At 44.5% G+C, this 144,179-nt stretch overlaps 1 long non-coding RNA gene across 1 annotated transcript; it reads right to left on the bottom strand.

Moving 5' to 3' along the window:
• Positions 1-51,855: 51,855 nt before the first annotated feature.
• On the bottom strand, positions 51,856-116,830 carry LOC311188648. Its single transcript, XR_014617126.1, has 3 exons — positions 116,640-116,830; positions 110,115-110,235; positions 51,856-51,996 (listed from the first exon to the last, which is right to left on the bottom strand). It is a non-coding gene; the product is annotated as an uncharacterized lncRNA (long non-coding RNA).
• Positions 116,831-144,179: the final 27,349 nt, after the last annotated feature.

The following is a 144,179-nucleotide window of genomic DNA, read 5'->3' as shown; positions in this document are numbered from 1 at the left end:
GTTCAGAGTATTTAATGAGTAAGTATCACCCGAGAGTTTTGTGTGCTTCCGCCCATGAGTGCTTAAATTTGTGATTCATGTAGAAGGCCATCTCAAACAGAAAAAAAAAGGGGGGAAAAAAAGACTCTGCAACACAAATGTAAAAATTAAAGCTGGATCTTTGGGTTGAGAAGTACAGCAATTTTGCACAGGAATTGCACACACCCCATCTACTGGCTTTTCAGAAGACTGAGAATTGTAACAGCAGCAAGGCAAGTTTACCTTTCACTGAGGTTAGTAACTCAGCAATGCCTGTTCACAGCCCAGAATGGTAAAAACACAGGTCACAGGCTAGAAAAAAAAAAGTCACCCAAATCATCACAGCATCTTACAAATCACAACAGAAATGTAAAAGGAGTTGGAGGAAAAAATACTCCAGCTGACAGAGGCCCTGTGGTGGGGCCTGCCTTGCTGCCCTCAAAGCAGACACAGGGGTAACATCCAGCAGGACAGATAAAAGCAGTGGACGTGCACCCACAGCAGAGACCTCGGTCAGTGTTGCTGTTGTGCCTCCTCTGCAGCACTCAGGGAGCAGAGCCCCTGTATTTTTTTAATTCAAGGAGGTTGCACACCACTTCATTAGAAGAATTCACAAGAGACTTCAGAAAGTCCAAAAAGGGAGCTTGAGTGATGCTGCAGCAATCAGGATGTTTGATCACAGCAAATCAAAGAATCTGCTGAGCTCTTCTGAAAGCTACCCCAAGCGAGTGCAACCTCCACCTCCCCTCGGAGCCTGCAAGGCTTTAATGGCAGGTGGCAAAAGTACTGAGAGTAAATCCAGCAGCTGTGCACACTGACAGATTTGCCATGGGAGTGCCAAATGGCAACACCTTTTTTCCCCGACAAATTAGTAAAGTTAATATACCCATATTGCTATGCCAAGGGTGTCAGACAGAGTTTGCCTGTCCCTTTCTAGCTCCACAGTTGCAGGCAGGGGCTCACAGAACTGGCCAGCAACAGCTGTGACATGGTTCTGTAGTCTGAGGAGACCAAACACATTTAAATCCGTCAATACATTCTTTATCTTAATGTGAAACCTTCACAGGTAACACAGGCTATTGCTGACAGTTGCACTGCAGTACGTGGTGGTCCATGACATGGATTAGGGGGAGTCTGAACCCCCTTTTCACTTGTGACCTACCCTGATTTCCAAAGCGTTTCTTTAGGAAGCACTTAAGCCAGTGCTTTGTCACACAGATGCATAACCAACACAATTTCTAGCAAAAGCTGCAATCACAGAAAAATTATTTGCATATAGGGTCAGAGCTGCTTGGAAAACAGAATTTTCAGTTTTCTGTGTTTTTTAGAAGAACTCACTGTTGCAGAAGGAAAGTATTTTTCCTTCATTTGCTACTATCCTTCATCATGGACCAAAGTCTGCCCGCTTTCATGTTCAGTCCATCTTCAGCAGAGTGGTCTGGTGTGAAGCTAGGAGTGATGTAATGCATTAAATGTCCAATTTTCAAATAACAGATCGAATCTCTTTTTAAAATACTGTCTACTAAAAGCATTTAAAACCAACTGTTTGATCAGAGGCCACTACTGCTGCTGACCCCCCCCCCCCCCCAGTTTCCATTTTCTGTGCCAAAGTTGCAAAGGCATAGTATGGTTTTAAGCTGTACACCAGCCAAGGAGAGGCACAGTGATGTGAAACTGGTATTTGTGTTTTGTCAGTACCAGCAAAGGTGTGTCTGCACAAAGCTGTGATAACTGTCAGCACCTCAAAGCAATTTAGATCTTCGCTTGTCTGTGCGCCAGGCAATCTTAAGAGCTGCAGATCTCTCACTTCTGAGCTCTCATGTCTCAGAAACTTCAGATATATAGGCTCCCCAAATTAAAATTGCATTTTCATCAATTCCTGGGAATACACCACAGTCTGGATGACACATTATTCTAGTGCTCAGTTTCTTCTGGACACAAAGGCATCCTAGAGGTCTTAAAACTCAGATCTTCTTCAGCTCCAACTGGAGCTGGACCAAGTGTCCAGTGCTGGCACCAGACCCATTGCAGTGCCAGAGCATTTCAGACACTAATCCAATAGCCAGGGAGGTGTTTTTAGGAACTCTCTGCAGAAAGGCCCCTCTGCCAACAAGGTTCAACGAGATTTCTGCTGGTGACTTGAGACGGTGTATCGAATGTCAACTAGTATATCTTCTTTAAACACTGAACTTCCTTTCAAACAACATCTAATAAGGCAGATTACCGGTTTATTACTAATGGAAACTGATCAAAAGACCCTAGATTATTTGGCTGGCTTACCTTAAAACTTTCTCCTGCTTTAGTTTCCATGCAAAATATCTCAAGAGAGCATTCCTATCGATGGAAAGCCTATGAACTAGGAGATGGGGAAACTAGGTTTAAAACCGGGTTATGCATAAAAATGCCAGAAATTGTCCAGACCAACTTAGGAACCAGCTCCACTTTCACAAGGGCTACTTTGGAAAATAAAACCTAGGGACCTGTGCTATAGAAGGAAATGCTTTCCTTACCTCCAAAAGGCAGTTTCTTCTCAGTTGCCGTCAGGTTCATTTGGCTAGGGGCAAAAGGGTCTGGCAAACTAGTGTTAAAAAGGAACAACTAAATACTGGCATTTTAAGCACTGTCTCTAAGAGAAGGTACACAGCACTGGTCAAAGGACAACCAGTGAGCTCTCTCTCCCTGCCTATTTGAAGGGACAGTGGCTGGGAACCACCTGGATCAAGGCTGTCAAGCCATTTACATGCAGAAACGCTTCCATGATTTCAAGGCAGAACAAATATTTCTTTTTGTCTGTGCACTTTTTAGAAAACATGAACAGTAACCCCAGAGCAGAACATAGATGCCTATTAAGAAAGCCAACAACAATTACTGCTATGTCTAAGAATCAAGAAGAAAACCACATACCAGTGTATTCCAAAGGCATTCGCTCACAAAGCAAACTCACTCCACGCAAGCCCAAGCACAGAAACCTGATAGTATCTCATGATTTATGTTCTCTCAGCAGGTTGTACTGGGTCCTCCAGATTCCAGGCTTGCCTTTGAAAGCAATTAAGTTTCTAGCACTTCTGGGAGCGACAAAAGCTCTCACTATGAAGACCTGCATGCTGTACTCTCGCTGAGTCTGCAGCCTGGCACACTGAAACAACAGCACCCAGGGAGGTGTGAACTTCCCCCACTTAACTCATCTAGGAGCGTTAGTACGTGAAGAGCCATCTCTGAACCCTGAACAGCTATTTCCAAATTATGTCTTTGTCCAGTGCCCATAGGGCCAGCTGCCGCTGTGATTCAGAGAACATTTGCAAAGCTCTCCTCTCAGCCTGGGAAGAAAAAATCCCTTTCCTCACCAGACTGCACGCAGGAAACTCTGCAAGTTCAGCTAGTGAGAACTACTCTAATTACTCAATAAGACAGAGTACCCTTACTTACATCACAGCACATCAAGAAACCACGATGAAACCTGGGTCCAGCTGTGCTACACACCAGACAAACACACATCAGGAGACGGCACCTGCCCTGTGGAGCTCACAACTTGCACAGAGAGAGTAAGCTGTACTTAAGGATGGCAAGGGCAAGAAGCACATACACAAAGTGAGCAACAGGTGTAGTAGTGTGTAAATGCTGCTTCTTAAGTATTACAGTATAGGAATGATGTCTGATCAAAAAACAGATCTGTGGTATGTCCTGAATAAAACACACTGAACAGCAGCAAAGTCAAAGTACTAAACAACCCAGCCCCAGCAACAAAAGCCCCAACACTGTTCACGTATCAAGCTGCCAGGACAAGGCACACCTTTACCTCAAGAACAAAAAAGCAAAACCCATTTCCCATCACTTGCTTATTCTCACTATACTACGGACAGAAATCATGTCATGAAGCCAGAGTAAGAGCGGTGAGATGGGCTGACAAACAAGGCAGCCAGGTGCACGGAAGGGCGTACGCCAGTGGTACGCCAACGGGCTCTGCAGGAGCTGCCCAAATACCAGATCTTTGCCCCAAGTAAACGCAGAAGGGCAGCTCCTTCCAGGATGGGTGGTGAGCCACCTCGTTTACCACAACGCACCTTGGCCTAAGAGCTCACACAAGGACAGTTACTAAGGGGTCGCTTTTAAAGATCAACATTTTTTCACATGTTGACTTACTTCTCTGCATGTCTGGCTTTTAGAGTTGCTGAATCTTCATAATGCCAAACGAAATAGCTGGAGTGAGGCATACTCAGCACCCCAGGAAGCTGCCAACAGGTGCTCTGATAATTTTATTTTTTTACTTATCAGTGTACCTGCTTCCTCTGGTATACTCCTTGAACACTGTGCAAGTAAGAGACACAGATAATTTCAAACAGTGTCATTTTCAAAACAATTTAAGCTTGGCTATGAGAGTTAATTCATCTCTGTTTCCTTGCTGACAACATCTGTGGCTTTGTAGCCGTATTTTTTCTTTCTCTTGCTCACCTGTTGCTATACAAGGACTTAAAAATACCGGGAAATTTTATTAGGGAGACCTTGCAAAAAAACGACCAGACATGAATTACTATCAGATTTAGAATACAGTAAGTTAGAAAAAAAAACACTCCCCCTCTTACCTCCTTCAGTTAAAGTTGCAGTCATTTTTAAAAAGTGGAGGTAAGCACTTTTGGAGACAGAAATGCGCTTACAGAAGTGTACTGGCAGAAGTGCAAGATGCTTTAATGTCTGTTAAGCCGTCTTTAAAGTGCTTAACATCTTTGAACACTGAGCGCCAAGCAACTGCAGATCTGTAGCAAACAGTTCATTACACACACAAACATATACAGACATGTCAAAAATGTTAACTCATGATCTGTAAGACAAGGAAACACCAGAAATATGGCCAATTGTGCAACATTTCATCTTCTTTCTTAATTTTATGATCACACGGGGGTTTTTTCCACAGGAAATGGTGCCATTCATGGTATAGTAGAGCCAGCGTTACTGAATAAAGCAACACTCAGTAGTTTGCTTCATTCTCACTATTAAAACTGGCACTATTAACCATGCTTTAACGACAGAACAAGCTATTTCCTTACAGGTTATTTGCTGGCTGTCACCATATTACCTAACTGCCTGATACACTAAAATTAGTGTGTGTTCACAGCACCCCGTGAGGTTTTCTCCCCATCGCGCAGACAGAACCGAGACTCGGAGAGACTGAGGTTGTGGACAAAGGTCCCTTCCAAACCCAGCTACGCCGCTTGATGAGGTTTTCCTCCCACACACGTGCTCAGCACCAGCTGCCCCTCTTCCTGTGATGACTGTCTCCCTTCAGAAGTGCTAGCAGTCTGGCGTACAAGCGTTTTGTAATCCGTTATGGTGAAAATAAACCGGAGCAGCTACAAAGTACTCTTTACACTCTCTTCTGCTAACCCAGCTTTGCCTCCCACCAGCTGGGGAGTACCCTCTCCACCCCAGAGGAGGCCGAAGAGGGTCATTTCCAAGGGGAGGTGCAGCGAGCACGTGGAAGCTTGTGGTGACACAGGCAGACCCAAAAGAGGACATCTGCATGTACCTACAAGTCAGAATCATTACCAGGACTGAAACTTTCAAATGCAAACGGACCTCTTCCACTGGAGGCATGGAGATAGCTGCAAGCAGGGACAGAGGATCAGAGGTCATATGAACCAAAACTGCAGGGTTAAGACACACAATTTGCATTCACAGATAGCACAGGGGCAGCAAAACTAAAGGGTATGAACAGGTGGAAACAGATGCATTCACACAAGGTACTACTGCCAGCACGGTACTTGTTGCACCCTCCTGCTGGAGACTGCTTCTTCACCAAAGAACAGCTAAAGCAAGCTGCATGAACACTCCTCATCCACTTCAGTGCAAAGTTAGACACTTGTAACAGTCTTAGCAGCAGTTTACGCTATACTGTGTGGTTTCACAGGAGGGTTTTTGCACCGTTGCAGAGGGACTGCACTTGCGTAATTCAGTCTGCTCTCTCAGTAGGGCTATGGGGCTGTATCAAGCCCTTGGACTACAACCACGAACCAGAGGTAGAATGGTCTTGTATCTTCTCATCAGACAGGACAAGCAGCATCCAACTGCTGGCTCAGGAATCACAAACTCCATCCCAAAGTACAGAACACAGACTCCCCTCTCACCTTCTCTTCTGTGGTTTCAGTCCTCCCGCTTCCCTCCTCAGACTTTTTACCCCTGTTTACTCCGAGGTTCTCATCTTAATCCCAATCCCATCATACAATCCACCCGATGGTCACACCAGCTCCAAAATGCAGTCCCCACTCTTGGTGCTTGCAGCCAAAACCCACCTTCACCTCCTTCTTCAGACAGTCCCATGTTCCCCTTCTCCTGAACACATCTCCCCTAGGTCGTGTTCTCCCTTCATTCCTTCCTTTCGCTCCAGCCTGTCTGGGCAACCAACAGCTTTACTGAAAACAGGGGGGCAAACCCCTTCCTCTTCCTTCCTATGCCTAGGACCACAGCAGTCCTTCAGAAGACAAATGCAATAAAGCAAGTACTTCAGCTTTTAAATACAGTACACTCGGCGTGGCGCTATCTAATAAGCTCCCGCTGCGTAGGCAGAAAGTGAGACATTTCAGAGTTTATAAACTGACTGATTACAGACAAATATTCCTGCAAATAACGAGGCAGATTCCTAACACCAGGGCAACTACACAGCCTAATTTCAAATATCCACCCCCAAATGTGAAGGTGCTACACAGCTACTCAATGAAACAGCTGGCCTGTTTTTTTAAAAAGGTACAAAAAACCACAGGGTTTTGTATCTTGTTCTCAAGACAACCTGAATCATTCATGCTGAAATGTATAAAGAAAAAAAAATCCACACCAAACTGCCACTGAGTTTGGAAAAAAATGTCGCTTTAAAAGGTTATCCTGGAAAAATACTAACCGTTGTGCAACGCTGATTGTAGGCAGTTCAACCAGCTTTTCTTACATTACTTGCTATTTCCTACAGTTATTACTGAGAAAGTCCCTTAAACAAATCCATGATGTAGAATAAAAATGAAAGAAGATTATAGGCTCCAGTGATATCTGGATGCTTCTCAAAAGGAGAAATACAGGCTGTAATGAAGATGATGCCCATTAACGAGGCAATAGATGGTGAATGTGGAAGACAAGACACCATTCTGTGCAGAGATTTTTTGATTCAGATATGCAAGAGACAGGAAATCCAAGTGTCACAGTCACAGCCTATTTACAAAAATTAGGAGGAAGTGTTGACTGGTTTCTATAGACACAAACATCGATATTCACACTCAAATCAAACAATTGTTCTTCTGACTGGAAGCAAGGTCAAGCTCTGATCATTTTAGTTCAGCAGACACAGAAAGACAGTAAGAAAATCCTGTTGATATATAACCTTCACCATCTAAGAGTCAGATGATTCAGCTGCAAGAAAGCAAATAAAATTACTTTAAAGCAAACATTTAGTTCTTTCTTCATAAAAATATGTAGCTTTTCAGCAGATGACTCAAATGTGAAAGTCTGTGGCCTTTGCTCCAGCAGCCGGGTGGGCTGGATTCTGATCCACTATGCAAATGACTTAAGTATTTTTCATTTTCTAGGGTGCCAGTTGCACTCCTGAACCCTCTGCAGAGGGGACTACCACTGGTGCTCAGCCTCAGAGGAAGAGAGCAGTGGGGTATGAAATATTTTTCCCCTCAAAGGTGACTACCGCCCAGAATGACAGAGAGAGGAGTTGTGAAGTTGCTTTTTCCTCACATAACAGTTCCAAAATAGAGGCAAAAAGATTAACTTCCTAATTGTATTAAGGGAGGTGGGGAGGAAGATTTTCCCATGGATCATTCCAATTTGTGCTTTGCAGAGCATCCTTTCAAGGCTGATACTAGACTCTTGGAGTATGGCAAGGAAGATGTACAAGCAGAGGAAGGAAGGAAAAGTCTGAAACATGTCCCACTTCTACAGGATCTTTCCCTCTGCTGAATGGGACCATCCTGACAGGACAAACTTCACTCATGGGCCTTGGTGCTCAGTACATATCCTCTTCCCTACGATGGGATGCAAAGCTTGCATTGGAAGGAGTGTTTTAAAAAATAGAAAAGCCCAGTCAGCGGGCAGGCAGCCTCTGAACACAGTGGTGCAGCAGAGCTACAGATGGGCTGGGCTCTAAGGCCATCCACTGGAGACTAAGGAGCTGGGGACAGGTCTTCAAGGGGACTTAGAGCACTGCTGAGACTTTCCAAAAGCCTCTTAAAGAGAAAACTCAGGGATCTAAGCCCCACTGTACTACATGACACACGCTGCTACCTTTTTCAGGTGTTATCAGATGTCACAAAAATCACCTATTTCTAGCAGTAAGTATAGAAATACCTGACTTTTACTGCCCATAATAGATTACACCTACACTGGGTAAGTACAAAGCATTACTGCTGCATCTCCGTAACTGTGATGAGAGCTGCAATATAAGGAAAGGCTATGCATCTTTTATCCCATCTAGACACCGCTCAAAGGTGCTGACTGCTGTATTAAGTTGGACTTGCTGGCTCCCACCTATCTGAATCAAACTAACTCTGCAAATAATAATATCTTGGCATCTGCATTCGCTCACTACGGGGGTTTATAACACGGACCAACCTGAACTTTTTGCCTCCAGTGATATATGTGTATATATATATATGTGGAAAGAACTAAAATGCATGCAGTGCATGGTACCAGGTTGTCCTCGTAACCCTAACAAGTACAACAAGAGCAAAGAAGCAGCAAGGAAAAAGAAAACCTTCCTCCGACTGGAGATCAAATGGAACTAAGCCCAACCAAGACTGACCGAACAGTCTCATGGTGGGGGCTCTGGCTGAGCAGTTCCATTCCACCACCTGATGAAGGATCTTGATTGAAAAGAGAAATGAAGAGCCCAAATCCTTTTGTTTCCAAGCTGAACTGCTCCAAGGAAGAGCAAACCAAGTACAGAAATAAGCTTATTTTCTGAAAAAACTGTAACTGTTTAGATCACAAGGCAAGATATAGATGTGTATGGCCTGACTTTCATATCATGGCACATACTGGAGTTAAGTCTGATTCACATGAGTTTTGGATACCCTACCAAATAAGTTCTATACCCCTCGGTGTCAGGCACTTAAATCAATAGTTGAGGCAGGTAAGTAATCACCCTGCATGCCCTTAATATCATCCTGATTTTCCTTTGAGTCTTCCAGGAAAAATCAGATATACAGATCTCTCATTCTGACAGTTCATCATTCTCTAGACTATGCAGCAAGTCCCCGTAATGTTCCACTGTGGCTAGCAGAGCAGCGAACAGATGTGGAAAAAAAATCACTGACTGCTGATGAAATTCAGGGCAAGAAAATAACTCATAATTACCTGGACTGTGTCTGAGCCTCTTCACAGCCTTATGAAGAAGAATGTTAGAAAGCAGAGACACATGTTTTGATTTTAGAGACCCAGGTTCTTAAGCGCAGCATGAAAGAAACATAAAGTGAACTACCTCAGGATGTGAGGTAGATTTCTGTCACCATAATTCACCAGATACTGCTTTGGTACAAACCCACATGAGTTGTTCTAGGTTAAGGCACTACAGTAACTTAGGTCAGATGAGAAGGTGCCTCACTGTATCTTATGAAAGAGTTATTAAAAGTTCAGATGGTTATGGGCTTTTGACAACAGATACCCTAAAACAACAGTACACTGGAAATCTTAGGTGACAGCCTACACAGCAGGTCTGAGACAGGCACAGGTCTGGAGAGCAAAGGATTCAAAAAAGAAAAAAGGGGATGAGAGTGAGTATCTGGGAAAATCATCCTTGAGTTTGAGATCATGCTGGTTGTGGTATAGGACAGGTCTGGGCTCTTCCCCCCCTTTCTCAGCTAACTCAGAGGAAGTTTGAAGAAGAATGATGAGGGCAGCTTTCATACGTGGAGCTCAGATGAAAACAGCCATACACAACTCCCTGGTCAGAGAAAACAGCCCAGGGTTTACCCTCTACCCAGTAAAACTGCTTTGATGAGTTGTAGAGAGAAGAGAGAAATTTGGGACAAATAGTTTAACTTGTTACACCTACAGTTTGATTTTCTGTATGACAGCCTAGCAAGCAAAGATAAAGAAAGAGTTAATGTGAAAGGTCATCTGAAGGTTTGAGTCTCCTGACAAGTCCTATCTAAACTTGGAAAGCAAGGCATTAACTAAAAGAGGAAGAAGGAGAAAATAAAAAGGAATTTGTGCTAAGTGGAAGCTTCATGGACAAGCACTGTTGATCCATTTTGTTTTGAAATAACAAAACAGTTGACCCAAATGCAGAAGCGAAATGCAGGGGGTGCACTTGAAGTTAAGAGGACTGGACTTTAGGAGTTGATACGATACACAGACCGAAGTCTGCTCCACAGCTCTGGGGCAAATTTCACTCTCTGAAGCAGTACTTCTGAGGCAGAAACTGTTCAATGACGTGCCACTGCCTCTGATTTCATAAATACTCCCAGCCAAGGATGTGGGTTAGCTGAGGTAACTGAGCTGTGACCATGCTGGAAAAATGGGAGCAGAGAGAGCAAATGAACAACACCAGCACCATACAAAACACAGGGGAAGGATTCAAGCAGAAGACTGACCCACAGGACAGAATAGTTGCCCTGGATTTGGGAAACTAAACTCAGACCTAAACATCTCACGTTTTGCTGAGCTTGTTCTTCAGACTTTCTGCACCTCATGTGTGGAACAGGGGTAACAGAGGTTGCCCAACTCATATAAAACTGTGGGAATGAAACTACGAAGGAGAGTGGAGCACTCAGATGCTGGGCTTCCAGCTTAGAGAGGAACAGTTCCCCACGCAACAAGAGGCTGCCTCTCAAAGAAGATTTTTGAAGTGGTCAAACCATACTACAGAAGCTTGTCCAAAAATGAAGACACATGCTTAATCTCTGGCCCAGAAAGTGTGTGTGAGGGATTTTCTGTTTCCTTTGGCACAACATGATTAGAGTAATTTCCTTGCTTTCCTTATTTTCTTACAATTTCAATTATCCACAGCTAGATTTATTGGACACTTACAAGTATTGTTGAAGGAATCCCATCCATCAAAGTTCTTATTTCATTCCCCTGAAACCTGAAGTTCTCACCAAGGCACAACATGAAAGATTTCCAAGCACAAGGACCTTTACAGATAAAGAACTGGTGACACCTTAGAATCTTAACTGTTTTTAACAGATTTTAAGATGTCTCCTAGACATAAGGTAACATTATCCATAGGCAAGCACTGCAGGAAAAGAGAAGACCTGAATAGTCCACAGAACAGGGAAATATATTTCAACAATACAAAGCACATACCCAGAGAACTCAGGAAAAGAAATTCTTGCCCATACTGTTCATTAGTTTCAAACACAAGATACCACAGAAAGAAAAACCTCAAAGAAAAGTGAAAAATACAGAGTCCTACAGAGCTACATCTCTATGATTTTCTAAGATCAATTAAATGCAGTAATTAATGAGTTAGGTAAATTTATTGTAGTCTTCTTTATTAGGTCACAAATTCATGCGAATAATTAACTTCTTTCACTACTTTGAATAAGGATCTGCTTGAAGGGAAGTCTTTGGCAAGTTCCTCAGTTGTATACTTATCTTGCAAACATGCCAGTTTACTAAGTAGAGAGGAACAAAATAAATCCAAAAAAAATCTGACACAAAAGATCAAATACTAGGCCAGAAATGCATTAGTAGTTAAGAAGAAAATACCAACTGTAGAACCAAAACCAGCTCTTTAACCATTTGTCTTTTCAAACCTATCTGGTTTGTTTTCAAGATCCACACTTTGTATGACTGAATGTTTCTTATGCTTGCACTGGGGTGTCTCTCTGAGCCTCCTTCCACTGAGATAAAAATACGTTTTTTTCTCGATGCTGTTACTAGCAATCATCGCAAGTGGTTTTCTTTTTTTTTTCTCTGTGACCTTTCTAGAGTTCTGCCCACTGTTTATCTGAAAGCAAAAGCTGGTTGATGCTTATCACTTTTTTCTTTTATTAAGTATTCAAATGAAAAATGACGATAGCAAATCATCAATTACTCAAATGTGTATTCAACCCATCTTTAGTTGGGGGAGGGGGAGAACTAGGCAAAACTGCCATGTATTTTCCTCCCATCTACCAGAATTTCTCACATCACGTCCACCTCTACTTTACTTTTTTTTTAATTTTAATGTGTGACTTGTTATCAGAAGCAAGTGTTCTCCTTGGGCTCACAAAAGTCAGCTTTTATGCTCCCTCAACATAAATTGAAATGACGGGCAAAGCAACAAAGCAGCAAAACCATCAAAAGTCACCTGTCAAAACAAGAGTATGTAACTGCTGGTAAAAGTCAATAAATGCTGTGTCTTTTACAACATGCTGGCATTTTGTTATAGTTATTCCTCCCCAATAACTAACAGATGACAGTTTAATTTTTAAAAAAGGCATTTTATAATCAGTGACCCATCTATGCTGCTCAACCATCTGATCTGTCTCAAGGTCAGTGTCTTCAGTAACGGGGTAAGTATTACATCATCTGTCCTACTATAGGATGACAATTACATCATTGATCAATACCTGAGATCTAAGTGTTATAAAAAAATTCACGTTAGGGATGAGTTACAACTCGGCAGATACCACAAAATGAAACTCCTTTTTGGTTCAACCCACATCCCCATTAAGACTACATTATAAAACTATCAACTGTTACTATTACAGTGCAAACTGAGAGCTGAGCAAAGATGGGGTGGAGAAGGTGCCACAGCGGCACACCCTCTGCAAAGCCAGAGAAGATGGTCTTTGCTTTGAAAAGCTCACAGCAGCCTGAAGCAACAAGAGCAACGGAGGGTGGAAGAAAGAGGTGTAAGCAGATGGCAGCAGACCACATGCTATTTCTGTCAGCTTTTGGTGGCAGTGCAGTTTGAGGCACAGTCACATGTCCGACTTCAACAGCAGTAAGTGGTTTAAGTTTTTTTAGTTTCCTCTGCCTTGAAACAGACCTGGAGCAAGCAGGCAGTAAGCTATGGTGTTGCAGTGGAATATGTGCAAATGGACAGCCCTTGGGTCTTCTGCTCCCCTGCAGCTGGGATAGGAGTAAAACATAAGGTTCTGCATTCAGTGAGGAAGAGATCAGCTGAATGGAAGGAGAATGCGTCTGAGCAAAAGAGGACAAAGATGAGCTGGTTAAGAGTGAAGGTGAGCAAAAGAGGCTAAGGGAAGAGAAGAAAGTTGGACCAAACAACAAATCAGCTTAGGGTAGAGGAGACTTAGGTGAAGTCTGGCCCAGGGACTGTCCTGTGGCTGCTTTTGCAGCTGTGCCTGTTCTAGCTCAAGTCTTCAGGGAAGCCGCAACTCCCTCACTACCCCTTATGGAAACCTGTTCAAGAGATGGAAGTCTCCTCTGCCCACCTTTCCTCATCCAGGGCTCAAACAGCCCTCAGGAATAGAGTGACCCTAGCAGAGCCCCACTAAAATGTTCCGGCAAGAACACCTACAGTAATATTCAACAGAGGGTGATAACTCACCCATGGGGTGACATATCACATGATATGTCACATACAGGAGTACCTAGATGCACTGATCTACTTGGGCTCTTCTTGTACAGGCATGGACTGAACAACAGCTCCTGTCTCAAATCTGAAGAGCAATACATGGAATAGGAGTTCCAGGGAGAGGTAACACTGAGCTGACATTTTCACTCCTGGATACACTAAATTAGGTACCAATCCATACTTCGGGACCTACATACCTGGCCTCCTTCACAGTACTGCTGTGTGCACCCAGAGGCCCATTAAAGTGAAGTGGATGGTTGCAGGCGACTTGCCTGCTCTAGAAATCTGTCCAGGACTAACCAGATTTGATAGCTCTGACCTTAACAGATATGATTGTGAAACACAGAGAAGACTCAAGCACCAGCATGGGAATTACGTGAGGTTTCTGAAGCATAAATTAAATGTTGAATCTAACAAATATGTAAACTGCAGCTGCATGTCCTGAAATGCCTCTAACAGCAAGAATTGATTTAAAATGCTGGACTTTAAAACGTTTGGTTTTGCAGGGTCTAACCTTCTCATTTTAAGCAGAACTCTACTGTCAGGCGCACACAGTGTGTATTTATGGTGTATCACTGTCTTCTCCTTACATACGCACAGGCATAGAGTGGGTGTCTTTAACTCACAAAGTCAGTAAGAGCAAGGCATCAGAGAAGAGACAGCAACGAACTTATCTCTGAGCAGCAGTTTTTTATTTCAGGTTAGGGCAAGGTAGTTAATAGTAACAAGGGTGTTCCTCTGGTAGGCCCCAAGCCTGTATAGGTCTCGCCAAGAGGCAGGCAAACTCACTGCCTTCGGAGTAGGCCACATGGCAAGGTTTGCCTCTGCAGGCCTCATTACAGGGTAAAGGCATTGGTCCCTGTTTCTTCTAATAAATCCTCAGTGTACTTGTAGTAATAAAAAATTACTTTCAAAGTTTTGTTTAAAGTACTTAAAGTTCAAAGTGTTCAATGCCTCAGATCACATTTGCAGCAGATTTAATAGGCCAGTGCGGCTGGCCTCCAAAAGGTACTTTTTACCCTTGCAGACTAGAGAATAATTACACACAGAGAGGCTAACTCTGCCATCCCCTGAGCCAGGTTCATGGTGAAGTAACTCCGCTGATTGATGAAATTAAGATGGAATGAGACTGCAGTAATCTAATACTGAATCAGGCCATAAAAAATAAAATCTGCTTTGTCAAATATGTAGTTGACTCAAGAGATTTCCTTCCTCATTCCCTACGCAGAAAAGTGCTTCTATTTTTTTCACACGAGGAATTTTAAAAAAGCAAGGCCTGGAGGATGCTGGCTGCTTTTTTTTTTATTATAATGTTATGCTCCTTGGGGAAGCTCATGACAAAGTTAAGTGCAAATTCCTCACAGGTAACAGGAAATTAAAATACACCAGGAAAATAACTGGTCCATACAGCTTACCATGTAGCTTATCAAGCAGATAAATACAAAGTTAAATAAAAAGTTAAATGCTGCTTCAGTTTCATGACTGCTAGCTCTTTACCCATGTCTCAGAACCCACCTGTGTTCTGTGGAGGAGGAAACATGTCAGTGCCGCAAATTTCACCTGCAATGAAAAGTAATTTATTGTGCCTAACTGTGAAAAGCAAATTGATACCATCATCTAGGAGTTTGTATCTCACAAGGGTTGTTTCTGTAATTTGCCTTTCATTTGGAAAGAACTAAGAAGAACAATGCAAAAACTTGCAACTAAAATTAAATTAAGCTTGATTTCATGAAAATTTGCTACGCGAGGAAGGTTGGAAGGAGATCTATGTATGGCATAAAAAGATGTACAATATAGTTAAGAAAAGTAAATCTATTTCTTAATTACTAGTGAGATACCTTAGTTTCAGGTATTACAAACACTCCAAGAAAAGTAACTGTGTTTCTAGTAAGACAGTATGTTAATCCAAGGGAAAAAAAAGGAAGGAATGAGCAGAAGAACTGGACATTATTTCTTCTGTGTTATCTGAAAGGTAATCTGTACAAGCACAACTGTGGAGGAAGAGGTATAAACTGTAAATCTAAACAACCAAATGAAGAAGTAAACCCTCACCCTGAAGCACCTCACCACTGGATTGATTCCTTTAAAGCACACTTAAAAATACCATCACTTTTTCCAGCAGCAAAGATGACAGTATTTGGGTTTTGCTGCTGGAGTATTAGCTAGCTACAGTTAAGAAAATTCAACAGGATGGTGAGGGACAAGGGTTAAGACAGGAATTGCGTACACCTCCTCTGACTGCGTAAGAGGGACAAAAGATGAGACCTTGCCAACAACTGGTTTATGTCTTCTGTGGCAGATCTCTTCACTCTGCAGCCACTGTGCTCCCAGAGAAGTAAGATATAAAAGCCTGAGTTCTTATTAGCTCATCAACAAGAATAAACTTCAGCCTTTTACACTGCTAAAGTATTATATACAAATAAGGAACCTCCTACTCCTCAATCCACTGCCAGCACCTTCTCATACTCTTGCTTTCCACTCTCTCCTCTCACTCCTTCCTATCATTTTCAGCTATGCCATACCCGCTTTACTGATACTCTGGCTCCCATCTCCTCTATCTTCCCAACCCTCAACCTTGCATGTTACCTGGCTTTTCCCTATCTCTTCCAGACACTGATTATCATCCTGCTGCTCCTTCTCCCTGCTGATAATCTGTTTTTTAATAAGAAGCCTTGGGTTTCTTTACTAACAGCAAGCACACACATGCAAAGAAAGTAACAGGAATCCATGGTGCTGATAACAGATTAAAGCATTGCTTTTGCCTTTACTTCCTTCAGAGAGCAGGACATGAAATGTAACATCAAATGCACAGATCAAATTTATGAAAGCTAACTGGGATCAGTTTCCAGGACAGATGGCTTGACACCCCCTCTTGTCCAGGTAAGCGTTGGGCTCACAGCACCTCGCTATTACATGATTTCAGAAATACACCACCTTCATCAGCATAAAGCTCGGAGACCTTCAGGCTGCAAGGCTCAGAACGGAGCATAGAAAATGCCACCCAGCTGACACCCGCAAGAAGCCTTCAAATACATAAAAGGGAGGGGATTCAACCCCCACAGCACAAGAAAGAGAGACACGGAATGATTAAGCATAATGCCCCAAACAAAGCTGCAAGCTGGCAGCGACACTACAACTACAGAGAACTTGGGGCTTCTTGGATCTAGGCAACATCAAGCTGCTAAGATGAAAGCTTTTCTCTTTCCTTGGTTGTGAAGCATGGCAAAGCTGCACAAGGTGGCTGTCCCATCTGACTTCACTGCAGACTTTGGTTGAAGAAAGACCGTACATATCGCACCAAAGCCCAAGGAACTGTCCTCTGGGGACTCACTGTCTAGTGAGGGTGGGGAGCTGGGCTCCTCTGGCTGCCACTTTTTAAGGAGGATTTCACCCTAGTGCATCTTTACCAATAGCAATCTCCTCTCCCCAGTTAACCTTCATCATCAAATGCTGAACACACTGATGAAGATGGTGAACAGTAAAGTGCTATAACAGCTTAACTGATGGCTGATACCAGTGTCTTGCATTGCTTCAGTGACAGCTTAGAGCATGGAAATGACTCCTTTCACCCTTTACTCCCCTCCCCAAATAAGCACTTTCCACTCGCCAATATAACAGGAGTGACTTTTGGAGGGAAGGACCCTGGAGAAAGCAGACCTGCACACTGGCAGCCTGCAAAATGCCCAAAGTCCCACCTGTGATAGGGCACAGACAGAAATACTACAAATGTGTTTAACAGCACAGAAAGGCATATCATGCAGGCTGCTCTAATGGCAACGAAAAACTCAAATATAGCCAAGTAACACTATGAAAGCCTTTGGTGTAACTGGCAGGGGACAGGAAAAGGTCTGGAGGGAGCAGGGAAAAGGGTACCCATCAGGGAAATGAAGATGAACAAAGCAGAATCCTCATTCAAAAAAAACTTCAATGTTCACTGTTGCTGGGGAAGAAGGGCTGTACCTGCATTGTACATACAAGATGTCCAGTTTCAGGATCCAGCCTGCTCTGATTGACAGTTCTTTCTCGCTGCCAACAGCAGACCACAGCAGAACTACTACTTGTGCTTTCTAGCAGTGAAAGCAGGACCAGGCGTGTATTCAAATAGGTATTGATGCTACGTACTCTCAGTTTTACTCATGAACAGCAGAAACTGGTGGCAGTTAGTAAAGGCTTGTTAAGCATATTCAAATGAAGTCAGAGCATTTCTACATGCAATTAAACATGATTTATTTGAAGGCACTCTCTAAGCACTCCCTTTTTCTGCTTCCTGAAATTCCAATTAATGAGGGCCAAGCCTCAATCTGAAACAGTTTTATTCCCTGTGTTGAACAGAAATGATTGAGAAAAAGGTTATTATCTAAACCAACAAAGTGTTCTGGCAAAAAAAATTTCTTTGCATCTTTGGGTGGAACTAATGTCTTAAAAAGAGAGGCTGGGCAAACTAGATTAAATAACTATAACAACTTAAAAATTTGGAAGCAAACCAGTTTTTATTTAATAAGAAGCTAAGTGGTGTTTTTGCCACCACTGCTGTCAGTCCTCTAGTTTTTACTGTTCCCTGTTTAATGTCTGCATGCGTTACGGTCATAGAAAACAAACTAGTTAACAGTGTCTCTGAAGCAAAGGTGTGAGGAACTAAGCATACCTCCTTTGTGATAAATCAGCCATACCTATTTTTGAATCCGTATTTCGCCTGTTTGAAAACATTTCCAGTGGCTCTTTGGCATTTAGGAGGGAGAAAAGTAACTTTTGAAGTGCTTAGTAGGAGACAACCCAGGTTATTTCTTAAAACATTTTTGTTCTATTTAGCAGGAAGTGTGGTCGGTGGCACTGCATGGGTTTCACCCACCAGAGCTCATCTGCTGAAATACTTAATTTGCCTTTCCTAAAGAACTTCATCCTGTTACTGAGGGCGGATGGACCCTCTGCACCAAACGCTTGTGAAAAGACCATATTCATAGACTGCTATTTGTACTCCAACATCAACAGAGAGTGAAAGAAACTGACTATACTGGCCTTCAGGTCAGTGGTACCCCCTAAAACCAAGGAGGGGGGGGGGAACTGCTTTTATCAATTTGTGGTGAGATTTCTAAATACTGCATTTTGACACAGAATAAAAATCTGCGGGTTTTGTAAATCCTTGCCATGCTTATGCCTGCTCATGTCGGACAAGAAAAATAGCTAGCTGTACATACCTTGTGCTGTATAAGCACGTTCCTTTCATAACATACTGACTGCTTTGATAACGATGCTGGTTGCTCCTTCAGACCCTAAGCCAGGTTTGTTAAAATCTGTCCAAGTATCACATACAAAAGATGAAGGAACTGTGCTACAAATAGAGCAACTGCAGAGGCTACGGCCCTGCCCACATGCACTCTCGTGTATTTTTACACAAAGCCTAGCACGGTATGATGTGGGTGCCAGCTATAGCTTGTACCATACTGCCAACAGAACAGGATCCAAAAACAGATAACAAGGAAAATTCTAGGGCAGTTTCTGTGTACTATAAGGAACAGAATTTGTTGGGGGTTTTAAGAATCACCGTTGTAACACGTTTCACAGACACTGAAAGTACGGATGCAAAAGGCAATTACAAACATCAGTCAGAAATCATTTCAAACTCATTATCTCCCAGGTGGGAAGTATTTTCGGTAAGGTTCTGCTTCAGCTCCTGCCCCTAAGTCCAGAGAGTATCATATCATAATACAGTGATGTCATGACAGGTTTTATAAAGGAAGTTGGACCTTACTGTATGAACAAGGTCATTTTACAGTCACAGACAAAGCACTCCGTTCCAGCTGTGCTCAAGTGCAGAGTCACAACACACACAATCTCAGCACAGTAAATTCAGTAGCACAGAAAAGCTTTTTGGGTTCATGGGCACTTGGGAAAGGCTTTATGAAGTAATTTTCCAGCAACATTTTGCAGCAGCAAGTTTGACTGGCTTCCTTCCTCTCTCCTGGCTTTCTGAACCTGGAGAAATGCTGCGTAGCTGTTCCCCTCGTTCCAGAACAAGCCATGTTTTCTGTCACTTGGACTTATTACAGTGAACTCTTAGATACTGACACGAGAAGACAGAAAACAAAACAAAAAATGCCATACAATCTTGTGGAAGAAAAACATCTGAATTGTTTGCAATTTAAAGCCTTGACTTTCTATTTCATTAAACAATAACCAGATTTTATCTCTGAATAGAAATTCACAGCTTGAGCTGCACATCCATTCTGAACCAGCTGTAGACTTGTTCAATCATTTACTTTTGTAGGGGTTTGAAAGAGTCAACGGTTTTGCAATCCTGCAAACATTTTCCCCTTTTATTTCCCTTTATTCCCGCTGAACGACAGCGCGCTGTAGTACTGCTCTGCTTGGCAGAAATGCAGAAGACCTAGAAGTCTATTCGTCTTGCTCCACGCGTAGGCAGAGGAAGCATCTCAAGAGCAACCTGACATACCCCTCCCCTGCAGTTGAAGCTGCCAGCCCTGCAGCTGAACTCACTGTGGCCCCGGGTTCCTCCACACGTGACCCACACGGCTGCAGCGCTGGCTGGCACCTGACAGAACACGGGAATGTGAGAAATCCAGGTGAGGGTTTGAGAGGAATATGCGACGCTCACGAGGCTGCCAGTCTGAGGCTGGCTGTGAGCAAACTTAGGATGAGAGCATGGGGTCATGCCAGAGACGGCCAGCTCAGCAGTAAGACGGGCTTCAGATGCAAAACTTTGGGTTATAAAGAATGTAGCAGGCCCCTGAAAAGAAGGATGCTCAGGCAAACTGCAGACTTTTACCATGCTACTTATGTGCACGTTCATGAATATAAAGCAAATTACAATGTGTCCAGGAGGTTATCAACCCCCTCAAGAACATGGTGTAATGCCATAACCCTGTGAACCGTAAGTATACCGCTGTAGTCCTACTTTGCAGGCTTCCATACAGCGGTACTAAATGGAAGGTGGTGAGGGGAAAGGAACATGCAGTACTTTCACAGCAGATATGGATATTCTGGGTTACAGGCCAAAGAAACAGTTGGCAACTCGTCTCCTCTCCCCAACCTGCATCCAGAGTGGTCACCAAGGAAACTTGCCCTCACTATGCTGCTTCGATCTGACTGACACCTTCCTTCCTCACTACAGTCCAGCAAACAGCATCGCCTTTCAGGCCGACCAAAAATAATGACCCCTCAAGTGAGTCATACAACATAATGCCATTTATTATCTAAGAGGGCTGTGTTAATAGTATTACACCGGGAATTCTGTTAACCCAGCCCCATAGACCGGATTTCAACAATATTTAAGCCACTGGCTTTTCCATCAAAGGTTTGAAAGGCTTTTTCTGCCTTTTTTTTTCCTTTACTTTTTAACAACTACAGAAGAAATGTCACTTTACAAAATTTATGGCTGGCCCAATGGCAAGTCTGGGGTTAGTGTTTAAGATTCCTGACCAGCCTGACTTCCTTAAGAAAATAAATATAAAGAAAACTTAAGACAACACAGGAGTAAAAATGTTACCAGCAGAAGTATCTTTCCTCTGTCCACAAATCAGGTTTTAACATGTACTGAATTTTTATTTTTTAATTTTAATTGGAAAGATCTCAGACAAACCTCGTTGGTCCCCTTTTTCTCCCCTGCTTTCCTTTTTTTTTCCTGCTTTTCACTGAATTTTAGACAGTGGCTGATAAATACTATCAATTTCAGTTAGTAGCTCAGTCTTAATCAGGTCATATCACAGTTCACTGCCTGGGGTCCTGCCCAGCAAGCAACACTGGCCCAGCAGAGCCATCCTCCATCCCTCGGTTGCCATAGATACTCCTCAGTAACCTCCTGACACACTTACTTGGCTGGCAAACAGAAACTGTCAACGCGTCAAGCGCTGGTCCCTCTTCTTGTTGTTAGTAATACCGCTCTTTTTCCTAGTGGCACTGAGGAGATCGTTGCGTTTGCATTCACTTGGTGAAAGCACCGTTCAGATTCACGGCCAAGTCTGAACCGCTTCAAGCACGCCTCCTGCAACTCTGACTCGGCAGCTGAAACCACTCATACTAACCCTGAAACACACCCCAAGCCCTCCTAACAAGACATCGTGCCAGTGGAAGGCTCCAAACTACAAATTCAATTTCAAGATCAAACGCCAATCACAAAGAGGTTTATTATGTTTGGGATTTAGTACAGCAGCGCCTCAAATTCCTGTTTGAAATTATTCCTCCCAGCAGGCTAGCTTTCTTCTTACACTGCCTTCCTTCTAAGGCAATTTAAGATCTCTATTTTTACTGTAATCTGGAGAACAAGACAAGTCACTAACACCTTTTCTTGGTTTGCAGAGCTGGCCAACATCTGGATCCCAAAATGACAACAGGAGAGAGTAAATAAAAAACACAAACTTGTACTAAGAAGTCAAGGGTTTACTTTTCCTAGGAATATCCATACAACAAAGGAAAACTAGAGAATATCAGTGTCTTCCACAAAATAAGTGATTCAGCTTTTAATCATGGAAAAAACTATATTTAGAAAGGCATAATACATTACTTTTTCTTCTGGTAAATTCAGCGGAATTAAGAGAACCAGATGGCCAAATATCTATGGAGTATTCAGATCTATTACACTGATGGAGAAACATTAGAGAGGAAGAAATCCTACACGTCTTGAGAGTAGCCTGTGCAGACCACATAATAACAAATGAGATCATTATGCGCAGCCTCGCAGCAAATGGTCTTTTGACTTTCAGCAATTTATGTGTGCCGTGGAATGTCAAGTTATTATAGTTTTTTTTCGATTTAAAAAAATCCTGAAGCACTGTTCTTTCTGATTTAGCAGAGAGATTATACAATGGAAAACCTCTACTCCCAATAAATAATCGTTTGGCAACTTCAGCGATCACAGGGTTTGAAACGCTGGTGTTACAAAACATTGGTTTACTATTTAAGTGCAAGGGAAAAATGAAAAGCACAGCTCTGAATCCCAGTCTGAAAAAAGCAACACACCCACCACAGCATCACTGATGTACACACCAAAATAACACTCCAGCAAAGGGGAGACATTATCACCGCTTTAACACTCTCTGGCAAAGAAAGCTCCCGGGAGAAGTTGTGTCAGCACCTTCACACAGCATCCTCTCACAACAGAACTCACTTCCCTTGTGCAAGTCCAAGGCATTGAAGAGCACATCTGCCGTCACTCAGTATTAAACCCACCCCAGCTCTTTATAGAATGGAGGACGATGCTGCGCCGAGACCCTAAGTGGGACATGGGAGATGCAGACTCCCTGCCATGCCACCCTTCCCGCCAGGACACCAGCCCACCTCCAGGCTTGATTTAGCCACATGAGCAGCGGAGGCATCCCCATGTGAGGGGAGCGCTGCGGGGACAGACACAGGGATGGCCGAGATGCTCGGGTGTTCACTGACGTGCTGGATTCAGGCTCCCGAGATGGTCCCTGGAAAGCGAATCCCACACTGCTGTGTGCTGCGCTTTACCCAACACACCACTAAAACTGCAGGGGATGGAAGAAGGAAGTGAGTAACTTTGAATTTAACATACACAGTGAAATTCTGCCAACATTTCCACTTGAAAAATCACTGGTTTAGACACACTCCAAAAATAATAGCAGCTCCATTCTAACTTTATGGCTACAGTTACAGAAACATTTTCAGTACCACCATGTATCTGAAATACAACCAATGATTATTAAAAAGTTTTGTTAAAATAGTTTTGAGGTGAAATCTGCTGTTCTGTTTTCTTAGGCTGCAAACAAATGTGATCAGTGCTGACACAAAAAGCAACTGAAGTGCACAAACACTATTTTCTTCTATAAACACTGGTAGGAAAGCACCTACCGATGCAGCCCTGATTGGCTAGCTGATTACAAACTATTTCATGCTGTGCCTCTATACATTGTGTTAAAAATAATTGAATGCTCTGTTTTATAACAGCGAACTGAAAAACACAATGACAACTGAGAACTATATGAAACACAGGCCCTGGTTGTAAAACATGTTTGTGGTGTGGAGTATCATGAGGAGATTTTCTAACAGTACCTTGCATTTTCCCCCACCACGAATTTTAGTATGAGCATGTCCTACAGTGAAACCTCCCCCAAAGGATTTCCCTCCTGCTTACCCACAAACTGTCCAGCCCCCACAAAACTGAACGGATTGCATATGTCAGCCCAACTAATTAATTCAAGCTTGCAAATAGCTACCCAATCATTGAAGGATATGTACCTACACAGTGTTTTCCCACGCACATTCTACTTGTGTATTTTATGTTTAGACAGCCTGATATATTAATCAGTGTGAAAAGGGCAAGGCTAAATTAATGAGACAATTTATACCCCGTTCAGTATCTTTTCACTTGCCTCAAGAGTGTAAAGTGGCCTCTGAGTGTATGAAGATCAAGACCTGGGACTTGATATGGCTGGTGGGAAAACCCTGTGCTATACTGATGAGCTTGACTTCAGAGGTTAGAGTCCCCAAGAAGGAATGCACCTACATCTCTATTTGTAGATACAGGCCCAAAAGCCACTAGGAGGTTCTTCAGCTGCTAGGTACCTCATTCCAGAAGACATCGCACTGAACCTACGAAGCCCTGAAGATCCCCAAGAGCACTGCTTGACTGGGGCTTATACAAGGAAACAGTCTGAGGATGACTTCAAACATGGTCATTCTGCCCCCCTCCCCCTTTTTTTCCTTTGCAGTTGATCTATTTTTTGCTCGATTCAGAAAACAGAGTCATGAAATTCAATTGTAATTAACTGGTAGTAACGTCGCAATTATAGCTAGGAAAAAACCCTCTGCTTAAAACTCAGTATATTTTTATCTACAAATATGTGATTACAAGCGACTTTTCTGACACCAGATATGCCATGCATTCTGTGCACACTGCTGCAGCTCCAACCTTGAATTTACCTCCATTTAACCCAAGCAAACTGCTATACTAACAAATAAAACAAAACCAAAACCCAGAGATCAACCTCCTTGTGGTTTCCTTAACTGAACTACAGCATCTTGCCCCATGCAGGGGAAACCTCAGCGTTTGCCTACCTGTGACTTGCTTTTTACGCTTCTGCAGTTAATTCAAACATTTTCCCCCATCCGCACCACTCAAGCTGCTGCAGATCCGGCGTGCCAATGGCTCGCCCAGGGACAGCGCAGCGAGCATCTTGTCTACAAGCCTACGCACCCCTACACAAACCACGCGCAGTTGGGTTAATTAGGAGGGGCATTCAGTACACATTTGGAGAAACCTCTGAGTTCCTCTCTGCGTGAAGTGCTTTATCACACGCACTCTGTACACTTGACACCAAAGCTGGCTGGAAAATAGCTGCCAGCGCTACCCTTATAAGCTCCATGTTCCCATGCTCAGCAACCTGTCGTAGCTGAAGCCACGTGCTCTTTCTCAGCAACACGTGACACATCACACAGAATATCAGCCTGTAAGGGGAAGGACCAGCATCAGCAAGATGGGAGTTTGGGGGTTTTTCGTGGTTGGTTGTTTTTTGGATCCAGTTCTGACATATTATATTGCTAAAGCAATACCACTGATGTTAGTTCAGTCCAGTGCAAGCCACCGTGTCTGCTTTGGTGTTTTCCTTTTAGGAGAAGGATTCCCCTTTAACTTAATATCCAATATATTAAATCTACTTTAAGTAATATACTAGAATATTATACTTAACCAGAAGGCCTAAAAACCAGCTCTGTATCTCAATCTATCTCAGACACAGCACAAGCAGACACAGCTTACCATGCCCACAGCACATACTATCAGCACCTTGCAGGCTTGGAGAGGAGAGCTGAGGTGTTGCTCCAACCCTCTCCCACAGCAAATGTTCAGTTTGTCAGCAGAGGGATATTGTGTGAGGAAATGAAGAGACTGACAACTCGTTTCTATCAAACCGCTGAGCAGCAGTAAAAACGGGGTCCAATATGGGAGGTCATGATTCAGACCTCACTTAAATAAGCACAAATTAGGGTAACACACATAATTTCAGAGGCGCTACAGAAAGAGATTTGTCCTTTAGCTATAATCAACAAAGACCAAACGCAAACTTGCAGATTGGCTTGGAAAGGCCTCAACCACTGGGGAAGAGGTCTTCAGTCAGTGTCACTCAGTTCAGTGATCAGTGAATTAGGTTGAGGAGGTGTCTGTGACTTGAACCTTCTTGTATAAAGGATAAAGAGTCACGTAGAGCAGATAGACAGCTATTAAAAGCTCAATAGATGCTCTGGCAGTATCGCCCACATAAAACACAGATACCAAAGAAACTTCATAGACAAGAGTCCTGGAGCTCAGATACCATAATGTAGTTAAGATCCAAATAATAATGGTTTTTAAAGCGTCACAGATGATTGTCCATTTATTTCACAAGAGAAGGCCAGCCACATCTAACAACACACTTCACAAATGCAACTTCATTTATTGCTTCTTATTCTCAGTATACACACCGAGAAGGAATTACTGAACATCTAGCTTCTTAAAAGGTTATAATTTAATTTCAAAATGCTGCCTCCTGCTAGAATTTACCAAAAACACTGTCCCTCCTGCTCACTTCTCAAAACGCTCCCTGTAACAGCACAAAAGCAGGCGGAGACAGCTGAACTGACACAAGTTGCAATCTGTGGCATCGGATGGTTTGTAGCAGAGCCTTTCGAACTCAGAACCCGAATGAAACAATTCTGAAACACATTTCACTGAGCAGCTCACAAGAAAGAGGTTGCAATCCCAGACTTGTACAGACGTTTAAGCCTGTAGTACTTCGTTCCCGCTATTGTTCTAAATGCTGAGCAGACATCCTCCCCTCCCTCTGCAACACGCTCACCCGTGCACACTCAGGCGTGCTCAGTGTCACAGCGTGTACTTCACTTCTAATAGTAAACCCGGCAGAAAGGAGTTTTATTTTTACACTTTCACACCACCCACTCCTAATTAATGTCAATCAGTGTCTTCTGCATAGTACACACTGCAAATATACATGGCCTTATCTGTGCTGGGGGGCTCGGCAAAAGTTTCCGCTGTTGCTAAAAACTGACTGGGCTTCGCATGCTGGATTCACACATGAAAAACCTGGAGACTTGCAACCTTCCTGAGGAGTCATTAAAAAGCTCTGACTTTCAGAGGGACTTTTCTGTCAGTTTATGCCTTCCTCCCTCCCCCCAGATATGAATAGGAAGTAACTCTGGTTTGGGAGAGCCGTTGCAGACTTCCCGAGGTGCAAGAGGGAGCCGGGACTTGCCAATACTTCTCGACAGCTGCCAGCAACAGTGGCAACAGTGGGAGGGACAGCAAGGGAATTTTGCTGGTAACTTCAGCAGAGCCTGCATTTCAGTCCACGCTGTTTAGACAGCCACAGACCAGAGCCAGACGATTTAAAACACTGTCAGCTACCAAGTATGCTCCTCTACTTGCACTTCCCAGCTGTCCTGATAACTGCCACAGCAGCAGAAGTGAGGGTGGGAACATCTTGCCCCACCCCGCCCCCCAAATCCAAAGCAGACAAACTTGGTTTCCCAGTACACACACGCTACTCACTTCTTTTTATAGATTACTTTTCTCTCGGATACGAAAGTAAATCCAGCTCAGATGATTTCCCTGCCTTAACTTTTGTACCAGAGGAAGACTGAAAGCTAAAAAAAGAAAATTAGACACTTCATGAAATCCGTGATTAAGACACAGAAACTAACAAGACAGATGGGCTGAAACATTCAGGGAGCTTCAGTTCATCAGCCCATGTTTTTCGAAGATCTACAGTAAGCTATTGTCTTCCCCATTTAGAGTTTTTAAATCCTGTTTTTCACTGCAGTAATTTCACACCATTTCTAAACTTGGAGTCCCTTTGTGGGGTGGTCCAAAATAAACCCCAATATTTACTCAACCGGCTCACAGTCCTAGAATGTAGCCATGGGGGCTTTTTTTCTCCCCCTTCCTTTGCCTTTTTCCCGGTGCCGGTGATGGTCACACCAGGTGAGCTTGCTGGGGAGGCAGAACAGGATGGCAGCGTATGGGGGCAAAGCAAGAGGCTGCTCAGGCAGCACCCATCTGCACCTCACTGGGCTCTGCTGCAGACTTTGCTCCCTTGTGTGCACCCACGGGAGGAGCTGCCGACACTGGCAAGAGCCAGGTTATTACCAGGCAGACAGAAATATGAGGCCAGCTACGCCACTCACTCCCTCTTACAAACACTAATCTCCTGTGAGTAAGAAGCAGCAGCCAGCACTGCCTGATCTGAAATGAAAGGCTGAATGCTCCTTGCAAGGGTGGCCAGTCCCTCCATAAGCTCCTTGCTCACAACAAGGGCTTGGGCTGGTCCGTCCCCCCCCCTCGATCTCTTCTTCCATGAGAAATTAAGTCCTCTTTTCTGTGGAGTGCATAAAGCAGCCACTCACCCAGAGAAAAAAGGAGGAGGCAGGGAGACTAAGAAGGAAAGGGGGGGTGGGGGGAGTGCGGGGGGAAGGAAGAAGGAAATCTGTGACTCCGCGCTTGGCAAAAGCCAGCGATCAGCTACAACTGCTGAGCGCTGAGTCACTTCTTTCCCTTCCACCTGGCGAGTGGCTGCCCGGATCCATTCAGCAGAAAGCCTCTTTTCATCGAAACTGGCATAAATCTGGAGTAATTCCCTCCGTTTCAATGGAGCCGCTCAGGATTTACGCTAGCGTGACACGACAAGCAGCATCCTGGCCGTTAGGAGCTGCAAGCCCAGGTTTTCCTGCCGGGGATGGTGCCGCTCTGCTCCCGCAGGCTGCGATGCCAGCCTTGCGACAGCACGGCTGCTGCGGCTAGTTCTATTTTTCCCAATGTTGTCATCTCCAGCAGATGCTCTGCAAGCAGGACCTTTGGAGAAATCACCCTCTTTCCCGCACTTCAGAAGAATTTTGACAGTCTATGAGCAGAAGAACGTTAAATAGCTTGAATTAATTATTTTTTCAGATTTATTTTTTTCCCCCCAGATTTCATTTAATGCTCTAATTTGGTTTTGCAAAGATTTATGAAATACTTATTTTTTAACATCTCACTGGACTGTGTGAAACAAGAGTTCAGAAGACAGCAGAAATATCTTCTGTGCAGATGATGTGTGAATAAGCAAGGGATGAGATCAAGATTGAAGGAATACCAATCAGCTTTAACAGACAATTATCTACTTTATTTATGTTCTGAGCTTAAGAAGAAGCGTTGCTAGAGGATTTATGCATGCACTGGAAGGTTCCTATAAGCAGGGAAGACCCTGAAAAAACTACAAATATTCCCCCCCCACTGCACAACGCAGTGTCAACCAGAATAGCAAACGGCCAACGAACACAACCCCCAACCTTTGGAGCAGGACTCTCTCAACAAAAGAGAGTTTCCACTTCACTACAAACACACCACCTGCATAAAACTCCACATTCACACATATACTGAGGGACTGACAGGACTTTTCCAAACAAATGCAATGAGTCTTGTCTGTCCTAGGTAAGCACATTTACAACATTCAAGAGTAGGATGTAACTGCCTAGAAACTGCGGCATTCGAGGAGTCCTTTCAGTGTGGGGAACGCACTGTGCTCGACAAATATTAATTTAGCCTGAACAACCAGTGAGATATGCAAGTATTGCTCCCTGCTTCACCAGAGAAGACTGAGCACAGAGGAACAATGAGAGGGATTTTCAGCAGTGCTTCAGGAGCCAGCTCACACCCAGGGATAGCTGGGATCTTGCATGTCTACAAGTGGTTTTGATGGTACTGCCCTAACTGACTTCAACTGGGATGTACACCCAGGGTTGAGCTCCCTCCCTACAGAAGCCCAGTGGTGAGAGCCAAGCACACCGGTTTTGCCCAGAAGTAGGGTGTGGCCTGGAGATAACCAAAAGACTCACAACCTGGAAAGCAGGAGGCTTGCTGGTTTTGATGTGGTCCAAGAAAAGCCACCACAGCAATTCAGCTGGGCAAGAGGAACAGCAAACAAGCCCCCACTGGGTATCACTACTTCCACAACTGTTGAAATAAAGCATTAATGGTGTAAAAGCAGAGCAAAGCAGCAAGAACTTCAGCTGCTGCCAGTGGCTTCTTGTTTTCTGAGGAAGGACAATGTTGAAGAAGCCCTGCCTGTGGCTCAACCGATGAGGACTGGACCAGAGCATGATGAAGTCCAATGGACCTTGTATTTTGCCTTTTAAATTCCACCTCTAATCCAAAGAGAGGAAAGAAGGATTTTTGAAGTCAAAGAAGCAGACAAGGGAAGTAAAGCTGAAACAGTGTAGATCTAAGTGACCTAAAAAGAATTATCTCCTGGACCGAAGGTTTCTACCACTCCTCCTCCAGCAGCAAAATGAAAGGCAGAGAAATGTGTATCTTGAGGTACTGCTGCAGCTGCTTCCACATGAAGACAACATCTTTAGACCAGCTGCCAAACAAAAGGTAATTCTCATAGCAAATGTGACACTTAAGACTATTCAACCATCTCTTTCAAAAGCCTTGGTTTTAGCTTCTTAAAACTCTAGCACATATTTTAATTAAAATCTTCAATAGTAACATTTGCCTCAGACTGAACTTTGTGGGAAAGTTTCACCAAAAAAAATCCCAGCCATTCTGGAGAGAGAGTAGGCAAATAGATGCACAGTTTTGACTGTGTTAAATTTACTTACGCTGCTGCTGTTGACATCTCTAATTTATTGAGATATAAAAATGGCTTCAGGCTCTGGAGCAAGCCTGAAAATTTGGCCAAATGGGTTATGCTGATCAGAGATGTGTTTTCAGCTATTCCTGCAAAAAAATCACTTATATTTGGTTAATTTTAAATCCCTGGGGGAAAAAAATAAGCAGCTGAAATCTTCAGACCTTTCATAGGTGTAAACTTCACACCTCAGGCTTCAACACGGCTCCTTACAGGCCACAGCATCTATGAAAGTGTCTTTCCTCACAGGGTTCACTGCAGAACAAAAGGCTGAGCTCCAAGCAGCTTTGGGACTTTTGAAATCAAGAAATCACAGTCAAGAAAGATACAATTATTTCAATGTGTTGTTCTTCACCTGAATATGCACAGAAACAAGAAAGACATACAGAAATGTTAAGAAACACCTGGAGTTTCTTGGGTTTTTTGGGGTTTTTAAAAGAAAATAAACCCATATGAGCAGCAATGTACAAGCACTTAAAATATCCCCACCACAGAACTTATCATGGTAAACATTTTATGGTAACCCAGCATGTCTGTATCAAAGCTTCATTGGCTGCTGTTGTCTAAAGTATTCTGCTCTGAGCAACACTCAGAGAGAGTGACACTGCAGTGCCAAGCTGCCCTTCCTGTACTTCAAGGCACCTCCACTCAAACACCCAAATGACATCCCTTCCTTGTCAGAAACCTTTGTTAACAAGTTCCCCCTTGCTTGTTTTTTTTTATTTTTGGGGGGGTGGGGTGAACTGTGCTTTTCTTTTTTTGTTTGTAAACAAAGAAACAAACAAAAAGCCAGAATGTAACAAGGCTCTGCCAGAACTCAATTAATAAGTAATGAGCATCGAGTGGTTTTGATCATTTCCTTCTGTCTGAGCCTCACAAACTGACAGTAAAACAGCATATGACCCTTTACAGAACAATTTTACTATCACATTACATTCTCATTGGAAATTAAGCAACACAAATTTGACATTTTGAATGGGAATGGCTCATCCAATTTGGTGCAATGTTACCCACTGGGAAGTCCAGAGAGAAATACGCTGCAAACCTGCACAGCAGGATTTTCAAAGCCCCTCTCCAGTCACACAGCTGTGTACTCCTACACAATCTGCACCAACTTCTTCCCTCGCTCTCTGCTACAGAAATGGAACTTGGCACTTTTCAACTCACAGACCCTGCACTATTTTGCTGGGCTTTCTGTGTCGCGTGGATGGAGACAGAACTTGAGCTCGAGTTCAAGCCATTCCTCGGGTTGTGTGAATCCTGGGGGATGAGTAAGGAAAGGCAGGAAAGGAGTAAAGGCCTCCTGTCCTGCTGCTGTAACTGGAAACGTAGGGATGGGAGAAGTTACTTTCCTATTCAAAATTGGAAAATAGGAAAAATGGAAATAACAGGAGTTTAGGGAAGGGGAAGAGGGTGAGACTTGCTGGAAAAGAGTGTATAGTCATCTGGAAAAAACCCAAAGGATGACTAGAGAACCTCTTTTGCCACAGAGACAATGTAAGAGAACAGAAGAAACACACATACAGCAACAACTACACACAGAGTTTCCAGCATTTTCTTTAAAAATAGCAGCCAGGAAGACAGATTCCCATTTTGCCTTCGTTGGCGTAACTTTACTTGATGGGAATATGCCAACTGACACCAGCCATACACCTGCCCCCTTCATTTATAAGATACAGGAGACAAAACCAGTATCAACATGTTTTTATGTCCCGGTATTCCCGAGCCCACCATCTGTTTACACTTGGAAACAGAATGAGTGAGGTGCCCACTGTACATGCTAAATTGCCAGAATTCATGAAGTGAGTGCAAAGTCAAGATTTCCATGACTTCAGCCCTAATTTGACTAACACCAGCACCAAGTGATCTCTATCCAAAGCATAAACACATTCTTTATAAACAGCTTAAATGCCAGTACTTTAAAGGCACAACTGTTCGTGTGTTGTAATCTCTCTAATGAATAAAATTCAATCACATCTACAAAGAAAAGTAATCTGTTTGTTGACACATCACTGAAAGGAAGCAAACAATGGCTCAAAATGCAAAGAAACATGATGACAAATATAAGTGAAATTACCCTTTGAATAATTTGTGCATGACCAAGAGGTTTTAGTGGGCTACAAGGAATACAAACTCAGCAGTTCCAATTTGCTCTCACACCAACACTTTCAATTTTTTTGTATCTGTATACTTTTTAATGCATATTTACTCTCTTTTTTAAACTCTTGAAACCGCTTTGGGTGCAAGGGAAAGACTGGATTTGACATCTTGGATGAATACCCCATTTTGTATTTAGCAAGAATTGGCTTTTAGCGTTTTCCTCTGCTGTGTACAGTATTAGCATGCAGTTACTGCCTATTATACAAAATAGCGATCAAAATAAACGGCCTGTGTTGTCATATTTACTCATACACAGAGCACGTATCTTAGGCAAGGGCACATTTTGCCTCTCATGTATTTTCATTATGATAAGGCACAGGCACAAAGAGTCCATCCCTCTGCATGGAAACAGCATGCTGAGCAGAGCGGTGGCAGTAAGAAACCCAACTTTTCCAATACTGACAAGAAAAAACTCCTGCAGAGTCAAAATGCTTGACAAATGGTATCATTTAAAGCAATCAGTTACTCTGTCTAGGTTTCAGCCAGTTGCCCTGGAAAGCAACTTTTTAATCGCATTATTAAGGTGGCACACTCTGATTTAGTCTTACTCTTTTTTCAGCTACAAGTATTTTTGCCTCTTGCACTTCTTCTTTTTGGTTATAGGAATGATGGCCCAATTAAAATTTAATGAGATAAAACAGCACGAAACACTGCAGCTCTGATTTATAGGGTCAGATGAAGGGATCAGAAGCATCCATTAAATCCAAACTCTACTTCCAGTCTTCCTTCTTGATCGTTTACTGTTTTGCATATTTTCCTTTATACCCTTGCGATAACATATGGATAGGCCAACGGTATCACACTCACTTGCTCTTTACGTAACAGATTCCTGCTGTATTACCATCCCATGCCTCAAGAGTTGCATGTGTTCTTGTTAGCCCATCACAATAAACTGTCAGAACAAGGAAACAGAGTTTGGTGTGCGGTTCTGTAGCATTCTGGCGAAGTTAACAAAGTCAGGAAAAGGGAAAGTGGGGGGAAAAAAGGACGGGGAGAGAAAAGCAGCACTTACTCTTTCACATGGGAAGTTATGCCAAGAAGACAAGCTCAAGAGATCCAAAAGGTCTGCAACAAGCAGGGTGCTGCGCACTGATCTGGGGCGCTGAGCACCCCGCTGTTCCCTTAGCAGCTACAGAAAGTGGATCGCTGTCTCACTCAGGATCGAGCTTTTGGGGTCACAGACCATCGCATTCCCTTCAGCATCCAGCACGGTAAGAGATGCACTGGTTGTCATCCACAGGTGCTTCCAAGCCCCTTCCTCACCACCATCGCATGCAGACATTCACCAACACCACACAACAGAGAGGTGACCACACAGACACTGTGGCAAGTATCAGTCAGCTCTTCTAGTCTGACACAAACACAGCAGCAATACGAAGCCACTGTTGTAATGACACAATGCTAAGACAGTCACAGAAAATATATAAACGTACCACCTAATGCAACTAACCCAAATCACAGAATCACAGACTGTTTTGAGTTGAAGGCACCTCAGAAACCACCCAGTTCCAACCCCCTGCCATTGGCAGGGACACCCTCCACTAGACCACGTTGCCCAAAGCCCCATCCAGCCTGGCCTTGGAGACTGCCAGGGAGGGGGCAGCCACAGCTTCTCTGGCCAATGAAGTAATCTTCCCCCCCCACCCCAACACTCTGAAGGAGCACCAAGTATCCTCAGTAACTTAGGTAAAATAAGACCTCCACCAAGTTACTTCTCAATACTTGTAAAATATTCCTGGAAGTTTTTCAAGCATCACGGGCACACCCGAGTGTGTGTTAACCCCCACATCTAACAACCCTGTTTCTTCTTTCATTGAAAGCAGCTGCCCTGAATTTGAACACTGGCAGACCTGGGACTTTTCCACGGCTGGGCTCCTTATCAGAGCTCTATAAATGTCACACCTTTATTTTATTAGTGAAAGACGTATTTTCTAAATTAACAATAAAAGCATTCTTTTGTGTGAGGTTTTTTGGCCCCCGTTGCGACTCTGGATTCTTGAAGGTCAGATAAAGTGGTCCGTAGAAAGGGAGAGAAGAAAATGCTCTGCAATATCCTTTTAAAGAGGCTCCACAGTAAAAAGACAATAAATAGCTGATTTGTTACGTGGCTCTGAGGGCAGCCACAAATGCTAAGACCACAGTTAAATGAACTTGGTCATGAAAGGAGCAGCAGCTAGTCTAGTACCGTATCTACATCAGCTAACTATTTTTGTGATTCAAGTCCAAGACTTCATATTGTTCTATTTCCGCCTATTCCTCTGCTCTAGATTCCCTTTGTGACACTTTTATCAATGGAAAATCGAGGGAGGGGTTTCCAGCTGGGAGCCCAACAAAAAAACAGGAGGTTCAGTCTGGTTTTCTCACTCGCGCTGCAAGAGCCATTTTAGAGCCAGTAATAAAAGAAAAACTACACAAAGGAAAAAAGACATGACCTGAAATTATTTTATCATCATAAATGCTGCACCGCTCTTTATTCTCCAGTACGGTTAGTCTCACACATCGCCACAATAATTTGCCAGCTTAAACAGCGCTCCTCACAAATAGTGTGTTTGTATTAAGGGAAGATGTCAGCAAAAAATCCGGGGAAAAGCTAAGGAAAAGTTAGTAGCACCATCAGTCAGGTATCCTCTTTGGTTATGCCCTCACGATTTTTACAGGTTTATAGCTGCAGTATCACAATTTTTAAAATTTCAAATAAAATAGCCTGATTCGTGTCCTCTGTGAGAGGTGGGGGAAAAGCACATAGCAACAGCAAGGGACGGTAACTGGCTGGCTGGGAGCTGTGCAAAAGGGATTCTGCTCAGGCACATCCACCTGGCTACACCGGGGCTGGCACTACAGCAGCCCTGGGGCAGGCACAGGCGCAGCCCATCGGATGCTTACATCAGAGCTGTAACCTCAGAAGGTGGTTTTGAAAATGAGATCATTCACACTAAGAGGATTTTCAAGGTAAGTCAAGGGATGGATCCGGTCTCATTTAAGACCAGAAAAGACTATCAATCATACATCGGAACATTAGGGCAGCGCAGGCCATTCATCCTGGGAGCCACTCTGCCTACTCACAACAGAGCTCACATAAACGTCCGGGAGCACCGCTTCACATGGACCGGCTCCTTCAACTCTGAAGCTAATCTACTGTAGCCGTTTTCATACGCCACCAAGAAGCCTTGGCCACCATCATGTTCTCAAACAAAAGGACAGATGCCTCAAAACCTTCAGTAGGCGGCTATCCAGCCATTGCAGGCTCTGCAAGTGTCCCAAAACCAAGGAGTGTGTCTTTCTCACACACACCCCGCCTGGATAAGACAGCTGATTGGGCACCGTGTCTGTAATGGCCCTGCTGAGAAAAGCACCTTCAGATACAACAGAAATCAAGGCTGCTATGCCAGAAGGCAGCAGTTCTTACCCCAATTCCCTAAGCCTGGCAAAACTGCAATAGGACAAGAGCAGCAAAGCTGAAATAAAAACACAAGGGTGGAGAATCAGGTGCAAAGGCTGTCTGCTCAGGTACAGAGAGCATGTAAAGACGGGTCTTGTGACAAAAGAAAGCTGGCGGTCATCATCATCAAACAGCCTGAGAGCTCAGAAGGCACCTTCTGAGAGAGCACAGTAAGGTACCCAAACTCCCAGACAGTACCTATTAGCCTGTTGGACAACTTCTAATAGTATTTTCAAAAGGCAATATGGATCTCAGGTATCTAAACCATAAAAAGCAGTCAACTAGTACTGACTGAGAACTGACTGCTAAGCATTCTTTGAATCTGTACCACAGACCTGTTACATGAAACAAGTATTTGGAGGAACTCAAGTACCAGACAGCTGCCCTGTAGATATCCCTATCACAGGAACATGCCAGGCAAGAGGGGATAAAACACTTGTAATGTTTGTGACGGGGTTGGTGAGGGAGTGCTTTCATTCCTAATGCCACAAACCCCAGTTTTTTAAAGAGGCTGCTGTAAAGCTGGCACCTGCTCCATTTTATTTTGAGCTTCCTTATTGTTGATTATGTCCTCTGTAAATAAATACATGAACTTCATCAGTGACTATGTCAAACCCCATGGATCTGGGTTCTGTCTCCAGCTCTTTAAGGAAAGAGCCCTATTTCCTTTAAGGAAAAAAAAAAGAAGAGGGGGGAAAAAAAAAAAGACACCTACCACACCCACCATTCAAACCTAGTAATTACAAACCAAAAGATGAAGTGGGGGGGAAATTATTTCCTGTCCCTGCAGGTAAAGTTGAAGTCCTGAAGCACTAGATCTGAGAATAATTAATTAGAGATCAACAAGTTAAACAGCCTAACAGGGTCTTTTTAATTTATTAAATATATTTTGCTTTAATCACATTAATTTTTCAGAAATGTACAATAATCTTTGTGGTTTAAAATGACTCTGTGTTCATTTTTTAATGGAGAGTATTTTTATTCATCTAATACATTATCCTTTCAAGAAAATTATCATACTTGACTACAAGTACTTAATGAGGTGCTAATTACTACTCCTATTTCTCCCCATTTAAAACTCCTTTGAGGAATGAGGTCAGAAACCTGGTTTAAAGCAGAAGACACTTCCCTTTAAGGGAAAGGTACTCAAAACGTGCCTGCCACCCCTTGGAGTGATGGTTATCATGGAGGTTATCCCCCCTGAAATCTCAAGCCCAGCACAACAGCGATCCCTCCGGCTGAGGCAGCAGCTGATGGCAGTACCCCCCCTGCCCGGTAGCCACAGGGGCATGCTGGCCCAACAGTGCACCCCTCTTCTCATCTCATGAATGATGTGACGTAAGTCCCCCACTTTTTGTTTAATGGGATGAGTTTTACTTCTCCCACTGCTGTCAGTTTTCAGCAGGCAACCTGCCCACCTCTCCCTGGGAACACAGTTGAAGGGCTTGTTCTACTACAGCACACTCCTGAAGCCATTTATTCCCTGCCCGGCTTCTGCCAAGTGCGGTAACACAATGATGGGCAGCTCCACCTTCCTCTACGCAGAGGCCCTGGCATCCTGCCAGGAGCTTCAGCCATCCCTGTGCCTGGCTAGGGGTGTGGTACTTGAATTCGGGTTCCAAACACCTTCCAGAGCAGGAGAAGCTGTTTCGGACTCCAGGAACTGCAGCAGGTTTAAAGAGCAAAAGCGAAGAGCAAAAGCAAGCGTTTCTGAAGCCCTCAGGAAATCTGCAGACACTCACCCATGAACTTCACTTCTGGGTTTGCTCTGCATTGTATACTAATTGCAATTATCTAAGAGCAGCTCCAAGATGAGAGGAGGGGATAGGAAGGCTTCCTTTTGGCACAGCTTCTTCAGAGTTCAAAGGACACATATGGCCTGCAAACACAGCGCAGGGGATAATATAAAATTAAAGGAAGGATGGGAGGAAAATGAGAATGCAGCAGGGACAAGCAATGTTGTTCTGGATCCGCTTGACAGGAATTTTAAATAAAGGGCGGGGAGGGGGAGAATCAACAAACACACACACAGAGCCCCTTCCTCCCCCTCGCTACTTTAATTCCACATACGACCAGAGAAAGGGATTACAGAAGGGACCCCATCTCAACAGAAAACCACATGGAGTGGGGGGTGGGTAGACACCTCAATCCCATGGCCAAGGCCAGGCAGCAGGACCAGGAGAATTCTGCCTAGAGAGCAGGCCTGGAAGCAGCCAGAGATACAATGGCTTCAGGAAGTACAGAGCCAGCACCTCCAGAGACGGGAGGGGTTTGTTTCAGAATAAACACATGTACAGTACCCAACCTGCAGGGAGGGGCAGCACGTCTGCCCACAGTGTCAAGCAAGAATAAAAACGTGTCTGAATAGCGCAGGTCCCGATGTGCCTTGCAGTGCCATGCAGCGGGAGCCACATCAAAGTCAGCAGCCAGAGACACGGTGCCTGTGCCCACCCCAAATCCTGACACCTGCCTGCGGCCCTGTCTTAGTACAGATACCACAGCCTGCTCTTCCCTCCCACTGCAGGCCATGTCAAGCGCAAAAAACAATTAAAAAAAATTACTAAGCAAAAAATAAACAAAACAAACCCATCCACAACAATCCTCAGTCATAATTTCTACATAATTATTGCACAACGACTGCCCATAATGAGAGAATGAATTTATAACCACACACAAGCTATATTTACCAGTGGATTGGTTACAAAGCAAAACAGCAGGAAACCACAATGTGTATCTTCATATTAGCTCCTCGGCAGTGGTACAGAGCAGGGCTGCCTGTGCAGCGGGGCAGGCTGGGCAGGTGAAACCCAGGCACACCTGCAGAAGAGAAGCACAGCCCCATGGGGATGGAAGCTGGACGTAGCAGGGCACAAAGATGCCACCAGGCATTCAAGGGAAGCTATGTAGAGGTGGGGCTAGAAAGACCTTCGGGTCTTGGCTGCCCACCTCCGAACTTTCCCAGCTTCCAGCAATTTTGATTCCTAGAGTGAATTTAAAAAAAAAAACACCCAACAACACAGAAAACAAACCAAAAACACCCATCTCACAACTGGAAGTCAGGGCCCAAGAGGTGAACTGTTCCTGCCCCTTGAAATGAACAGTCACTCCCAGAGAGTGCTTTGTGCTCTTCTCCCATCAGCTGCTCAACAGTCGAACCCCCTGCAAAACGGGTACGATTCAACCACGAGGACAGAAGGCCTGATGAGGTCAGCAGCTGTACCCCTGGTGACAACTTTTTATCACTGGGGAGGAGTTGATTTGGGTCTGTCTACCAGCCACCATGCATTGCTGTGCTCAGGGGGTCTTCACACCTTTGAAAGCTACTTTGCAGACACATTTGGCCAGAACTGCCTGACAGCTTTGGAATTTACTGGAATAGCAGCTGGGCCAACAGACTTTCAGAAAGACAAGTTCATGAGAGCCCCGTTTCCTCGGGCTGACACCATGCAAACAGGCAGTGTTCCTGCCACCAAGAGCACCCATGACCACCTTGGCCCAGCTGCTCATTCCCACCTCCCCCTGTGCTAGTACAAACCCTCACACTTTCCAGGCCGGTGTGAGAACGATGGTGAGCTAGATCCGGGAACAGATCCTGCTGAAAACACAGCTTCTTCTTCTTTTTCTTTTTCTTTTTTTTTTCTTTTTTTTTTTAGGGATTATTTTTGACTTGGATCCTTTCCCAGACCTGGCTCAGAGCATGACTACACAACGCTTATGTCAGCACAAGGAAGTCATCTAATGAGCACCCAAGGAGGGGGCAGGACTGCTGCTGTTGCCATCCCGGCCACCTTAATGAGCTTGTAAAACAACGGCCTATGGACAGCAGGTTAAAAAGTCACAGAGCTTCAGTTAACCGAGGCAGGCAGATGAAAAAAACCCTAACACCACACAGGTTACCAACTCACTGCCATGTCAGGCTGCCAGAACACAGCGAAAGCACGGGGCCTGTCCTCCACAAAATAGAAACCCTGTGCTCAGCTCCCCCGCAGCCCCAGTGCAGGAGGGCTCCTGACACACACCCAGGGAAAATCTTCCTCCATACTAGTTCCCAAGCATCATACGCAGTAAAAAATTGCACCTTGTAAAACACTGGTATCTCAGAATGACCTATTCCCTTATCTTTCTGGCTAGGCGTGCTCTCCCTGCCCTGCTCTGTCACTGGAAAGACACCAAACAGCCCAGCCCTAACTCAAGGTGGAAGCGTAAAAGCAAGAGAGAGGGGAAGGTGACCAGGGAAAACACCTCTCCTTCCCCACGGACTGTGGGTGTAAAGGCACCACAACAAAGAGCGTAACCCTAAACACACACTGTGATGGAGACAAAAAAGATCCATGATTTCTGCTGCTGGTGTTTATGCTGGCCAGTCTGCTATTATTGCTCTGGTGGCAATCAGCAAACCTGTCATGAAAAGAAAGGATGTGTTGGGCTTGCTATCGATCCTTGTAATTCCTGTCTGAGTACAATCATACTGTCTTGAAATGCAGCCCAAAAGGGCACTGTTATTCCGGAATTGAGTTGCTTTTCAAAGATGAGTCAAAAGCAGTTCCACATACTTAGATCTCTTCTTGAGGTTGCCGACAATTTTTCCTGGCTTTATAGCCACATTTTCTGATCCTTAATGTATTTTCTTTCCCCTGTTGCCAAAAGAGCCACACAAATAAAGAGAAATCTGACTATCCCAGGAAATTATGTAACTGACTATACACAGAGGGCTGTCAAATATGCACAAAGTAAACTAACTGAAATAATAAGATATTTTTTCCCCCTCTAATATCCTTCATTTATAGTCACTGTAGGTGTTACATGCAACAACAGTAAGTGGAACAATTTCATACAGCACTTTCCATATAGAGACAGCTACACCACATCCCCCTGCGCATCAGTTAGTTTCTGGGGCTCACTTTGTATTAGGCAACAGAGCAAGAGCAAGGCACCTCAAATTTAAGCTGGAATGGTAACCATTCCCTAGAACCACAGCTAAAACCTAGACTGACCATACCCATAGCCAGACCAACTCTTTCTCCCTGGTAAAGCCTGTATGTCACCAGTAGCTGGTAGGCAGAAGCACGTGCCTCTGAGAGCACAACTCTTGCCTCTAAACAGAGGCAGCTGACACAAGAACAATGCATGGGGCCAACCCTGGCCCCAAACAATACACTGCTTTGGGATGGCACACGCTTGACACTATAAGGGATGACCTCCTGTTTGAAAAGCCTTGAAAAAACACTCACAGGGATGAGCAGAGAGGCCTAGAGTGACAGCACTGGTCCCCTTCCCATTCATTGCTTATCAATGGGAAAGAAAAAACAGCTAAAAAAACCCCCACAGAACACACCCAACTCATGCCATATCCAAATCAAACAATGAAAGAAATACACGCATCCTAAGCACCCACTGTATTTTATGTTTTTTCTGTCACTGGCTCTATGATTACATGATTACAATTCCCATTATGTTAGTAGTGTGTACAATGACAAATTATAGAATCATAGAACGGTTTAGACTGGAAGGGACATGGGCTGCACTCAATCCCACTGTTCATGCTGTTGACAAAGATATTAAAAGGGGCCTGTCCCAATACTGACCCCTGAAGAACACCAGTCACCCAAACAGACTCAAGAGTACACAGCAAGACACACACGAAGGAGAAAGTTAGTTCACACCATCAGACGCGACATGTCACAAACACTCTAAAAATAACACAACCCAGGGCATTAAGTATCAGTTCAGTACTGGTCATATTCCTGCATCCAAAACTGGTCCCCAAAACACATATGAACACATATCCCAAGCGTGGCTAAAACAATAGTACCAAATAAAACACATGATGCTAATTTAAGTGTTGCGACAAATTGTCCATTGTAGCTAGAAAACAGAAACATGGTCCTGAAAGAGTATCACAGCAGCACGGACCTAACAATTGTGAAGTGTTCATATTTAACATACGTTAACATAAATTCATAAAGCAGTTATTTCTGAAGGTGGGAAAAAATGGTGGTTAATTAAATGAATGCAAACTATAAGGAAAAATCAAAGACATTAATGAGAAGAAATTTGAGCAAAGAAATATGAAAAGATTTGGAGTGCAGATGTGTGTGAAATTTAACACAATTCCGACTTTGGGACTCGGGGATCACACCTGTCTGTGTTTTTCAGACCTCAGTTTCACAAGTTTGTTCATTTTCTCGTGCATGGTTTCAGGAGGACGGCTGTTTGTAACAGTGAAGTTCTGCTCTCCAACTCACACGACACATTCCCACTGACTCCAACCAGCTTAAGGTTAACTACAAATACAACGGAAAATCTGAGCTAGCTCGTTGCCTTTATTTTCCATTTTTTCCAATGTGCTATTAGGCTATTCATAATGAATATCAAATGAATATTTTCTGAATTAACAATTAGGACAAACAAAGGCTCTAATATTTTACAAAACTAGTTGATGCCAAATACTAGATATGTGTTCTAGGCCTCAATTTTTCAGACCTTTATTAGTAAATTCTGACTTCTTTTCATTCCATTAGCACTCTCAACAGCTTATTAACGTAAAAAAAGTTTAGGATATCTACTCTAAATTAATGGAAGAAATCAATAAATTCATCAATCAACAAAAAGGAGCAGAAAAGAAAAATGACAAAATGCATTCTGTTCTATTACTGTCACAATCCTAAATGGTGTTTTAATTATTCATACAAATATCTCTAATGCATTAGTAAATGTGACCTATAGCATATCTTTTTTTTTTTTTTTAAAGTATGGGTCCCAGTTCAGAGATGTCATTCCTTTTAGGAATACAGAGGAGGCACCTAATATTTTTTTTTCCCATTTGATTCTACACCCTCAAATACCATCCTGCTTTGGATCCAGAATGTCACAAGACTGTTTACTTCCCAGCACTCCCTGCTGAGAGCAGAGCAGTACAGAAAGTCACGCGATGTCACACAGCCTGTAATAGACCATGCGACGGAACCACGGGGCAGGAGCACCTCTCCACCTCTCCATCACTCCTGCCATAGCCAGCAAGCAAATTCCCAGAGCTGCAGCTCAGACGGGAAGGCAGACAGCATCCCACATCTCCACATCCCACTGAGAAAATGAGAATAAGACAATGAGCTAATTAATATCTTTGTGAAGAGAAGCTAGGGTCTAAATTCTGGGCCTGCCTTGCCAAGCCACTCCTCCTTTTTCATCAACAGGTAAAAAGTCTGCATCTTACATACACAGCTCCCCAGGCTATGCCATTCTCACTCATTCACTGCTCCATTCGGACTGCCCACCCAGTAGCCCTCCAAGTAACTACGTGCAAGTAGTAACTATCATTCTTGTCCTAGGAGAGACACCAGTAGGTAGCACAAAAGAAGCTGCAAACTGCATGAGTGGAATTCTGGGTAGAGGTGAGATTTTCATATGATGACGGTAATCTTCAGAAGGGAGCCTTAAGTGTCTGGAGTTCCACAAACACAGCGCCTTTTCACGTCAGCACGGCACAAAGGGTTATCAAACAACCGCTGTTTATATCATCTATTATTCTCACCCCTCCCTTATGCAGCAACTTCCTCCTTAAGCCCTGGCATCTCTTCTCCATTTCCCTCACAATTTTGGGTCCTTTTCCTCCCAAGATTATAATCTACTGGAAGTTCCCCCCCCTCCCAGTTCACTGCACACATCCCAGTCTTTGTCGTGCCTCACTACAACACTCTGTGTCTGGACAAGCTCTGCACTCACTCCAAATTTACTGCTCTCCTGCTCTTCCAAGTTTGCAAAGCGGGTTTTCACTCAGCAGCCCTCGCCTGTCAGGACAACGAGCAGCACATGGAAGCTGGAAAGAAGAGCTCAGGAGCACCAGCCACCAGGAGAGCAGGGCTTTGTCACTGGAAACCCAAGGCGGAAATGCACGCCGTGTGTCTTAGTTCAAAGCCGAAATGTTTCTGTCTAGAATGTCTGTTTGTATCTCAAGTCACAAAGAAGCCATTAGTACCAATAATGTGTCATTACGGGGGCGTCAGCAGAGACTCTGCAGCTAAGGTTAATTTGAGATGCATAATTTAAAGCAGAACTAAAATCCCTCCATTTCACACTTTAATGACTGAATTCAAATCATTCTTCAAATTTGACACAGCCGCTCTTAAGGGGACACTGCATTTTTCCTTTTTTTTTTTTTGCCACTTTTAATGTAAAATAGAAGCTATCTACTGCAGAAGAATGTACAGATTCTCCCCTTACGATCACTTTAACCTGTTTTCTGCTCGCATTTCTTTTCAGCTGCTTAATTTTTCATACTTCACACATTTTCTTCTGACATGTCAGAATATGCCTGAATCAGGCCACTTATGCAATTTAAAAAAAACCCAATACTCAGAGTTAAAAATTTCACTCATGGCACCCCCAGTGATTTTGCCAAGAACAGCTGACAACACTGCTTATCTTAAACATACCACATCACTTAGGTAACAGCAGTATCCACACAATTCTCTCTCCTTAGTATTTCTACTCTGAACATCCTGCTAAAATACAGAACAGACATAATCCTTGTTTTTTCATGCAAAAAACTGAGGCAAAGACAGAAGGATGCTGTAGTTCAACAAGTGCTTCAAGCTGGTCCAAGTCTCCCAAATACACTGGTAGTTTGTTTTGTCAGGCAACATCCCTAAGCACAGCTGATAAAACACAGAAAATAATTAAGCAAAAACTCACTGCAAGATAAGGAAGCAACATTATAGGGAGATCTCCGTGCTGCTGAAGCAGAGACGCAGCACCTCACTACCAAACACCTCCTGCCTTTTACTGTGTATTCTCAGCTCACATAATGTTACCAAAATGCACAGAAACACACAGTTTTTGTCATCTGACACTCAACTTGATTTTGTTCTGAATTTTCAAGAAATCACAGTTTGAGCACACAGACATTCTTTGGAGAACTGCCCTCCCCTCCGTGCTAAAAATGGTAATGGAATTGCACAAGGGGGGGGGGAGGGGGGAAGAAAATTCCAAGAAATCTTTTGACTCATCCATTGTTATTCATCAGTTTTTTGCAGCAGAGAATGGAATGCCGTCAAGCTAAAATTGACAGCGCTATTTTCTGATCTGTAAGTGATGTCAATCCTTCAGAACGCCACAAGTGCTGAGAAAATTTTTTTCTGCAAAATTCTAAGAATGACTCTTAAATTTTGTTAGTTTGGGGGGAAAAAAAAAGCCACAGAGCTAAAAGAGGCACTTGGAATTAAACTCCTATGTAGGTGTGCTGAGAGTATTAGGCTCACAGCTTTGTGCTACCTATGACTCAGACTTACTGCCACAGGTGTCAAGAGACCTGGGACCTAACTAGAGCTCTGTAGAAATGTGCTGCTTTGTCAATTTCTTTTTTTTTTTTCCTTTTTTTACTATATAGTAAAAAACTTGCCCTCAAAGACAGACAAAAAGCAGCCTTTCACACTCAGTACAGATCTAAATCTTTTTTTGTCGATGGGTTTTACTGTCCAGTTAGCTTTCACTTAGCAAAGCAGATTTTTCTGCTCTTTAATTCTTAAGGTTTCCAGAACAACACAATGTCAACTAAATCTAACTGCCAAAACGGCTTCGAATGAAGTTCAGGGTGTAACACATCTACGCTGGCACGCCAACACACTACTTCTAATCGTAGCTCATTAAAGATGTAGTAGAGGAAGAATTACATTCACTTCCAGCACCATTCCGCCAATACAGTGAGATAATCATGCTGCTGTATCATACATAAAGCAGTATTTATGCGTCCTGGTTTGGGTAATGTAATGGAAAGGCAGAAAGTGGTGATTCACTCCTTGTTCTGCCTGTTGCTACAACATGGCTTTTGCCTATCGCAGGGCCCAAGCCAGCAAACAGAGTGATTGGTTTCAAATGTTAGTAAAATAGAGACCTGGAAAATGAAAGAGTCAAGTCAGTTGAAATGCTGAACAAGAGAAGAAAAAAAAAAAAAAAAAAAAGAAGTCTGGATTGCAGATGAGAAGTACTTTACAGAGCAGCATACAAATGCAGGCCTCTGAGGTAATTCAAACCAAATGCAGGCTGAAACTGAAGTAGTTTGGTGAGTCAGCACAGCAAAAGGGCACTAAAATTACATGCAAGAAAAGTGCAATCCTTTTTGTATAACATACTGTATTTTATCCAGAGTTTACCAGAAAAAAAAAAAAATATTAATTGCCTCCTTTGTGCCTCCTTCAATGCCTTCTGGGCTCAACCTCTACCCTCCAGAAACAGACTGCACGCAGGCTGGCTAGCTGCAAACTGTTGTCTAGGGCTTTAATTTCACTTTCAAAAAAGTTTAATCTCCAAAAGATGACAACGTTAATACACAACTGCTGGCATGAATGCTACTGACCATCTTCTAAGTTACGATTACTTTCTTCTGGAAATAAAATATAAAATAAATTCATAGTTAAAACCAAAACTGCAGAGAATCATCACAGGCTCTAACAATGGTGAGTGCCTCCCAGATTCTGCCATCCCAGAGGTTTCAGCCACCTATGGCTTGGTGCAGACCAGGATTTTAGCACTAAATATGCTTACCATCAGTCAAAGAAAGGCTTCGCCTCGTATCTGCCTCAAACATTTTAAATACCATACCATTTTTAAACTTACAAAGCAATTTTCATCTTCGTTTTCATCTCATTCTTGCCTCATACTTTCACAAAAATGTAATTCTGTGAAAGCTGCAACAATTGCTTGTTTAACAGAGACTGCCACTCTCTGAAGTGCTTTCCGAGATAGATTTATACGGACAGACGTGGGTAGAAATGAATAACCCAAAAATATCCACAATAGATAATGAGCAAAGTCTAGGGAAGAAAAAAACCCCACATACTTCAAATGCAGCCCGAATTGGAATGAATGCCTACAGTAGCAACAGCACAGGAAGAGCAAAATGTTATTGTACATTGCTGGCGTGCAGCCCGTAATTACAAAAAATACTGCAGTATTCCACAGTAACAGCGTAAAATATTATCATTTCAAACAAAGCAGCTGCAGCACCCGGCCCACAGGAACCACGTCTCAGAGAGCCAGGGGAGGAGAGGATGGCCGGCTGCTGAAGGACTCGCAGCTGCAGAGAGCGGCTGGGCTGTGGGGTCCGTGAGCCCTCAGCTCCCCTGGCCAGGGTACGAAGCTCTGCTGCTGGGCAGCAAAGGGGTCCCGCATGGGCTCCAGCTGCCAAGCCCTCTAGCAGAGCTAGCACACAGCTCGCACTGCATCCGGGCTCTTGCTGTAGCGTGCCTTCTGCCAGATTTGCATGTTCACAGTGGCTCGTATTCAATGCAGTCTGCCCCATTCTAGCTCCTCGTCGCTAACCCCTGCGTTACCCAGCCCCCTCTTACACTCTGCCAGCAGGTTTTAACAGTGGGCTAGCAAGAGGCTCCCACGCATCGGTTGACATACGCTGCCATTATGATGGCTATCGTTCACGTCCCTGGTGAACTGGCAAGCAGTTGTTCTGCAACGTATCAGCGTGCACACATCTTTACTGACAATGCTCTTCTTGACTGCTCTACCCAAGGACTGGCAGCATGGTCCCACCAGGGCAAACAGAAAGTTGCAGTTAAGTCTGTTGGCTCACTGGCACCTGCAGCACAAAAACTGGTAGTCCTAGTTCATCCCTTGTAGAAATAGCATCTATCGCATTTGGTTTCTACATGGATCGTGGAAAAAGACCAGCTAAAGAGCCAGGTGTTTTCTCCAAACGTTACGCACTTGCAGAATTAGCAACCAGAGAAAAAGAAAATCCCTGAACAAGGAGGTTAGTGGAGAAGGAAACGCTGCTCAAATCAAAGATACTTACTTCTAACTCACACTTCCTATACAGGCTGCAAACACTACCAATTCTCCTGATGAAACTGCAAAGTCTGAGTTTTGCCTCAGCTATCAGTGCTGCCTGAGGTATTTGGCATCTCCCCACAGCTCAACAACTCTGAAGTTAAGTTCAAAATACAAAGCCAGCTGTTTGGGCAGTATCCCTCAGAGCTGTTTGAATCGCCATGAAAACCAGTTCTTGTACCCCTAACCAGAAAGATTATGTTTTTGGAGGGAGCAAATTAACTACCATACCTCAGTACTACTGAGCTCACCAGCAATCATCTTCCCCATACCAGCTTTTCTCTGCCAAACACAAAGGGGGCTGTAGTGTGTATATATATATGTGATATATAAGTAATAAACTGCAGTAATATGTGCAGTAAATCAAAACACTGTGCTTTTGCATCCTCAGAAGCCATTCGTTGGCATATGGATTCAAAATCCCACTGGGAGTACTGCAAATCCACGTAAAACTCTCTGCGTGCTGGAATCAGCTCTTTGACATACATAACAGATGAGGGAAGTAACATGTAACCAGATGCCCCTCTAGTAAATGCACAGCTAAAGACTCTAAAGCCCTAAAAATGTTGTGTCAAAGGGCAAAGGAGAAGGGGTAGAACAGAGTCCCTTATCCAGAAAGGAAAGTTTAGGCTTTATGAACTTCTTGTTTACAATGCCTTTTTCATGTCTGTAATTCAGCTATCGTATCACGAAAGGCAGCTTTTTAGGAGGTGGGGAGCCCAGCCACTGTGGGCTGGTTTGCTCCATGCCAGGTTGATCAACTGTTCCTTGGTGTCTGTGAAACCCCAAGGTCCTACCTCCAAGGCCTCCACCGTGACTCCACAGACATTCTTCCAGAAGGGAGGTCTAACTTGGAAGAAAAATTCCTCAGGAAAAAAAAGCAGATGGCAGTTTAACCGGTGAGACGCCCACCTCCACTCCCTGAATTGGTGTGTCCTGGCTGCGGTGGCTTGGAGAAAACAGCTGGTGTGCTTTCACAGTAACTTTCCAAGGCAGAGGAGAACGGTGAGTGAGTAAAGGCAATAACTTGTTTAAAAGCCTCAATATAAAACTTCTGGCTACTCCCATTTTATGGAGCAAGTTAAAACCACTCTCTACTAGAAACTGCGTGAACCACTGGCTTCTGACCTGGATCCTGTCTTTTGCAAAGCTGCTGGTGGGCTTGGATCCAAGGTTCAAACTCTTATCTCCTCCATACTAAAATGACTTATACCATACATCCTTTATAATATATAGACTCACAGTGAGGAAGCACAGTATTGGCATGGTTCATGTTTACATCACTCTTTTGAAAGCCAGCGCACATGGTTGAGGCAAAGGGTTGGAAATACTACAGCTTTCAAATATTTTGCCTTATGTGGTTTACAGCCAGTACAGCCAACGGCTGTGTACGCTTCATCCATCTTCAGCTGACATGCTAAGGGGTGCAAGCCCCAGGTAATGCCCACCCGAGCTGAGCAGAACAGGCACGGCAGCATCCCGCTACCACGGAGCCCCGGGCTGTGCCACTGCACCCTCCCGGCTCCCCACAGCAAAGGTCTCCATTCTCTGTCCCCACCACCTCCTATTCACAAAGGCTCACACACACACTTACAAAAACAAATGAACAATTCCATTATGTGCCTGGCAGCCCGTGCGCTTTCCTTCTGATTCACAATAGAGGCGCCCCATTGAAAAGATCCATATACAGGGGGCGGGGGGAATAAAAAAACCTAAGCGACTCTCCAGCAAGCACACATATTATCAAAGCCTCATTTCCACTTAACACAAGTTGCTTTGGGAACTAATGCAGCTGACTTGAGGGGAAAACACAAACAAACAAACAACCTCTTTTTCCATTAGCTAGGGGAGGAAAAGAGGAAAAAAAAGATCGAACCGGTGCCATCTTTGTTGTGTTGAAGAGCTCAAAGAAGCTAATGGTTTAGGAGAGCTGAGGAGCATGGATGGGGGACAATTTGTGACTGATCACTGCCATCTGAACATGGCATGCTGACAGCTGAAAGAAGAGCAGAGAAAGGCAAAACAAAACAGGCATGTGTTTAATCTGGGCAGGCTCAGTCCCTGTATTCACTCCCAGTGAAAAACACAAGGCAGGCGAAAGTCGGTTCCTCCGCCTGCTCAGCTCAGCACCCACATAACAGCCTGGCACACACCACAGGACCTTCTCCAGGCACATAAAAGGAGGCATTATTTCTTCACGTGCTAAAAAATAATCAAGAAAGGGTAGGAGTAGCAGTACAATTTAATATATCTTTAAAAGTGTCTCTCTCCAAAGAACTTCACTTTCTTTAATACTCTGCTAGTGAGTTCTTCCACTCTTCAATACAAAGAAAGAAACCAAACAAGATTCAATGATTTGGTGACTACAACAGAGAGCTGACGCTGTTATAAAGGCCACAGAGATGCTACAGAGATACCTTCCCCTGAACTTCAACATGCGCTGCCTCAGAGAGCAACAAGGCGGCTGCTGTGAAAGGAAAATCAGGCACGTTTTATCCTGGTCTGACATCAATGAAAAAAAGACAGGAATAAAAGTATTTTGATTTATGCTTTGCAGAGCTGAGGAGGAATGTTTGCCACCAGGAGAGTGGGATGGAGAGAAAGCATAGGTGAGTTGAGAGCTATCACATGTGGGTGACTGCAGTGCACTTCCTCTCTCACCAGTTTGGCCGTGACCGTCACCCTACGCCTGAAACAGGGCTCACTCCAGCCAGGAAGGCATTTCCCCACCTGAGCCACAGGGATGTGGGGGAGAGAGGGGAGGAGCCCATGAAGGCCTTACAGCAGTGGTTTCAGATTTGCATTAATACCTCATTTCACAACTACAAAAATCACCTCAGACTCCCACTGCAAAAGTCTTGTATTCCTGTCTAGGCTCACCGTCCCTAGCACAAGACCTGCAGGTAAAAAGGAGCTGGCTACAGTTTTTGATAAAAAGTTTGGATAAATCAGTATGAATGCCTTCGGGACTATTACAATTTCCCAAGCAATGGCTCTTGTCCACTGTACAGAAAGGAAATATTTAGCTCCCTGCAGCGAGCCTGTTGATTTCAAAAGAAACTTAATAGCACTATTCCTACAAAGCAAATACAGAGCGATCACCAGGGGCCAGCTATGCTCTCCTCTCTTCTGAAACCCGGTAAGCAACAAACGTCTGCAAATGCCACCAGCCAAAGGGGTTTGGTATTCTGAGCATTTGTGGGACTGTATCCCTTGCTTCTGCCCTGTTAAGTGAGCCCTTTGGTTCTGCAGGTTTCTTAGAGTAACTTTGTCTCCTTCAGCACACTTGGGGGGGTGAGGGCAAAAAGGAACGAGTTGAAAATTTTATTTAAGGAAGAGGTTAGTTGTTTTTAGCTTTCATTTATGCAGCATTTTTAGTGGTTAGGGGTTTTACAACTGCAACATTTTCTCTTTACTAGACAAAAAAAAAAAAAAGACTCAGACATCCTACTTCTCTAATGAGAGAAACAAAAATTAAAAAAATGAAGACTGGAAGGAAAAGGTGAACTTTTCCCTGCGACTCATGATTGCTTTCATTTTTTAAAAAAAATATTAAACTCAAGACAACACAATGAAACACTTAGTGTTCAGCTGCTATTCAAATATCCAAGTGCAATTTGCAACTCTAGTTATGAAAGGAGACATTATTTTCTTTATATTTTTAACTCTATTTGTTCAAAGACACGCTGATGAAGCAATTAAGGCAGACATACTATTAAAGCTGGTGTAGAATTTATAGGCTGTGTTAAGAAGTTTGGTATTTCAATGAGGTGTTTAAACATAAAAATGAGAACTATGTGTTTAATACAAAAATATCACTTCAGAATGTTGTAAAATCAGATTACTCATGACATTATGGCCAACAGTACGAGAACTGTATAGGCATTTTTCTGGCTGTGCGTTGCATGTTCTTCAGTTGCTTTCTTCTGCAGAGTTTCCATACAATACAGATTCCAAACTTGGACATATTTAGGCACATGCCTAACTTTCAGGGAGAACAGCCTCATTGATTTAAACAGGGTTTAACCCCTGTAACTGTTAGAAGGATTGCTTGTTTGTGGGATCGGGCCTCATGGGGCCTGTTTTCAAGAAGATAAGCGCATTACATATTTTAACTGCTGTTTCTGAGCTTGCCATTAAAGTCCTCTCCCTCCCTCTCCCATCTGTTTTTATTGCCTTCAATAGAAATATCACGACACTCTGAGGTAAACAATGATTAATTTAATTACAAACTAACTGTAACTTATGACAAGACCCTCCAGTCACTTACCTCAAATCACATGAGTGTTTCAAGATGCAATTGTAAATCTCCTTTTTTCCCCCCTCTCTCACAGGAGATGCTGCAGCCTTTTTTTTCTGGTGTTTTGCATTAAAACTCTTTCCCTGTGCTCCAGGATCTAGAACAAAAACAAAACAAGAAACACTCTTGTCATTTCAAGCGATTGGTGGGTGGCTCAGGGGAAATCCCTGACCTTTCTGCAATGTATATTTCATTATCTAAAGCAACTGTGATAACTCCCCCCAACAGAAGCAGTGTGAACGCTCTTCTGCGGGCTGTACTTTAAAAAAAAACCACTGAACCCAACCAAACAAAAATACACCGAAACCATACTATTTTAGACCACTCAGAACCATGTTATTTTTAAAATCTGCAAGACAGTATACTACAAAGCATTCATTTAAAGCACAATCAGTATATACCAGGCTCCACAAATCTACAAAGGTAAAAAGGGGAAAAAGCCCAGAGACATAAATCAGAAGAAAAATAATTATGTAAAACATCAAACTGCAACACAGGAGAGTAATCATCGGCTTTATTATTAGTAGTAGTGGTAGTGGTACTACTACTACTGTTATTACCACTAATAATAGATACAGGGCCAACTCCCTAAATCTTCACTGAGTTGCTCCAGTTATTTCTGTAGTAGCAGCGTGGGGGAAGTAGTAGCCGTGCTGGAGAGGCAATGCAGCATTAGCACTACGAAACCCAGCCCAGCTGATGAGAGAGGAAGGAAGGGAGGAGGAGCGACACAGCAGATGAGTAAGAGAAACTAGCAGGTCTCTAATACAATCAATCTTGACATTCTCCACCATCGCCAAAAAAGGTCTGAAGGGTTTTGAATTTTCAGCAAGGGCTGCTGCTACCAGAAGACGTTCGCACTGCTCCCCAGTTCCACCCTCCTCCTTCTCTGGGTACCTGCAGGAAGGCAGGCCAGGAGCTGGCCGGGTACACAACCAGGCTCTGTCGGCAGGAAAATCCCCCAGCTAGGAGAAGCAAACGCTGCCAGGCAGCACAGAGTTCACTTTCTCTCCAGAGCACGGACTTGCATTTGCATGGCCCCTCTGAATTGCCGGCATCCCAGTTATTTCTCTACGAACAGTTTTTCAGACCAACAACTCTGTTCATTCCTGTTCTGCACAAATCCTGAAAGACAAACCCTTCCCAGGGCTACACCTGCCACTAGCCCCATTCAAGCCAAGAAACTTTCACAACACAGCAAAGAGGAGGACTTGACCTTGCCTGCACGTAAACCAGACTGGTTTGGTTTTCTTCTTCAGCTAGGACAGACAGACAGCTCTGAATAATATTTTCCATTCCTTTTAATTAAGAAACAGAGACATTCTCCACAGCCTTCTGTGTCTGTACGTACTTCAGAAATTACAACTTTTCCAAAAGTGGTCAGAAATTTTAAAACTACAGCTTTCTACGTCACAGTTGATTCCCAAACACACCCCCACAGACAACAACCCAAAACTCGGAGCAAAGACCACCATACAAACGAAGGGAAAAGTGGGCTTCCCTTGACACCTTGACGGAGCCTATGCCTATGTCACCACTCCCCAAAGCCGCTCACGGTACGAATGGATCCAAAATACTCCATTTAAACTGACCCTGGCTCCCCAGCTCCACCGTGCTGGTCCTCGCCGACGCGGTGCTGCTGCCCGCCTCAAGGAGCCTGCTCTCGCTCAACGCCAGTCAAGGCTGCGACAGCCAAGCCCACGGACTTGCAGGAAGAGGACAAAGCCCTCCAAAGCTGTGATACAAATCCAGAGGAGGCTGGAAGTTCAAAGTGAAATGAGGACACTCTGTCCATGACTCACGCCACCTAGAAACCATTCTTAATTTAAGAAAAAGTGTTGAAGGCATTACTTTACGGAGTGTCACCCTGCTGAATCAGCCAGGTTCTGCCTCTCATTTTTTCCCCCCTACTCAAACACAAGGTGGCTGGGGATTCTATTTTAAGATATCAAAATCCTCCCTTTCTCACTTACATACTTACATATTTAATTCTCTGTTTGAAGAGACAAATAATGTTGTTTAAGGGACAGATTTCCAGCTATCTACCCTCCCAGCTTTTTGCATGACCTACAGGCAAATGCTGTGTGACACTCCCTGAAGGGCTACAAAAGTTCTGAATGCCTCTTGAGCCCATACAGCACAGCGTAAGCATGAAGAGTTTGACTCCCCCCAGTTTTCCCATGTCTCAGTTTCCCATCTCAGAGGCCTGATCTGAGAAGCACAACACCCATGCTGATTGAGTGGATAATCTAGTACCGTGGACAAAGATTATCAATCTCTTAATTCACATGAGGCTGAAACTTCACGTCCACAGAAGACCTTGTAAACTAAAATGAGGAGCGAGTCATCAGCCTGTCCCTCTGAAACCATTTTCAACTAGTGTGACTCCCTTCTTCAGGGTGCTCACAAGTCAGCGTGGGGGAGACTGAATGGATTCACTGTAGTCACACAACAGCTTTACAGCTGCTGAAAAAAAGGCCTATTGTAGCCCTGCATTTTACTATCTTGAGTAGCATACATTACTTTGCTGTACAGCTTCCACTACTCATCTGATCCTCACAGAAACAGGAGCAGCAAATCGGGGTTTGTCAAATGAAAAAAAAAGGTTTAACTGTGATGGAGGAAATGTTCTCATTTTCTAAAAAGAAAATCAGAGGTAACAATTTATACACTGGAGGTCAAACCCCTAAGAATTCAGTGTAATAAAAAATACTTTAAACTGGTTCTACCTCCTTTTGTTGGGGTTTGTTGGGTTGGGGTTTTTTTGCTACATCAATGATACTGTGAGCCAAATTTCACAATCAGAAAGGGGCAGCAGGCCTGCCACACGCACATGTGCTCTTCCTGCAGTGCTCGCTCACTTCTTGCACCTCTGTTTATGGTGTTTGCTCAGCACCCTGACTGGTATCAAAACCAACTGTGAACTCAATACAGAACTATTCAGTCATAAGCACAAGGCCTCAATCGACTGTCAAATACTGCTGGACTTGGCAAAAAAATACACATGAGTAGATTTGACAGCCCCTTTCTACATGTCTTGAGTTTTTTTCCCTAATGTCTGGAGAGAGGGAGGAAGGATCCTCCTGAATTAGACACATTCCTCTCAGCATTCAACTACTCCACTCTCCCCCTCCTGGAGAAATGAATGCAGCTTCAAGCAAACTGAAAGAGTATTTTGTCAGCTCCTTCATTCTTCCCAGTGCAATAAATGAGACGGTGCTCAGCTTCTCTAGCCCCTAGCAGAACCAAATAAAGGCTTACTCTGAAGTAAGTATAAATGCCCCTTCCTCCTCCCATACGCACAGAATATGCTGGATTTGGCTGGGACAGAGTTAATTTTCTCCGTAGTAGCTGGTATGGGGCTGTGGTTTGGATTTGTGCTGAAAACAGTGCTGTTAACACAGGGATGTTTTCATTACTGCCTGAGCAGCGCTTGCACAGAGTCAAGGCCTTTACTGCTTCTCACCTCACCCCACCAGTGAGCAGGCTGGGGTTGCACAAGGAGTTGGAGGGGGACACAGCCAGGACAGCTGACCCCAACTGGGCAAAGGGATATTCCGTACTGTATGGTGTCGTGCTCAGCATATACAGCTGGGAGAAGGAGGAGGAAGGGGACAACATTCGAAGTGATGGAGTTTGTCTTCCCAAGTCACCGTTGGCATGATGGAGCCCTGCTTTCCTGGAGATGACAGCATACCTGCCTGCCCATGGGAAATGGTGAAGGAATTCCTACTTTCATTCTGCTCTGCTTGCACACTCATGGGTGGTTGCTTTACCTATTAAACTGTCTCGATCTCAACCCATGAGTTCTCTCACTTTTACCCTCCTGATTCCCTCCCCTCATCCCACTGAGGGGGCAGTCAGCTAGAGGTTGTGGGGTGCGTAGCTGACTGCTGGGATTACACTGGGCACCAAAAAGGAGTGTTGCAGTTTAACCCAGCAGGCAGCTAAACTCAACACAGCCACTTCGCTTCGCTTGCTCCCCCATCAGTGCGATGGGGGAGACATTCAAAGAAAAAACAGGTAAAACTCATGGGTTGACATAAAGACAGATTAATAGGACAGAAAAGGAAGCGAAAATAATAACAACGATAAAAGAATATGCAGTCTCCTCACTGGGCAGTGAGAAGAAGCAGAAAATGCCTTGACTCTGCGTAAGCACTGCTCTGCAATAATGAAAACATCCTCACATTATCAACACTGTTTTCAGCATAAATCCAAACCATAGGCTCCTATGAAGAAAATTAACTCTATCCCAGACAAAACCAAGACACAGCATTAACCCTGCCAGCTGCACAGAACCCAAATTCAGTCAGGGTCCCGAAAACAACAGCGTATTGCACCTGCAGTGTGATGCACTGCTAGGCCCCAAAAATAAAATGATGGGTGCTTAGCAGCACCCATCTCCCCAAAAGGCAGTACTTCACTCAAAAGCTGGACTGGAAAAAAAACACGGGGTCTTTTCCTCTGCCTTCTGTCTTCAGAGCTACCAGAACACAACAGGTGCTGTGCTGGTCTGCACTCAGAAGGCAGAAGTATTTTGCTTTTCAACTAAAACTGAGACAGGTAACACCCCTTGCTTTGGCAGTCTGGGACTTTAAAACCTCAAATATCAAAAGATAGATGGCCACCATTGGGACCCCTCTTTTCCCCAGCTCTCCTTTATTCCACAGTGGAGCTTCTCTGAAAAGGCCAATGGAGCTGAACAGACTGAGCTGATTTTCCATTCTAGTCAACTTGTACGTTCACTATTTCATTGGTTTTGATCAGTCAAGTCATGCATTAACATGAAACCAATTTTTTCATAACCAATGAAAAACTACGGCAGTAGAAACATAAAATCAAGTATAGAAAGAAATAAAAGCCCAGGACAAACTACAGGGGAAGACTTGGCTCCTATATTTGGGTTTAGGCAGGCTTGTCCACCTCCAATAGACAGGACTGCGACAGACAGGACTGCTAGCCTTCCCTGCCATCCCCAGGGCAAGCCATTCTGGGGTGGGCCTGGACAAAACCCGTGCGGTATTATCACACATAACAGAGCTAAGGCCAGATGAGAGAAAAGTGGATTGCTAAAATACAATCCCATTTTGGATTATGAAGGACAGAGAAAAGGTGGCATCAGGCTCTCTGCGCACCTCCTGTTATGGGGACAGGGACTCTTTCCCCCGAATCTCCTAGGAACAGCGCTGCTGCACACCCCCTGCCTCTGCCTGGGATCTGGCAGGCTCAGACACATGTTCCCACTTGGTATTTACCCTTGGTTGCAGTTTTGCATAGCTGGGTTCTAATGTAGGAGAGGGATGCTGCCGAGATGGTTGCTTTAAGAAGCAGCTGTAAGCTCTCTGCAGGCCCCAGAAAGTAAACATCGGCCAATTCAAGGCCAGAGTTGCTGCTGAGCCCATCGGTGATGGTCATGGTGCCTCTGTGAATCACATTTAGGAGAAAAAAAACTTGCAGGCAGGTGCATTTTGCCACCCGAAAAGGGGAGTGATAGAGTGGCTTTGGTGGGCATTTGGCCTCTAGTCAGGGCCAAACCACCACACCCTTTTTCTTGCCTTCTGCTTACAAGTAAAAACACCATGAGCTCCCTTCTTTTCTTAACAGCCGAGAGTGACTTTATCACACAATTTCTGGAGCCAGGACAGCTGGCCCATGCTCACTTCCCTCCTGCCTTGACACAGATTATTAAAAGGCAACGCAGAGCCACGCTCTCCCACTTACCCAGAGGGGTGTTAGGCCTTTCCAATCACCCCAGCCTCACCCAGTGCTCTCCTTGGCACTCTCTTAAGCGCCTCCTCACCCCCAGTGTCTGAGCACAGCGAGAAGGCCTGAGAGAGACTGACTATACAAGTCAGCAGCCTTGTCCCATGGCAGGTGACCCTGCCATGCCACATGCACAACCCTTCCCGGCTCCCGAAACCCAGCGTGCCAGTGGATACAGAGCTGAGTACTGCCCGCTCACTGTCTCTCACTGCCTGAGCTGGCCTGGGCAGTAACATCCTTTTGTAAAACTTCAGCATCTTGCCCATGAAGAGCTAAAGGGCACACACAGTTCAGCAAGAGATGTTAAGAAAATGAGGTATGGTGTTGTATTGGGTTTTCGTGGCAAGGCTTTGGTTGCAGGGGGGCTGCAGGGGTGGCTTCTGTGAGAAGCTGCTAGAAGCTTCCCCCATGTCTGATAGAGCCAATGCCACCTGGCTCCAAGACAGACCCACTGCTGGCCAAGGCCAAGCGCATCACCCGTGGTGGAGTGCCTCTGGGATTAAGAAAACTCTGCACAGCAGCCTGAAGAGAGGAGTAAGAAAATGTGAGATGAACAGCCCTGCAGACCCCAAGGTCAGTAAAGAAGGAGGGTGAGGAGCATTTGGTGCTCCAGGCACCAGAGCAGACATTCCCTTGCAGTCTCTGGAGAAGACCATGGTGAGGCAGGCTGTCCCCCTGCAGCCCATGGAGGATGACGGTGGAGCAGATATAGACCTGCAGACCATGAAGGACCCCACACCAGGGCAGGTGTATGCAGCCAAAGGAGGCTGTGACCCAGTGGGAAGCCTGCACTGGAGCAGTCTGTTTCTGAAGGACTGCACACTGTGGAAGGGACCCATGCTGGACCAGTCTGTGAAAAACTGCAGCCCGTAGGAAGGACTCATATTAGAGAAGTTCATGGAGGACTGTCTCCCGTGAGAGGGACTCCACAAACTGACTGCAATCGCCATTCCCTTTGCCCCTGGCCTGCTGGGGGGAGGTAGAGAAAATTTGAAATAAAGTTAAGCCAAGGAAGTGGTGGGGGTAAGGGGCTTTTAAGATTCTGTTTCATTTCTCGTTATCCTACTCTGATTTGATTGGCAATGAATTATTTTCCTGAGTTGAGTCTGTTGTGCCCATGACAATAATTGGCGAGAGATCTCTCCATCCTTATCTCAACCCATGAGCCTTTTGTTGCATTTTCTCTCCTTCATCTAGATGAAGAGGAGAGTGATAAAGCAGCTTTGGTGGGCACGTGGCCTCCAGCCAGGGTCAACCCACCACAGGCTTGATTTTCAATGTCCAAATACATTCTGGGTTCTTCAAGCAAAGGCTCTAGAAAAAAGAAATTTCATGTTCTTTGGGAGAGATGAGTCAGGTAACTTTTTCCTACTCCCTTTTGCTATACTTACACAGCTCACCTACCTTCTAGCTGCAGTCAGGTTGGATTTTAAGATGTAGTAGTCTGGTACTACATGGAAAGATTGAACAATCAACATTTACATATCTCCAGTGCCACTGAGTAAGGGACACTTCAGCAGAAACCTGCAGTGACCTTTGTTGCAGTACACTTTGGAGGCCTGGCCATAAGCTTTTTTTAGAATAGAAATCTGACTAAGCCACAACCAGCTCAGCACCACTGTAGTTTGGTCTTACTTTTTGAGATCAGCAGGGCTATGCCCGTAGCTTGGCCAGCAGCTAAAATCTCCCAGGCAGAGAAAGAAATGCTGCCTGGATTCAGTGAGTTGGTTGGCTACAAAATTTACTCTTTCAGTCAAGGAGAGACAGAACACTAAGATGACGCTTTTGTCTAAGTTTACTGGTCCAGACTTTAAAAAAAAAAACACATTGTACTGCTGCTTCTGTCGTCTCTACTTCTACTTCCTTTTCTTCAGCACAGATCGTAACATGAGCATTTCAGCAAATACCAGGTTTGGCAGTAGGCTCTCTGGGCTGCCAACTGTCAGATCCAGAAAGCAGGAATGTCACATCTGCCAGACTGGCTCTCACACCTACTCTCTAAGGTAACATCATGTATTTTTCCAAGCCGTGCTAGCAATAATATGACATTACATCTCACCATACCGTATGTTCCTTCTCTGCCTCAGGAAACACACCAGAAAGAGCCTACACACCTTTAAATAAAGGATGCCCAGCCAATGCCTTATGATGACCAACAGCCTTAGTTCAGTGCAGCATCTGACCAGCCTCTTTATCTTAAGGGTGTGAGCACTGTCTCCAGTGACACACCCTCATGTCAGCAAGTCAAGCACAAACTACTAGGCACGGGTCATTACTGGTTAAGCTTCAATGTGCACTTGGCATTGTAGAAGCTCCTTAAAGAAGAAGACACAACCCTTCTTTCGGTAGAATAACTTCTCAAAACAGTCTTCCTTCTCTGAGGCCTACTCACACCAATCTTCCCCTTTCAGTAATAACTACAAAGAAAAGGGAAGAAAGAACATTAAGAAAGAAAAATTATGAAATGTGTTTTACTAACCGGCACAACTACAAGATCAGATCACTGAAATACACCTTTTTTTTCTTCATCCCTTCATCCCACAAGGTCACTACAGCTTACTGCTTTTTTTCAGATCAGGCATGTAGCTTTTGAAGCAAGTCTTCAGATAATCCATCCTGCCTGGGCTTTTGGTTGCATTGTGGAACGGTTGCAACGTGGTCCTGGAGCACGTGAAATGAATCCCTCTCAGGAGGAACTAAACTAGAAACATAATGTTCTCCAGAGCAGGCAGTTAGCAACACCAGACTGCTCCAGAAAGAAGTAAACCTGAAACATGGTTGGTGTGAGCCTTGTGATCCTAGCACCAAGCTTTTTTACATATACAGATACTTTCCAGTTGGTCCACACTACTTACTAACATAGGTGTAATCATAAAAAAAACAAATATTCTGCTGTCATTCATCTTTCTTCCACCAAATAATATTCTATTATTATGTTTTACTGTAATACTGCAACAGTGTAATAACAACAGCAGCAAGAGCATCTTGAAGTGAACATGGAGAAAAAAGAATAGATCAAAGTAGTTTCAGCTACAGCAACTAACCTAATTTCTGTATTTTTATGAGTTCTTCAAGACTCTGTTTTCTCTTCATCTTGCACCAAAATAGTCAAGAATGGTTATAGAAGGGAAAAAGTAAAACAAACTGAATAGAAAGACTGAAAATGTGTGCCCCACTAAACCCCACGAAAAATAATAAACTTTAGACATTAGCTGTAAAAACTGTTGGCAGAAAATTTTAGGCACTACTGTTTTTTTTAAGGTGACTAATGCTGTCATCTGAGCTCATCTCAAATACCCTCTGCTATTTTTCTCTTGGTGGATCTTACGTTCTATTTCCAAAAAGACCCCCCCAAATTCTTGCTGTTTCTCATAACTAAGATGATCATCCCACCTTTTTTCAGTGCCTGAACAGCTAAGAATCCTATGACAGGACATCTTTCTCAGTTACCTTTTGCCACCTATTAAGTAGTATCTGCTGAGCCTATGGAGGAGATATGCACGGCACACAGAGGTCTGCAGCCCACTGGGTAGAAGCCACCTACCACTACATTTGCTGAACACATGATCAGGAAGGGGAGAAAGATCTTTTCCTCACAAGCTGTTTCTTCCTAGCAGTTGTAAGAGCATAACAGTCAAGAGTTTCACTGGAAGTTGCTAAGAAATACCTTGTGATGGAAACTTCCTTGCATTCCTGGTGCAGGAAGCCAACTGAACCTCGTTGCTCCATCCGTTCAACTTTTAAAAAAGAGTCCTGGACCTGGCAGCAAGTTCATGAGCAAGAGTGACATTGACCACTGTGCTGAGAAGCTGACTGAGACAGAGTGAAATTCTTTCCTAGTACTTGAATACTTCTTAAAAGCTTCTCTCTCTTCCTTCACGTGTGTTCCACTAGCCCTCCACACAGGAGAAAGCTCTGAGCTCACTGCAAGCAGGAAGCCCAAGCATGGAGGAAGTATGTGTAAAATCCACAGTCTCACTTCACGGCCACCATCCATTTTCATGAATGAAAAGGGTGCAGTCAGTAGGGGAAGCGGGGTCCTGTCACGACTGCTATGATGTCCTCTCTCTTTGGGGCATTGTGGATTTGCGTTCATTTCCTTCAAAGATAATTGATTCTATATATTAAACCAGCCAGAGACACAGTTTCTAATGTGGTTAATTTTTAAGACAGCATAGCTTTGTGGCTAAGTCCTTGTCTTGCATTTTCAAGAGCAACCTGAGAAGGTCTGAGACCTGTAATAACTGATCTGTGCGTTTAAACCACATTCACTAGTGACTTTACACATAGGTCAGAGAAGATGAGTGTTCGGCCTCTAACCTGCCAGCTCAGCCACACAGGCCTGCACCATGCTACATCTCTCATACAGCCCTGGTCACATCTCTTTGCCCATCTCAAAAAATGGTTTCTCATTTGCCCCCTGCAGAAAATGAGAAACAAGAGCGAAGGTGCTGTTGGCTCAGAGCAGAGGAAAGCTGGAGACCTAAAACTGCTGGAGAAGTAAAGGGGGTTAAGATATTCTCCCAAGTAGTCTCACCAGCAGTGGAGTCCATGAAGGCTAGTTTCTTGTGGCTCTGTCTCTCAGGGGTAGGTGAGTCCATGCACAGGAGGATGCATGGGCTCTCTGCAAAGCTAGCCCTGCCCTAGGAGCACTCACAGTGGCTTGCACTCTGCACCCCAGCATGCTCTCACACCTGTGGTAACACAGGCTGGGCTCTCCTTCAGAGAGGGCACTAATTTCCATTGTCCTGTAGCCAACCGCCTGTTTCACTGCCAGGAGTTCAAAGAGATCGACTGGAAACCTGGAGCCGGCCAATGGATTCCAACCTTACTGCAGGGAGACAGAGACATAGCACACTCCAGAAAGAAAACAAACTAAAATACCCACCTTGGCCCATAAAAATGCTGTTAAACTGGCAAGAAAGGTAAACAAATGTATCTGATGCTAAAACTCAGAACTCCAGTGCCAGTTCTGCAAGATTCATTAGTATCAAATCCAAGCACAGTCTTTCCCAGGGAGGTCTATTCTACTTGCATGCTGGTTTGAAACACAGCTTTTTGCATTCTGCTTATGGATAATATTAGGTGTATTTTCTGGGGAATTAAATGGTAATCTCTCCTCTGCCCCATTTCTTTGACACGTTCAGTTTACTCCTGTAACTTGTTTGTGCTATTACTAAATTGCAACTACAGAAAGTGGGACAACACTTTTTTCCTATGCAAGACAGGAAAAGTGTATCTGTAGATTTAGGTACAGATAAGAGATTCGAATCTGCCTCAGAAGACACGGGACAAATAGGTGTCTGGGGTTTTTCGGGGAGAGGTGAGACAGAGAAAGGGTTTTTCCCCTGGAGGATCGAAACAAGGTATTTTTCCCTAATGTGATTCATAACCAGATAGATAATGACAAGGCCAGGAACAAAGCTAACTTTATGGAACATTCACAGTGTTGCACACGGCTACATATCTCTTATTAATTTTGGTGAAAAGAGTTTGTAAACAGAAAAAAACCCCTCAAACCTCTAATTTATTTCAGCTATCATACCTTTTTACATGCACATACATGTACTAATGTGGGCTGCAGCGCAGTCTAATCTCTCCAGCATTTATTCAGAGCTAAGAGGAAAACACTTTCAACCTACAACTATTTGTCATGACAAAGCAAGTACTCATCAGTTTCATTTTCCAGCACCAACCAGTGCCAATTTCAATACTATATTGCCTCCTCCAACATTCCTTAGCCTTATACCTAGGGGTTTCTCTTTGACATCTGCAGTTAGCGACTCAACCACCACATACCTTTCTTATCACTGCTGTCCTGCAGAAAATGAAAGTAACCATTCAACCAGCCTCTGCAGGGTGACAGAGGCTTGCAAGGAAACCAACTGCACAACTTTCTTTCAAATGGGCAAAATGGACAACATCCTGCCTTCACTAACTGGTGGTACATTACTAACAAAAGCCAATGACCATTACATATTTGTTTTAAGAGAAGTGATGTCTAAAAAGCTACAAATGTACCTCCTTGTACTAATCCCTGGTCTCACATTTTATGCTAAAATGCATGTGTCTCAATATATAGGTATGTATTTAAAGATAATATAAACCACATTAGTCAGTTCAAGACTACACAAAAAGTAAGAGATTCTGAAAGTCAGCAAGGGCCATTATGCTCCTCTAGGCTTATGTTAATCCAGATGGCAGGCCACATGAGTTCAGCCTAGAGACCCCTCCACAGTGGGAACCACCCTCCCTCTTCATACGAGTGGGCAGCATCGAGCTCAATAATTTGCGGCACAGCATTCGCAGAGAGACTTCCAAACTCTATAGAAAAGTTTCATCCACCCGTGAATGTACTGCTGTCCTAGGCCCTTTCACAGTTATTACCAGGATCTTCTCATTATCATTAAAAACAAACTGTTCTTCATTGTGAAAGAGTGAACTGTTCCCTCAGCTCTCCCATGCTCCAGCGAGTGAGCTTTTCACCGAGCAGTGACATGTCTGTACTACAGAAAAATGTTCAATCAAAAAAAAAATTAAAATCCTTCACTCTCATTTGAGTATTTCTTCAGAAGTGCTTTCCACATATCTTAAAAGCTTCCTTAATTCAACATTTTGCTATTTAAAATGTGTGTCTCTGAAAAGAAATGGCAGCTGATCTGCACACAAAGGCACAAGATATTTCAATTTGTTGCATCTTTTTGGAGCGTTGAAGACTCTTGGCAAACACGAGCAAATGGGCATGGATTCTCTCCCCTTCATGTCCCACCAACATCATGAGCCACCCACTACAAGTGTGAGAACACTTGTAATTTGAGGGTTTTCCTGCATCAAAAGGTTTTGTGGCAATCTTTCTGAAATGAGCCCCAAACCATTTCTGTGCTTAACTTCTGGGGCTTCAGAGACTGAGCAGGACTGCTCATATTTTCAAGTTAAACACTAGCACAGTCAGAACTGTAATCCATGCCAGCCAGTGGTACCGCTGTTAACTGTTTGTACCTTCTGCTCTCCGTCTCCTTGTATTTCCAGGAGCGTGAAGGATAAATGGGCCTTCTACTATTTGTACTGATCACCTGTTAGTCACAGCAGTCTGAAAGGCAAACTGACACATCCACTCATTTTTACTCCTTCCAGTATTTATAGTATTATTTCTCCAGGACTGTGAAGTAGCTGCCAATTATTACTAGATTTTTGGCATGCAGAAACTCATGTATATGAAAAAACACGATCAAACAACATGCAGCTCATTAAAGGAAGTCTCTAACTCCATTCCCTGTCCTAATACTTTGTTTTTATCTCCTGAAAATATTTACCACACCACCTGATTAGGTTGAGCTGCTTATGTATTTTGAAAATACAAATTATGCCATCACTCATTCCTTGTGTGACAGTAAAACTTCCAATTACACAACCCCGCAAGCTCACGCCGCGTACCAACCCACCCCCAAAGTGGTGGTGACGGGGGGAATGAGACAGCACAAGACTACCTGATCTTAAAACAATACTCGGGTGATAAAACAGCTCACGCTCTGAAGAACAAAGCTTGGCCTGGCTCCAACCCCGAGCCAGAGTGAGCAGAGCCATGTCTCTCCATTTTACCTCAGCAGGCAAGGTGAGAGGGAAGCACTTGCAAAGGAAGGACTGGCGGGATCACTTTCCTAGGTGTGTAACTTTAAGACTCATTTCCAAGAGATGGGCATATATGCCAAGAAGTTACTGGACCCCAATCCTATGTTCAACCTACAGTCATTCTCATTCCTCTCCTCCAGTTTGCATTTGAGCTCCTCAGAGCTCAAATGTGCTCATACAGAGGAGCACTGAGGATTCGGTCCTTCACATGTGTGCAGAAACGTACACCCAGGGTGTCAGCATTGGCTGCCAGGAGCAGGATCCAGCTCTTTTGGACTGTGATGGCTCAACATTATTTTTCCTACAAGCACCAGGAGAGACTGGCATCTTAAGGACCTTGAGAAATCCACCTCAAAAGTCCTCATTTATACCTCTCCTATCCCACTTAAAGCCCCTCCCTACACAAAACTGGCAATAATACTCGTAGCAAACCAGCAAACAGAAAAGTAGGAACTTCCAGTTAATCTATAAAACTCACTCTGGTCAGTATTTATTTCCAGTCTCATGTATCTATCATAACACAATTAAACAGTTCCTCCAGTGCTAAACAGCTGTTGATGTGATATACTGTCTTGATTCACATGATCGTGGATTTGCCCAAGGCTGCAACTCATTCAGAAAGCTAAGCACAAATGCCACGTCCAATTTAAGAGCCAAGTGAGGCTTTAAAACATCAGCCTAAATCTGCATACGCCTCACGCCTGGCTCCTTCAGAGCAGAGAGCATCATCTGAGGAAGCCCTTCTGCCCTTGCAAGTCCCAGCCTGACTGGTCAGTGTGAGTGGCACGAGGGAGGTAGCTGCAGAGGACTGCTCTTCTGCATCTCCTCGTGATGCAGGCGGGAACGGCGATTGGTCCCGCGCAGATCTGCATGGCGCCAGCGATCTATTTATAAAGCTCTAGCGGGCTGAAACTGCATAGAAACTGCAGCCATCTCTTCAGCTCTCAAACTGAAGAGGGGTGGATGTCTCTAATTCTGATTCCCATGGTGTTCCCTGCAAAAATGACAATCATTTTAATATTGCGTGGGGGAGAGCTGCCGGCATGTTTTGTACGTCTTTCTCTACACCAGCTGCAAGATTCTTACACCTCAAGGATTATCAGCTTTGTCACTGGGTTTTAGATTCCACATCTGTGATTTATAATATGGGCACCCAAATTAAATCCAGCATAACACTTCCCCACTAGGTCCAATTAGTCAGTAGGCACCGTGAATTTCTCTCTTCTTTTTTTTTTCCTTAAGCATATGACAATAATAAAACAACAACAGAAAAAGTCATTTGGAGTCATACTATATCCAACTGTCATTTGTAAGACTTTACTGTATTATTAGTCAGAGCTTCTGGTGACAATATAACCCACAAGACTGAAACTTGAGTGGTTTATACATGTCATCAGAGCCTGAGATAAAAATGCCACCTTAGAAAGTGGGAGTATTTAATTTTTGATAATACTTTTGTACTAGTATAAAGCATTCACTTAATTTACATGAGTGACTTCTTTTCTTAAGGCATTTGTATCTGTTTGATCTTTTACAAATACCTAGGTCTTTTCTTCAGATCCAGTTTGCTAGGGCTTATTAATTAGAATTCCTACAAACCTTTAGGGTTTGGGGGAGTTTGGGGTTTTTTTTCCCTTCTCTTTTTTTTCCAAACCAGACCACAAGACTGTAAATGCAAAATTGCAACACACACACACACAAATGCCAAATTCTTTTTATGAAGAGGCATGGATTAGTTATGTTGCCTGGTAACAGCTGCATGGTGTAGTAGCTGGTACTAGGTATCTGTACAAACACATGTCCACAGGCTGTAGAACAAAAGCAGACTAATTCTCAGTTCCTGTAAAACGGCTAAACCCCACTGCAAACCGCTGAGCCTCAGATTCATCACAGCCATAGCTCTGGACATCACAACTAGTTACACAGTACTAGTAACTACAATACCAGAACTTGATGGCTGACTTCCCTAGTACTGAAAATGCTCTTAAGAAATGGAATGTTGTCAGAAAAAGCCCTTTAAAAAAAAAAAAACAAACTCACTGGAACAAAAAATTGGAAGCATCAGTTAATTTTATAGCAGTTTTCCATTAGCTCATACTGCTCCACTGAAGCTCCCTTGTACTCATGGATGCACCCATGTGCATGCGTGCACACGTAGGCGCACACAATTTTAGGAAGTAGAGGACAAAGAAAGAAATAGGTTTTATGAACAACCAGAGAAGTAGGAATTAAAGAACTGATTCAGCAAACCAATTAAGCACATGATTAATTTCCGTTATCTTCAGTGGAGCTTGACTACGGTTACAATGCTTTGTTGAGTCAGGGTCCTCAAAACACAGTGCTCCTCAACCTGCTTCACCCACTGCAGCTTTAGGTAGAATTAAACACTTGGAAGGGACTAAAGGTAAGGAAATGCTCAGGTTTAGCCAACTAGAGCCTTGCAGGAATTCTACTGGTTCAGAAAAACCCCACAGTGGCTTGGTAAATTTTCACCACCTCTAGCAGTTTTTGAGTAATGCAATGGTCTTCTTGGCAGCTTCACAAAGCTGTGATCCAGGCAAGAAGTTCTGCAATGTCTCAGCACTTCCTGGGGACTCGGAGCAGTAGGATAGCCTTGCAACAGAAGCAGAGATTAATCATTTTCTAATGCACAGTAATAAATAATGTATCCCCCATAGTACATAAATTAAAGCTGTAATTCCATCCTGGTTCTGTGATGACACCAGAAGCCTGAGATGGAATTTCAGCCTCGTTATGACCAGTCAGGATACGCATTATTCCTAAAATTATGTTCTGAGAGTTGATAATGAACTGAGAAGTTCTGAAGGCATTACCAAAAGAAGTAACATGTAATTACAAGCAGAAAGCAAAATTAAGTCAGATATTGTTTGCAGAACTTGCTAAATTAAGCAGTAAATCTCATCCCTGAAAAGCCCACTCAGCATATTTGTAGCAAGGCAAGCAAAGATCACTACTACTATCAAAAAAACTGGAAGTTGTAGTACCACAGAGTGATGCCTCCATCATAGTAAACAGAAAGAAACATGTTAAAGATCGGGTACATTGAAGGTCTTTCCCAACCAAAGCAATTCTATGATGGCAGAGTCCTTAAAACATTGTAACTTCTCCTACAACCACACACAGTATCTCACTGCTAAGTCAATCAAGTATCTTACAGGTGCACAATGACAAGCGTAAAATATCAGGAGAAAGAAAGCCACAGTATATACCAAATCCTATTTGACAAGGAAGCTACTGAACAAAGCAAAACACTCATGATGAGAAGTGTTTTGTCCTTTAGATGACTGTATGTATGCAGCTTGCACACCGTAAACGCTCTAGAACATTTTCATTAAGAACAGGGTCCTGACATTTTTCCCTGCAGACAATTTCAAGAAACCCAAGACTGTAAAGGTATTTTTAAAGTCTAACAACAAGCATTTTAATGGAGATAAGTCATGACGACAGCCAAATCAATCATCTAGATAGAGTTAACTGTTATTCACCCAGAGTCCCATGACTTTTAGCAAATCCTGCAAGATGTCAAGCAGGTTTGGAGCCAGTTTTCTTTCAGAGACAAGAAGAAAATAACTTTCTGACCATCTTAGACAAACAAGGCACAAAACTTTACAGGATTGTCCGTGATCTGGCTCCAGGTTAAGAACTTTTTTGCACGGTATTATTCACAAATTTATCTTCCCCCCCCCATCCCTCCCACCACATTCCTGATAACGTGAGACTAAGTCATGCTCACTCTCTCCTGCTCTCCCCTTATTACATTTCTAGCTTAGAGAGCAGTAAAGAAAAGAGGAGGCAGCCTGAAGATTATGACATAAAGTCAAATAAAACAGCACAGGAAGCTGGTATTTTTAAAAGCTGAGAATGTTTCAGCCTAGAGTAACTGGTTTTGAGTATCTGATGCTTCCCCAGAAGCCACCATACTATTTGTTCCTTACCTCCCAACTCTTCCTCTTTCCACTTCCCCTTTTTATAATGTTACATGAAGTGTTCAAACTTGAACACCTGGACTTTTATTTCCTACATTCATATCTGAGACCCTTCACAACAATAGTCTCATATCCAAGGGGCCAGTCACCTGGAGATACCAACTCATTTTTCTCTTCTAACCACTCTGATAACAAGCAAGATTTAAAATCTGAACATAATTATATATGTGCCTACATCTGCATTTAAGGACACACTTTTTCTGAGAACCCCTTTCACGACTATTCATACAAACAAAAAAGTGTCAAAACTCATGAGAAAAGGACAGAGAAAGCAAGACAATCAATGCCTAAAGCTCCTTGCCTCCTATCTCCACAAGAAGCATATCATCACCTCTAAATAGCAACCTGAAACCTACTCAAGAGCCTTACATAAGTCATGACTCAAGTACTAAAGCAATGAGTGTCAAAACATTCAAAGACACGGTACCCTCTGCTCCTGGTAGTAAAGGAATAGCTATTGAGAATATGCAAAGGAGATTCTTGCACTGAACAGAAACAGCAGCAAAAACTACTTAGAAATCCACAGAATCACAGAACACTTTGGGTTGGAAGGGACATTTAAAGGATACCTATTCCAAGCCATGGGCAGGGACATCTTTCACTAGATCAGGTTGCTCAAAGCCCCATCCATACAAACGAAGCTACACACTTCAGTAACAGCAGTACTGTTACTAGCTACTAGAAAACCTTCAACTAGATGCACTCTTGGGGGTTCTTCTGTCTCAAATAACTGATGTAAGCTCCAGAAAAAGCAATAAACTAAAGCTCAACATATGCCTCCATCTGCCTTTCCCAAGGGATTCAGAGAAAGAGATGGTTTTCTCCGAGATCTTTTAGCTAGTAGGTTATACTGCTCGTGAGATATTGTTCATAAGGAATGGCAATCTAACACAGAGACTAAAAGGTGACCCTGTAAATAAATGTCAGCTGCAAAATCGAATACCTCTCCTGGTCAGAGCTGAACAAACACTGCTATATTGACAATGTAAGCAAAATGCTGAGAAGATAAATAAATCTGCAATGAGAAAGAAAGAAGGCAAAATTCTCTAGAAGTGAGAGAGAGGGAACATTAGAACAAAAGGGTACGTGGTGAACCTACGTTAGCACAACTCTGACCAACTCAGGCTCAGCCCATGCTCATCACCACACCATCTGTGCTTGAGTATAAATGGAAGGGTTCCCTATCACGTTTTCCTTCTTTGTGCAACTATCACGTTCACATTCAGATACTCTGAGGACTATGTGACTGATTCCAAAATTAATCTAAAATTATGCTTGTCTACTGCACACCAGATTGATTCACAAGCTCATTGCACTGGTCACACAAACACATACTAGACATTGTTGTTCAGAATGCTTTTCTCCTGGTCTGTGAATTAGGTTACAACGTTTGCACTCTAAATTTAAAGACATGGTGCACACTGAAGTCTGAGCTCTCGCCTGTTGATCATTTTTTCTTCCTTGTTCATTAGCTCAACACACAACACAAGACACAGCTTCAGCCGTGAAAATTTAAGTGCTTGTAACCCAAGGAGGGGAACAGGACTTCCAGAAGGAAGAAAAGGTAAGATTCAGGAGTCCCTGTGTCTGATACAGCACAACTTGGAAGAAATGCCAGCGCTTCTCACAACAAACTGTGTGGTGAGGACACACCTTTTTTAGTATCTTTGTCAGGAACATGGGCAGTGGGATTGAGTGCAGCCTCAGCAAGTTTGCCAACACCTCTGAGCTGTGTGGTGCTGTTGCCATGCTGGAGGGAAGGGGGTGCCATCCAGTGGGACCTCCACAGGCTTGAGAGGTGGGCCCATGCAAACCTCATGAAGTTCAACAAGGCCAAATGCAAGGTCCTGCACATGAATCAGCACAATGTCAAGGACAACTACAGGCTGGGCAAAGATTGGATTGACGGTAGCCCTGAGGAGAAGGATTTGATGGTGTTGATGGATGAGAAGATCAACATAAGGTGGCAACATGTGCCTGCAGCCCAGAGAGGTAACAGTGTTCTAGGCTGTATCAAAAGAAGTGTGACCAGCAGGTCAAGGGAGGTGATTCTGCCCCTCTGCTCAGGTACAACCCCACCTGGAGTGCTGTGTCCAGCTCTGGGGTCCTCAGTACAAGACAGACATGGAGCTGTTGGAGCTGAGTCTGGAAGAGAGCATGAGGATGATCAGAGCACCTCTCCTGTGAAGATAGGCTAAGAAGTGGGCTTGTTCTTGGAGAAGAAAAGGTTCCATTGGAGAGCTTGTAGCAGCCTTCCAGTACCTGGAAGGGGGCCTACAGGAAAGCTGGGGAGAGACTATTCCCAAGGGCTGAGGAGGAACCCTAAGGGGTAACGGCTTTAAACTGATGAGAAATTTCTTCCCTGTGAGGGTGGTGAGGCCCTGGCACAGGCTGCCCAGAGAAGCTGTGGCTGCCCCCTCCCCCTCCCCATCCAAGGCCAGGCTGGACGGGGCTTTGGGTAGTCTGGTATAGTGGAGGGTGTCCCTGCCTGTGGGAGGGGGTTGGAGCTAGATGGTCCTTGAGGTCTCTTCCTACCCAAAGTCTGGGTTTCTAGGACATCGCCACCAATACCACACCCAGAGATGTGGGCTTTTCACCACAGAAATTTTCAATTTCCCTCCTGGACAAATGAAGGAAAAGGAGGGAAGGAGTCTTTTTTTTTTTACACAATATTGTAAAACTATTTAACTCTACTAACTTAAAAACACTCATTGCCAAAGAGTTACTAGGTTATATCTGATAAAGGCATTAAGAATCCAAAAGCAGAAGCTCCTGCTGCTCTTCAGATTACTGGTGGTGATTTCTTCCTGACAAAATATAGGACAAATGAACATACTGCTAATGCGTACTGTGTTAATTATTCTGCAGTGCCATGCAGTAACCCCGATGGAAGTTCAAACAGACAGAAATGGTATCAGAACATAGCTTAAATTGGTATTTTGTGGAGTTTGCAGCTATAGCATGTGAGGCCTGCGTAGTTAGGCTGCGGGAACTGCCTGCAATGATCTCAGGTTATGCTATTAGGTTAAATACTCCCATGAGCTAAAACACTGTAGAGGGGTGAAGTTCAGTTTCAAGGCTGTTTTGTAAACTTCAGTACAGCTCCAATTCTCTGGTACTGATAGGGATCCTATGAACCACCTTTACACTGTGAGCACACAACAGGCTTAAAAAGTCAACCAGTTAGTGCGCTGCACTGACAGCACCGTAGGGAGGGCAGACACTTAGAGACAACACGCTGCCAAAACAAAGCTTTAATTTAGAGGAAAGAATTCTGGCTCTAGGAGCCGCCCCAAGATAAGAACTGGGAACACATGGATAAATAGAGGCAATGCTACGAGTCTACACAGAGCGATTTCTAAAACTCATCCTCCCACAGCTTTACCAAAAAGCATCCAGGTGAGCTGAGCAGCAGCAGCCAGTTGCTGCCGGGGACCCCTGCAGCCAGGCAAACCCCATTCACTGCTCAGCCCAGCTACCCAGGGCACCTATGCCCAGCCTACAGCCCACAGGGCACAATGCTGCCCCCCAAAATGCCCAATCAAGCCTGCTGCATGCTCACACCCACTCAACCTCCAGCATCCATCACCCCTGGGGAAATGCGCCCGGGACTGCCTCAGCCCCGGGCTCGTCTGCCTCAGCTCTTACAAGCCCATGGAAGTCGTGGGGTGCAGTTCAAGTCATGTTTGACACCGAGCCTTTCTGAACGTGGCAGATCCCATAGCAAACCCCAATCACCATAGGAGAGGCAGGGTCAAACCACTGCAGCTCACGCTGGCTGAGGTGACACAATCCATACCCAAACACAGACACACCTACATGTGTAAACTCTACATACAAGGGCTCTCACTAAAAACACATTCATGTGCATTTACAACATGCAGTCTTATTTTTTGACGTTGAAGTTGTGCTGCTCCCCATATTAAAAAAAAAGTCTCCATTGGCTTTTCTCAATCATTATTCATATTAAACTAATAAGCATTCATTAAACTAATAAACATTCTGGCAGCGACAGAGTTCAAACAGCCTTCTCTCCACCTAAAATCCACTGCCAAGTATTTTCACATGTAAGATGACCATCCCACAACCCTGCTTTTTGGATGCTAATCTAATCTAAACTGAGTTCTCCAAGCCAGCACAGTAAAGAGTTGCTCTTTAGGAGGGGGAGCGCACAAAAGGAATGAGAGAGGGGCCTTTAAGATGAAATAAAAATAGACTTCCTTGATCCCACTGTGACACGGCCCAGACATTCTCCCTGTGGGGGAAGAAAATGTTTCTTAGTGCAGTGAGAGTTTTTATAACATTTTCTTCTTTCCCCCCCCCCCCTTCCCCTGTGCAACTTTGCTTCCTGAAGAATGCTCTATATAAAAGACATGACATTTGGCAACCCAGCCCTGCTGCTTTGTGAAATTTTTTTGGCAAGTGCCCTACGTGCTGACTGCATTAAGTGCATCGGCTTGTTTATTTATTTATTTATTTGTCTGGGCAGAAGTCAGAGGGAGCAAGCCATACAATTAACGCACAGCACGGCACTGCTTCATCCAAAAAAATGAGAGAGGAGCTGGGGAGGGAGGGAAGGAGGGGCCGGAGCCTCGCCTTTTGGGAAACCTCATCATCAGAGAGGAGATGCTTCTCCAACCTCAAAGTGTTGCTGCTGCTCTGGGGCACATGCAGTGATTCTTGGATCTCAAGGCATTTAGCGAACATCAATTAATTAATTAATTAACCCTCAATTCCACAACAAAGGCGGGTATCATTACGCATCTATTTTGCATAGGGGTAAAACGAGCCGCAGAGTAAACCTAAGCCTGCACGGATCTTGCCCGGTGTCCCGAGGCAGGAGGTGCACTACCTGGCTCCTGCTGAGGCAAGAGCCGCCCAGCCGTACGCAGCAGGAGTGCACGGCACCGGCTGCCCGCACACCCACGCTTCCTCCCTCACGCCCCGAGCGAAACCAGAACATGGAGAAGTCTCCACACACACCACTGTCTTTCCAAGGGGCAGCCCTGGCTCGTGACTGGGAGGCGCACGGACCTCCACCGACAAGCACTGATTTTCACACCACGTTGCGTGCCCACGACGTACCTCAGCAGCATTTACAGCAAGGGAGGGTTGGCACCGAGTATATATAATATATATATATATATACACACACAGACACACAGACACACACACACACACACCATGCATGGTCATGCTCTCACAAAGGCAAAACCTCCAAGGGTCAAGGACTCGCATGAGCAGCCCCCATTTCCTACTCAGATGCCACACACTGGGCAGGAGGGCCACACATTTGTAGTCTGGAGTTATGCAGCGTGTTACTTTAGGCTTAACAAGGAACCAAAATGCTTCTCAGAAACTACGGAGTATTTTGCTTACGATCACGATTAGCCCCAGTTATTTACACCAGGACCAACAAAGCTTGGGCAGCACACCGCCACAGACACCCAGCAACTGCAAATTCACAAAACCATGGAGATTTCAAGCTAAATAGGAAGGAGAGATGGGAACAGGGGAGAACAAGACACACCTGGCCAGAGATGAGATGAAAGCCAATGGCTGGCTGGTCCATCCAGATTGGAAGGGTAAAGCTTCTGCACTTACCACACATCCCCTGCTATTTTCAGGCAATGTTGTTACTAGCAATAAAGGGATGGATTCACCCAAGGAGCAGTTCACTCCATGTGAGAAATGCTGAAACATGGGCTTGGTGTGTTCCACGGGAAGGAGCTACTAAGTCACCAACCAACGTGATCTCCTGCAGATCAGGTACAGAGAGGATTTTCTCTATCTCAGAGGGCTGAGACGGGACTGGAGACTCTGCTTGATCAGGTGGTGTTGCTTCAAAGGCTACCTCCAAAGAAGGCACAGCCAAATCTGTAACACCCCCAGCCTTTGGAAAAAGTTTTAAGCAGCGTGGTCTAAAATAATGCCACATGTTTCACACTGAAAAGAGCTTTCTATGAACAAGTCTAAAAGACACAGCTGTGTGTTCACATCAATTGCGTGCACCCTGGTAAGAAAAAAGTCTAATCTAAACCTGCCTAGTGTTTTGCTAGAAGAAAAAGAGGAAAATGTCTCTTTTTTGGTTTGTTTTGCTTTTTTTTTTAAATAAAAAAATGTGGCGTAACCTACCTCCCTGTTAAAACCTTTTCCTAGAAATTCTGTCCTTCATTTCTAGGCCAATTTTTATGATATCAAAGTAGTTATCACAACAGCAATCACACAGTCCAATTCTACAAAGTTTATTCAAGGCAAACAGATTTCCACCAGACTGCCAGTTTTAGCAGAAGTGTGACGTGACCAAGGGCTCGGGACAGTTAGATACAAGCAAGTCTAGAAGAGACAGATGTGGGTTCGCATCACTTCAGCTGCACAGCAACCTCTGCCCATCATCTGTCCCCAGCCGAGCACACAGGAGGCTCTCCTTTGAAAAGGATTTAGGGGTCACAGCATTGAAAATGACCAAAGGGACACAAATGTCTCAACAAAGAAATCACTGGCAAAATTCCCCTCATCTGAAGCAAGGAAGTACTAAGCCTTCAGTAGTGCAACTCAATCACCATCCTCAACCTGGAAACAATGTACCAGCACCTCATGGGGGGGATTTCAAGCTCCATGTACTGAAGTTAAAGACTGACAATGTGGGATGCACACCTTGGTCTGCACACCAGCCAATTCTGGAAGTACAGGCCAAGAGCAAGTGAGGGAAACCTCAGGACAGGTTGTCTGAAGCTGTGATCTCATTAGCCCAACGCTCGGGCAAATCTGAACTCAAGAGGCCGTGCATCTGTGTGCATACGCTCCCTATGAAGATAACGACAGATGCACGTGTTGTCCCAATGCATAATTTCACACCAAGACATTAACAAGCATGCTTTTTTCTTTAAACAAAAGAAACTATCTAAAAAAAAAAATCTACCAAACATATCTGTGAAGGCAAATATGAAGAGGTAACATATTTTAGGACAAGCCTGGCAATCTCATTAGCCTCAGCTCCACAGTGCAGAGCAGCTATGAAAGACAAAGTTACACAGCTTAAAACTGAGTTACAGGTGGCTTGAGGGGAATGACAAGATTATGACAGAGGGACAAGACTTGGAGGTGAAGGGTAGGATAGGACAGAACACTTGAGAGTGGGACGAGGCTGGGTTGTTTTTGGCTTGACACTTGCCAAGTGAAAAAACAAGCATGAGTCATAGTAAAGGTAAGTCAAAGTGTGATGTGACTGCACTGGAGAGCTGAGCAGACCACACTGCGTGAGTCAGCAGCGCAGGTAAAAAGGGTGTTAAGAAGCAGCAGATGGGACATGTCTTTACTACAACAACGCTGCAGGACACAGGCCTCCTTTGCTCTAAATGAAAGGGTCGTGCCAAGCTGCCGCGTGCTGGCTGGTACGCTTGCAATCCTGTGAATCACAGAGGTTAGAAAACCAACAGGCAAACAGGTGCAGGCAGATCCTCATGCAAAAGCAGCGCAGAAAAGCAAAGCAACAGCACCCCCCAACACGCATGCACCCTGACGAGTGCCCTGGGACACCACCCGCCAAACCACTCAGGCGGCAGGGTGGAGAGGAAGAGCAGGGGAGAAGGAAGCTGTCGCTGGGATGATGGCATTCAACCTGCCCGGCAGCCAGCATTTCCGCTCCTGCGAGCCACGCTCTGCCTTCCTGGTGGGCACCAAGGACGGGAGGCTGCAGCCCCCCCTCCCCGTTCTGCCTCCCCAGCATGCACCTGCAGAGCTGGGAGGCAGCTGCAGCCGCACAGCTCCCCAAAAGGGCAGCCAGGGCCATTCAGGGAGCTGTACCTGCACCTCAGGTGGCTTTGCAAAACTCCTGTTTAAAGCTCCGCCTTTTTGTTCAAGCTTGCAAACAGCGTGTTGCTGCAAGGGCAGAACGCTGAGCCCCGAAAGACCCAAGCACCACGTTCTTGGGTAGCAGAGGCCACGCTAGCTGCAAAATGCAGCTGCTGCTCTGACCACATAAACGACCAGCGATGGCGGTTCTTCGCTGGCAGGATCCCTACTCACTGCACTTTTGAACCTTGATGAGAGCCCTCTGTCACGAGCTCAAAAGAGGATAGAGACATAAGGCAAAGCTCAAATCACCTTTCATGTCACTTCTTGGCCGAGGTATAATTATACCCTGCCTGCAAGGGGCAAGATGGAAAGTAAAATGCTCTATTTTTAGACACAAGATGCTGCTTCATCAGGTTCATCTAATTTCTAAGAAACAAACCTTGGCAAAGGTGTGCCTTTGAGGGAGTGAAAGATGACTCGTTTCATTTTCTTTTAGTGCAGCTCCCAACATGAGTAGCATAAACGTAAGCAGCCTGCTTTAGCCACATATACATGCCAGCTGTTCTGTTTAGGAGAGATGGTACCTACATTCTAGCAAAATTGTTTTTCTATTTTCCCCCCAATCTGTCCAGGCAAAATAAGTGTGTAGCGTCCAAGTATTTCAATGGAGTTAGAAGGTGTGTCTACTTCCCCCCTCTCCCCCCTCCCCCCCAACTCCAAGCATCCTTATTTATAGATTTCAGAAGTTGGCAGGTAGGGCGAGGAAAAGCAGTTGCTGAGCCTAACACGCTCTGCACAGCAACAGATCTGTTGTAACAGATTAACAGGCAGAGCGAGCGAGAGAGACAGGAAAGAGCCTTACTCTCCTTCCTTACCCACGTCCCTGCTTTCAAATGCAGCTTTACAGAGACAATGACAGTAACTGCGTGTCTAAAACAAAGCTGGACGGAGAGCCAGGGCTCGTGCAGCCCCGCTGACAGCAGAGTTCAGCCCTGCACTTTGGTCAGGCACTTTTCTAACCCCGGCCTGTGCCTTCCAAGGAGGAGGCAGAGGAACTGCTCTCCTACGGACATCGCGCCCATTAGCGCAGGGGGCGGGCGGTCAGCCTGTAAGAAAAACAGTGAAGTTAGTTTTCATTTCCTGTCGGTTTTTTCTCGTCTAGAGGCTTTGCGAGCTGCTACTTCCATTTTCTGGCCTGCCTGCAGAGGAACTGCTTTCTTTACTCATTTGCAGAAGGCCCTTCTCAGATGCCTACAGTCAGCATGTCTCGGGCTCCTGAAATCCACCCCACCCTGCCCACCATTCGCTGGCTGCAGCGGCACCGAATCAGGCTGCGACCACAAATCACTGCACTGGCCTCCCCCTTGCAGCTCTATGAACAGGCTCCTGATCACAGCTTCCACTGGTAATGCTCTTTAGAAAAAAAGGTTAAAAATGCACAGGATTCATGGAAGCTGCTGCACAGCTTCCTTCCTTGCACAGTCTCATGTTTCCATTACCCCCTGAAGCACCCTTACACCCATATGAGTGCTAGTTTTCACACTCTGTGGGCTCTTTGATTCTCTCTGAGCTCACGATGCAAATACTTCTATATATTCTGCAGGCGATTCCTGAAATGCACAGCACAATTTGCATGGGGACACGGAGCACCAACAAACCCGAAGACAATTGGCGACAAACTGTGATGACAACTCAGGCACAGGCTCACTGACTCCCCCCTTGTCCTCAGCATGGAGCAAGTGCTGCACCTACGTAACTCCCACCAAGGGGCTCTCAGCACAGAGGTTGCTAAACGATGACGAATCAATGACAAACCATTACTGATAGTTCTGCAAAAAGGTTCCTACATCTCTTGGCCACAGCCCTCTGGCAAGATACACATTTCTGCACGTCCCCTTTCAAAAGGAGCCATGGAATGCACTCATCTACCTAACCCAAGATGTAAGACACAGCTAGGCAAGGGTGATGCCTTGCATCAAAGGAGGCTGAGGATGGGTGTCAAGCTAGAACAGAGTGGAAAGGTGCAAGTGATAAAGCGAGAGCTCATGTTGCTAAGAGTTAACCAGCACAGCTCACACCAGGAACAGTAACTTCTCCCCCTGCGTGAACTGTGACCAGGAGCAACGCCAGCAAGTGTGTGCAGCAAAAGTAGTCACAGCTAAGAGAGACGGAAGAAGGGGAATCACTTGATCCTTCACCCGTGCACATCTCAGAAGATTTATCTCAGCACCACATCCTGAATTCCTTCCCCAGTTTCCAAGAACTGGCCTTTCATACGCCCACTAGAGAAAAAAAAAAAAAAAAAAGAAATAACTTGCCTAATATCTTTACTTCCAGCCCACATTTGCAAAGCTCCCTGAGAAGTAAACTGCCCGGCTCCACAAGTGATCAGTGTTATCACACTTGATCCACATGTGCCTTAGGCTTGCTACCTCCCGTGGTACCAACAGCCATCGCTGCAGTCCTGAAGGGATGGTAGCATGAAATGGTAAAGCAGCATTTTCCTTGCCTGTTCTGGGATACATTATACAGCACACCAGAAAACAAAATCGCTAACTTTTTTCCTAAAATCACTCTAACAGTGTTCAGTCTCACTTCCTCATTTACGACTGAACGAGCTTGACAGACAGAGTCATTTTTGCAAGATCCAAGAACGTGACTGGGAACACAACTGCAAAGCCCCAATCCTGTTCCTCTCCATGGTCTCCTACGCAACCCTCTTCTCTCCCTCTGGGCATGGTGAAGCTAGGTCACCACCTTCTGCCTACAGACTAACACATAAGTGCATTCATGTATGTAAATTAAGACATATTTTAAACGAGGCCGCGATGATCCATATTACATTCAAACACTGTATCTATCAAAGCTGTCTCAATTCAGGTGTTGAAAGGGGATTTTTTAAGTAACGTTTAGAGAACGATATGTTTGCAGCTGAAGTCTCAAAAGAAAATCAAACCTAGGAACTGACAGCAGATACCGACTATACTTCTTAAACCAGTACTGACCGACTGACATCCTACACGAGCTCGTAGCAGCAGTCTGAGTTCAATCCTTAGTAAGAAAACAGGGAGCTCAAGTAATGCCTTGAAGGAAGTGATGAGCAGGTTCAGGATCTATGATTCCAAAATTCTTATCTAAGATACCGTGACCAAAAAAATGAATAAATTGACTTAATAGCTACAATTAACTGTTCCATTTAAAAATGGCTTAATTTTAATGCAGAACAAGTCAGGGGTTTGGTTGGGTTTTTTTTCTTCTCTCCCCTCCTACTTCAGAGCCCCTCCCTTGAGGAAGCATTTAGTTACGTGACAGAAATGTTTCAAAACCTTTTTTGTGAGTTTTTGCTGAATGCTTATTTTCATGTGAATGTAGCCTGATACAAGTCACATGCAAAAACATCATCTAGTAAACAGTGAACAGAAAACGCACCGCTGATTAAAATAAAAGAAAAATTAGAGGCTCACAGAAATCTGTGTTGGGCCAGATTACTGGTAGAACATCTGTAGAAATATAATGTAGTCTAAGTTTAAAAAAAGATACAGAAAATTATTTCAAGCACTGAAAGCATCCCCTTCTTTAAGGACAATAACCAAAAAGAGTAAATGCAACATGAGATTTAGAAGCTGATTATTTTAACGAAGTTTTCCTGCTCGCTGGTTTTAGTCACAATCGAAATCAGCACTTTTAACTCCCCCCTGAAGGAACCCTCCACAGGAGGAGCAATGCTGATTCATTTCTGGTGAGATGGGACACTGGAGATCACAAAGTTTGCTGATGAGTGGCAGATACAGCAGGACAAGCGCATGCTGGTGCTTCTAATTAAAAAAAACACAGGCAAGAGGCTAAGACCTGTGCATGTGTGAATGCACGGCCCCGTTGTGTTATCGCGCTCTATCAGGACACAGACCTGCACAGCAGCAGACTGGGAGGAGGAAGCTTTTTGTGAGGGGGTGATGCCCAGCAACTCTGAGTGCTCGAGGCAGTTGGTCCAGCAGATGCAGAAGCACCAGGACAGGCTCAGCAGCAGGTTTCTTGGCATAATCGCAACACCACATGGCCAGGGCGACGGGGCCGGGGATGTGAGCGCATGGTGATGTCTGACCGCTCGGGGTTAGCGTGGATCCTACCAGGATTACAATAAGCCTTGCTAAATCTGTGCTGGGCACATGGTGACTCTGCACCAGACTCCGCCAGTGCTGCTAGTCCAAGGATGACAGTGACAAAATACCCCTCAGGGCAGTCAAGCTGGGAGCTGCACTGAGCAGGAGACAAGGAGCTGGGCTGCTCTCACCAGACCCAAACTGCCTGGCCCTGCCTACTCAGGGTTCTCTCCTGAGGAGTCCTGTAGCACCTCCACCACGCAGGTTGTTCCCACAGGCTACAGCTGCACAGAAGTCCTCTTCCCTGCCCTACACAATGATAGGGGAAGCTGTGTTTCAAAAAGAAAAATCCATTTTTCTAGCAGAAACAGAGTTAGATGGGTTCAGGGGACCTGCAGACGCTTGTGAAGTCATGGAGGTGATCCTCCAGTGAGAACAAAAGGAGGAGGAAAGCGTGTATGGGGACATCACAAGCCACTTCTCACAGCAGCAGGTTACACTACGGGGAAGAACTTCTCCTTTTCCCTCATGTCACCTCCTGTCTGCTGAGCAGCAAATGCATGAAAAGACACTTTCAGGGTGCCTGCAGGAGCTGCCCAAATGCTTTTTGGCTTAAGATGCAAAGGACAAGTTCGAGGTTTGTTCTCCAATTGCTGCCTCATGCACTTAATGTAACAAGACATCGGAGAAGAGTAACTCATGTATATAGATAGCAATGAGGTAATTAAAGCCTAGTTCTCCTCGGCCTGCTCCCCAATTCCACGTAACAGTACACAAGTGCACAAACATCCAGGTTGAAAATACACCATCACACTTGACTGTAAAACTCCCATGCTTTGTGGAGTACTGATGGCTTTACTACGGCCACGCTACATATTAGCGGGTACTGATTGTGTTTGCACAATATTTCAATAAGCAGAGCCAACCAACATCACTTCCTCTATTTCTGTATAGAGTAATATATTTACAGGAACAGCCTTTTGAAACATTCCAGTAAAATTAGCTTACTCACAGATTTTTTTTTTTAAACTAGAACAGAGAGCAGAAGGATAATATCATCATTGGGTTTTGTGCATAAATCAGCTGTCTCTTTACCACTGATGTGTTGCAATAATGAATTGCCACTATCTTCTGAGTTATTTGTAGGGTTATTAGAGATTACCTAAATTCACAGGATCACATGCACACAAAAACAACCCCAACAAGCCTCCCTCCCCCATTATTTCCTGGGAAGCAACCTTCAGAAGCATGCATTCCACCTCCTTCCCCACAGCAATGCCCAAAATATTCCTGGAGGAGGTTTGTCTATTTTATAAAAACCTCCAGTGGTGATGCTTCCACAGCTTTCTCAGAGGCAAAGGACTGCAGCACCAAAACACTCTTATCACTTGAAAGCTTTCTTAAATGTTTACCTAAGGCTTGCCACCTTCAAATTAAGTCCATTTCTTCTCTTCGACCTAACCCCAGTGGTTGCACAGTACAGTTTACTCCCTTCCTCCCCGTAGGAACCTTCCACATACTTGAACACTGCTATCATGTCTGTTACTGGCCTTCTCCCCTGTAGACTAAACAATCCCAATTCTTTCATCTTCTTTCCCAGGTCATGTTTTTCAAATCTTGGATCATTTTCACAGCCTTCTCCCTGGACACCATCCAGCTGGCGCTCTCATTACATTGTGCCCCAAACTAGATGCTGAGCCATTTCCAACACTGAGTGAATGGGTTGTTTCGTGCCCTTTCTTTACCCAACTGAAAACAGGGATGTGAAAACTTTGCTCCTTGTGTGACCGACTGTATGACACTCAAGAGTCCGAGGTCTACCATGTCCTGCACGCAGAGACCAGGCCTGGGAGGAGCTGAGCTGGGGCTCTTCCCCGCAGGCGTGCACGATGGAACTCGCCGGGTCACCAGCTCCTGGGTCGGTGCCGAAGCAGGCAGGGGAGGGAAGGAAAAGCTGCCCACTCAGCAGAACACTGGCAGCCAAGCTCCCAGGGGACGAGAGAGCAGGACATGCTGCAGGCTCATTTTCTCTGGTGGTCTGGGAACCAGCTGTGATTTTTAACACCCTATTCAACTAAACCAGGCCAAACTGCCTCCAGCACAGCCCAACTCCAGCTCACAGACTTCTGCTGCAGGACCACTACTGAGTTAGCCATTCCACATCCTGTGTCATGCAACTGGATATTTGTACCCCTGTACAGTGCTTCTAAGTTTGCATCTTGGGTTGTGGGTTGGTTTGGTTTTTTCCCTTAAACCATTCCCCCCAGTTAGCCAGGGCAGCTCTAAACTTTAATCCTGCCCTCCAAGGAGCCTGCAGCCCCACTCCATGCTTCTTATCCTATGTAAATTTAATAACTGCTCTCTCTGCTCCATCAATCATTTCAATAATGAAAACAATGAGTAATACTAAAGCCAGGACAGACCCCTGGGGAATCTCGCTCACTCCAGTCTTGCAGTTTAACAGCAACCCATGAATAAGTACTTCAAATAGTGCCTGGTGAAATTCTGCGCACCCACATTACAGACCAGCCAACCAGACACCCAGCCTGCTTCAAAGAAAGCTGTGTTAGAAAGCATCCAGAGCCCCCCCATTAAAGAGGGAGTAATTTCTATCAGAGAAGTCCAATTACATTGTCATAGGCGCTGTTGGAAAGTCTTTGCTAAATACTGCCATAAAAACCTCATGTGTGCTGATAAGGGGAACAGGAGGACTGATAACCAAGTTTTAGGATGACAGGAAGAACTTCAGCTGATCTGAGACAGCACGACCCTGACTTTGCTTCCAGCACAAGAAGGGGCTTGGAAGAAGCAAACTGAAACACAGTAAGGAATTTTCTAACTGCCATCAACTGCTGCTAACTCATCAATAAGAGAGATACTACCACAGAGGGGTGGTTTTGGTTGGGTTTATTTTTTAGTAAACCCGAAACATTTTCTTAGCTCTGCCAGATGTTTCTGGAGTTGCATTCCTTACTGCTCCCTAACAGCCTGCCCTGCTCAGAGCTCACAAACAAGCCAGCGGACAGCAAAGCCCATGGCTCCCAAAGCCCAGATGAACACTATTTAGTCAGTCACCAAAAGCATCTCCAGCTTCACACCAGCACTAGGAGAAGCAAGTGGCAGCGACTGGTGCCTGAAACAGGGAGAAAGGGTAAGTTCCATGGAAAGTGAAAGGTGAGGCAGCTTTCCAACGCTGGCTCCCTCTGCTTGCCAAAATAGCAATGCCTTGCCCACGCCTCACTCCGACTTCTGTGGAAGATGCGCTTGCTTCCCAGGAGAGTTTACTCTCGCAATGCAGATGTGCTTCACTGAGGCAATCGCGCTCTGTTGCGTAACGCAAACCAGAATTAAACAATATATGCTGTTTGGTGCATTTTTAAAATGTAAACCAGAAGTAACTGCGGGGCTCAGTGGCGCTGCCAAGAATGTTAACGCTCTGATTTTAGCAGGGAAGAATATACCGTATCCTCCATCCTCCCACAGCTTACTCTTGAGTCGTAATTTTGCTAAATCCTTTTGCACTTGTCAGTAAAATACAAAGTCACAGGTCGGTGTGACTTTCATTTTGATCTCCAGTGGCCGGGTATCATCACCTCAGGACCCGCCGCCGCCGCGCTGGCAGCAGAGGCAGGGCAGCTCTGGGAAGAACCCGGCAGGTGACTGCACCGGGGTGCACAGAGTTGAACCATTCACCTCATGTCCTACAGAGCTGGGGTAAAAAGATTTAAAATATGTTTAAAAAAAACCCCATGAACAGAACCTCCAACCAACCATTTCCAGTTCTCTACATGAACCAGGAGGAAAAAAACACTGCAGATACTGAGGCATTCTCTAAATACAAATATACATACATTTAGATTCTTCTTATAGTTTCCAGGAGCTGCACAATGCCATCCCTTCAGAGGAATACAGGTCTTTTCTAAAATATATTATGCATAACCCAGTTTTCCACAGCGGAAAACTCACCAAGGGAATACTGTTTGCTGATAGCAGAAATGTATCCCCAAATTACAGTAATTTATAGCCTCATTTTCATTGACAAAAGAAATAATATAATTCTCTTCTGACAAATACCAGTACACTGGAAAAGTAATGAATAAATGCCTATAAACAGGTATCAAATAAAGCAACTATCAATCACTGCAACAAAATTTTAATTAAATCATTAAATAAAAAAAAGACTGAAGTAAAAACAAGCCACATAATCTGAAATCAAACTAAAAAAATCTGTCTATCATGCCAAAGCAGAAAAACACAAATCAGAGCACTAAAATACCGCAATCTGTTAAATGACTGGTCATCTAATTGTTATTCATCAAGGTCCAAGTATGCTAAATGAAGCCAAAAGTAGAGATTCAACAAAGTACTCAGGCATGTGCCAAAGTATACCTGTATTTCAAGAACATTTTGTATGTGACAGCTAGCTTAAAACTCTGGAAGTGTCATGTACAACTCTACAATGATTTCTTTTTAAGAGACAGAAAATACTTAGAAAGCGATCTGCACTGTCCACATTTTAGTATTACAAATCAAATCAGCATTCAGCCTAAGCTGAATACATATTTCTGGAGACACATCAGAAAGAACCCCGAGGATTAGTCCTAACACAAAAGGATGAGGGAGTTGCCTGCTGTCATCCTGCCAATTCTGCAGAACAGAAGAGTTAGCAAATGAGGCATGAAAAGATGTGAGCAAAGAAACTCATACCTGCGAAAAATGCAGCAGTATCAGGTGTGCAAGAAAATGACAGTAAGTAGTATCAGGCCCAATCACAAGAACTGCTGACCAGCTCAAAGTCCTTTTGGCCTCAGCTGGAAACACTTAGCACCCTTAAGGCTAGTTAAACTTATAAGCCGTCCTAATTTAATGCTATAAATTAAATTTGAATATTCAGCACTTAACTTTTTAAAGCTCTGCCCTTCAATCTGAATCAACAGTAAGGCACCAGCACCAGCTAAAGCTCTAGCTACATCAAGAAAACCTTCCCCGGTGCCCCCATTTATATCTGTTGCCATAAAGGATACAGTCCTCTCTTTTTTTAATTCTTTATAATGACAGAAGTATCAACTCTACCTATTTTACTGCTTTAAGGAAAGCCCCAAAGCTCCTGCCGGGGGCTTTGAGAAACCTCTCATTAATGCAGCTAGTGGCTTTCAGAGCACAATGACAAAGGGAGACCATTATTTGAGTGTGTGGGTGCATGCCCACACGTGTGCAGGGAAAGTGAAGAAGAAAGAGGCACACGCTCCAGACTGTAACTCTCCAGACCCGAATACAGCAACAAACCCCACTCGGTGCAGATGGACAGTCATGTTATGAAAATAGACAGTTGACTCAACACTAACATCTCCAGCAAGGGGGGCTGACAGGTTTCACAGGACAAAGGCTACATCTGGGGAAGGTGAAAAGTTGGGGAGGGGAACAAGGAGTTCCTCACCTGCCTGGAGATACCTTAAAAGTCATTTTAATTCATCTGATGCACAAGACTTTAAAAAAAAAAAAAAAAGAAGAACGAAAAAGCAAAAAAAAAAAAAAAAGCCAACCACCACAGGGAAAAAAAAATTAACTGAAGAACAAAAGTCTTAACTTACTGAACAAGACACCACTTTAAGAGGTTTCCCCACTTTCCCTGCTGTAAAGCGCTTCTGAAAAATTCAGCCACTGATCTACTGCTTTTCTTGACCTTTTTGCTGAAAGAGAGCAGAGTAAAAACAGGAAAGAGCTCAAATGATATGCAATAAAGATGCTTCACGTTAGGAAAGTCTTTTGAGTCACTGTTGCAAATTCATTCTGTGTCAGATTTGCCAATATAATGCTTGCTAAAGACTATCTATTAACAGCACCCGCAGCCAAAGCGAGCGTGTTGTCTCTCAGCTGGTGCAGCAACACTGTACACACCATACGATGCGGCTGTGTAACACTTACATCTGTTGCTAGCTTTCCACACCCAACAGCTCACATCGTGTCTCATGATTAATTTATAATGCCCTGAGCCCCGAGGAAATTTGCTCTTCTGATTGCCCTTTTCTTAACAATAACACAAATAAACTTGGAAATAAATCTATTGTCTGAGGAACCCCTTCAACTAATTTGTTCTTTGATGGTTTGGTTGATTTGGTGGAGCTACATGAAGAGTAAAGTGGATCGTAGCTTAATACAGAGTGTGGTTAATCTTCCCTTTGCATAATGCTGGTACACTATGGCCCAAATACCAGAGATTTATTTGATGTGTACATGCTTTCAAGCATTAGAAAACAAGTTGCAGCCCATTATGAAAGAAGAGCAGATCCATACAGTTGTGAAGCTCTTTATGTACTAGATTGACACTGGCAGTGCAGTGTACTTACATTTGCATGTGTAGTAGGCTTTATAATCTTGGAAGCTATTTCACCAAGAAATATCATCTTCTTTTTTTTTTTTTTTAAATATGACCACAAATACAGCTGAGATCACTGCCCATGCCCTGATGCAATAGTGTCCGAAGCGTGACAGAACTGTCAGGGAGAGGCAGTCTTTTTTCCTCCTTTTCTCTAATTGATTTTATTCCTTGTAACACAGCCAAAAAGAGGAAAAACATATACCAGAGCCTCACAAATGTATAGACACATCAATTCCCATGAAAAAAAAAAACCCAAAAGGCTTCTCTCACTTCTCCTTTCTTATTCTGCCATTGCTTTAAAGGATATGCTACAGAACATACAGAAGTCCTCTACCAAGTATCACAGATTTTTTACTTTACTAGACCTATCAAAAAAATTATTATCCTGCATTCTGTGACTAGAACTGGTTTATTTTGTTGTTTACATACTAATTAAAACAAATTGGTCCTTTAAAAGCCAGTTGTAAGAGGAAAATGCTCTCTTAAATTAATTTTTAACAATGCAGTTTCTAGCCACAGTACAGTGGAAGCACTTCCAACACACAAAAGTTACTTCCATGTGGCAGTGCTCCCTGGATAAGAGAGCCAGTGTGAGTCTCCAGCAATTTAACACACACCCCTGTACTGTCAGGTATCATTTCTCACAATTTTTTCTACCTAGTAGAAGAAAACATGATCCCATGCTCAGGCACCAGCTTCAGAAGACAGTACCTAACTCCTCACCCTCACATACCTATGTGATTTTCAGCAATTCTCCCAGTGTTTACACTGCACATGCTGACCCCCCCACATAGGCTACAACTGGACATCATCAAGGCATTTGCCATCTCTGGCCTGGATTTCATCCTGTTTTGTGCTGAACACGAACTCCAGATGACTCAGGAACAGCTGCCTCTGTTTTTTCCCTCCCCTACAAGAAAAGAAGAACCTACAAGAGAGTCAGAGAGCGGGTGCTGGAGGGGGAAAGACCTTTCAGACAGCAATTCAAAAATCTCATCTACGGAGGTGTAGAAAACCTCCACTCCTGGAGCAAGCTCTTCAGATGAAGCCTCAAATCTTGGTGGCAGCTATCAAATGGACGTAAAAGTACATGCCTGTGAAGGAGGTGCTGCAAGAACAAACAGATCAGTGACTGAGAGGCACCAGGATACCACAAAAAAGTAACACAGTAAGAAGAGAGGATGCCAGTGTTTCAGATAAGCAGTTACAGCCATGTTTACTTAAGCTGTTCTGCTGAGTTGTTCCCATTTCAGGCACAAAACTTTGATTTAAGGAAGGCACTTGCAGTTCTGTCTTCATTTTTTTTCCTTCAAAGCATGAAAGAACTTCCTTTTTTCAAAACCAAATTAACAAAGTTCAAAATCTCTCAGTCCCAAAAACGTCAAATCTGAACTCTATTAAAAACAACAGTTAATGCAGCCAAATGCTCCAACAATATATTATACAGCCTATAATATTTCTAATGCCCTACTGCCTGAAGTCTATGATCTGGAAAACCACCCAAGAGCAACAACTGTTACAGGGAAGACTTATCTCCCTTGGCTATGGCCCTCTGGCACCACTGGCTTGGCCAGACAAAGAACTCTCCAGCTGTGCTGGGCAGGCACACAGACCGCCTCTCTGGCAGGAGAAAGCCTGAAGCAAAGAGGCAAATTAAAAATGGAAGATCTGCCAAGCTTGTGAGCATGGAGCTACTCTTTCAAACTTCAGGTCCTGCAGTTCTATGCATGGGTTTTATTATCTAATTTTATTGGACCCTCTTTCTCCTACCCTACTGCTTCCCTCAGATATACCTGGGGTTCCTCCCATTTGTTCTCATCTGTCAGGCTGGAAGGTTTCTCAGATCCCTTTCCCAGTTCAATTACTAATAAACTCCATGGAAAAAAGTCCCTTGGCGACAGTGGGAACCAAAGTAGGCATTTGCCCTGAGCTCAGGTATGGACATTCTGCACACCCAGCAATACTTCCCCTTGGTTGGCCTAAAGGATGCTTGGGAAAAGCATTTTGATGGAGATTTCACATGTGCTGATCGTGATGGTGGAAAATACAGTTCATGCTGTCTCCCAACAATAAGCCACTCTGCATGTTCTTCTCTGTCAGGCGTACACTTAGGAAAGTAAAAATACCTTTTCTAGTAAGTTATGCAAAGCAGAAAAAGCCTCCTGGTACTATTAGAGCTGACTGGAAGCTACAATGATACTAATTATACAGTTCACTGGAACTCCAGCAAGGCCTCCTGAGTCCTAGCTGTCCTAGCAAGGAAGAACACTGCCGTGCGGCCCACCAAAGCGCCAGGGGAGCGCAGCTAGGAAGGAAAGCCTGTGCCCACAGGCACAGCCTGCTGCTGCTCCTCTGTCAGCCGGCACCACTAACCCACAGGCACGGGACAGGAGCAGGGCCATCCCCACCCATGCAAGAAATCACTCCCATACATGGTACGACTGCACTCTGCCTCAGACCACTCTGAACATCAAACCTCCCACCACAGAGCTTTTCCCGCTCAAGATTAAGCGAAGTTGAGGATGACTCCGCAGCTCATTCCGTGTTGTCATGCCAGTGGGTCGCTGTGAATATGCGACAAAGGAAGAGAGGTGCTGTGAACCAGGCAGCGTGCTCAGCTGCAAACCAGGCTGAAGTTTCAGGACTGATTTCTCCTGTTTCAGCCCCATCTAACTGGGGATGCAGTGGGATTTTTAAAAAGTCTGACAGAGATAGTGCAAGAAAGGAAAAAAATAAAACAGAAATATAAATAAAAAAGGGAAAAAAGTATTATTTGCATACATCTAAATAATGAAATGAGGGCTTTTTCACTTCCACACTTCAGTATTTCAGAACTGGCCAGGGGACTATTATAATTTACTACAAGCTCTGACAAATGGATAGATTCCCACAAACACTGACAGCAACAGTTTATTCCCTTTCATAACGAAAGCTGAAAATATTTTACTCTGAAGGATGATTTTTCTCCACAAACTCTCAAGTTCTCTGAAAACAGCCATAACCACAACACTGCTCACAGGACATTTGGTGACTTTACAGAAGATGTACTATATCAAACATTAACTTTTAAATAAATTCACTAAGCTACCCAAGCAGGTAGTGTCTTCAAAGCCACCCAGTTTAATTACTTTATTAGATCAATGGAAAAAAATGGATACCAAAAAGCTGCACAAAAAGAGAAAAACACAGGTATCAATCAACTGAAAATGTACAGGAAAGAAGTAGGAGAAATGATGCAAAAATAGGGGGGGGGTGTCCTGGTTTCGGTCAGGATGGAGTTAACTTCTTTTGTAGCAGCGGATGGAATGCTGTGTTTGAGAGTTAAAATGAAAGCAGTGCTGATAACACCCTGATGTTTTTAGTTGTGGTCAAGCAGTCAAGGACTTTTTCAGCTCTTCATATTTCTCTAGCAAAGAGAAAGGAGGGGACGACACCAGGACAGGCGACCCAAACTGGTCAAAGAGAGTATTCCATGCCAATTACTTCATGCTCAGTATAAAGGGGGGCTGGTGAGAGGAGGAGCAGGCGGCTCCAGGACGTGCGGTTTTTGGGTGACGGTTGGGTTCTGGGACGGCTCTGGGTGGCACGGCCTGAGCTGTGGGTTCGGTGAGAAACTGCATTGTGTATCAACAGCTTCATATATTTTTTGCTCTAAAGTCCTGTTGGCATTGTTGTATTTTATCTTTCTGCTATTTTAGTAAACTATCCTTATCCCAAACCACGGGCTTTTGGTTTCTTGGTTTTGGGGTTGTTATTTGCCCCTTCCTTTTCCCTTCCCTTGCCTCACACCCCACACCGCCCCTTCTCCCCCTCCTCTTTTCCTTTAAAGAGCAGGCAGCTGCATGGATCTCGGCTCTCAGCCGGGGTAAAACCACTACAGGGGGAGTAAAATCAGCACACCAAAAAGATAACTTTGTGATCTCACTTCACCTGTAGAAAAGCTGAGCAGGCTTTTCCATCTTTCTCAATTTCCAAGCTCCCCAGGTTTTTCCCCGGCAAAAGTGATGCCCTCCACAGAGCAGCTGGGTGCCAGCTTGCCTTCCCTGAGTGAGTGCTTTTCAGAGGCTGCCTCTCCCTCAACTGGTTCACAGACCACAGCCACCGGTCACTACTGCCACCACAGAGCAGAAACTAAAAACCACTGTTACACTGCAAACCAAGTAACCAGCAGCACCGTAGAGCACACAGCCTGCGGTGCAGACTGCATCGGCATGTACCTTCCCTGCAGTTACACACACCTGGCTGCAGCCCTGTTGTATCCATGATGCCATCTTGTATCCAGTTACCCCAAAGGGGAAACATTCCTGAAGGATGGAGAATTTTAGGTTATAGACCTTATGCAACATTTGGGGTGCATTTAAACAAACACCAAGCTTATCAATTAGTTGCTGTAGTATTTTATGAGTACCGTGAAACTTTACAGAAGGCAGGCAGGCTTGCAGGCACCCCTCCACATGCCTCATCCCTCTTTCTATCCCAGTCCCCAGCTGGCATTGGGCACCCACTTGGGATAAACCTGATCCCAAAGCAGCAAGGAGCAGCAGAAAAACACCTGCAAGGAGCAGCCTCTGCTTTGATGAGATGGGAGCATCAAGTACAGTGTGGTCCCACAAGCAGGGAGCACCTTGCCACACACCCACACACCACCACTCTGAGACACGCTGCAGGGCCAGGGACACAGCCAGCCTCCACACTCAGGGAGTTGTGGGTGGTGGTGTTAGTCTGGGAGCCCTGCATGCAAGGGCGAGCCCAAGCCCCTCCCTGACCTCAGGGGCTTCAGGGGAGGTTTGGAGGCCCTGCCACCAGCATCTACCCCCACCTGGGAAAGAGGGACCTCATGGAAAAGCCATGGATATTAATCTGAGGTATAACAGGAGCTCATTGCAAGCACGGTGCATCTCGTTCAAGGGTGTAATGGGGGCAGGAAACACCCACCCTGCAGCCCCGAAGAAGCCAAATGCCCAAAATGTGGAGGACCTGCTTAAGGTGGGGAATGGACCTAAATGGATCTAAAGCTAGTGGGATGCCTACAGGTATAATGAACACATTTCTACCTGGCACACTTTATCACACTGAAATCCCACAAGTACCACACAAAAAAACTCACCGGCCTCACCAAAACACAACAGCAAAGGACATGCAGGGGCAGAGGAAAATGAAAGCCTGGTTTCCCACCCCCAGGCAGTTGCCTATCCCTCAACAGCACAAAGGCAAGAGAGTCCCCAGCTTCCACTGTTTCAGGCAGAAGATCCCTAGGGACTCCCATAACCACCACCACCCCCCCAGCCTCTGAAATGCCCCTCAGGAAGGACAGACATCAACCTACTCTTTCAGGGTCTGAATCCCTACTCCTGAGGGTTCACATCTGCAGTAGGTCTCTCTGACTAGAGAGGGAAACAACTTTTTTCTCCTTTGACAACTGATGCCAGGTGAAGTATCTCCAGATTAAACTAAATTAGGCTGTACTTTCACATACTCTCACTTATTCTAAAAGGCAGTGTAATAGACTGCACAGAGGGAGGCAGGGCATTCATCTACCAGGCTTTGGTACTTCACATGTATTAATGAACAAACAATGTTAAGAAAAAAGTTGTGGGTCACAGTCCTGACTGTAAGGTTTTGAAATCGCTACATGGGAAACCCACTCCCCACATGGCTAATGATTCAGCTTTAAAAAGCATGTATTTAATACTTACTTAGTAGAGGGAAGTTGTGGACAGTTACACCTCAGGGTATTTCCAAAAATGACAAGTATTTTAAAATGCAAATTCACAAATTCTGCAAATTCCGCAGCATACGTGATTTGAGTATCTAGTGTGCATCCTGGCCACATACCATACTGCTAGCAAATACCACAGCACAAACAGCTTTTCCAAGACTACATATATCCCCAGTGACACATTAGAACAGAGTTTTAAAGGATAACACAAAGATAAAAGCATGGCGTGTATATGGCACGCTTTGGAGCAGTTACCATATGCTGTCGATAATCTATGGATTAATGGGGCCCTGAAGCACAATACACGTTGGCCACTTATAGCTCCATTGGAGATTATTCCGTTCACCATGAAAATTAGCTGAGGATTAGGCATATGTCACAATTTTTCATTCATATTTTTAACTTGGTCAGCTGTAAGATACTACTGTTGGGGTTTGGGAGGGTTTTTTAATAATGTTTTTCTTTAAAGTTCTAATCCTAATTCTGTTGACTTGCACTAATATCAAGGAAACAGGTTTAGGCACTAAATCAGAAGATTAAGGTTATTTTAACAGTTTACTCCCGTGTTCCTGAGAGCTGCTATACTACAGCACTAAATAAAAAAAAAAAAAAGGAGAGAAAAAAATTCATTTAACCTATTATCCTACCACTGACTGCAGATGTAGCTCATGCTTTGTGAAACAGCTGAAGAAATAGAGCAATTATAGGACATAAAAAGTGAAAAGGAAAAAAGCAGTTTGCTTCAGTATGATTACTTCCAGTTTGGGCTGTGCTTTTCTGGGTAGTTCAAAATCTAGATGCTTTTCTAAATCTTGGTGTTAGGTTGCTGTTGCAGGTGATTACACAGATCTATTTCACTGCCTGCTCCTATCTCTAACAGGCCAAAGTATCCCAAGTATTTTATTTTCTTGGGTTTTATTTAGAACAGAGATGTGAATAGTCAGGTGAATAGCTGGCCACAAAAAAGGTCATTCACTAGTTACAACCTAATCTAAGATGTGGGAGATTCACACTTTGCTCTGTAGTTCTAGAGGCTTCCCAGTGCAACCATCATGAACTGTGCCTGGGCAAAATGACCTCAAGACAACAGCATACTGGAACGCTTCTTGGACAACATTTCCCATCCACTCAGTACCTGCTGTGAATCGCAACACAAACCTCACAGCCCTGGAGAGTACAATCTCCACGTCTTACTACCTTGTCCAGGTCTACTCAGTGACAGTGAGATAGTCCCCAGCAAATTCAACAACGTGGGCAGGCTAAAACGCCGATGGTATCACGGCGGGGTCAGGAGTCTGCCTGGTTTGTACACGCACAGCAGCAGCGGGAGGGGATTTGCATTTCTTATTAAAAGCACTGATGTTTCACCCTTGGACAGGAATGCTGGTGACTGCCAGTGATCTGGGATTCCCCGACGTTCCCCTGCAAAAGGTACCTCAGAGGACTTGTTTCTGTGGAGGTTCTGAGACACAACGGCACTGCAATGGTTCTGTGACCTGCCCCGTCCCTCCTCCTACTTACAGTGGGTAACAACACACAGCTGAAGGAGCTGCTTACGCTTGGCAAAGGAGAATGGTGCAACTCTGGCACAAAAGACATTGCAGCACGTACGATGATGAGTGTACGGGTATTGCAGAAGGTAAGCTGTACTTTGGTTTTGCCTTTTAAATACATACCTATCTTTTAAAATCATCTGGTAAGCAGTTTGTGCAGAGAAGAGCGTTACAGAGTGCAAAGGAATGCTAAATTTGCTTTTGCGTTCTGAAGACAAAAGTTACCATTAATCACATCAGAAGAGTCTGAAAGTGCAAGACCTATTTTTGAAGGGAAAAAGAAGTCACAAGTACCAAAATACTTTCAGAAAGGAGGCTGACAAACTTTTTCTTCCTGTCCCCAAAAAAAAAGAAAAACCCCTTTAACTCGCTTGCACACAGCCAAACGGTCAGAATCAAACTGGCACAACCAACACCAGCAATACAAAGCCAAGAATGCGCTTTACAGGCTCCTTGATAAGGCATTTGGAAGGCACTATCACCAGCTAAGCGACTTACCAAATCATTTACAGAACAACATCACTGCCAAAAGTTAACAAAGAGATTTACCAACAGCGGGGTACCATCCACAACAACGCTGCACACTACACAGAGCAACAGAACAATTCCTGTTCCTCACCCAGGGTTGGCTTTTGCCAGCCTCTCCTGCTAGCAAAGTACCACAGCGACTTTCACCAGTCTCCATCTTTATTCTGCATCCTCTCTGGGGGAGGTTTGTTATACTGCGAATACAAAGAGGCAACGGTCCTTGGGCTCCATCGTGTAGTTAGGCTGCAACTTACTGTCTATCTGAAGTGCTGGGTTCTCCTGATCTCACCACACATTTTTCTAAGAACCAGGTAAGCCACAATGAACTTAAAAGTACGGGATCGTGCACACTCTCATCTGCACACAGATAGCGGGAGAGCAAGATTGCTTGTTTTTTTAAAAAAAGAAAGTCAGATCTACGTTGAGCTTAGAAAAGAAAGGTCCCTCTTATTACAGTAACCCATAGCCCAATCCTGACATTACAGAAGATTACTTGCATCTCAAGCAAGTTGGAGAACAGTAAAGACTATGGATCCACAGGTGTCTTTTCTTGAACACACATACACTTGTGTATCTGTGCAAGCGAATCCAAAACACTCTGCAGCCCTGTACTGTCAACCTTTCTGAGACTGTTCATCAAATAACAAATGGGGGAGGAGAGGGGAAGACAAACAACAGAAAACCAGCTCTCTGCTTCCAACTTTACCTGTACGGGGATATTCCCAAAACTGGATATAAACCGTCCAATCCTGAAAGGTAATTCTTGCGCCAGCTTTCACAAGGCTATTTTTCAACTTATTTAAAGGACTTAAAAACTTTTCTGCCTTTTCTCTGATCAAAATGCTGCCCTTCCTCCTGCAGTCCTGGCATTCTTTGTGGTAAGACTGTTTCAGTATCAGTATCAATGTTAATATTCAAATGTCAAGTTGGTGACACTACATTTCCTGTGCTATTTAAAGCATTCAGCACAATCATTATCCGTGAAATATTAAACACTAAATTTTTGCTACCTGCTTACAATTTCAGCAGCCCTAGCTGTGACAGAACAGCATGCACACCGGTCACATGCAATTTTACATGGAGATGTATTGTTCAGCTTTTCTAGCAGTACTCACACATTTCCCCAAATTGGCTTTTGTTGTTTTTAGCAAAGCTACACATTTACTCTTTTCTGGAGCGCAAACGAGCCCTGAATATCAATTGAATTTATAGTATTTAGTGCCACAGGCTTTTGTTCTACATATATTCCCTAACTGATAGCAACTTCAACATACAGTGAACCGCTGAGCTTTTTTTTTTTCTTTAATATTTATGGAATAGTAATTCCTTTATCATTTATACTCCTCTTAAAACCACAAACCTTTCATTTTTGCTCCCCTCTCCCCCCACCCCATCCCACCCCATCCCCCCGACCTCCCCTGTTTCAGTACTTAGTTGAGTCTCCATCTTTTGTAATTATCTAAACTGTGGTTACTTATCTTTGGCTATAAGGGGTATTTTTATTATAACATGTAGGTGTCTTCAAAAGCAACATACATTAGAAGCCACAGAGCTGAGAACGCACTGAACCACCACTCCTTCCTACCGAGCTGCCAAACTTTCAGAGAAGCTTTCATGTAACAGCTTGAACTGAAAAATAACAAATTCCTATTTCTGTATACAGAAAGGTGCATGTTAACCAGATAGACACCTTTTTCTCCTTGTCAGAGAACAGCTTCGTGAGGTCAAGCCCTCCATTAACAGACAGCATTATAAGCTACAGCTCAAAACAAAAGAGCCCAAGTAACTCAAGGGAAGTTTTATGTTCAGCATATGGCTTGATCATGCCATGAAGTACTTAAGGATCATTGCACAGATCAGTTATTTCCATGGTTCTCCCCTCAAACTGGAGGCTGACTTCAGAACGTGCGTGCATCTTGCAGTCTCAATCAACTTCACTCCAAATTTGAGCCAAAGGGGTCTGATCCTAACCCTCCGAAGTCAACAGGAGGAACGCCAGTGGGAACCGGGCCTAAAACAGCATGTCTACAGTAGTCAACAACTCTTATATAAATACTTGCTAATATCTCTATACTGACTGGTCATCAACATTTCCATTATAATCCTTGTACTTAGGGACGTCTGCACGTTGGATGCTATCCATACTGCTCTCCAGCCAGCTGAAAGGAATTGTTTTTGAGTGATACAAGGCACCTCCCTCTGCTCTGGAGACCTGCAGACAACTAACAGAACCCTCATTTTTCACACAGACCGTCAGGATCCTACCATCGCAGGCTGAAACACACTTCACCTGCTTTGATGCAATGTGCTTTTGTGGGGTCATAAAAGGAAGCTTTGGGTTTGTTTCAGGAAATCAAGAGCTACCGGCTTTTTCATGTGTCATGATGTGAAATCATCAGGGCTAGAAATGCAACAAAGGGGTTTAAACAACAGCTCATGAATAACATGCCCTGCAATTCTTCATCATTCTGTTTACACCGCACTGAGAGTTATAAATAAAGTAATAAACAGCTAAATCTAGCCTGCCAAAATAAGGAGCCTGTCACAAATGCTTTTTTTAAAAAAATAGCAGGAGTAATGCTAGCATCACAACCAGTACCCTTCCCACTCCAATCAGCGAAACTGTCCTTGAATTTGATCTCCTGTTGCACCCAGAAGGACGGCGACGTTTGTCTACAGAGCTGCCACTCTACGATAGCTGAACTGATTATTCTGAAGTGCTTGAAGTACCTTGAGCACGACAGAAGACACAGGAAAAAAAACAAATTTCGTTTCACAATATGCAATTCATACTAATGTTAATTAATTCACATTCACAACATAAGCTGAAGCTGTTCAAAAAAACCCACTACAGTATATTCTGGGAACAAGTACTAGGAGCAAAATACAAAACTTGGCTTAGTTCATCCAATGTACCAACTTTATACATCTTTCTAAAACGAGCCCAAGACTTCCTTCTCCTTCCTGCTGCTGGAGAGATGCCAGCATTAGGCCCAGCAAACTGCTTGATCAAGAATCAGCTCTAGAAGTATTCTCCTCCTTTCTGTGGAAATCAGCTGTTAAGGGGGCCAGTATTCACAGTTTTCAGCAGTGACGTAAAGTGCAAGTCAAACTGCTTCACGGCCTAGTTGAGAGGTCTGGCAGAAGGAACAGGGTGAACATGTTGCCCCAAACTTTTACAGTAAAATGTGACCATTTCTTCTCTTGCCCCTGAAGGAGTCCTCTGCATCTGCTCATTTATCTTCAGCCCTCCCTGGGCACCTGGAAGCCAAGCCACACAATGGACAAGGATTTCCAAAATGGTTCTACTACCGCTCCCCACCACCATGCCCCTGAATTTCACCAGTAACACAGCACTAGCCAAGCGAGGTGAACCCTACGTGGAGGCTCATAGCAGGCTCTTTCTCTATGGCAGAGGCTTCTCAGTGTTTTGCCTGGGGTACAAACGCACGCAGTTTATACACTTATGTTGACAGGTGAACAGCTTTGTTCTCAGTATTAACCACAATTTCTTTTGAAATCCTGAACCGGAGCGAAGACATGACCCAGGTCAGTATTCACACATCACACACCACAGCTTCTCTCAAACACAAGTGAAAAAAAGCACCCGACAAACAACAAGAAGCCCAGCTACTGAGTAAATCCCACTTACACGTGCCACAAAAGCTCTTCATTTTCCATGCCCATCCAAGAACACAAACTATCCAGAGAATGCGTACCAGCTCCCCACAAAGGTTCTCCGACCCTGTCGGAGCATCCCAGCTCCCTGCCGGCTCTGAACCAGGCAACTGGACATAACAAAACCACCCTCAACCTGCAACACACTTAGCACCCTGACGTCAGCTTCTTTCCACTGCGTACCTACTGCTTCAGGCCTCTCTAAAAAACACACACAAAACCTTCACTACGAAGAAGGGAAATCAGTGGCTACAACTGCGACGCGCCGTGTTGCTAGCCAGAGAGGAAGAGCGCACAATCCAGTGCTGAGTGACTGCCAGCAAGGAGGAGTCCCAGTTTTAAGGCCTCAAAACCACTTGGAAAGCTGCTGCCGGGGATGATTACATCCCTTCTGAAAGGGCAAGGCTTCAGAGCAGCGCACACAGCAGATCAGGCGCGCGGCTCCCATGCGCAGCCAGCAGAAGCTGCAGATCTGACCCACCACACGTACTCGGCGCTGTAACGCGCCTCTGAGCTCCAGAGTTACAGAAATAAGGGTGGTATTGGTGAAGCTGCAGCCTGTGAGCAGCGAGCACACGCAATACGTGCCCAGCTCCATCTGAAATGAACTGGTCCGTCAGCGATTTTTAAACAACAAGGGAAGGATATTGTAAAACTCCCATCAAAAATAAAATATAAAAAAAAATAGTAAGGGCAGTGTCTCTCTGAAAAAAAGGGACAATTTGGCATTTGCAGTGTGTACAAGATGTCTTCATACACTTTCCTGATTCCTTGCCAGTAACTATTCAAAAAAGACCACTTAACAAGCAAACAGGTCTTCAGCACAACAAATAATAAAAAAGAGAGCAAAGCTTGTGCTATTTAAATATCATGAAACATTCTGCTAATCATGCACAGATGGAAGTACAGACGCTTCTGCCAGACGCCTTGTTCAGAAACTTTGCTCTATTTTTAATTATTTGATGCACAGAGGACCTGTTTGCTGATTAAAAGGGCACTGCCTTTAAAAGGACTCCATCAATATGGAGCCTAGTCTTGTTTCTAATGGAGGATTTAAAAAGTAGTAATTCATACCTCCAAGCTCCCTGCACCAATTCTTATACTCTTATAAGCATGTGATTGGTTTCTTTCAGATGCTTCTCTCACCTTGGGAAACTGCCTACAGAGAGGAAAAGTGAAACTAACTATACTCAAGCTATTGTTAAATACATTGAGTAAATCCATCTGGAAAACGTGTTTTCCACTAATATCCTTTAGCTTGTATCTTTCTTGGTGTTATCTATAAGAAGAAGGGGTATAAATTTTCAGGTAAAAGCAGTCTTTTTGACAGTTCTCCTTTCAGCCAAGAGCCTAACTTATTAAATTGTGGTCTTTTTTTTTTTTTTAAATCTACTATGACCACATTGATCATTCCAATAGTCAGCTCTTGGCAAAAACACAGCGATACACACAGACACAAAAAAAAAGCCATTCTCATTTTTTCACCTCATACCTTCTATGAGCCTCACTCACCCAGTGGTATGGTGCTTCATTCTTGTACTTCTCCACAGCAGTCCAGGAATTCTTCCCTCACTGAAGAACCTCACTCAAAATACATACCGTGTTCAATTTCGTTTCTTTTTCTGAATGAAGTGCTTTTCAAACAGTCTGTTTCGGTTTAGTTTACATTTTATCTTGCAAGTTTTGCAACCTGCTACTAGAGAACTTTGCCACTGGAGCAGAGTCACTGTATGAAAACAGCTGGAAACCCAAGGAAAACTGCCCAAGCTGTTCCTTTTGTCCCACCAGTGCAACACGTGAAAACCACACTACATTTTTGAAGCTTACTAACCTTAACGATTTGAAGTGCTGCTATTAACACTGTAAAAGAATCCTTTGATCGGCAGGCCACATGATATGATAATAAAGTTAACAGTGACCCCATTATCTTCGGAACAAATGACCCGAAGGGGGTGGGCTCCCAGCTCATGCTCAGCTACACAAAAAACAACTGCAGTTTTAAATTTTTTCTTTTAATACTGCCAGCATGTAGTATTATACAAACATATGCAACTGGTTTGTTAAAGAACAGCTGACAAGCCTGAAAAGCAAGATGCCTGCTGAAGAGATGCTGCAGCTGGAAGCCAAGGATGACTGGCAGAGGCACGCGGGACTGAAAAAATCCGATGTTCGGCCAGGGAAACGGGCACCCACAGTGAAGCTGCAGAGAAGAAATAACGGGGTTCTTCTTCCCCATGAGGAGAAGAGGAAAGCTGTATGGAGTGAAAGGCTTGTCCAGGCAGATCATCAGGGTTGCAAAGCTCAGAATCCAGCTATGACTAACGAGGAAGGAAGAGAGGTAGATGAAACAACATTCAAATTTGCAGTTCTGCAGAAAATTACTGAGGTATTGAAACCCTCTGAGCAGAAATTTTTGACACACAGAAACACACACACACATGAAAATCAAGCTGAAGAAAAGGCCAACACACAAAGGATCACGCAGGTAACAAACCCGGCGAGGGAGCCGTACAAGTAGGTCAGATACACAGCAGCAAGAACTGCTGAGCATGGGAGAATCTCGGTAGAGAAGGGGGTGAGGAGAAAAACTAATTGGCCAGCAGTAAAAGATTAAAGTTCAGAAAAGGTTAGAACAGGACAGAAGGATGAAAGAGTAAAATACTGCATGGATTAGTCTAATTCACCAACACATCCACCTGAAGCATGGGAAGAAGACCAATGACGCTTTAAGGAACAGTTTTCATTCCCTTCTCACTTGGAGTCAAAGCTCAACTGCTGTGGCACCAACCAGGCAGCCTCTGATCAGCAACAGCTCCAATCCCAGAGGGCCCCAACATCCCCCAGAGACCCTAGGCCAGACCCTGTGCTCTGTCACACCATATTTACACCCACATGGCTCCATCTACACCATCCAGCGTACGTCAGGGAGGTGGGAACCATACCCCTCATTCCACCACTGCCTCTGGCTGGGCGCCTCACTGCGACGCACGCACCGTTCACGTGAAACAAGATCAGGAGCATAAAAACCTGGTCGCTGCAGCACAGGCTGTGCAGCGCTACTGGTTTCATAGAGACACTCTGGCTGAGCTGTATAAACAGCACCAAACACTGCAGCCAGCCAGCTGACAGCTCAGATGAAGGCACTTCATAGCAGAGCTGCACACGTAGCAGAAGCGTGTCTTAGTTTGCATTTCTTCCATTCCACACAGCCAACGTGACATTCAACAAGTTTGACTCCTTAGGTAACCGGGGCGTACTTGACTGCTGCTGTTTAATGTACTTCAGATGCTTACTATAAACCTTCTACCCACCTCAATGTTCCTTAGGGCCCTTCCTGGCTGTACTCTAGCAGATAACAGTATCTGGGCAGTAGTATCATGTGGCAAACGTTGCACTTCCACTCAGGACTGACGTATTTAACTCGCTTGCTACACACTGCATCGCCCCTGAGCTGCAGTCAAAATAAACTGGGGTTGACTAATAACCTGTAGGACGCACCTGTGCTGGTTTATATCATTCTCATAGCTGAGGACCAGGCACCAAGGCCGAGTTATTCTGCTAGCTTGTGCAAAAATGTAACAAATACAGATTTTTTTTTCCAGTCCTTCTTAGGTCCTTCCGGTATTGCAGCATCACATACACTTTAAGTCAATATATCATATACTCGAGCACTACCCAAACAAGTACATGGTGCAATTTTAAACTACAGTTTATTCATCCATAAGATCCACCATCATCCTCTTTCCCTGTAAAACAGAATGCAGACCTCAAAAAACGTTACAGAGACAGCACTGCCATGTTACTTATCTCCCCACAATTTAAGTAATCAACTGTCAAGTTCACAAAGGAAATCAGAAGTGATTTCCAAGACTGTGTCATCAACAACAAAAATACCAGGCCAGATCACAGCAGAGATCCAAGAAAATTTAGCAAGACTGACAAATAGGAAATCTGAAACTCACAGACGAGACCTAAGCAGCGAGGTAAAGCAGCTTCTCAGTTCTGCAGACTAGGAAATGCAAAAGCAAAGCGTTTGCCCAGATCCACCAGTTTGTCTTTGGCTATTCCATCAGCAAGTGCTGCTCATGGAGGAGTCATGCTAACAGAGGCCAGCACAGCTGGTGGGGTAAAAGGGAGAATGAATCCATAGGAAACAAATCAAAATCTAGGATGTATTAGTTTTCTCATTTGTAATAAAGAAGATAGGAGGGCACTGTTTCATTTAGGTGCTAGGGAAAAAAACATCAGTTATCTGCAGACAAACCTCCACTCTGTATTAGTAAGTTGGGTTTTGTTTGTTTAAAACCACATGTTCAAACCTTAAGATATTAGTATGCAATTAGGAACTCATATTGGCTGAAAGATCATGTTCACGACATTCATATGGTAGTCATTTCCTTGCATAACTATTGACAGAAAACATCAGTATCGGTGGGCCTGGGGCCAAACATTTCACTCAAAAGCTCCATCTTAATGGCAAGCAAGCCAAGAAAATACCCTGGCACAGATCTGTAGCCCTTAGGTGCAATCTCTTCTGAAACCATAGGCACTGCTGCCCAAGACGAGTGTCAGTCTCTGGGGAAATGCAGCAAAGCCCAAAGAAGGTGGTGAACTGGGGGAGGTTTGGACAATTCACAGCTGGATGACCACCACTGCAACCTTTCGCCCCCAAGCAGGTGGTTGAAGACCAGCTCAAATCACCATCTAACAGCTCTTTGGCTGACTCTGCAAAATGAATCTGACACCAGGGCTCAGGATGCAGGTCCCTCCACAACAGCTCTAATGGTCTGTAGAAGGACCTGTCCAGGCACAGCTCCAGGGTGTGCAAGAAAACCTTTCAGATCACAGGTGGAGCTTCCTGCTCATGGTCATACTTTTATTGACTGATTCTTCTGGAGGACTTCTGGTTTTGGCAGTGCCTATACAGCACTACCTGAGATACTCTAAGTCATTAAAAAAATGTAAATAGGGAAAAAAATAATTAAGAAAAAAATTTTAAAAAAGCTTTAATGACCTTCTGCTGGGTTTTAATTGCTTGTTTTATTGCATTTTATAAGATGCCCTATTTTCTTTTCTATCTCACCCTCTTGCATCTTTGTTTTTAAAACATGATACATTCTGTAGAAAAAAAAAAGTATCCAAAAAGCAAAATGGAACTTATTTTTCTATGAAAATTATAAAAATAATCCAACAAACATACAGATAGAAAGCAATTGTATCGTATTTGAATTCTGTACTTCAAGCCACCTTTGATCAACTTGATTAATATTCCTCTCAAAAGATTTTATAGCTGGTGTACTTCATGAACACAATTTAAGTAGATTAATCTGTTCTGAATTGTACGTTTCGTAAAATTACTGTTCCTGTAATTAATTTCACAAAAAAACACATGTAACTATGTAGAAATGCATTTTTTTCCCATTGATAAAACAAGCTTGTGACACAGCTTCCAGTACTGGCCAAGAGATATCATTGTAAGTATCTCATAAATCAGCAAGCCTGATGATGCAACGTCATGTGAGCTAATACACAAAATACTCCACATCTTATTCAAGTAAAATTAAAAATAGCCCAATTCTTGGCTTACAGCACCGGATCAGCTAAAATGCAATTGTTCAGGTATCGGTATCTGTGGGACAACGCCGCCAACTAGTCGAAGTGACCGTAGCTGATCCACAAACCTTCCTCTTCTGAAGTCAGTAACACAACTGCAACCAGATCCAATAGAACAGTTTCACACGGTTGAATTTCAGGAACCATCTGATCCTTGATCTGCAAGAAAGACTTGTTCTGACCTTACCAAGACTGCCATGAGCAGGCTGATGTCACTTCGCCCCATAAATCCCCTCGCCTGGCGCTGTAGCTAAGCGCCGCTGAACTCAGGTACCCTCTAGGAACACTGGGATGTTGTAATTAGCAGTGAGACTTGTAATGCATTCCCCAGCCAGAAACAAGGGTTGCTGTGGCCACTAGAGTAAAAGAATGTGAAAAGGGATTGGGGGAAGAATAAGGACAGGCAGGTAGCAGCAGAGAAAACACAGCGATAATTTAAGCATCTCATATTAAAACACCAGAAACATCACCAGTATTAGCTGAACTGTCAAATATACATCACAACAAAATAGTGATCTCTTTTTAAAGAATAAAATTCCCTTTAAAATAGATTACTTCAGTGGAGGGGAAAAATGATACACAGAAGATAACTCTGACACAAGCTTCTACTTCCTAAAGTCTAAATTGTGATAGGTTTTGTTTTGATTTTTGGAGAAATGATGTTTAACATCCTGTTTGCAGTGCAACAGTAATCTAAACCCGTATTTTATTTTTTGGCAAATTCCACACATCACTCACATCAAGCTTACCGTTAACTGCAAACTGTTAACAAGTCTTAGCGTGGTTTCAATGTTCCTATGGCAAAGCCAAACAACATTTAGAAAACAGTGATATCCCCAGGCCTGCACTGTAGTTTCTGAAGCACAGATTAAGCATGGTATTCTGCTCAACAAGCTCATCACTGTTAAGTAACTCATCAGAAAATAAAGAGGGAATTATCAAATGGGAATTGCCAAGTAATTAGTTCTCTGAAGCAGATGACATACAACTGTTGAAGGGAGGGGCTTCACTGCTAGTCATATGTCAGAGTAGAGCCTACTAATCTGTAAATAAAAATGCATTACATATGATCAGTGCTATGGGGTTTTAACCACTGGTGGTACATGGAGAATAAACTTGGAACTTGTAGTCAAACGATCCACTAGGATTCTTTATTTTTTTTTCCCCTCTCGCATAAACTGAATTTTCAAACCATTCTGGGTCTACTTGCTGCCAGGCTACCTGAGGGAAGCTATGCATACGGCACAGTACCAGGGAGGGGATGTGCTCAGAGGCTGAGGATGAGAAGAAATGCATTTACTATCACGTTAATTTGAAAAATCACTCCCTACTCAGCTACTACATGTGGCACTGAAAAGGAACCACACCAACGAGAAAATACTCACTAGCACAAAATTTCTAAGCACAGCAAAGGAGGATTAAGCCTGCTTTTTGTAATTATCCTTCTCTATTAAATCCTGACTGCCTTTCAAGTAGCTGGCCTCAAAGAACGTTGAATTTATAAAATTACGAAGGCCTTCACGCGTGGGTACCTGACAAACAAAAATGTGGTAACACTCACAACCACACTCTGAGTGAGAAACACTTCAACATTTTTACTTTTTATAGACTGAAGAGTGACTTGATACATCCTTAAGTCAGGTTTTCAACTGGTCCCAAAACGGGTTGATCACTGCTAAATAAGGGATCAGAAAATAAAGAAGGAATTAACAAATGCGGGGTTTGTCTCCATCGCAGTATTTCACCACACACTCAAATGCAGACACTGCCACCTGGGCTAACTTTCAACCATACCTACATCCCTGGTATCAAGGGCTGGCCCTGAGGCTCAGCAAAACTCACGGGCACAGCCCTGCCCAATGCACACAGCCCAGAGTGAGGGCACGAGGAGGGCACGTGCAGATGCCAAGGTGCACACACACAGAGCTGCACGTCACATCTAGTCATCTCACCACTTTGTCTCTCAGCACGTACAAGTTCTCCACTGCCCTAAAACTTGACTCTAACATCCAAAAGCCCACACTTTAAAGTAATGCTAACAGGTTACAGCACGTGGGACAGCAAGGCTCTTGCTCGATCTGCAGATACGCTGCTTCAAAACAGAAGCCGAATCAAACCTCAGGCCTTGGCTTACATCTCGTTATGACTGTGAGCCTTGTGTTTTTATCTCACATAGATCACTACACCCAACTCCATTTACACTTTTAGACCCTGTTACAAAACTTTCGATCAGTCCGACATCTGACCTTCACTCGGTATCAACCAAAGGAACAAGAGAGAAAAAACGTGATAAGTCAGGGCTGAAGGCGTGGGGTAGGGCTGAGGGGACCACAAAGCCTCCAGTCTGAACACTGGGCTGCTTCATTTAGTTGACCTTATAGTTAGTCCCTTATAAGCAAAACAAACGCTTTAAGTTAAAGTTCTTTCTAATTACTATCCAATCATACCTAGATCACAACTCCATTCCACATCTGCTCTTCACACGTTCAAAATCTCCGTTGCTTACCTTCTTTTAGCCCTGCAGCCATTGCAGGCCTTCATGAACAATATGAGGGGGATGAAATAAAACCAGCTGTGATGAAAGGACACCAATATGGCAATCAAAAGGCCAATGCTGGACGCACTAATAGAGAGGCAGATTAGCTCTTGCGCTTGCTGAAAATTATTTTAAAAGAGCAGATTCCTGCCCATTTACAGAGACCAGTCACCAAAAGCCTGCATAAAACAGAAATTATGTCTTGCATAAAAAATAAGCTGCATTAGGTAAGTGTACAGACATACTTATGGAAAGTTAAAGGAAAAAAAAGTTCTTACAAATGGGCTGTGGCTGTAAATTCAACCCGATACTACAATATGATTAACAGATAGCAAGTGACTCGGCAGCGGAAAAAGATTAAAAAGAAGTCTTCAGTTGTTAAGATGTCCAGTGTCTCACGCAAAGTCCTCTCAACACAATTGCTTAAAGGAAAGCATTGAGTCATTTGCCTAGGCGGAAGGAGGCAGCGCACGCTCTGAACAACTAACAATAAGTCTATGTTATTTACAGCAGGCTAAAACTAGCTAAAGGCATGATAACAAAGAAAAAAGAAAAAAAGAAAAAAAAAGGCATTATCTCTCTATTTATTGATTTATTTTTACTAATCCCCACGTCCTTATCAAGGCAAAATGCTTAGCAGGATCTGCAAGAACAGTGCTTGGATGGGAAGGGTAAGCATGCCGGGAGCTCGCACACAGGGCGATGTCACTCCCTGAAGCCACGTGGACTCCTCGTGTGAGTAAAAGCCACAAAGGCACATGTGAGACCATTAGGCCTCAAGTAAGGTTTCTGAGATCTGATTCTGGATGCATTCAATGGCGCCCCGTGTTCGATCCCTCTGACAGATTGCACGGTAACAACCCAGGCCTGCCTCAAACAGAACAGGGCTGCTGCCGCCTTCACCCCCAAACAAATGCGAAAGCCAGAAGGATGATGGGCCACAGCACGCGCCGCTCGGTCTCAAGCTGCAACACCTGTCTGTGGCTGCTCGCTGCATGGCGCCAGGTCACATTTCTTTCACGTGTTACTACTGGGAGCTCCCGCCTGCTACACCCAGTGACAGGGAGAACGTTTGTAAGCAAGGCAGTCCCTGCCCCAACAGCTTTTATTTTCCTTACTGAGCCAGAGAGTGGGCACGACTTTGACTGTTCCCTAGAGAAAATGAGAACTAATGAGATCAACAGAGGGATCCCAAATTCAATGACTAAAATGTCCAACAAGAAAAGAAGCCAAAACAAATCTGATCTAAGGTCTTCAAATACGTAACTATACATGAAGCTGCACCAGCACAGAGAAAAAATGTGCTTCCATGCCTCTGCACCAGACTTAACTGGGCTATACTTTTTTATCCAAAAGCGTGTGTTTAGCAGCTCATATAGTCTTTCTCATGCAGTTGCTGGAAACACCAGATGCTAAAATATTTGAGGTGACTTAGCAATACCTTGTGTATACCACAATATAACTATTCATAGGATGTGACCAACACACTATAAACAATTCTTCTAATTAAGAGATACTAGTAATCACTTCTGCAAATAAATACAGTTTCATACAACCTAAGCTAGTCCTGAGAAAAATGAACTGCTTTGTGGAAATGTTAACGTCACAACAAAATCCTTCCTTCTATTCCATCTCACAAGTCAATAGCTGCTACCAATTCAGTTTTCTTCCAGAAGGAAAGATGAAATGTATCAGGTCATCGGCACTTTGGTGTTTCACTGTCAAGAAATTCTTACTGCTCTAAAGAGAGAGAGTGGTTACAATCCACCCCCACCACTCAAGCTCATTTGCAAACCCTAACAAGGCATGTCTTTGCATGTAACTACTTGCTTAGACAACCTCCCTTTAAAGCACAGCACCCTTCCTCACAGCCAGAATACAAAGTAAATGATGTGCCAAATACTTTTCTGTGACATGATATATATGTTACAAAGTTATTCCACGAAGGAAACTTTCTGATCAGCCCCTTACAAATAGAGGCTACAGCAATTAAGCTCTCTGGCTTGTAAACAGGAAAAAAAATCCCTTGCTTTTCTGCAAGTAACCACTACATTTTATTTTCTTTTATTTAAAGACACAATTTTCTTATGACCCTTTATCTTTTTTTTTTCCTAAGCATTAGCATTATTGCCAATCCCAAGCACTCAAAAAATCATGTAACAGGTCCAAAAAACCAGGCTGGCTTCATGACAATCAGATTAAGGAAATAAAACAAAAATTTATGTTCTTTTTATTGGCAGTATGATCATTGAGCCTTGAGCCTTGTTGGGTTTGGGTTTTTTTTTTCAAGGTACTCTCTTTACAACCATATGGGAAGGAGAGAGAGAGAAGAGAGGGAGAGCAGACTGATGATACATGTGCACTAATACATCCTGTCTGGCTACGGCATTTCAGGCAGAAACAAATCAGAGGAATTGGAAACCTTCCTCAAACCAGAGTAAAAGACACCCAGGCAGTAGTTATGCCGGATAAAGTTTAGTGCACAGGAGGAACTCTGCACACTGGGAAAGTCAAGCAGGCTGCAAGCAAGAACCACTGAAGACGTCCATAAAAGCACGTGAGGGGTTTACACGATTTTATGTGCAGCATTTTACCACAAAAATCAAAGCCCATCACCTTTCCCATTCATACTGTACAGTCTTTTGGTAACCGAGTACGCTCTGACCCGAGGTGAGCACAGAGCCACTCATCTGGAACCCACTGTCCTGTAAGTCACCGAACTGAGTCACCGGAGTTAATGGAATTTTTCTAATCAGGGTTTCTCAAGGACCTCTACTGCCAGGCGAGGGAAGTACAAACGTAGCACGGGGTAGGTAATCACACAGGCACGGGTAAGGTGTCCACGCTGGTCAAAGCCCAGAGCAGACGGCGTACGCTTGTTAGAGGAAACACAAAGCGTCATATTCTCACCTTATTGGCAGTGCATATCGGTACGGTGAAGACAAAAATGAAGGTGGTCACTGTCCTACGGGGGTCAAGAATAAATTCACAGCTTGTATTGCTTGCCCATCTGGCTTGGCCTGCGATGTGACTGTTGATCCAGGTGTTGAGGAGATGGAAAACAAAATAGAAAGAAACGAAAACACAGTTAAGAGTCAATTTACAACACACTAGGACATCCCCGTGAAAACTGACAGAGACTGCTTTTGCTACTACTCAAGCACAAATAAACTACAGATTTAATCCTGCAGACAGAGCACATGGAGTAGAGAGCAGAGCCCATTTATTCAAACCGAGTGCTCTTTTCCTATATGTGATCTTAATGAGGTGAAGAATCGTAAGCGAGTTGAGATGACTGTCATCACTGCCAACAGAACATATTTGATTTGAGGAGGGGCATCATCCAGAAAACATCATCGCTGCAACTACTAGTATTAGGTGAAAAATAATCAGCTTTGGGAATACGACATTACCCTGCGTGCTATTTTTGTCCTTAGTGGTAACATACTAGAATCCATGCACACTACTACAAATATCCAAATATTATAAAAAAAGCAAAATTCTACCAATGTGATTTTCTTTCTATTTCAGTATTTTTGCTTAGTAAAATTACAAAGAGCCAGCATTGAATTTCTGCTGACATCACATATTAAGCAAAAAATTCCCCCCCCCCCCCCCCTTGGAATCTCACCAAATATTTTTATCGCTCTTGGGACAATAAAAGGACTTAGTGGGACCATTTCTCCCTCACTGAGAAGCATTTTTGTTGTTTCAGTTTATGAGCATACTTGCTCGTTCCTATTTATGGAAGGATTTACACACATACTTAACTCTAGATAGGTTCTTTAATCAATCCTCATTCAGCAAAACCCTCACTGGGACACGTACTAAAGTAACTTTGCAGACCGGGACCAATGCACACGCACAGATTCACGTGCATTGTGCAACCACCTCAGACTGCAGCTCTGAGCAAAAAATAAATAAATTGGGCATTACATTGTCAACACATCCACCAGATCAAAACAGAATTACGGTCACCGATCCGGTTTTGGTCTTTTTGCAAAAGTAAGGAGTCTGCAAAGTTTCTTACATTTTAAAACATTGGTCCTATTTACCAGCTCAGCCAAAACAAGTAAGTATCTCCAGCTTCTCGATGTGAAGAAAGAGAACCACTGAACCAGACCCCCAAATATATTGCCCTTGTCCAAATCCCTACTTGCTTATTCATCGCACTTGAAGAGTCTTGCATAAAAGTAAAATATGAGAGGATGCAGTAGGGGTTTCCAGCTTGCACAGCCCAGGCTACTGAAGTCACTGGAACACAGCACATCGCTTCTCTGTGCTGAAACCTTAACCTGCGCCAAGCCTGTCGGTACTTCTGCTCCCCGTGCTGATTATATTTTTATTTGTTGCAGCACGAGTCGGTTGTGGTGGTCTCAGAAGAGACCTACAGCCCAATCCGTTATCTGCAGCCCCTGAGTTGTACACGCCGTACCTGCACGGCCCCTCCAGAGCAGCCAAATCATTCACAAGCCGCATGCTTAGCCGAGGCTGTCACACAGCCTGACTTCTCTCAAGTGGCATCAGCGTGAGCCGCCTCACACGCTGGAGTACGTACGCTTGCAGCCAGCCGGTGCTTCAGACCATCCATGCAGTTCTGACAGGCATTTCCTTCAGAGCCTGCCATACCTCCTCACTGCGTTTCCCCTTCAATTAGTACACCACAACAAAAGCAGCACACTCGATGAACAATGACAATGACAATCCCGACTGCCATCTACTAAGACGTGCTGCTAGACTTCAGCACGGGGGCAAAATCAGGCCCTGATTTTTGTTTTACTAGCTACGTTACTAAAACAACTACGTTTCAATTCCAATGTTTAAATCCTTCGCTGCTTTTCAGGTGACTGCATTTAAGTGTCCATTTTCTTAATTAACAGGAAACTAGGCCACTGGATCTATTACATAAAAATTTTTGTTAAGTGAAATTCCAGGTCTCTCGTAAGCGTCTTTTAAAACAAGACTAGCTTTCTTCAACCTTTCCATACACGTTCAATCAGGCCACAAGGACAAGGGAGAAAAGTTGCACTGCATATTTTCAAAAAAAAGTCTTTTAACTATGTATACATGGCCTTTTTGAAAATAATTACTTTCTAATGCTCTTAGCCACACAGGTAATTTGTCTTACAATAAAATATGCATAAGCAGCACAGAGCATACAAAGACTCACTCTACAGGAGTCGTCCTGTGCCTGATTACTCTCCTCTGTCCAGCCGTCCTCCTCCTAAGAGGCTCTTCTATTTCCAGCCACCTCCTCATCACAGAGGCCCAAAACGGAGGCAGTCGTGCCAAGCAGAGGATATTCCCTCCTAACAAGAAGGGCGAGTTAGTCGAGGGACTGAAAAGCTGCATTTTCGGGTGCAGGAAGCTGCTCGCGAACTCTCTGTCCCCTCACCCTTCCGAGGAGAAACACCTCTGCTCGGCAGGCGGGCTGAGACCTGCAAACTCATGACACCAAACTCGAGACCGCCAAGCTGCCTGGCGCCGTGAGAGAGCTGAACCACCGACAGGCATTTCTCGTTACCTCCTCCAGCTCCCATGCTTTACCATCACAGCGATTAAAATATCTATTTTACTGAGATATTTCTGGATTGCATTATGTTCCAGCCTGGTACTACAAACGCTGGGGAGCTGTGGGTGCCGGTGATTTCTCATCACTGAGACACGAACTCCTCCGGGCCAAGTTCAATATTAGTGTAAGTGCAGGCAAGATTAGTGACTGGAATAGGGGTGTTAAGTGTCTGCAGAAGTGGTTAACACGGCTCCTTAATCAGGCAAAAATCCTATTTAAGCCCACGGTGCTTTTTGCTGTAAAAAGATACAGAGAAAATAACGGCGATATGTAGCAGATCACTGTCTGAGCTCTGTTACTCTACTACATGCCTGGATTAAGTCCAATAAATGGAGTTATTCTAGATATACACCCATGTAAGTGGCTCACAATGCTGTCCCCTGGAGTCACTCCAGATTTATGACATTAGAACAGAGTGCCAAATTTGGTGCCTTTAAAAAAAAATTATACCTACGTGTGGCAAAAACTGGCTCAAGAGAGTGGGGTCCAAACACCGGGAATGAAGACAAATACACGTTCCTTGGTTAAACACATTTTTAAGAGCAGCGTGCAGTTCAAAGCTAATCCGACTGCAGATTTTTTCAAGGTATTACAAACTTTGTGGCAGAAAAAGTCTCCTGCTCTATGGCTGTAATACTGTGACAAGCACAAATGCAAAAAAAAAAAAAAAATAAAATCAACCCCAGCACAAAACATGAAATGAGTTATTTACTGATGAGAAAATTGTTTTTAATAGTACATGCTCAGGGGGTTTTAATTAGGAGAAAATGAAGCCACCTTTCACCTAACACGCAAAGGGGCCTAGACCTTGCTAAGAACTATGAAAAGGCTTCACAAACCTGAGTGACAACAGTGGTATCAGGTATCACCGGTTTTAATTTTACTGGAAGGTGTGAAGTACGGCACGTAAGTGGAGAGTAACAAGCCCGTGGCCTACAATACGAACGCCGGGATGGGAACTGTTGCAAACTCACAGACACTGTCACAGCCACCAAACAGTTAAGCTGCCAGCCAGCACACAAAAAAAAAAAAGAAAAAAAATGTTAAAACTCCAAAGAAACTTTTATGCAAGCTTTTATAAGCCAAAAGCATTTTTACCAAGCACCACACCTTTGTTAATTTGCTAAGAAGCAGCACGAGGGGAAGCGTGGATCTGGCCAACCTGCTGAACGTGCCACGTACCGTCCCATCTGCCTGACGCTCCAGCAAGGCAACAAAGACCCTTCCTGAGAAGTTCAGCCATTAGGAAACCACCACCGGCATCCTACAATTTTCGGCAAGCCCGAGGCGGTGGCCGTACGGCACCGACACGGCAGAGGCAGGGCTATCGGTAGCCCGGCGGGTCGCCAGCCAGCCAGCCAGCCAGCCGAGCGCACACCTGACTGGACGGTGAATACCGTCTGTTACCATGGCAGCCTGATCTAATTACATGACTGATCAGGGCTGGAGTAAGCGCGCTGAAAGCCTACACCGCTGACATGTCGCTACATGATGGGAGAGACAGGCAGGCAGGCGAGCGCGGAGGAAAATCTATCGACCTCTGCCTTATGTAAAAAGTGAGGAGATTACTGCCACCCCTTAAAAAATTAAAAACACAATTGCAAAAAAAAAATAAATAAATAAATAACCAGCGAACTGCTGCCTGTAAAACGCCAGGTCGGTTTTACCAACGAATTAGGTGCAATAAGGTGCAATTACAACTTACTATTATCTCGCAGCATCGCAAAAAATAACTACGGCGTAATATTTTCCCCGGCCATTCTCAATTTCCCTCTCCCTCATTCATAACCCCTGCTCCGTATCATAAAACCCAACCGTCTCCATCCCCCGAACAGAAATAGATTAACGTGAAGCCGGGATTTTCCTTCAGGGGAAGGCTACGTTTGAAACTGAAATTAAAAGTCCTTGACTTCTCGGTGTGTCAGCAGAGTAACTCACTACGCCTGACCACATCTGACACGCAAAGTAACCATTGCTGCATAAAATACATAACCATGAGCGTTAAAGGTTAAAGTGTAACCTGCGTTACAAAATATGAATTTCTTTACCATATGAAAGGGAAAAGGTCCCCGGCAAAGGTCATCTACCTGCACCCTTGCCGATCCCTACACAGAAAACATTTGTAAAGGAGGAAGGTTTCTACAAACCCGGGTTTCTTCGCCTGGGCGTTAAGAGGAATGCTTAAAATCTTCTCCCCAATTCTATCTAGAGTTCGGGCTCACGGGGGAAGGGATGCTGCTCGGAGGAGTCCCTATTACACAGCATACGGTAAACAAAATAAAAATAGCCTGTCGCTCTCGTTATCTACACAGTGCATTATATAACGGGCTTCCGACTTGTTTTCTTTTCTATTATTACTCTTCAGTAATTCCTCCTCTTCAATAACATGTAAATCGCTCCCCATTCTGTCATTTTATTATTATCGCTATTACTATTGCAGTAGGAGCTGGCGTTTTCCAGCATGCTTTAATTTAGACTTTAATATTCTCAGGAATTGCACTGACGGGTTCGGCACCCACGAAACATACAAGGGGTCATTTATTTTGTTTTCTGCCGGTAAATTACGACGCCTCAGGCAAAAATTAAAAGAAGAACCCGGCAGCCCAAAGCCCCGCAGCCCCCGCCACCGGCCCGACCCAAGCACACCCCGAGGCGGAGGGGGGAGGGGGGGATGGGGGTAGGTGAGCGGCAGGGAGGGCAGCGCTCGCCGCTGGAGGCGAGCGGAGCCCCGGGGAGGCGGCGGGGAACCCCGGCCCCACTCCCCGCGGGCGCCTCGGGACGCCGCCGGCCCGACTCGGCGGCCGCGGGCAGGCAGCGGGGCGGGGGCGGCGGCCCCCCGGTTCCTCCTCCCCACTCCCCCCCCCCCAAACCTCACCCCCTCCTTCTCCTCCTCCGGGCCCTCCCGCCCCGTCCCTCGGCCGGCGCTGCCCCTCCCGCCCCCGCTCCCCCGGCCGGCAGTACCGGGTGGCGTCTGCAGCCGGCCTGGGCCCTGAGTGAAGCGGAGCGGGGCTGCTGCCGGGCACATCCCAGCCCCAGCGCCGCCTCCTCCTCCGCCGCCGCCACCTCCTCCTCGCTTCATTCACCCTCCGGCAGCCGCCCAGCCCCGTACTACATACGCCGTGCGGCGGCGACCGGCCCTGCCGGCACCCGGCCCCGCGCTGCGCCCCGCCGGGCCCGCCCGGCGTACGCGCACCGCACGGCCCCCCCGCACCGCGCAGCCACACGCACACACACACACACGCACGCCCCGTGTCGCCACACGCACGGCACACAGCACACACACCGCACCCCCCGCACACACGCGCAGTCTCACACACACACAGAGCCCGAGGCCGCCGCACCGGGGGCAGCCGCGGCTTGCAAAATGTCCACCGGCCCCGCGGCCACCCACACCCCGCCCGGGCCGGGGAGGGGGAACGGGGGGGCGGGGGGGAGAGTGAGGCAAGGTAGTACGACTGGCTCCCTCCGTGGGGCCGCCCCGGCCCCATCGCCCGGCCCCGGTTCCCTACTCCCGCGGCGGGGCGCGCTATGCCCCGCACCCCCGCCTCGTTCCCTCCGCCGGCGCCCTCGGCCATTTCGCGCTGCCACCCCCCCCACTCCCTGCCCGGGGCAGGGCCCGGGCCCGCGGCGGCAGCAGCAGCGCCTGCGGTCCGTGGCGGGCCGGGGGCGGCCGCAGCGAGGCGGGCTGTAGCCCCGCAGCGGGGTGGGCAGTGCGCTCCCCTCTCCCCCCCCCCCCGCCGCCCCGTGTTTTTCCAGCTGGAAATCGCCGACGGTTTGCAGTCTAAACAAGGGAAGAAGCCGGGGTTGGGGAGGAGGAGGGGGGGGGGAGGCAAAAAGCAGAGGAGGAAGAAAAAGGCACTTACTGTAAAGTGTCAGTGGAGGTGGGGTTGGCGGGGGGGGTCAGAGAGAGACTCGCACACAAATGTCTTCCTAGCTGATCACGGGGCTTGGGTCTGCTTTTTTGTTTGTTTGGTTTTTTTCCGTCCCCCTGCAGTGACACAGGTCCGGGATGTCTCCACCACTGTAGTAGAAATGATGTCTGCGGTACAGAGCTCGCTCCCTCTCCTCTCTCCAGCATGTAAATGGGTAATAGAAGCCAAATATGGAGCAGTTGGCTGCCTCTGCAACAGCTCAAGGATCCTACTTCATGCAAAAGACGGGGGGGGGGGGGGGGGAGAGAGAAGGGAGGAGGAGGAGGAGGAGGAGGCAAGGCAACACTCTGGCAGGCGGCCAAGAGAGCCACACAGATTATTGCATACGCACAGCACCGCCGGGCCAAAGCGGCCTTAACCCTTTGCGGAGCCGCCGCACGCTGCCCGGGGCAGGCGGCGACGGGCCCGGGGTGCGGGCGGGGAGGGGGAGGGGAAGGGGGGGGGCTCGCCTAGTCACTTACCTCCTCCTTCCCCCCCCCTGTAACACTTCAAAGGCCAGGCTGGCTCTCTTACGGCGGGATTAATCCCTGCGCACGCCGCCGTTCAGCCGAAGTCCCCGCGCCGGGGGAAAGGCTGCGTCGCGGGGATCTCAAAGCACTTTGCAGGCGGATTGAGATGAGCTGGAGCGGGGGGGACCAACCCCAAACCTATATTGTTCAAAGGGGAAGGAAGAGACAGCTAGCGAAGCGTGCTGTCCTTCACAAATGACAGGGAATGCTGGTTTAAAGGATGCATGAAAATCAGTTGCTCAGTCAAGGCTGGTCTGTCTCTCTAAGGGAGGAAATAAAACTGTGCTGGAAGCCAGGGAATGCTCTGAAGCAGCCTCTGTGACAGTCAGAAGAGGGTGATTTTATTTAAGATGCCATATTGCATTTCGCTGTGAAGAACTGCGAAGCGATGTAGAGCAAGAGCCTGCAACCCACTCCCTTTTTCTGAATTAGTTTTATTTATCCGGATCCTTGGCATATGCTTGAGTTGCTTTGTAGAAAGTACCTTCCACTTCATTCAGACCAAAGAGGCTCTGACTCATACCGTCACTGAACTACAAGACAGGCAGGGCTGAACCACGCATGTTTGGGTACTAACTCCCTCTGGATTCCTTAGCACGCATTTCATCAAAGATCCCCTCACATCTCTCCCAGCTGTACACAGACCGCTGTGAGCCTCTCCCAAACTCCCCCCCAACTAAGGCAACTTACGGCGCTTCCAGCGTCAGCTCGTTACTCTCTTACTTCTCCTGACACGGGTCTCTGCAGTGCCATAAGCTGCAGTCACGGGCAAGTAACGAGCAGGGATGCAAACCAGAGAAAATGTCCTCTTTCTGGACTGGCTTGGACAGATCTTCAAGTCTTAGAAGACAAAACAACAAATTACCGAGCCAGGTACAACTTAGGGGAACAAAACAAAGCATGGAAGAAATGAATGGGAGGAACACAGCCAAGGGACAGCGGGGCTGCTGTGCTTGCATACAACCTTGACAGTGGTCTGTAAGGAGACATTCACTCTCTGCTTCGGCGTCAGGAAGGGAGGTACAGCACAGAGAAAGCCTCTCCACACCCCAAGGACCTTTCAAAAAGATACTGCATAAATACCAAAGGCCGTTGTGTACCAGTTCTGTGGAACTGGACGCTGTGAGGGCACAGGCCTCAGACGTGCTCTCCTTGTGTGCCCATCCAGACCAGGCTGCTTATTGCAGCTTGTACCGATTGGCCACAACAGTAAGCTCTAAGGTACCAGGTTTCTATCTCCTATGTGTCCATTCTATACCAGCATTCTGTGTTAGCATTAAATCTCAAGAAAATAAAGTACCCTAGGACTCAGGCTGTCGTCATGCATGTCAGCAAAGTAGCTCCTCTATAAATGACTGTACCAGTTCACCGTAATTGCTAAAGGACGTAATAATAACGTTGTAAGCTTCAGTGCTCTTGATTTAGGGTTGATACTATAATTTAGACTAGCTTTTGGAAACAGAAGGATGTCTTTTACTGCAGCACTTTCTGCATCTTTAGTTCAGGTTCACTATGAAATCCAGCATCATTTCCCGCTTTCGGAGTGGTCCGGGAACAGAAGCAGCAACAGGCCAAGACGTCTGAATGAACGTGCTGCTCGGCACTACGACTACAGCAGCAAAGGAGACAGCAAAATTATCTTCACCCAGCTAATGCAAGGTTCATTGATTTAATAAAAGGAACCAAGGGAGAGAGACTTGAGATTACTGAACACCAAGTGAAAGCCCCAGGAGAAGCTGCAACCCTGTCGTCAGGGTTCAGCTCTGAGTACACGGCATTCTCCTGTCTGCCACCTTTTTTATTCCAGCTGTAGAGAGTGTTACCTCAGGAGAAAGGAATCTTTCCTTCTCAAATGTTCACCTTGCCAAGAGGTGTGGCACACGCAGAGAAAGAGAAGCCACATTCATGCTGAAGCAAGCTTTGGGCAACTTTCCCTTCTGCAGCAGGCTCATGTAAGAGGCTTGTGTATTCCTCCACTCTGTGGCTACAGTGTTTGCCACAGGACCCACAATTTTTTGTCATGCTCCAGGCTCTAGGCCTTTAAAGCTTTGTTCGTGTTTCTGCTTCAGAGTTGAAAAGAGACCCCTAAAAGGTGAGTGTCCTGTCACTCACAGCAATACTGTTTCCCTGAGCCAGCAGGCAGCCTTTACCCATGGCTTTGGGAAGTGCCACCACTGCCGCCAGCCACATCGGGTTCACAAGCCATTCTTCACCACCGTCTTGACTTGATATATGTTGGTTGCATTAAAAGATGAGCGGTGAGGGGACCGTGCCTCTGTGGATGCTGCCTGACACACGGGATATACAACCACGTCCCATGATGTCCTTGTGCCTCTGCAGCTCCCCCACTGAGGGCTGATTTTGGGGCTCAATATATTCCCTCCACGGAGAATATCAGAAGTGATGGAAGTGCCAGTGAAGGCAGAGTCGGTGGGAAACAGCACCTGAACATCGTGACCTTTGCTGAACGGATGGGACAGGGGTCCCTTAGTACCTATTAGGACAGTGCAGCCTATTGACCCAGAAGTGCAGAACTAACTCAGCCAGGAAAGTCATTTGCTGTGAAAAGCAGACGTGATTTTACCTACCACTGGGATAAATCAGTCAGTGGGAACGGTGAGAGGCAGCTCAGCAGCGAAGCTGTCAGGTCCCACTCAAGGACCTGAGTGCACTCTCACAGCGGCTTAGAGCCACTCTAAACCCCACCAGCTTGCCCCTTCTGAGGCGGGCGCATAGCAAGGGGTTGTGTACACAAAAGTAGCAGCATACTTCCAAAACAAAACAAAACTCTTCTATCACAGACCTTCCTGCCCCTGGGGAGGGAAAGGGAACAGAGATATGTGACAGATGTAGTCAGGTGGCTGCAGTATGGACGGGGGCTCCGACACCACAGTGCTGGGTGGGACACAAGAACCCGCCCCGACTCGAGCTTTTTTATTTACTGCTGGTGATGTGCTGAAACCGCTGTGACTCCCAGCTGAATACAGGCTTGATCAAAAGATGCTCATCAACTTGACATGCAAGATGCACACCGCCTAGAAGAAACTGACTTTCAATCAGCTAGTTGTACTGTATCCTTGACACTGCATGTTTTATACAGTTAATAGTACCTAGAAAAAAAAAAAAAAAGGAGAATAAGAGGCACAAGAAGTTAGATTTATTATTTAAAACCAAAAAAACATTCAGGAAAATCCAGTGATTTACCATGTAGGTAGCGTGAAATGTACTTTCACAATTACTGATCATTACAGCCTAAGTCTTTAATATGTCATACAATGACATTGTTGGTCTCATTACAGCCTCTAGTGGACAGCAGCAACCCGCCTCACAGACCTGTCACACAGCCTGCTGGAATGACAAACCCTACCAAGGAGGAGGCTACTCTGAGGGAGCCAGAACGTAAAAGGGAGCGTGAATATTCCTATCCCCTGGCAAAAAGAGTTTCTGAACGCAATCAAACATTTGTTGTCATTGCTTGTAAGGTGCCTGGCTGCACGCTTCAGGTATTAACACTGACTTGTAAATAAACAGAGAACTTCTGCTATTCATTTCGGTTTCAGACAGCTTTCATAAAAACTAAATTCATCTCAAATATTTTTATAACAGAAAATATTGGTTGCCATGTTTTTGGCTTAAGTAAGATGTTTTTATTCCAACTCAGAATCTGCCGACTGTCCAATCCACCTCCTATCTATTTATAGCCCTCTCGCATTCAGATAATTTTTGCTAATGTAGTTATTTTCATTATTATTTCAGACATACGCAGCTGATTTAAGGTATTTTAACAGCTTTGACAAATGAGAAACTATAATTTGGATTACAGCTGGCTAATTAAGGTGTGCTTTCCTCAGGGAAGTTAAAAATGTACAGGATCTGAACAATAATGTATTTGGCACGTATTCTTTAACTTGAAGTGCCCCTTCTATGAACATCATAAAACATGACTAACATCTTTATTTTTTGGGCATTCATTTCAAAATGAGCATATCTCCTGTCAGAGGAGGGGTGTTGATGATGTCCCCCAGAAATATGTGCTTGTTTCCAGATGGAAGGAAATTAGACTGGTAGACAGGGGAGAGCAATGCTGTCTCTTTAATGCCACAAGTATCTCATGCAAATTAACATTTAGTGAAATTTAGAGCAATGCATTCATGAAGACTGAGCAAGTATGTAGTACTACACTGTGACTCAAAGAGAAAAATCTTACGGTCTAAAAAGCTGAGGTCCTTTGCAAGTGAATTCAAAGGAAAGGCAGCTGATGATTTCTTTATTTTACCACACTGTGGCTAGGTATGGCTTGTAGGGGTGCTGAAAAAATTAGTATTCGTCATGCCTTATCGTAAGGGTAATGAGATATTTAGGTAGAAAAATGTTTACCTTATCATTGTCTTGATTTTTTATAAAAAGAAGCAATCAAGTTCCTCTTTAAATAACAATAGCTTCAATAGCTTTAAAATAACAATAGGTCCTTAGATGTAGATCTGAAATAAGATGCTTTGTTGTGGTTGTTGCTATTTTTTAAACAGGGAAAGCAATTCCTCAAGGGATTAAGAAAACTGATGAATCCTCTGCAGTCTTAAATCAAGACTGAGTTGGTCTTTTGAGTAAGTTGTCAGCCAGTTACAGGTCACTGATCTGGATGGAAGACCGGGTAACCTACCAGTGACCACAGCAGGATGGACCACAGCCACACTTAGCCCCATAAACTGATCCAGCTGTGACTGGCAGAAAGTAAAAGAGCTAAGCCCTCGTCGAGGGGTGGTCTGGCCTAGGCACCTCTCATGTAATAACTATAACGACCTGTTGGTAATAACTGTTATGAACTGTTAGGTGTTTTATGACCTATGTTCTTAAGCTGCCTGAGGTCTCCATCCACGTCCTGGTCTTCAGGGATCTCCCCTGACACTGAGATTACCCCTATGGCTGGTGTGAGCAGAAGGTCCAAGCCCAAACAGAAACTAAACTGCCATCTTATTCCTAGAAGTGATCGCTTCACGTCGGGGCCAAAGTATGCCAGCGAGGCACAGAGGGGAGGCTCTGCTCTGCTCTGTGGGAAGCGCTTGGTTTCCAGGGATGTCAAGGCAGCACTTTTAACAAGGACTAACATCCAACCACACTGATGGTGGAGACTCAAGGAAAACTCACCAGCCACTTTCTGGAAGAGGTCTCTCATCTGCTAATGGGGAGCAATCAGAGGCGACAAGCCCTTGTAAGAGACATGTGTTGTCTCTTTAAATCATACCTGGTACAGAGACCTATCTGGGTGTCCACTTGCCAGTTGGTTTTTTTCCATCTGCTGAGGGCGTTATTGGTCTAGACAGATTAGATTAGCATCTATCATGTAAACACTTAGGGTTGGGAAATAACTCTTGACCTTCTTAAAGCGTCTTACCCACATATAAGGCAGTGTGGCTTCTAAAGCTTGCTACTTTCTCTCAGATCGATGCTACACATATTTTAAGACATGCAATGAGATTTTGGGGGAGGAGGGCAACAAGCTAGAATGGGCTCCTTACCTGTTTGAACAGGCCTAGGAATTGAAAATATGGATTTGTGACTCCTAAGTCCTTTAATAGCCCCAACTGAGCTGTTCTGTTGTACTGAATACATCCTTCCTACCTCATGGATCATTGGCTTACCAGACCTTTAGAGCCAATGTACGCGGTCCTGCTGCGTGTTTTATTCATGCGATGAAAATCTTTTGCTGAGAAAATGTGCATCATATGAGCAACAGCTATTTTTTACCCTCACTGTCTCTACCTCTTCACAAAATGTGATACACATGGGCCTTGGCCCCAAAGCTCACAAACCGAAGTTCACTCAATCCAGCCAATATTGGTAAATCTAGGCTCGTGCCTTGGTTTCAAGACAGGGATAAGTGCAAGTTGCTTTATGTCCAATAGCAGAATTATTCTGTATCTATATTTTCACTATACTGTCAACAAGAAAATGAATAACTAATACAGTATCAACTAGAAATACAGTAAAGGTTCTGAAATATAGGCAAATATAGACAGAAAATAACTGTACTTCTTTGTTTTCAAAAGGTTTTGTATGCACAGGAATGGGAACTCTGAACAGTGCATAAGCATCAAACCAAAATTTAAGCAGGATAATTTTGGTATGAAGGAATTACTGTTGCCTCTTAGATATAATCCATAGTCGTGGTCAATTGTAAAATCCTCAGGCAGAGATGGACTGCAGGCATGACATTGAGTTGCCTGGAGGGTAAGAAGTCCTCAGCCTGTAAGGCTTTGACCAACAACCAAGGTGAGCATGGTAAACATTTACCTTCCATCCGATTACAAGCTGAGGGGGTATTTTTCCCATTTCTTCTGCAAGGTCACAGGCAACCCTGAAACTCCATAGTTTTTAAAAAAATATTGTCCTGGGAAAAGTGACAGAAAGCCTGAGGTAGGATACTACTTTAAATCAGAGTTATTTCTGCTTGTGCAGACCATTTTGTAGTGAGACTGGGATCGCTTTCACTTCCTACTGCACAGAGGCAGCATCTTTCCCTCAGAGATTTTCCAGATCCTCATGTTCACTCTTTGCCCTTCAGCAGAGGCCTTTCTACTAAAGGCAGTAATTGTTCCCATACTGGCTTAAATGCTATAATACTGTGTCTCTCTCCTTCATCCTACCCACTTCTTCCACGGGAGAGCTCCCACTTATACCTGTCCTCCTGTTTTGGATCTGCTCTCATATCATCCTCATATGATATTATTTATTTATACTTAAGGTAGGAGATACCTATTCAAAGTTCTAGAAGCCCTGGTACATAGCAATTACAAGAAAAACACAACCATGTGAAATCAGTTTTCTCACAAGGAACTTACTTGGGCATCCAGGTACACCAGAAACACCTGCCTACTGAAAGAACATCTTCAGCCTACTCCCAAAGTGTCTGTTGCCACAGAGCCTCTCCAAAATCCTAAAATTTAACCCCCTTTAAAGTGTAGGTTCTGTCACAGGAATAAACTTGCTCTTGCATGGATTGTTCTGCCATGGATTCAGGTATAGCCATGTGGAGTGGAGCAGACCAACTCACGGCAAGCTGTTCTACTCAAGAGATGCTAGTTCTGAACATGGACACTCACTACAGATTTTTCAGTTTATATTCTCATTTTCTTTGCACAAAAGGCCATAAGAGTGGCCACACAGCGGCCATAGGACAACAGTGGTCATGAGTAGATGCTTTAAGGAGACATAGACACTACATATTACTTCCTCCACCAACTTTCCAGCCTCCCACTGTTTTCAGCTCAAGGGACTTCCTAAACAGGATGTGGTTTCATCATATTTAGTAACCCTCAATGGATTTATCTCCCAAGAGTTTTACTGTCTCCCCCCTCAGCACATGTAAACCATAAGTGTCTAAAGTCTCCTATGTCATGTTGCACAGGTGGAGTCCCTGATGCAAGAAGAATCACCTCATCCTGCCTGCTGCACTCAATGCTCCCAGTTCTTGTACTGACACAGAAAATGGTCAGTTCCTACCCAAACTCTCCATGCCACCCAGTCCTTTGCAGACTTCTTTCAGTCCCCCTAAATTACCCTTCCTCCAAGCTGGAAAGGTTGTTACACAAACCATTTTGTTAAATACTTCACGGCTTCTGTCACAATTCTAACCTGGTTTTTAGTCCCTCTGACTTAGTTTTAGTTGTGTGACATTCTCAGTCCCTCCATTCTTCTGCCTGTAGGACAGGGATAGTAAAAACTATCCTTTCACCTCATGGAATAGTGGTGACTCAGTGAAGTACAAGTATTATTGCTGTTAAAGCAATACAGAATACTCTGTTTTCCCAAGGCTTAGCCAAGGACTCAGAAAAGCAACCATTCCACATATCAAGGACAAGAGAAAACAGTGTTAATATAAACAAAAATAACCCGATGATTCTATCTACATTTTTTTCATACTTGTTTAGGAACACAGGCTGACTAAAACCCTTCCCAGCTCATAAACTATCTCTGTCAACCAACCTACTCTGGTGTTAAGAATCTGAAGTGATGGGATATCTCCCACCAACCTCAGGAGACTATTTCACACACTTACGTGTATAACAGGTCTGAAAACCACGACATGCTACGGAAGTGGGATTACCAGATGGTTTCCCTGCCATTTAATCGGTCTCTCCCCTCTTCTCATTTCTTAGGACATAAATTTTAAGTTATTTCTCTGCCTTATTTGGCCCACCTTCAGCTAGGTGTGTAAACTTGGTGTCTGATGTAAGGTTTACAAGTTACCCTGTTGTCCTAATCATTCTGAATCATATATTTAAAGTTAGCTATGTGCTTGAGGGTATGTCTTCACAAACACGTTACGGTGAGGCAGTCAAGGGTGTGGATTTACAGGACACTGTCAACTCTGCTATAACTGCACAGATGAACACCCTTTGCCTGCTGGCAAGCAGCAAAGTGGATTAGGCCAGAGAGTCCCAGCCAAGATCAGCACCGCCCCCCCCCCCCACGCCAGTCGCTTTTGCTGCTGTTCTCTGAGTACCGCTCCTTTCACCGGTCTGTCCCCAGCAGTAATGCTGTGCCCAGAAGTAAACACGACAGATGCACGTAGAGCATTACCACCTCCCCCACCTCCAGAGTGATCCACGTCCAGCCACAGATCAAAATCATACTTTGTTTTGTGGTTTTTTTTTTTCAATGCACCCCTGTAATCTTGCAAACCAAACCCATATTTAAGAGACTTTGTCTCCCTCGCTGCGTTATGGCTTCAGCCCTTCTCTAAAGTTTCGATAGTAGGAGATATTCCTTGCAGTCTTATCGTTTCTCATACACCAGTCCTGTTAATTCCTGAGCCCCTCTGTTTCCCTCTGCTGGTTAAAAATGTATAGCGGGGGGAGCAGGGAGGGTGGGAAACAGCGAGCAATTCTTCAAATAATTCCCATAGTCAAACCATGTGCCCAGTGCGGGGGGGAGGTGGGGGTGTGTGGAATGGGGAGGGCAGAGGGCACCAAGCTTGTGAGTGCTGTATACCAGTGGTTGCTGCCCCAGGGATACTTCTGAGAGCCTGTAGGTATCGTTACAAAATGTATATACTTTGCGGGGTCCTGTGCAGAGTTTATCAGCTGTGCAGAAATTCCTGCATAGTTTATAATCTGGGCAAGCATCCCAGCCCCCAGTGTTGTCTCTCACTAGAGTCTCTTCGGAGTATCAGAGGTTCCCAGGAATGCTCCCAGAAGCTTTTAGCTCAGCACGAGTCACTGCCAAGTTGAACAGTTTCTTCGAGTCCCTTGTAGCAATCACCCTGAAAACTGCAGAAGAGGAGCCTGCAGGCTCTGTAAGAGTTCCTAAAAGGCTCGACTCGTACAGGAGCCATGGTCTGGCCTCCAAAAACACTTATCTGGACGGAGACACTTTTATCTCAACCTTGCACACATTTAAGGTCTCTCCAGTGAGACCACAAAATCTGCGTGATGTAGCTTGAAATGAAAGCCTTCTCACAAAAGTTGTCCCTTTGGTGATTTCCTAAAAGAAAAGTAATTTTTAATACTCTAATAATCTCTCAGATCCCTAAAAGAGGGTCAACACCCCTTTCCTACTTGAACTAAATGCTCAAATCAGTTATATGAGGCCAAGTTCCCTCCCCAGGCAGTTTACAACATAGGCACCCAGGTCATGTTGTCTGCAGTGAATGATGCAGTCCAATACCGACAGAGCTCCCAGGTCAGTTGCCTCCTGAGCAGAGGCTCCATTCCTGAGACCAGCCAATTTTCCACAAATAGCAAACAATCAGTGGGGCAAAAAGGCAGATTTCTCCAAAGGTGAAATGACAATGTGTTCTTATTTTAGCCTACAAAAATTGTCATTTCCTGAAAACAAAATGAAAGAAGACGTTCCAACAACCACCAACTCCTCTTTATTCTTCTTCTGAAGAACCATAACCTGGTATTCCTTACTTCCTGCAGTTTCCAAGGATTCAGCTACCTTCCTATGTGCTAGCATTTTAAATGCTTCTTACTAGCCAAATGTTCCTTTGGTTTCTTAAGTTCTGGTCTGCTGCACCCTCTGAATCTGCTACTCCTGTAGTAGCACTTTCCCTTAGCAGCATGCTGTATTCATGTTGTTTACAGTCACCAGTTCCTGGATTCCTTATAGTGCTCAAGTCTTCAGTGAACAATGTGATAGAGCATTTACCAGCTTGAAATCTCTGATATTTGGACGATAGACCAGAATTTGGTTTTCATTTGTTTCAGGACTTCAAACTCTGAATATCTGGCTGCGTGATTAAAATCAGGATTGTGAAAATGTACTGACAATATATTTGCCATGCAAATGTTTCACCTATTAGTTATTCCACTACTGTACACTATGGCACTACTATTTTGTTTTGAAATTTATTCCTTTTAAGCTAACCCCAAAGAATTTCACTCTCACCCATCGTGGTTATCAAGCTGTCACTGGAAGTATTTGTGATATACAGCTCTTCATCTGCTCCTAACAGCTTTTTCTCATATATGTTGATTAATAGGCCTTCTATATTGATACTCCTGTTAGGAGAACTAGGTCCCTCTCATTGGGAATGCCCACTGGATAATCATCTCCATCACTCGGTAACGCTGCTCTCGGTCTCTTGTATAACTCTTGCACAGGGAGGCTTGACACGTAAACACTCTCCTTAATCTTCATCTTTTGTTTCAAGGATAAAACAAAACAAAGCAAAACAATAACAAAACCTCCTTTATTTTGCATGCTGGGAGCACATGCCATTAATATTAATTAATTTATTTATTTAAAGTTGGTAAAAGAATTTGCTCTTAGGCTGGGAATGTGACTGCCAAGTTTCCTGCCTGCAATTTGTTACGGCCCAGTAGTAAACTCCTGAAAATAGGAATTTGAAATGGAAATAGTGGCAGGCCTTTTAACTACGCTATAATAAGCAGGGTGTTTTGTCCTGTATACTGTATGTCGTTACACAATGGCAGCCTATCATAATGTGCACGGAAAACAAACAGGGTCTCTTTAGATTGCTCTCCTGGCTAGGCCTGGGCAGACAGAGGAAGTAAAACAGGCCGAAAAGACAAAAGACTGGAAGGTCAAGAACACCACACCCAGACCTAAGCCCTTCTGTTGCGCAGCGGAGCACAGGGATCTTAAGAGAACTTGCGCTTGAATAATTTGGCTTTGATCAGCTTGCCATAAAAAAAGAGGTGCAGTCTGCTACAGGGGTTAAAGGAGGAGACTCTCCCTTAAGTCTTAAGCTGCAAATGAATGTACCCGGGCTTGCCCTAGTAGGCAGAACAAAGCTCCAAAAAGTCTCTGTTTCTCACAAATGTTTCTTCTCTGCCTGTAATAGTGCATTCCATCTAACTCTGCCTGTACATAAGCCACAGCGACAGCAAAGCTGGTTTGCATGCTAGCTTTGAAGCCTCAGCTGAAAAACGTCATGTTTTCAGAGCTGCTGAACACCTGGAGTTCTAAGAACTCGGCTGAGTTCCCCCAGATTTACACCCGGGCAAAAGATCTTTGCAAAAATAAAATACCACTATTGTTTATTACAAGGTAATTGGCAACCAGGAAAATAACTGAATCCTATGTACAAACCAGAGTCTCTGGGACTGGAACCCAGCACTTCTGGTTTGTAGCACACATGCTTAAATGCCGTATATTGAACTGCCACATCACGTCTATTTTTACTAATTGAGTTTACTTACTTGTGTTTGGGCACCGTACCAGCTACTCAGCAAGTCCAGGAGATTAATGTAAAAGCCTCTCTGCATTTAGAAAGTATAGGCACTCTAGATTTACAGCTGCTTATTGTGAGGGTGGCTCGCTGCTGATCCTGATGTCTTTGAGTAACAGATGGTTTTGTGAGCTGCACTGATAATGAAAATGATATAATTTGCCTCCTAACATTAAAATAAAGCAGACAGAACAACAACAACAACAAAAAAGCAATGTGTTCACCTTCTACAAATAGCATACCTGAGTACAGGGCGGGGGAAAAAAAAAAAGCCCAGGCAAAACTGAATGCTATCCATAATCTTGGAAATTCACATGAGGAAAAACTTGCATAAAACAACCCGGCCTGATCTGGACTGTGAAAGCATTGGCCCCTGTAATGTTAGAATTTATAGCTTTAATCTTCTTAAGAGCTGCATGGCTCTTCTCACATGCGGGGAAAACAGATTTGATGTTTCTGAGATTAAAACTACTGAGCTGAACTTTGCTTGTTATTGGCCAGAAGCATTTGGAAACCTAATAAAGCATTCCATTAAAATCTTGGCATTTTAGTAACACAAAAGAAATAGGCTTCTCAAAATGCAAGTCTAAGGCAAAAGGACACATTTGTGGGGGGAGGATCATGGAATTTGGATTTTAACGAAGTTTGCAATGCCTTAAAAATAGATCAAAGGAAACATGAGGTAGAATGGAACAATAAATGCTTGATGTAACCAGCAATGTGCAATTCTTTGTTATTTAAACTTTATTACATTTGAAGACATCTTTTTGTGGTCTTTTAAACATCATACTTTTGTGAGTCTATGAGTAGCTGGAAGTACTACAGCACTCGTCACTGACTAGCTGTGTGGTCTCTAACAGGTACCATAAGCCCTGGCTTTCTTAAAATTATGAACATCTACAGCCACAGCTGAGATCAACATGAGCTGCTAGTATGCTGGGCTTTAGATGATCAGCTTTACTCTAAGGCTAGCTGGGCTACCATTGTAGCCAGGCAGCTCACGCTGAACAGTTATACACCTGAAGTCAGCATATGGTTTGGTTTGATCTGTGAGGATGTGACTACTATTTCTGTAGAGAGAGGCATAATGCTCGCAGCAATGGTATGATCTATCAGCCTAAGCTGTGGCACCACTGAACGAGGGCGATGGTCTTGCCAGTGGTAAAACCTGGTACGGGACCATTTGGGAAAACGAGGTGAGAGCTACCTGGTGCCAACTGCGCTGCCAAGAGCTCTTGTTTGCCTTCTCCACCAAGGTACAGTGAAAAGGAGCCTCATAAATGACTTTTACCGTGCTCTGCAGGCAAACAAGCAGAAATAAAGACTCGTAATCAAGCATAAAAGAAGTAAAGCTTCATAACCAACCCTAAATACAACAGGTCTCTTGCTAAGATACATTGAAAGGGTTTGGAGCTTTGTCACAAGGTAAACAACATTAATTCCAACGTGCTTTGAAATGGTTTGGACCCATCTACTGGCAAAGCCAACCATGGATGCTATGCTAAAGTTTGCCTGTGCATGGTCATATCTCATTCAGACCTTCTAATTACAGGCTACTTGTAAGTTGCACTATAGAGGCAGAAAGTACACAGGCTATCTCCTGGAAAGCCTGTGATTAAAACCCTGGTATGCCTGTAGTGATAATCAGGGGACAGAGACAACTGAATGCCTAGAAACAAATTCTAGCCTAGATTTTACCCCATCCAGAGAACCAGAGTGTCGAACCACATCTGGTGTGACTTAATCCTACGCAGGTAACACAAGCTCATCCCACTGCAGATGACCCCCACAGAGTTCACTTCATGCAATTCCATTTTCCGCCCTTTTAAAAGAAATCCAGCTTTACCCAGCTGAACATTGCAGGGTGTTCATAAGCTGCCTGCTAACGTGGCTGGTGGGCTTTTATTTTTTGTGGCTCTACCATATGAAGAGCTATCTACTGTAACAGATGCTCTTTGACAGCGCAAAATAATAGCATTCAGACTTAAACTGTAAATTACAAACAATCCCTCTCTAACTACAAAATGAATACGCAGAATGGGGAGTCTTGTCAACAAAGATATTAGTAAACCAAGTTGAGGAAGACAGATTATTCACTAAAGCTAAAGTAAGTAAAATTTTATTCAGTTAACACTACTGTCATTACAGCTCTCCTGTCCTTTGCTGTAATTAGTAGATATGAAAGTGAGTAATTATAAGCAACACATGGTAAAATCAGTTATGTGTTTACTTGCTGTGTAAAAGCAACCGAAAGTGTTTCTATTCTTCCTTTTTATTAATTTCTATCAGTAGAAAAGATGCTGTATAAGTACTTAAAACTGGTAAGATGCCTGGCCACATCAAGACAGCCCTTTCCCTATGGATTTCATAATTATGTTTTCCCCACCAAACCACAGACCAGGCTGTGAATTAAAAGTGACCCTGTTGGCCCACTGGTGCAGCTGCCATGTAATTGATTACAAACTTAGTAGTACTAATGTCAAGGAGGGGAGTTACAACACAAGCTGAAAATGAGTTCAAGCGTAGCTTTCTGTACAGCATGTCCCTGGTAACCCGGATGCAAAAAGCACACAATACACAGAGATTATTATTTTTATTTTTTTTTTAACCTTTAAACAAACTTCTTTCCCTCTGTCCTCCCTATCTCTTCATGAAATCCCAAACACAAAGATCTCCAGAAGGATGTGCTCTGGGAAAATACCCTAGATGACAAGCTCTGCAGCAACACTTGGAGTTCTTGTGACATCTCAAACCTAAAACTCCTTCAGAAAGGCCAAGGAGGAGTCGTGGGGAGCATGGGTAAAGGATGTACACACTGTGTTACACAGCACAGTGGTTTCTGCCCCATAAAAGCAGCGTCTCAGGAATTCCTGAGCCTCATGGTAGGAGCAGTGAGCTGGCCTTACGAAATACATGCAGCTGCATGAGGGTTAAAATGAGTTAGCAGTTCTTTGTTCTCTTCAGCATGCACTAGGAGACATTTCTGTGTCGCTCAGCTCAGGATCAGGCTTGCAAGGCCTGATTCTTAGGCTCTGGGAGAAACAAGCATGCTCAAGAACAGACTCTGGCATCTGTCTGGAGGCAGGATTTAATAAGGTTGCATCTCACGGGCAGGAGTCTCAATCCCCTCTGCATGACAAATGCAGCCAGGTTTGAACCCATGCATTTGCATGGCCCGTACCTCCTTCAGTACCTGGTGCTAGATCCCAAATGCCAGAGTTAAACCAAAGGGCCATGGGGGCGAAGCTGCCTAACCTAGGTCTTGACTGCGTGCATTAAGGAAACTGGACTGACCAAGAGTCTCTCATCCAAGAGAGCCTCTTGGCTCCTCCTTCTTCCTCCTTCCCAGATTAAGTCATGAAGGAGGCACCAACCCCATCATCTTTGCCAGCACTAGTTCAGGGCAAGCCCAGAGCCATCATTTGGGTGTTCAAAGAACTCCACAGCATCAAAAGACTTAGCTGAGGAGATGCCAAGGGCCAGGGCCTGCCCTCTAGAGCCTGACCAAAGGGTGTATGCACACACTGAGGAAAGAGGCTCCCTCCTTTGCCCAGAGGTGGCTTCATGGCTCTTTCTGATTCCCCTAGAGATCCGGGGTAATTGTATGTGAGTTATGAGGAGTTAGTATGTGAGGGGACCCGGAGGTGTCAGTCAAGATTGCTGCAGGTAATGCTGTGAAATGACTGCTTTCCCTGGCCCCCCAGGGCACAAGCCTCCATCCTGGGATCTGGTGGTGGAGAAGTTCCCTCCATCCCCAATCATTAGAGCTGACAAGTGAAATGAACCCATTAGTCTTGTTTTAATGCACATGGCAAAACCACCACGCACGCCCGGCACACCGGGCAGCCTCTACCCATGGTGCAAGCTAAACTCAGAACAGCAGAAGGGTCATAAAGCCAGGATTAAAGTTCAACAAGGAAGCAGATAATGAAGAAGCCCTCCCTGACTATGCCCTATTCTAGCCAGCATGATGTGATCTTCTAATTTTAGAACCGCTGAAAATTTTTCCCAGGCCAGAAGTTGACAAGAGGCTGAGCAATGCCCGTGTCATTAAATCCTTGTTTTCAGGCACAGTGTTGTCTCCACACTGCAAGAAGTTGTTTCAGCATGTGAAATTTTACAGGAAGGCACACACTGCCGGTGGATGCCCATACAGGGAGCTATGTAATATGTTGAAACCATCTGGCATTTTGCGGTTTTGCAGTATCAGTCAGACGCACTGTCTGGAAACACAGGGCTCAAACCCAGAGTCCTTGATTCAGGTCAGATACCTACAGATGCCTGTGGATGTTTTGCTGGCCTAAACATGGCAGAATAAAGCACTTAATTAGGCGACTGAAGTTTATGATGGATTTCAAGCCTGGCCGAACTAGAAGTCTATTACTGCTTAGGAAGTTTTAGTAAATGTAATTATTATGGCACGTTTGATATAATACACAGTCTTTGTGAAATGCTCCCAAATATCATTTTAAAGACTCATTCTGTTGCTGTTATGCTTTTGTACCTTCCGACTAAGGAATCAGCCAGATGATGATGTGAAGCTCACTGAAAACTACCACTAAAATTAATAGAGCATAGTTACAGAAGAGTATTTTGTATAGAATTAGCTTCGCTGGAGTGTGAACAATGCTGCTGAAAGCAGGCTCTGGGTTACATTACTCCTGTAATCCAAATTTTTTTAACCAGCTGATGTCACTAGGGAGATTTGAAGCCTTTATAATTACCGCTCAAGGCCTGGAGGAAGAGGGGGGGAGAGGAAAGACAATGAAATTATGTTTCATATGTTGATTCAGAGAGTAACCTGCAGTGGCCTGTTAACTTGTTTCATCTATCAGGAAAAGCAAATTAATTCTGTATCCAGTCGGTTTTATGAGTGGCAGCTCAATTTGCTTTCCCAGTTAAGCAGGGAAGAAAGTGGCCTTTTGTCACAAACAATTGCTTCCTGCAACGCCGCAGAATAAGATGTAAAATAGGCAAAGAGCTCTGGGTACAGCTTCCAACGTCCTACTAAGAAGTAAAATTTCTTTCTTTCATCTTCCCTCAGAGAAGGAATTCAGGTTATGCTCTGCACTAAATTAAAGTGTTCTGCTCAGTTATGTACATGTACAGCTTTGAAAACTGTTCCTGCTTCTAGGTCAAGGGCTCTCCCTGTGGCCGGGTGCCAGCTTTATCCCTGGACTCCCATAATCCCTTGAAATAAATCAACTTTCCATTGAAACCCTCTGCCAGTTCCACTTCAGACTAAAATGCACTGTCTGCAGCATGATGCTCTTTTGTACTTTTGTGGAAACAAAAAAAAAAAAAAAAGAAAAAAAAAAGAAGAGAAACAATGTGGTCATTGTACACGGGATACGGTTCGACGTAACCCACGTTGTGTATTTTAAAGGCTATCTTTGTATGTTACCCTAACCCCAGATTTCAGTGTTTATTATTAGAACTAAGAAAAATACCTTTGACCGATGGAATAATTCCACTGGTTGAAAAGGATCCCAGCTTGTGTGCGTGCGTGTGCGTGTGCATCCCATTACTACTCTGCTCACGTGGGCCGAAGTGTGTGGATGCATTATACTACTTCCTAGCCTGGGCAGATGAAGCCCTCAGATATTTCCCCCCCCTCCCCTTTCCTCTTCCCCTCTCTTCTCCCCCCCCCCAATATCGATTTTCTTCTCTGTGTGTTATAAATGAACCTGAATACATTCACACGTTCCTGTGGAAGACTAAAAGCTGTCACTTCATTTCTGGGAACCAGGCGGCTTTAAACTCAGCTGCAAGAAAGCCCAGATGCTACTACATCTCCAGGGGAAACTTATCTATTCAGAAAGGGGTAAAACTTCTGAACAATAATAACAAAATGTACCTTAGAGATGCTGCTGCCGTTCTCCTCCTGGTGCTGAGGTCAGTACTTTGGAGAGTGGGTGCCAGTCAGAAACTGCAGCACTCTCCTCGGAAGACTGACATTTCTGAAAAGCTCTGCTTCTCCCCAAATCTCAGTAACTTTAAATGGTCTGCCAGTTAAATCAGAACAGCCTGGTATAAAGCCTCCAATTTTCTGACAACCTTTATATTCTCTTGGCTCCCACAAGGCCCTAAAGCTGATCGTGTATAATCCTGAACTGAATGTAAAATAAATATGAAAACCTGTCATGATTTCACAGTTTTCCAAAGGATATTTCACTAAATAAAAAGATCTGTATTTTTGGCACGCGAACACTCCATATAAAAATCACAGTTAGTTCTTTAAAATAAAGTTACACAATGCGGTGCCAGACTCTGCCCTACAAAGTTCCCCCCTGAGCACTGGGGAGCAGCCAGCTACATCCCTATGAGCCGTCCAGCCCCGAAACCTGTGTGCTCCTTTTCCCTGCACAGCTGCTGTGCAAGTCAGGGCAATGACACCGGCCTGAGCCAGACCCCAGCCCCTGAGGGTCCCTCCAGCATGGGAGCAGAGGGGCAGCACCCAGGTCTCACTCAAGCTGGGATGCAAGTCCATGGTGGCCAGATAAATCCAGTGCTGGCAATCACTTCCATGCTTGTGGTGCAGATACAGCCTGAGCAAACCACAGCCCAGAGCTCACCCAACCTTCATGCCCTTCAAAACCGTTGCCTAAGAAAATAACAACTGTTTGCAGAAACCTCTTCCAGCTAAGCTCGTGTTATTAGCTAGCTGTGTTAACTGTGTGTCAAGGCACGGGCTATAAGCTGGAATGTCCACAGGACTCAAGCATGGAAATGAATTTAAACCACTGACAAACTGGAGCTGATTTCAGGTTCCACTGGCTTTTCGGACTCCACTGAATTTTCAGACCTCAAAAGGATCTGCAGGTCCCGAGTGTAGCTACAAGGCCACTGACAGTAGGTCTAGCAAAGTAGGGCCCAAGCACAGCAACCTGGACAACAGAGGCGAGGCCTGTTTTGACCGAGGCCGTGCCCAGATTAATGAAGTATCTATTTGGCACCTGGCAGAAAATCTAAAAGACCAGTCCTGCAAGTCTCGGGGTAGCTCATGGTTAAAATCACCTCATGCTTTGGTAACACTGCACAGTTTGGGTGGTTGGAAAGGAGAAAACGGAGGCAAGGCAAGGAAATTCAAACAGGGGGAACCTGCGTTGTCAGCCACATCACTTGCAGGTTTGTCTGCAGAGATCTTCCATCCAAGGCATCTTGCAGGCTTTTAATGTTACACACCTGCCTCTCCTATACACTTCTCCTGGAACAGGGTACAAGCAACTGCACTCTATAAGCCCCAGAGTAAGCCATATTGGACTTTAATTTTAAATCAGACTGAGTGAAACTATCTGGTTTTCCCCTAAAAACCCTCAGTGGACAGTTTCTTCAGTTAGCTTCACCACCTTCAGGCCTTCCCTGTAAGTGAGGAGAGCAGCTGAACCCAAAAATTCAAAGCAAAACTCAGCTGAAACTATTATGTTTCATCTGGTTACATGTCAAAACCTCAAACCTCATGTACACAGGGCTCAAATTATAAACCCATCAGGCTCAACCCCAGGGCTGGACCCAGGTTTGCCCAGAGAGCCCGTGAATCTTTTAGAGAAGCTGATCCAAGTTTCAAGTTCATAATGAATCGCAAACCCAAAGTGGCCTGGGGCAGGGGGGTACTTTTCCAAGGTTAAACAGTTGAGTTAGAAGGGGAGCTAAGAAAAGAACCGCAGCCCTGGCCACTTCACACACTTTGCTACCGACAGAGGTGGAAACTCTGCTTGAACTTCACTCTGTACAGCTTTCGCCAAACCACTCAAAAGAACCACTTTTTTTGCCTGTTAATTGTTTTAATAAGTCACATGGCAATGAATGACTAAAAGCTACATCATCCCTCTAAGGATTCAGCTGTGGAAAAAGCATCCATTTAGCTGCAGGGTAGTTGTTACTGCATAGCTTTGATTTTTGCTACACAGTGCACGCCCTGTTTATTGAAACGCTGACAAGTTGCTCCAGGTGAAGTCATCATCACTTACAGGTGTGATGAAGGTAAAGGAATGAGCTCAGATCCATGTATCTAGACCCCAAATGAGCCCTGCCCGTTTATCTGGATCGTCACTATGCTGTCAGATGTTGGCTAATGCCCTTCTGGATATTTTTATTAACACTACCTAAAACTCTGCATCTAAAACACATGTAAATAAGATGTCCAAGTGAGAATACACAATTACAGTTAGAATTCCTGCCCCTCCTGGTGACTGCTGGTAGGCATGGCACAAGGCTCACTGGAGAGCACCGGGATGATTTCCAGTTCATGGCATAACATAATGTAGCCCCTTTTGAATCTAGACCATCATGCAATGGTCACTTATTTACCCAGGTTGTACCAAAAATACCAAAGCTTTAATCTTTCAGGCTTTCAGCACTACAGCAAGTTGTTGTTACAGGATCTGAGATACGAAATACCATCGGGCTGAGGATTGCTACATAGTGCTTTTGAACAGTCCCTGCTGTCTGACACCTGGAAGGGCATTAAGGAGCTCTGGCACTGTATCCAGAGTTATCCACCAATAACTGAAGCTGCTTCTACAAGATGGGAAGAAGAGGAGGGGGGTCAGCATTCGAGGACCGAGTCTATTTAAGGTACTGAAAACATTTTTGTTTGGGGGTGAAGGGTCAGCATTTGAAAAGTAAGGCATGGCTTGTATACACACAGCAGAAAAAGTGAGGTTCTGATGCATACCTTTTCCCCATTCAGGTTAATTAGGACTTTTCTGTACTCCCAGCTGGTTTTGCTTGCAGGCAAATTTCTTCTGAGCTCAGCAGCCAGGACTGTATCTAGGGCTAAGCTTTCCCACCATATCGCTCCAATATGAAAAGAATTTCTCTGGCTTCCTGTTAAACCGTGTGCTGATTACAAAATTCTTTTGCTTATTTAGGGCCAGATTCAATAAAAGCTCTGTCCAGCTTCCGCATCATGGAAGGCCACAAAAGCCCCGAAATGTTTTGGTTTTGAAGCCTGTGTGGGCTTCCATGGCCCAGATGCTGGGTAACTATTCCAGTGAATGTGGTCCTCATAAAACCTTCTCAAGGTCTTGCTCCATATGGACCTAGTGATTTCTCTTTATTCTCTCCAGCGTGGATTACAACCCACTTCAGAGAACCTCTGATTTGTGCCTCTAGCTACAAGCTAAATCCTAGAGGAATAGGTCCTTTTCATATCAGGTCACATCCTCTGCAGAACGCTGACAGAGAAATTAGTGTTTCTGAAAAGAAAGCGCCACTTACACAAATCTGGTATGTTTTGCATGGAAAGGCTTTATATGAATATAAGCGAATGGTAAAATCAAAAAGGAAATTCAATAAACTACTCATTATCTATATTCATATGACTAAGCTACACATGGAACGTAGCTTTTATCCTCCATAAAAAATGTACAGATGTTCTATAGAAAACTGTATGAACAAACTTTAACCTCACGACTGCTATTATTTTGTAATAAAAGGCTTACAGCATAATGTGAGCTTTTTTTAGAATGTAAGTTCCATGTGAGTAGTGTGTTGTTAATTTAATATTAATGCAATGCACCAGGAAGAAGTCTGCACAGAATCTCAAAGAGAGAGAATCACAGTGCTGCAGACAGGAGATTTGTGGCATGGATTATATTTGTTTCAGCACTCAGCACAAAATTCATTGACCAGGATTCCATTGCCACAGGGCAGTGGAATCATCTACAGACGTTTTCACATGCCTTGGCATGAGGATTTTGCTGCAGCGTTCCCGCTACCGTGCCTGGGAATCATGTGGTTAAGTCACCTTGCGCTGCACTGAAAATTTACCTCTCGCTGTCAAGTGCATATGAATGAGCTTCTTTTTTTGGGAACAGCAAAAGAAAAAAAAGGATCCTCTGAATAAACTTTTTAATTTCTTTTGCTGAACCATCCTTCGGGTAGCAGGTGCAAATGCTTTCGCCAAACTTGCAGACTGCAAATGCGGCGCCTGTTTTGCTGGCACCACCAACAAACTAAAGTGGGGGAGTGGAGCAGACATCCAGTTTCATCCACACAGTCTCCCTTTCCTGGTGCCTGAGCCCTCTCCTCTGCAGCATCTGCCAGTCAGAACACCTATCCTGTATTTCTCCAAGGAGCCAGTTCACTGTCTCATCTCCAAATGCATTGGTGAAGTAATTTATGACTCCCATTATTATAATCGCTTAGCAGCTCCCAAGCATGTAAAAATAGCAACAATAATCTCTCCCACTTTTCCTTCCCTAGCACCCCACAGGAGAAGGAGCTTGATTAATTCTGTAGGGGTTACACACACACTTGTGTGTTTCTATAACTTAAGGAGGGAGTTTGACATTTTCTGAGAGCAGTGATGTCTACAGACATCTTATTCATTGCAGAAATACTTCTCCTCAGTCTAGATGGAGGTTCTGGGAAAGTCCGGTGTCCAGAAGCTTCCTTCTCTGACTTGACAGTTTCTCTGCTGCTGTGAATCGCACTTGCATGCGATCGTGATCGTAACGGAAGGCCCCGTCTCAGAAACAGTGAAGGCCATTTTCTTGGAAGCCCTCCAGGGTCAAACTAGAAAACCTAACCCAGGACTCCATGCAACGAAACAGAACTTCCATCCATAGCAGAGAGTTAAAAAAACAGGGAGACATTTATGAACCACAGGCCTATGGCAACGTGTGTGCGGTAAACTGGCACACTGCTCCCATTCGTTCCAGGTTTCTGAGCATGCGATTTCTAAAGCAGTTATCGTTTCATGTGGGCCATCGCAGCTGCACTGCACCCAACAGAGCGAAGACAACAGTCTGGTCCCTGTGAAACGGAGATGGAGCTTTCTAAGTTCTGTGCATATTCAGTGGGCAAGTACTTCTGAAGCCCCAAAGCTCACAGAGGTGCAACAGACGGCAAAGGCCCTCAGTACCTGCAAGAGCTATGGAGGGAAGAATTTCCAGGTATTCCTCTGCTTCTAGAGTTGGCATCTAGGCCTAAAATGCTAGGAAAAATTTTAATAGTTTCTCTAAAGGTATAATTTCAAATCCCTTTTAGTTAAATGGGTGTAGAAGACAGAGCGGACATTCTCATATTTCGGTATTAAACCGTGTCTGGTTTGGTTTAAGCTTAAAACTCTTTAGGAGTTGATCTGGTATTTGCAAGTAAGATGGCCTTAAGCTAGCAGAGTCAATTTGGTTTACATGTGATTTTAAAGAACCCTGATGCAGCTATTTAATAGAACTGAGATCTTGAGACTTGTCGGGTTCACTTCTGGCCATTTGTTCTGCAGTGCAATGCCGGCTTCGGGAAGGCACTAAGATAATTAGGGGAAGGCAGTAATCAGGCTTGCAGTAAAGAAAATGAAAACCTAGATAACATCTACAGAAAAGCAGGCACTTTAGCTCACCGTGTTATCTCCCCAGCTCTCCAGCGGTTTCACATGTGTATGGAAGAAACCTTGTCAGCTTCCAGGGACACAACCGCTGCTTGTGACTCCTCTGGCTGCACCTTAGGAGAAGGAACAGAATGATTTCATGGAGCTTCCACTGATAGGCACAGCTTCTCCACGCTGGTTAGCAGCGTTCGGTGATCAACAGTGTCAAGTATCAAGAGTGATCCAACAAAATAATTATGCACTACCATTTTTTACTAGCCAAAGTTACAAGGACAGTCTGAGTACCCTGTGCTACCCTGAAACCTCAGTGACTGGCATCAAGTTACTGGCTGCCTCACAGCTGATGTTAGAGATTAATTTTTGTCAACCTGATGAGCAGAGGACAGTTAAGGTTTGGGTGGTTGCTTGTAGGATCTTGCTCTTTGAAAGACAGATACATGAATGAATCTCACCATACCACACCTCAGCTATGACAGAAGAGTCAAATCAAAGAGGGAGACTGTAACCTCTTTTCTAAAACCATAGGCAACTGAACAGACAAAAGAAACATTGGGTTGTCGTGCTTTGTGCTGCTCTAACCATGTTGCCCTTTTGCAATCAGCTCATTCAACAGACTGGCTGGTTCCCTAAGAGAGCAAAGCCCCATCAGCTGATGCATCATACGTTTCAGTCAGACTAGAAGGACTTAGCAAGGGTGGGAAGGATTTGCCTCCTCCCTGCATCAGTGACCATTTTCTTCCTTAGCAATCATCAGGAAAAACATCACGAGGAGAAATTTTTCCTGGGCAGTTGATGCTCCCATCTGCGGTGAGCTGGGCCTGCATACGTATGCTCCTGAGAACACTCGTCCTCCACCAGCCCCCTAACAGGGACCAGAACTGAGCCCTCATCTTCTACTCTACTTTCCCCTGCCTGCCATCACACCTCACACAGTTACAGGGAGTGATGCGAGTGACAATGACACCACACATTTTCTGGAGTCCTGGCCCCACCTTTCAGGTGAGGAGCGCTGCCACATCACCCTGAAAGCTCCACACATGCTATTAGAAGAAAACAACTACCACTGAAAACAACCCGGTGCCTTCGACGCTGGAAGTAACAACTCATGGGCAAACTATTCATCTATTAACATTTTTCATTAAAACCATCATTCCCAGCTGAGACTTACGAAAGACCCTGCCAGGCCAAAATGTCAGCCCGGTTACGGTATTTATTATTACAACTGTCAGGCCGGCAGGGCTTGCTGCAGAGGATCCAGCAGGCGTGCTCAGGCAGGAGCTCCTGCCTACAGGCCAGCCGCCTCCCCAACAGGACTGGCAAACGTCAGATGTCAAGTTCTTGTGTTGGGTCCTGCCCCCTTCCCCCTTTGACCACCACGGATCATTTTAGCCGTTCAGCATCCGGCAAAGACCAGATCAGGCAGAGCAAGCATCAGTGTTGTCCTGCTTTTAGAGCTGGTAAAGGCCTTTGTCTCAGCTTTCCCTATTTTTAAACCACTATAGCATGGCTTCAAGGGCTCATGACTGTAAACCAGCAGCGGAGGGACAAGCTGGAGGATGAGGGGTACTTTCCTCAAGGTGATGGCTGCTCCCCATAGCCATGTGCTTCGGGAGAGGTGGCTGAGGGCATCTGTAAGCTGCAGGTCTGTGGTCAGGAGTGACGGGCCGGTCCTGGTGCAAAGGGAGGCTTGCACTTGGGTTTCATAATGGAGTTCATGGAAGTCAGTGGAAATTGAACTGCAGCCAAGGTGGAGAGCCATGTAGAACAGATGTCTTTACAGAGGATAAAACAAACAAAAAGAAATACTCAGAGTCCGAGCTGGAACTCTTGGCCCACGCTAAATCTGCAAAAAGCCCCAAAGTGCTCTAGAGGGATGCTGTCCGACACACTTAAATTCCACATGTATAAAGTAAAACACATTTGCATTGCTAATTTAATAAAGGACTTCTTGACCCAAAGTCAAATACTAGCACAAGTCTTCTGCATGGAAAAGCTCTGATAAGCACGCTCCTTAACTCTCTCTGCGAACATTCAGTAACGCTCCTTTTCAAAAGTACATGTGCTTCTCCTAGTGTCTGATCCTAATTATCTTATCAGATAACAGGCAGCCCTGTGCTGAGTAGGTATGTAATATATTAGCCTTGGGGGAAGGAAAAGAAAAAAAGCCTTATCTTTCAAGTAGATTTGAAACTGCATATGATCTTTCTGAGTCTGTGGAAACTTTCCTCTGCAGCACAAGAGCTTATATAAGGAAGAGAAAGAAGAAAAAGGGGAAAAAAGTAAAAAAAAAAAAAAAAGTACAGCTTTCAGGCTGCAATTCTCCAGGCTGCTCCTTTCCGTTGAATTTTCTCCTCTATCAGTATTTTGGAATGACAGACAGGTTAAATCCTTCACCTGGCATGGAAAGCAGCTTTGGTAATTGTAAGTTTACGTTACACTATAAACGAGCAGATTATAGTAAACAGATGAACTGTGTAAATAAAATATCACCACTTAGCCCTCCTTTGTGACTTGTATTCTGATACTGCTACTACTGCTTTTACTACGACTACTACTACTACTACTGCTAGGCTTCAGCTGACAGCTCAGCTTGAAGCCCTTTATTCATCTTTATTACTACTTCAGCTGTTTTGAGAGCAAAAAGGCATGGAGGGCTTATTGGCCAGAGGCTCTCTAACCTAGCAGGCCTGTCTGGGAAATCAATATGCCGCACTCAAGAGCACAAAGATGGATTGTGAAGCCGGGGCTGGCGAAAGAACGCGCGCTGCATCTGGAAGGACATGGAGGCAGCCAGTTCTGCTCCGCCAGAAGCCTCGGAGACCGCGCATGTTTGCACACCAACCTCGTGGCATCCTTCCAAGACAATTTGTGAACCTTGGTTCACACCATTTTCAAAGTAGGTCATACGCAGTAATCTCAGCTGAGGAGAGATACACTGTCAGCGGCAGTCGCTGCAAGGAGGGCGATAGCTACAACCAATGAGCGAGCTGGTGCAAGCGGAGAGCCGGGGAGCTATGAAAATGCTCGGTCTGGGGCCAGCCTTGCTCAAACAGCTGACAGGCGAGCTCTAACAGACCCAGCCTCTTACCATTTATAGCTGTAAAAGGACCGACTGTTCTCCTGGACACAACCGCCAGCACGGCTTAAATATTAATCTGAATGAAAATACAGTAGGAGAAGAAATCTAACCTTTACTTAGCTCCGTGTTCCTGACAGCAGGAATCATGGCTAATTCTGAATTACGGGATTTAACTGTACTCCGAGCTTCGGATTACTGCTTCCTAACACACTTCCCTCACCTGCCCCTGCTCCCGCAGACAAAACACAGGGTTGAACCTAGATATGGTTTTGACAGAGGGGATTCCTAAAGCCCTTAAAAATTCCCTGCATCTTCCTGTATCCCAGGCTTAAGCTGTTTTTTCGGGCATGGAATTAGAAATAGGAGCTTCCATATGTATATTTTTGAAAGGAAGCATCCAGGAAAATAAATACAGAAAGGAGTGAGCATACTTGTTTCCACACAGCAACAATATAAAGACCATCAGAGAATTACTGGTTTAAAGCAACAGCCTGAAACTTTGCAGGCACAGGAGCTGTCAGGAACGCGTTGCCTTTAAACCCAGCCTGCGCATCATCAGAGCTGACTTGATGCTAGAAAGCTGAAGGATTGCCTGAAGAGCGCTACAGCGTTATGCAATTTTATAAAAAAGAAAAAGAAGGAGGAAAAAAAGGGGGTTAATTTTTAAACAGGCTCAATTTAACCTTGCTTCTGGTCAATAATTACACGAATCTGAATGACTATACGCTCTCTGAAGAAATCCACTCTAATATAACGGGTGTGCATCATTTTTAGCACTGAAATCCACAAGGAAACTGCAGAGCTGGGAAAGCGGTGCCTTTTTTTTTTAATCTGGCAAGGAAAAGGACTG

The sequence above is a fragment of the Gallinula chloropus genome (assembly GCF_964237585.1).
Source record: "Gallinula chloropus genome assembly, chromosome: 2".
Classification (NCBI taxonomy): domain Eukaryota; kingdom Metazoa; phylum Chordata; class Aves; order Gruiformes; family Rallidae; genus Gallinula; species Gallinula chloropus.
The sequence above is the reverse complement of the archived record's forward strand: the minus strand, read 5'-3'. Positions and strand labels throughout refer to the sequence as shown.